This window comes from Amblyomma maculatum, chromosome 4 (genome assembly GCF_055883805.1).
Source record: "Amblyomma maculatum isolate TAMU_Amacu chromosome 4, ASM5588380v1, whole genome shotgun sequence".
NCBI lineage: Eukaryota > Metazoa > Arthropoda > Arachnida > Ixodida > Ixodidae > Amblyomma > Amblyomma maculatum.
This window is the reverse complement of record NC_139347.1, coordinates 183,965,217-184,109,395: the sequence shown is the minus strand read 5'-3', so window position 1 is coordinate 184,109,395 and position 144,179 is coordinate 183,965,217. Positions and strand designations below refer to the sequence as shown.

Sequence of the window (144,179 nt, the reverse complement as noted above, 5' to 3'; positions counted from 1 at the left end):
GATTGAGCTAACCCTCAAGATGAGCTGTTTATTGGTTGAGTGGCTTGCATCTCAATTTCTAAGAGCGCATTGTGTCGCCTTACCGTCACTGCTGCCCTGCACACTTCCATTGCAGGGCCATTCGTTGATATCAGGTATATTTGGATAGTCTTTCACGACCACACAAGCGGCAATGTAATCGCTACCCTTGTTAACGGTAGGGCAAGAATCGTAGAGCTTGCGCTAGCCCTCAAGCTGAGTTATTGGTTGGGTGAGTGGCTTGCATCTCAATTTCTAATGAGCACAATCTGTCATCTTACTGCCATTGCTGCCCTGAACACTTCCACTGCAGGGCCATTCGTTGATATCAGGTATATTTGGAGAAGTCTTTCACGACGACACAAGCGGCAATGTAATCGCTACCCTTGTTAACTGTAGCTCAAGAATCGTAGACCTTTCGCTAGCCCACAAGTAGAGCTATTGAATGGTTGAGTGGTTTGCATCTCTAATTCTAATGAGCGAAAAGGTATCAAAGAACGCTGGGCGAATCACCCGTCAAAGGTTTTAGTGGCCGATGAGGACAACGTAGCTAATGGTAAAAGCAACAAATAAAGTAGCTGTGTTTCGTTTTTCCGTTACAGCCCTTTGTGTCGCGTTAAAAGGCAACCAATCATTGCCACTCGCAATGCTTTGCAAAAAGAGCCTCCATAGCCCTGGTTTGTCTCGAAGCCACACAATCTGGGCCGTAGCAGTACTTGCTGTATGGCTATATTTTTATCCTATTTATTCGAACTGTGCAAGTACACGACCACAGGAAAGGAGCGCTCTTTCTATCCATCGTCTCTCCAGCGATCATATCCTTGCACTGTTCCTAATTCTAGGCTGGAATGTGCAGCGTACGTTGTAGGTAATTTCTTTAAAAATAAAACCAAAAGATATTTACGGGAATCAATATCGCTCCCTATGATTCGCTTGCCACGGGAGCTGTTCTGTGCACGAAGATTACGTGGCCGGCTGCTGCTATACCATAGTTACATAGCTCACATTGCTCAAGCGGAAGAATGCCTGAAAAAGAAAAGACAACTTAAAAAGGAGCAATTAGATATCGAATGGCTTTTTATTCGCTATCTCTCTTTGCTACGTAATTTTGCGAAGTAAAATTGCATCCTGCGACCCTCAATAATCCGCTAAACCAGCAAAGTTCTGTAATGTTTATTTTATTGTTCAGCACCCGTTGAGCTTCACTAACATTTGCTAGAGCACAGATAAGAAGTGTTTCCTCCACGCAGGTGTGGTTCCTGCAATCACAAGCGGCCTCGCATCTGAATATTTGGGCTCCAGAATGTCCCATTACCTCTTCGTACTGATCCTGCCATACGCCGTAATCTCGTGCTTCAAGAAGATTTGGGACGCAGAAATCAAGAAAGTCAACTGTAAGAACATGGAGATGGCCAAGCGGGAGCAGCAAAACCCGGTTATGATGACTATTCCCACGCACGCCACTGGGACATCTGAAGGCTCTCTTTTCCGAGCAGTGTCAGGTGAGTATTGTAGCAACAATGCTAATTATTTATTGCAAATGAACGTGTAATTATCGGAGTCGGTTTATTCAAAGTGTGAATGTTTTCCTTTTTTAGTGTCAACTGTAGCCGACTAACAATTGCCCGGTTGGGGCCTGCACACGCACTTGGAACATACAGAATTGCTGGTCACGCGCAGCCCAGTTAAGATTATTTCGCGCCGCCGAGAATGAATGAATTCATAAACTAGTTTTTCAATGCACTATAATAAAAGCGTCGTCCGGGCTAGGTCGTACAGTGACTTGATGAATAAAAGCCCTAAAGAAGAGCCTGAAGAGCAAGAAGCAAGCAGCTGCGGCAGCGCCCGTCCTGTTTGCATCTCGTTCTTCTTGCTCGTCTTAAGCGCTGTTCATTCATTATGTTTTCAATTGCGACGAAGCACTTTGTTTAGGCCTTGTTTAGTCTTTGTGCAACAGCGAAGTGCCGTCTGTACGCGGAATCGGTCTGGATCGAGTTGTTGCAATTTGCAAAGTTGCGCTTCAATAAAATGTAATGCTGTCTTTAATGCTGAGCTTCGCGTGTCATCACGGTACATTTGCGCGCTAAAAGTAACCAGTGACCTCGAAGTTGGCCTCGTAGGGGACGCGTGGTGTCATAGCGTCCAGCGTCGTTGCTATCCCCTTCCATACACAAGATGGAATAGAGTTGACCTCATTGTCTAATGGATTGGGGTATTATTGGCAAATATACGTAGGACAGGATGGTGATCCATATCTTTTGTTCAACGTACGCACGCATGGAAAGCTCCCTATGTGGCAAGTGGTAAACAAATGATCTCTGTTGGCCGGCATGGCAATAGATCAAGACCGCTTCGCCATAAATGCCGCTAAGCTCCTTATGACACGCACTTCGCGATTGCCGTGTCGCAAACCAAAATCTGTGTTTTCTGTTGCGTACATGAGGCATGGCTTTGTCGGAGTAGCGGTAATGTAATTGGTTCCCACGATGATACAGTTAACGCCCATTCATAAATTTGGAAATTGGCAAAGCAGATTCACACCAACGGTTTGAAATGGCTTTCTGCTGAATGGTATGGACTCAATAATTCAGCGTCTCAGATGAGCGCGCTTCAGGGCGCGCTTCCGCACTTCAGAGAATGCTTACCAAAAGTTCAAATCTTTCGGTACGCATTCACGTAATCTGAAACATCGTGAATAAGCGCGGTCCCTTTTAATTGCCTTGGATCTGATCTATCGCCCTGCAAACTCCAGCATCTGTGTTTGCCTACTAGGGAAAAGAGTCCACATTTCCTCTCGTGGTGTTTGGGAAGAACAAGATGTATGGCGCTGCAAGCTTTAAAGTTCTTCATCACATGACGTCGTTAATAATCTTAAAGGCGGCAACAGAAGTTTGAGCGCTGCTTGGTTATTGGCCTTAATTTTCTGGTACCCAACAAGTTGCGTTATGGGGTACGAGCTCTGGTATCGTACAAAACTACTGGTGCTTACCTCTTACAAGAAGGTGTTGTCGTCTTCATTTTAAGCTACACAACTGCGACTTGAGATGCGTAATATTCCTAAGAATGCTGTGGCCAGATTGTTAGACCTGCGGAATTTTGAATGCTTCAAGGGATCGGCGCTATCAATCAAGACGGCCGACGTTATCTTGAACATTGGCTAGCCAGAACAAAAAGAACAGAACAATAGCTCTCACAACCTTGAATCGTTGTCCGTACAAGCAGAGGCAAAATTTGGCTGCAGCCCTGACGACGGCCGGACATTCTTGCTCGTTCGTCGCTCAATTAGCTTGAACTTTAGACAGATCACAAACATACAAGTTGGGTTTGGAGAGTCCAGTACCTTTAAATCCTCAACCATGATGACGCTGATAATGTTCTGTATGCATTATGTCAGCAAATTCGGACAACCCTGCAGTGGTCGCAGGATTGGAGGAGGTCAGTTTACATCCCCATTCCAAAGAAAGGCAGTGCCAAAGATTATTCCAACTACCACATGATCGCGCTTATTTCGCATGCTAGCAAGGTGATGTTGAAAATCCTCCAAGGTAGGCTGCAGCAGTATGTGGATCGGGAGCTTGCGGACGTGCAAGCTGGGTTTCGCAATGGCAGAGAAATTAGAGACCAGATTGCCAGTCTTCGCTGGATCATGGAAAAAGCGAGAGATCCAGAAACCCATCTACTTCTGCTTTATTGATTATGCGAAAGCGTTTGACTGCGTAGATCACAGCAGATTGTGGCAAGCTCTCCAAGAGATGGGAGTTCCAATTCACCTCATCTGTCTCCTCAGGAACCTGTATGAAGGCCACAGAGAACTGTATGAAGAGGCCACAGTCAGAACTGGGCATGGTCTAAGGGATTGATTTCCGATTGCGAAAGGAGTGAGACAAGGCTGAATGCTGTCGCCCTGCCTATTTAACCTATATGCTGAGCGCATCACGAGGAAGGCCGGTCTGGACGAGTGTTCAGCTGGAGTTAAGATTGCAGGGAAACGTATCAAGAACCTTAGATATGCGGATGATGCCACTTTAATGGCAAAAGTGAAGTGGAACTCGAGAGACTTCCGATGCGCGTACAAGAAGAGAGTAAGAAGTTTGGGCTTAAACTGAACATTAAAACGACAAAGATCATGGCGTCTTGCCCTATCAAGTCCTGGAGCATCAAGGGACAAGAAGTGGAAGCTGTGACAGATTTTCTCTTCTTGAGCTCTAAGATCACCCCTGAGGGAGACTGCAGCCATGAAATTAGGAGACGCCTGCTTCTGGGGAAGAGAGCCATGGCTTGCCTTGACCGCCTAGTAGAAAGCAGAGACGTTACACTGCCAACCAAAATCCGTATAACTCGTGCTATGGTTTTCCAGTTGTGATGTATGGATGCGAGAGTTGGACTCTGAAGAAGGCTGACGGCCGAAGAATTGACGCGTTCGAAGTGTGGTGCTGGCGGACACTTTTGAGAGTTCCTTGGACGGCCAGAAGATCAAATCAGTCGATAATGTCGATCATAAACCCTGACTGCTCATTGGAGGGTCGTATTCTAAAGTTAAAGCTCAGCTACTTTGGTCATCTGATGAGAAGAGAGGAGTCGCTGGAGAAAGATTTGATGTTGGGAAAGGTTGAGGGAACCGAAGAAGGAGGTTGGCAACGAACGCTATGGTTAGATAGCATTCTCGAGGCGCTGCAGATGAAGTTATGTGATTTTAGGAAGATAGTGAGAGAGCGGAGAGCGTGGCGTGATATGGTTCATAGGGTCACGAAGTGTCGGACACGACTGAACGACTGAACTGAACTGACATCGAAGAAGAATAGCACCTCGGACTGTGATTCGGCTGGTATAATTTCTTGTCTGGAAGATTTCATTAAACCGCTGTCACAAAACCGGCGCACATTTTTATTAAGCCGGCGCGGCACGAGGCCCGCGCGGCGTCGAACCGAATGATCTGTCTTTCTCGAAAAAGTCTCCTTCCCCGCCCGAAAGAGCGCGTAGCTATGTACGCGTCGACGTCACCCTATTGCTCATCACCCGGCGATGACGGTGAGTCATCACTCCGGAAGAAGCCAGTGTCTCCAGAATGTTCGACGGCATCTGACCAATGACGACGCGCGGCTCGACGGGAGGAAGAGGTCGAAGCTAAGTGTGTGTGCGCGCTAGCCTTGGCGTGTCTTAACAGACAGACACGGCGCGCCCTATTTAAGGAGGGCGCGCCGTCTTTGTGAGTCAGTCAGTCATTGCGGCGTCTTCGCAAATGCTTGAGCTGGACTCCCTGGGATCACCGCTGGCATGCCCCAGGACCTGCGACGGAGCGGCAATCGTCTTGCATGACGGACTCATCGTGAGGCGTCGGACTAAAACTGTGCCCACTGAACAATTTCGTGTTAGTTATCGGACTTTCTCGTGTATTGTTCTATATTGCTAGCCTCTATGTTATTGATTCCCTCTCTAGCTGCATGCTTAGCGTTTGTTTTCTGTGAACCTCTCGTCTGTGCATTCTAGTGATCGTGTGTATTATTCTCTATTGTCTCTTGCTGTGTATAAAGTTTGTTTTGTTTCTTATTTCTGACTCCGGCCCTTACTCTGGCTTGAACCGGCGAAAGCTGGACCCTAAACGGCCACCCCCTTTTCTCACTACAAGTTAGTTTAATTTCGGCTGATCGTGCCACGCAAGTCGAGGCCATCTCTTTTGCGACTCTGCACACTCTAAGGTTGCCTGGGCGAGTGCGCACCGTTAAGAGCACAGCGTTAATAATCCTTGTTATTAACGGGTGAACATTATTCTGGCGTACGCGACAGGACGTTTGGTGCAGTCAATCTCAGATAATGGAGAATGAGCTGGAAAGGTTTACGAACAGGTCGTAAACAGTGTACCAGTAGAGCGATAGCGAAAGGTGCCGCGCGGAAGCGGTTGTATAAGGTCCATTGAGGAGTGCTATGTGTTAGCATTAGGCACTTCAGACTGGAGATGAATCCAAGGAAATTATTACGTTGGGCCTAGGATGGGTCTAAAAAGAGCTGAACTGCAAGAATGGGTGGACCGAAAAAAGAGGTTCGAGATGAGGCTGGGAAAGAAAAAGAGAGGCAATGAGAAGAAAGAGAGAGAATGGCAGAGGAAACAAGCATAGGCTGAGAGCCAACGAGAAGAACGAGAGAAAGAATGGCTCAGGAAGCAAAAGGAGGCAGAAAGAAAAAGAGAAGAACGAAAGATAGAGTGGAGCAAGCGCAGGCTTGAGAAAAAAAAAGAATTATTAAAAGATAAATATTCTTCTGACGAAGCTGGCTGAGTTTCAGCGTTTGAAAGGTATCAACGAGCCTCCGGAGGTTACCTTTCTCTATATTAGGAGGTGCAGCGAACCGATTGATTTGTTGACAGCGACAGGTGCTGTGAAAACTAACTCCAACAGTAAGAGTAAGGCTGCAGTACAGTCTGTTCTGGCAAAAGAAATTGCAGGAAGAGTGGGTATTTCTGGATATAAGATTTATCAAGAAAGTGAGAATGTGCCTTCCGAAACGACAAGTTGCACAGATGCTGCAGAAATTGTTATTGATCCAGAATGCTCATTCATGTGCTCTTCACCTGAAGGGGAAAGGCAGGATTCTTCCTCCACGTTAGATTGCATCCTGTCTGAGTGCATGACTGACCGGGAGGAAGAACTTTCAAATAACAGCGAGCACGAAAGCTGATATAGAGCTGAAACTGAAGGCAGCAATCTTCCAAAAATTCAAGAACCGCGGAACGGACGGCTCGACTACCCAGGAGGTACTTCCCGCTGTGGAAGATGACGAAGCCTTTTCTCAGAGGACAGCGTCAGTGCAGATCCTAGACTGGAGGATTCAGAAATGAAGGAAATCGATGACTGGACTGCAATGAAAGAGTTGAATGAAACATTTGATGAACAAGAAGCGATCCAAATTGAGGAGAATGAGTCGGCAGTTGAAATTGAGCTCTGCTGCAAGAAGGTACGGCGGAAGGCTATAAAGAAAACGAAGAAAATTGAACGAACCAATGGAGAACAAAGTGGTTCCAAACGAGATACTCCACCAACAGAACAATGCTCTCATTATGAGTGAAACTGGAGCAGATGTCTCCCAGCCGGAACTGTGGAAGAAAGTAAAAATGAAAAGAAAAGAATTTAGCCCCGCCCAGGCGAGTGAAGAAGACCGGGGAAGGCCCCGTAGAAAGACAAGGAATAAAGTAAGGAAGAAAATCGATGCTACTGACGCAGCCAAGGTCGGGCGATATGAGTCCCAAAGAAAAACAAAGCTGAAACGCCTGAAATAATGGAAGCGCAAGAGTAAAGAGAGTAGCCAGGACTGAGAAGAACCGAGACAGCCGACAGGAAACAGTACTTAGCATGCTAGCGCTAGTACTGTCCGCAAACGTCATACTGGTACCATGAAGGACAAGGGCCAAATTTCCGATCAGGAAGCAAAAATGGGTAAGAATAGAGACAGGAGCGGAAGAAAATCGCGATTGAAAAATCTCTATAGTAAAAGAAAAAGAGCCAAACTCGCGAGAGTTAAACAACACAGAGTCTAGTAACAAAGAGAACACGCTTACCTGAAAGGTGGAGAGGAACTGATACCTTCCAAGGAGGTGCAACCCGAGTCTGGAAATAGAGGCAAAGGCATTTCTTAGGTTTGACGGCTTCTCATTGAAAAAAAAAACTGCACTTCTGTATTGCTGATTTTATGTGTATCTTGACAACAGTTTGTTTTAATGTTTGTGAACATCATGGCATTGATCTGTGAATTGTAATTTGTTATTGGAATTTGTGAAATTAGTGCATTGTATGTGCGTGATGTGTACTTTTGCCTGTGAAGTTAGTGTGCGCATGTACGTGCGCCCGATGATCGTGTGTATTGAGAATATTGTATGACAATATTCTTTAAGGCAGGGGCAGTGTAACGAAGTCGGAGCACAGTTTGATTAAGCAGGCGCTGCGTGAGGCCCGCGCGGCGTCGCCCCGAAGGATCTACGTCTTTCTCGAAAAAGTCTCGTCCCGGCCCGAGAGAGCGCGTAGCTATGTACGCGTCGACGTCACCCTATTGCTCATCATCCGGCGATGACGGTGATTGATCACTCCGGAAGAAGCCAGTGCCTCCAGAATGTTCGACGGCATCTGACCAATGACGACGCGAGGCTCGACGGGAGGGAGAGGGAAGGCTTCAACAAGTGAAGCTAAGTGTGTGTGCGCGCTAACCTTGGCGTGACGCGGCGCGCCTTATTGAAAGAGTGCGCTGCGTCTTTTTGAGTCAGTCAGTGATTGCGTCGTGTTCGCAAGTGCTTGAGCTGGACTCCCAGGGATCACCCGCTGCTGGCAAGCCCACAGACCTGCGAGGGAGCGGCGCTCGTCTTGCATGGGGGCCACATCGTGACTCTCGAGGCGTCGGACTACAACAGTGCCCAGTGAACAATTTGGTGTTTGTTTATTTGACTCTCTCGCGTTTGATCTGTGTTGTAAAGCCTCTCTGTTATTGAATACCCTTTTGTTGCATGCTTAGCGTTTGTATTCTGTGAACCTCTCGTCTGTACACTTTAAGTGGTCTTGTGTGTTCCTCTGTATCGTCTCTTGCTGTGTATAAAGTTTGTTTTGCTTGTTACTTCTGACTCCGACCCTTACTCTGGCTTGAACCGGCGAAAGCTGGTACCAAACGGCCACCCCCTTCTGCCACTACAAGGTAGTTGAATTCCGGCTGAGTTTGCCACGCAAGTCGAGGCCATCTCTTTTGCGACTGGAACAGCTACCCCACTCACTATAAGGGTGTCTGGGAGTGCGCACCGTTAGGGGGCATCGTTAATACTCATCTAGTTATTAATGGGTGACAACCACCCAGAAAGTGGAGGTGACTGAGGCTGCAAGCGATGCTTAATTTCCTCTAAAGCTCTTGCTTGGCATAATGTGCCACAATGGCTCAACGATGAACTAAATGTTTCGAATGCACCTTCGGCTATTCGCGCATAGCCCTAAAGTCTGCCCACCATCTTGTCAGTAGACTATTGAAAGTGCGCGATCGCTACTATTTTTTGCCCTTCAATTACAATGCCATTGTTGATTACGATATGACCTCGGAACAATTAATCCTCGCAGGCGAATACAAATCTTTTATTGTCGAAACCTGAGCTCTGAGTTCTGGAGACAGGGCTATTTCGGCGCTGGTTCTGATGAGGGCCTTTGAAAATGTTAAACACAGTAAAATTCAGAAAAAGTTAAACGCCACTAGTTGCGGCGAGCAAACAATTAGCTACATGAAAACATTTTAGAAAATCGGAAATCTTACGTCAGATTGGGCAATGAAAACTTCGAACCAAAGCTATGTGGGAATCCGAAGAACGCCTCAAGGATCTGTTCTCTCTCCGCCGCCCTTTAACGTGCCTTCATAGGCATCCCAGAGAGGCTCAAGGCCGTGGATGGCCTACGCCACGCCATCTACGCGGACGACATTAGCAACTGGTCATCCTGGGGCAACCTAGGGCAGATGGAGGAGGCCCTCCAAGCGACCGCCTCGGTAGTAGAAATGTGCGCTCGGGAGTGTGGTCTAGACTGCACTCTGAAGAAATCAGATCTCTTTCACATTGCAAAGCATAAAGACACAGGACAATACATACGCATTTACGTAAACGGCATTCCGATACCAGAGATGAACACACTTCGGGCACTGGGATTACAAATTGATAACCAGGGTAGCAATGCCACAGCCCTAAAAAAATTTAAGTCCAGCTGCGAACAAATTAGTAGGATGATTGGCAGGATATCCGGCGAGCACGGTTGACTTCTTGAAAAAGAAACTGTTCTCCTGTGTCAGGCGTCCGTCGTTAGTCGTGTGGTGTACGTGGCGCCCTACCTTAAGCTGAGGAAGAACGACCGCGGGACTCTCGACGCGATGATTTGTGCAGCGGTTAAAAATGCTCTACGACTCCCGGCCAGAGCGTCTACGGAGCGCCGGCTCCAACTTTGAATTCATAATACAAAAGGGGACCTTGTGGAGGCCCACAGAACAAGCCAAATTGCTAGGCTGTCGATGACAAGCACCGACAGGCAAGTTCTCCGAAACCTCAATCTCGGGCTTCTCCCCACCACAGAAAACAGAGTGGACATCCCAAACTTGTGAAAAAATACTTTGACGGTTAAACCGCGCCCCAAAAACACGAATTGCGAGTATAATCAGGGGAGGCGTGAAGCGAGGGCAAAATTTATACAAAATAACTATGCCTTAAGACAGGCGCATATTAAATGGATGCAGCGGGTCCCACTTATGCTGGCATCTGCACCATTGCTGTTGTGCTCGAAGGAAGGCAGGTGAACGGGCTCTCAGTAAAGACTAACGACGCGCTAATGTTTCAGCAAGCGGCGATAGCACTTTGCCGCCATCCACTGCGATGCAGCCGACATAATGTCGGACTCAGAACAGGCCTGCCGAAATTACGTGCGGAGTAAGATAGCGCCACTCTCCCGCAGAATATTATTGTCACATACGAAAATTTTAGATTCGGCTACTAGTAAAAAACAGGTTATATGGGTGCACGGTCACCAGGGGGTGGAGGGGAACGAGACCGCACATGCGCCTGCCCGAGCATTCCTCCCCCGCGGTTCCGCTCAATCCTCCAGTTCTACCGAGGCAACCATACCAATCCCACTCACAACTTATGCGGACATTACAAATTATTTGCGCCTCAGCAGGAGAGCACTTCTGGGACCCGCCAAAGGTCTTGACAGATCTTAGGAAGGCCATCTTACACTGCTCCAAACCGGCTGTTTTCTACATCCGGCCATACTAAAACAGGTGAACGCGGCACTCACGGCTAGGTGCAAATTCTGCAGGCAGTATGCTCGCCTATACCACATGGTGTAGGCCTGCAAGCAAAATTCAATGAATTCTACCCTCTAATTACAAATTCTAAGCAAGCAAGCAATTCTATCCTGTAAGTATACTTTTGGAGAGCGAGTGATTAGCGGGCTGGACGGCCAGCTGGGTTTTGCAACCTTGAAAGCCACGAGAGGGCTTAGTGGTCGCTCTGAATAGGGAATCCAAATACATGTCAAATTTCTTTAGTGCAAACACAATCGCGAGACACTCTTTCTCTGCCACACTACAGTTACTTTCCGGTCCCGCCAGTGTATGACTTGTAAATGTCAATGGGCAAAGCTTTCCTTGATGTTATTGAAGCAATAACGAACCAATTCTATACTCACTTGCATCTGTTTGTACTGTGAATGGCCGGTTAAGGTCTGAAAGCCGCAGGTGTGCAGTATCCGCGATGGCTGCAGACAGTGAACGGAATGATCCCTGTTGCGGACATCCTTCCGGAGGAGCTGATGAAGGGGTCGTGCTAGGTCAGCACAGTTCGGGATGAAGTGGCGGTAGAATCCCACCATGCCCAAGAAACGCTGAAGACTTTTTATGTTTTTTGGTGGTGGGAACTGCAGAATGGCCTGAAGCTTCTCTGTGCCCTGTTCCACAATGAAACTAAGAAGGTTGATTGTGCTTGTCATCAACTGATCCTTGCCGGGATTAATGGTGATGCCCGCATTTGTTGAAGGACATTGATTATATGAAGGAGATGCTCTTCTAAGCTTTCTGAGAACACTACTATGTCATCCATGTAGGCCATAGCGTAGTCAAATTTAGCATCTTCCAGCACAATATCCAATACTTTGAAAAGTAGCAGGTGAATTGCGCAAACCGAAAGGCAATCGTCACAAATTCGAACAGTCCCCGATGGCAAGTAAAATACATTTTCTCAATGACACGGGTGTCAATCGAGATTTGTAGAAAATCCCTACTGCAGTCAAGAGCTTTAAAAAATTTTGCTGGCCCAAGTGAGTACATGACAAAGTCAACTGACGGGAAAAGGTAAGAGTCTCGCACTGTCACCGCGTTCAGATGTCGCTAATCGACACATAGCCATGCTGTGCCATCTTAGGCCCGAGAACAACCGGGAACGCCCAGGGGCTTTTTGATGGTCTCACCGCACCGGTAGCTACCATTTCGTCGAGGGCCCCACCCAGCCGCGCTCGCTTGTGGACACTCAAGGGCATTGGATTGAATTGGATAGGACGAGCATCGCTGGTGTCGATCCTGTGAGTTAGTACGTTCGGCTTTCCCGGAGTCTCCGTGAACATTGCTGCAAATGGCCTGAGCACTGCCTCGTTTCTGCATTTTTCTGCCGGTGACCCCGTGAATGAATTCAAATACGATAGGATACCACTTCCTGTGATATTGGCCGAATGGCCGTTTGTGTCAAGCAACAGTGACTGTGGCTCAGCGGCCTTGGTCTTGAACTGAAATCTTTCTGTGCCGGTGAGATCCATCACGATTACTGCCTCACTTTGAAGTTACGGCCTAGTATGACTTGCCAGGATAGTCCGGGGAGGTGTAAGAAATGCTCTCTAATCTTTCTACCATTCATAGTAACTGTTAGGCGGGCTGCTGAGGTTGCGGGTAATATGTCAGTCGGCGCCATACGAAGATTAGCGTTTACACTCCGCAACCGGACATGTTTTGTCTCCCAAGAATTCTTTACCTGATCGCCGAAGACTGACACCTTAGACCATTTGTCTAAAAGGGCTGGAAGTTCCAGTCCGGCCATTTTGACCAAGACTTGCGTGGTCTTGCCTGGTTGGCTTTCCTCAAAAGAAGTTGACAGGACTGCACTCACCGAGTGTTTGTACGGTTTCTCGAGGTCTGCCTCCTGCATAGCAGATGGGGATGATGGTACTTGCGTCGATGGCACCTGACAGGACAGGTAACGACTGGGTCAGCTCTCCCGGCGGTTGGCCACGTCTGTGCGGCCTGGAAGCTGCATGGTCCGATGACCAAAACACCCTCCCCTACGTGTCCTGAATCTGCGAATCGGAGGACAAGTTGTGTCCGGGAGCGACACCCACGTCTCCCCAGATGGCGACACCGTTGCACCCGAAGGCGACATTATGGCACCTGGTGATGACATTATTGCACTCGAAGGTAAATCCCACATTGCACCTGGTCACGAGATCCATGTTGCACCCGAAGGCGACATTGCTGCAACAGTAGGTGACACCCAGGCTGAACCCATAGGTGACATCCACGCTGCACCCGTAGGTGACATCCACGCTGCATCCGTAGGTGACATCCAGGCTGCAGCCGAAGGTGACATCCACGCTGCACCTGAAGGTGACACAGTTGCACCCGTAGGTGCATGGTAGACGGCAGTTCCTGCAGGTGGTGTCCATGATTTGCGCGGTCTGACTTTCGATGGCCCAACTGCAGCCACACAAGGGGTCCCAGCACCTGTGTATGGCAAGAAGACACGGGGACCCGTCTGAACTTCCACCCCATGCAATCGGCTCGTAACCTGAGGAGGCGCAACAGGGCTTGTGACGTCGTGCAAGTCGCCAGCCGCCGTACGGCAGCCTGGCGTCACAAGGCTGCGTGCTGTCGATGATTCAGGCAACGCACAAGACGGCTCAAGGCAGGTCTCCGCCTGGGGAGGTGGTTTGCACTGGAGCTCCGCCAGGAAAGATGCCTCGATGCGGGATGCTTCTCTAGCAGTGCCATCAAAGTTCGCGAACTGCGACGCCGGAGATATGGCTGGTACCTTGGGTGGCATCGATGTATGGCATGAGCCACCTTTCTGGCTCCTGAACTGCAGGAACTGACCACTCATGCAGCTCTTGAAAACAGTTCAAAAACTCTAGCAAACCCTCGTTTCCGCCATGCGTCGTGGTGCAAAGCTCGTCCTTCATACGGATGACCATAGACAGGCGGCAAAAACTCTTCTCGAAAACGGTCTATAAAATTCTGATTTGTTTTGAACGGCCGCTGTCTACGCCTTCATATTGCTGCGGAACCTACTAAAGCTACAGGAAGCACACGCGTGACCAGAGAGCTGTCTGAAATTGCCATTGCCATCAGATACTCGTCGCTTTCATGAAGAAAACCGCACAGATTTCGTGTCGGCATATCCTTCAAACCTTGGCACGGCCAAATTTAGCTGCAGCTGATTATCGCGATACAAGGGAGTGGGCTTTAACGAAACTTTCTCGCTTCCTACAATTTCTCTGAAATGTGCCTTTGATTGTAGTAGCTCGGACAGTAGGCCAAGAATTCCGCTACCGAAGTCTGACGGTTCGCTTTTCCTGTCTCCTGAATGCTCATGCCCGCAACCCGCCTGTGTGTGAGGCCGAACTGCCTCTGTCAACTGGGCGCTTGCGCCCGGTGAGTCTGACATCGCTACGCAAGAAACTGCATGAACCTCAAAATGCGACACTCGCGGGGCGAGCCAAAGCTCGAGCAGAAATCACGTTGGGTGCCAAATGAAGGCTCCGCCTTCTAGAATACGGGTATGCGAGCCGGGGTCTCGCCCGACGAGTGAAAAACCAAGTCTTTCTTAAAAACACCGGTTTATTCCGGATCAACAGAAAAGTATTAAATAAAAAAGAAACAGCATTGAATCTGGGCTGAAAACATGCCATCGAAGTGCGCGAAAATGAACTACGAAGAATAAACGGAACACTGGTCAGGGCTCAACGCGGCAACTCAAACCACACTGCGGCGCGAATAGGGCGAGCAATAGGGCCAACACGTTGACGACTGTACTAAAGCATTGCTTCTCGTGTGGCAGCACTCACGCTAATACTCCTAAAGCATTCTTCTAGGCACCGCTTCCATCTTCGTCTGGCAGGACCCCGCTCCGTCGTCCGTGTCGTACATCCCGCGGGCCTGGGACGCTGCCTGGCGGCCCATCACTGGCCGGCCCCATGGTGAAAAAGCCCCGAGCCATGCTTATCTACCCTCGGTCTCGCGCCCATAACATGCCGCCCCCGCAGTCTCTTTCTCTATGGCCCCTGCTCCAGGCAGCTCGCTCATGCGTACTAGCGCTGCCCGGGCAAACACCAACACAAACAGGAAAAAGCGCGCGCGGTTTGAAACACTAAAAGGGGCTGTGAGGCCCCACAAAGTTATAAAAAAAGCCAACTAGGGAAGGCGTGGGAGGCGACCCTGTCCAGCACAGACCTGGAGGCCCAGCGTGTCCTGGTCCAGAGAGGTCAGGTAGCGGCGGCGGCACTGTCGTCCCGGAATAGGGTCTGCCACTGAGCTCCACAACCATACGCGTCTCCCTTTCCAAATCTATTTAATGTAAATAAATACTTCCTCCTCCTTCCTTCATTCCGTTCAGCACTGTCTGAAGTCTTATCTGGTGGATTTAGAACTTGGATATGAATACGACATATCCAAGTATACGATCAAAACTTTCCGATTGAAGCCCTCCAGTGCAATATTCCTTATTCATTGGAAAGTCGCTAGTGCACAGCGGGCGCTGAATGACATCACACTAAAACGAAGAGACACGCGATGTGATTTTCATGCAACGCTATCCCATCATAGTATGGTGGCCACACAGCCATCGGCATCCAAGCAGGGTACTGTCAAAACTGAAATGAACACTTCTTTGGGCTAGCCTGCGTCCTCAATAAACTAAGCAATTCACCAGTGACGATAGTCACAACGGATCACCGCGGTCGTAGAAATGACGATACCACCTGAACTTGACGCTGAGTTTAAATCTTCGCAAATATTCAAAAACTAGAAAAAAGCTAGGACACTTTGGAAAATATTTACGTGGTCGCGATTGGCATAAAATACGAGGCTGGGTGGGTCTTGTTGTAAACGAACATAACAGAACATCGCTGGATTACTCAGACTGTAGTCCGTGCTACAAGAAGAGTAACTGGACCATGTGCATGGTTCTTCTTTGCGCCGGCGATAAGCCAAACACCAGGTAATCGAGTGGCTGAGCCGGATGTACCGACGCTGGCTTGTTCACTGTTGTATACCAGCTATGATAGTGCAAAGGTATGCAAACATCTACTGTTCGGCTACCGCTCGCTAGCCTTGTTTTATGTTTAGAGCGTCTGTTCATCTCCGCTTCGTTCGTTCTTCACCCGTGTCACATAAACGAGCAGAATAGCGTTGAGAACAAACCCTCGCGTAAAAGAAGGCTGGAGTATTATTCTTAGACGCAATTTCAATTACACCTGAGCATTTCTCCCCATGATACTTACCATCGAAAGCAAGCCAATTCATATAAAAGCTGATATGTGATAGCTCTTTCAAGCACATGGGGCGTAGCATGAGATCCCCTGATTTTCAAAAGTGAAAAACTAGCACTAACACACAGCAGAAGCAGAGCGTTGTGACATATGTGTATTCTGCAGCTCTAGCTGGCATGTTGAGTGGGGTGGGTGTCGATAACCATGGCATTGATAAGGGCAAGGGTGGGCGATTCGCATTTTCGTCGCGTTACTAGCGGAAAATGCATGTACCAAATCAGCGCAACTGTGGCCTCGGATAGGAACAGCAAGAATCGTCAATGCGCTAGGAAAACTGTTTATTCACATCCTGAAATACGGACTGGATCTCAGCACAAATCTAACGAGAAGAAACAGAGCATTGCTACACGTATGTCTTCGGCAGCGACACTTGTCTTTGCGATATACGATTACATTCATGCGCTCCGCCAGCCTCTAAATTAACAGCCCTATTTTGTGCCTCAATTACATCACGTCACCTCAAACATACAATGTATACAATTATAAGCTCTCTTGCATGAAAGACCTGCCGACACACTTACAAAGCTCCCGTCATGGAAGCCATCGAAACACTCCTGCCTAGGCTAGATTTTACCTCTCTAATGTGGCTTCGATTAACATTCCATCTCCCTTCATTTTAACATAAAACTAACCCGCCAAGGCTAGAAATTTCAGTATCGCTACTATGTAACTGGTGGACAGGCTGCTTCAGTATCTGCTGCGGAATAAACTAACAATACGACATCAGTCATAATTCGGCTATTATCGGCTTCCACTAGAGCATTTCTCCAAATGCAGAAAACTGCTACGTGAGCATTACAGACGTTCCAACAATGCACGTTTCGTGATAAGCTGTTCTGATTAGACCATTACCTACCAAAACAAGACAGAGTTTTTGTATTCAGCACGAAATAAAAAAAATCGTGGTTACAATTTTCTCGCTTGAATTGGATTATGGGCAGCAACCAAGGAGGTGATCAAAAAAAGTTCCGGAGAGAATGTGGCGCACAAAAAGTGTAGCCGGCCTGAGCCATAGGAGGACACTCTAGCCTCTCTGACGTTGAAGGACGCAAGGTATAGAGTGAATATATATCTATGACGCAAAATATGGAGCGAACCTCCGGCACTCTATATCTTGCGTCATAACTGTGGCGAACTGTTTCGCAGTTGTCTTAAATATTTTCTACTGTTGTATGTCGTAGAAGGAAGTGAAAGTGTTAAAGAAAAATTGGAGCCTTTTTAAGATGTCCCTTAAGAGAGAATTTCGATAGTCTATCCTTCCTCTCAAATCATATGCCTCTCATTGTTAGCATATTATCGGCGTTCGTTGCAGTGTTACATATAATTAGAATCGCTTTATAGAGAAGCAAAGGCGCGGTGCCGGTCACATTTTCTCCTGCAAGTGTGAGTTTGGACGCAACGCCATCGCTTCGGTTGCGTGTTCAAGAGTGGGATCGCAGACGGCAGAAACGCTAGACAAGAACACATCTCGCGGAATCTCGCGGAATATGAGAGTACACGCACAAATCTCGTGCACGGAAAAAGGCTTTTGTCTTAAACAATCGGTTTCCCGCAAATTGTCTAAAAAGCGACATATTTCGTCATTTTAGCCCTATTAGAGTCTACGACCGTGTGGAATTAAGGCTTCCAGGAAAAATGACTAAAACCGGCTGTTTTTAGAGCCGATTTGCGGGATTGCTTTTCCGATGCAAACAACCTGAAAATAATGTGTAATGAACTTCGAAGGGTTCATTCCCGCAATCGCTTTATAAAATTAATTGTAAAGCCCTCAAATTGTTGCTTTTTCTGGATTTCTTAAAGAAGCGAGCTGTGACGTTTTCCAGATCGCTAATTCCAGCCGGCCTTCTAGGTTTTTTACACCTTCCCGATGGCCCAAAGCCCGATCATAACGGCGAAATCGTAGCGCCTGAACTTTTAATCTGTTTTAATGACCAGTGTTTTGGCACCAATGTGAGCGACACACGACGGCGAAGTTCTCAACGTATATAAGATAAAGATAAAATATTTATTTTCATTGAACGGAATGGAGACGAGGTAAAAAGCCGCTTTTCGCAGCTTGACTGGTCCTCGTCCCCTACAAACAGCAGTGTGTCACGCTGTACAAAATACCAATCACAACCTAGTAAACAGCACAAAAATGTGTGGGCATAACGTATCAAACACTTTCTAATGATGACAAAAATATCGCAGGAAGTACGATGCACGGGCACACAATAAATAAAAAATGAAAATTCTACTCATCTATACATAGCATGACAGCTCTCAAAGTGATGGTACAGAAAACAAGCTAATGACAGAAACATGACATAAAAGGAAAATCTAATGAGCACTGTAGTTTCTCGGAAAAACACAAAATAGCTTAACAAACAGGTGGTCAGGCATGCTTAAATGTGAATTGAAATGGTTGACAAGTCATTTGTGTCGCTAGGATCACTTTAAGTTAGAACGCAGCACTCTTCACAAAGGTATCTTTAGGGCGCTTCAGGCTCAGCTCGAAGATGTCAATGTTATTATTTAGGTACATATCTATTATATGACGGATATTATAACATAGAGTTTGCAAAGCGACATTTGTGCGATAGGGGTGGATCTTCCAGTGTTTCCTTCTCCTTGGGTGTGGCTTCGCTGATTGGTTGATCATGCACATTAGATTTTACAATCAAGTGTTCGTCAAGTTGCTCTGCAGAAAACAAATAAAAGGTGTTTTAGTTCCGCGTCAGTTCTTGAAGTGCTTGTAAAGATAGCTCCACTCCCGAATGCTCCTCAAATCCCAAGGCAGCTGATAACGTTTGGATTTCGAAGGTCAGCAAATTCGCTGGATTGTCCAAAATCATGTAGCTTATCGTTTCTGTCCACACTCCACAGATGACGCAAGTTGTGTCGAGTTCGCTCGTGAAGCTCACTCTCCACAGATACCAACATACCAAGAGGTGCGGAGCACCTTGTCATGGCACTCGACCTGAAATGCGCCTTCGACAACGTATCGCATCAAGCAATACTTGAAGAGCTATCCAACATCAACTGCGGACAACGCACCTACGCATATGTCCGGACATTCTTGTCCAACCGCACAGCCACCATAGCGATGGGGGAGACAAGATGTGACCACCAGGCCAACCCATACAAAGACACCCCAAGGCTCGATCATCTCACCTCTACTCTTCAACGTCGTCATGACAAGAGTCGCCAGGGCACCACAGGCTGTCCCTAACATTGGCTTCACCCTGTATGCTAACGGCATCACGGTTTGGACAAAAACAGCCTCCCTAGTGGACCAAGAACAATCTCTTTAACAAGATGGCATCTGTTTGGAAGACACCGCCAGATAATGGGGCTTAGTGTGTGTACCGGAAAAATCCGAAGTAATCCGCATCAAAGGCTACAACTACCGCACTCAAAACCCAATAAAAATTCAACCTCGTAGAGAACTAATCCGAGAATTCCCACTCATTAGAATCCTAGGAATCTGGATCCAATCCGACCGCAAGGCAACCTACGCCATCAAACTCCTGAACACAACCACTATCTGAATGTCACGCATGATGCGCCGTGTAGCGAGAGCGCGAAAAGGAATGAGGGAAGACGACAGTGTGCGGCTCGTCCAAGCACTGGTCATCATCAGAGTCGAAGATAGCCTCCTGTACTTACCACTCATCAAAGTATAACGCAACAGAATAAATGTCATCATCAGATCAGCTATCAAAAATGCCCTAGGCCCCCATCATACACTACCAACAACAAGCTTGAAGCGCTGGGAGTCCACAACACTTTTGGAGAAATTCAAGAGGCCACTCTCTTATCCCAATAAAGCGTCTGCTCAAACCAGAAGTGGGCAGACATACTACAACGAGTCGGCTATCCAGCCGACTTGCAGGTCATCCAATCCACAACGAACATCCCACCGGAAAGCAGAGCTCACATACACGTAGCTCCAATGCCCAAGAACATGTGTACCCACTGCCACGCAGGAAGGAGAACAGCCAGAGGGGACTTCATAAGACGCAAGATACGAAGAAGCGACAAGGCAGACTACGTAGACGGACTCTTGTATCCCTCTCCTCACGGGAAAGCAGCGGCAGCTACAGTAGTGTGCACCAACCATCAAGAATTTATCAGCCTATCCATCCATAACTCCACCATACTGGAAGCAGAGGTGGCTGCGATAGCCCTGTCAATACAGCACGGAACCGCTTCCGGCCGATACCTCCACATCGTGACCGACTCAAAGGCAGTCTGTTGTCTCCTCCTTGGAGGTAGAATTCATAAAAATTGCTGCCATTAGTATCAGACAACCCCACGCTAAGCACACATATCAAACATGAAATAACATGGACCCTGCACACTCAGTACTAGAGGGAAACAATGCCGTAGATGGCTCAGCTCGAGGATACACAAACCAAGGGAGCCAAAACACGATACCACCCACGTAATCACTCATACAACCTATGTCGACAGTCTACAACACTAGACTCGAACACCAACGAAGTTGTGACAGTTGCTGCCACCACATCACAAGCAATAGCACAGGAGGCTAGAGACTGGAGACAACTCCAGAGCAACACCTTTCCTAACCTCCAGAAATACGACATTATATTCTCAGATTACATTATATTATCAGAGCAGCGGTGGCGTAGCGGTAAATATCCGCCTCGCATGCAAGAGGGCCGGGGCTCAAATCCCGGTGCCGCGCAATTCTCCACCGGATTAAAAAAAACTCCGCCTGTCTATGAAATTGCATACACAGGTTTGGGGTGCTACCTGATGCCGGTGAACACCTCGTGCAACACACTCCCTCACCAGAACAGGAGTTGGTCACCCTCGTGCAGTAATTGGCCGCAGCCTCTCATGATAAGCTCCATAAAACCCCGGCTCTCAGTCACCAGGGGCTGCGGAACAACTGACCACGGCGGCGGTCAGACCTGTGACGCAGCAGAGGGTGCTAAGAATTCCTGGCACCGCTGGACAGGCCGCCATTGAAAACTGACCCTGGCAACGTTTAACGCTAGAACCCTAGCTAGTGAAGCTAGTTTATCAGTGCTGTTAGCGGAACTAGAGGGTATGAAATGGGATTTCATAGGGCTTAGTGAGGTTAGGAGGCCGAACGAGGCATATACTATACTGAAGGATGGGCATGTAATGTGTTATCGAGGTTTACCAGAGAGGCAACTAGGAGTAGGTTTGATTGTCAATAAGTATATAACGGCTAATATAGATGAATTCTATAGTATTGATGAGAGGGTGGCAAGCATCGCAATTAGGTCTAATAAGCGCTATAAACTGAAGTTTGTACAGACCTATGCCCCTACATATAGTTATGATGACCAGGCAGCTGAAAGCTTCTACGAAGACGTAGAATCGGCAATGCGAAAAGTTAAGACGTATTATGATGTACTAATGGGCGACTTCAATGCCAAGGTTGGGAAAAAGCAGGCAGGAGACCAGTCAGTAGGTTACAATGGCATTGGCTCTAGGAATAGCAGGGGGGAGTTACTAGTTGAGTTCGCAGAGCGCAATAACTTAAGAATCATGAATACCTTCTTCAGCAAACGAAAAAAAACGGAAATGAACATGGAAAAGTCCTAACGGGGGAATGTGCGATGTAGTGACCACAGGATGGTGAGGTCCCGAATTAGTATAAATCTGAAGAAAGAACGCAACAAATTAGTAAGAAAGAAACCCATCAAAGAATTAGCGGTGAGAGGGAGGGCAGAAAAACTCAGGATCTCGCTGCAGAATAGATATTCAGCTCTAACCGAGGATGGCGACATTACTCTAGAAGCAATGAACAATAATTTCACAGATATCATTACTAAGTGTGCGGTAGAAGTAGGCGGTAGGATAGTTAGAAAGGATACCGGTAAGCTGTCTAAGGAGACGAAAGATTTGATTAAGAAATGCTAGAGTATGAAATCTTCCAATCCAACAGACAAGATCGAATTGGCCGAGATAGCTAATCAATAAGCGCAAGGTGGCCGAAATAGGGAAGTATAACATGGAGAAAATTGAGCATGCTGTAAAGAACGGGCGAAGCGTTAAAGCGATAGAGAAGAAATTGGGCATAGGTAAAAACCAGATGTATGCGATAAGGGACAAGGCGGGCAACGCCATCCCGAATATGGACAAGATAGTCAAAGTAGCCGAGGAGCTCTATACAGATCTCTACAGTAGCCAAAGTAGTCAGGACAGTAACGAGATTGGCGGTGAAAAACAGTCAGACGTTCCACCAGTGACGAAGGACGAGGTCAAGAAAGCACTAGAAACTATGAAAAGGGGGAAATCAGCTGGAGAGGATCAGATAACTACAGATTTGCTGAAGGACGGGGGGGGATATCGTGCTAGAAAAACTGGCCACCCTGTATACGCAGTGCCTGATATCATCGACGGTACCGGAACCATGGAAGAATGCAAACATTATTCTCATTCACAAGAAAGGGGACTCTAAGGACCTTAAAATTACAGATCAATCGCTAATAGAGTCAGGACAACCTTAGACTGCAATCAAGGAAAGGATCAAGCAGGGTTTCGGAAACGGTACTCTACTATCGATCATATCCATACCATCAATCAGGTGATAGAAAAATGCTCGGAATATAACCAGCCCTTATACATAGCATTCATTGATTACGAAAAAGCTTTTTACTCGGTTGAAACCTCGGCGGTGATGCAGGGATTGCGAAATCAGGGGGTAGACGAGCCGTTCGTGAAAGTGCTCGAAGATATATATAGTGGCTGCACAGCAACAATAGTTGTGCATAAAGAAAGTAACAAAATTCCAATAAATAAAGGTGTTAGGCAAGGAGACACAATCTCCCCAGTACTATTCACAGCTTGCTTAGAGGAAGTATTCAGAGACTTAAAATGGGAGCAGTTAGGAATGAGGGTAGATGGAGAATACCTCAGTAATCTTCTATTTGCTGATGACATTTCCTTGCTTACCAACCCGGGGGATGAACTGCAAATAATGATTGATGACCTAGACAGGAAAAGTGGAAAGGTAGGCTTGAAAATCAATCTGCAGAAGACTAAGGTAATATTCAACAGCCTCGGGAAGGAACAGCAGTTTACATTAGGTAGCGAAGTACTGGAATTAGTAGAGGCTTACCTATATGCCTCTTGAAAAATAAACATGAACAGCCTACAACCCCACGCTTCAAATAAAAAAATGCATACTTGTCCGTATCGAGCATGTCATGCTTGGATAAGGACATCATCCATCGCGGTCTTCGGCGCTTGAGATCCTTTGACATGCAATGTCTCAAACGAAGTGGTACTGTCGTTACCGCCGTGCCAAAGCAAAACAGCTCACTGCCGTCAATAAACGTTAATGCAAACGCTCAGAAATCGCATATTCCCGTTTCTGTTTGGAACGCCGCAGCTACTAAAACATATGCCACCGCAGACTGCTTCATATAGCAGAATGCAGTTTGAACAGGCCACTCCATGGCTGCTATGGCTTCTGTGTTCACGATAGAGTTGTGTGAGTACTTTTTTTTTTGCTTTTAAACCTCTGTCGCGGTGTCTCAATGGTAAGGGCGCTCGGCTGCTGATTTCGAGAACGGGGGATTCAATCACTACCGTTTCGAAAGGCGCTCCTCTGCTGTAGGATTTGACTGCACAGTAAACAATCCCACGTGGTAAATGTGGTGTTAATGAAAAAAAAAACGACACCAAAACCAGCCTCTGCAATCATCCGTCACAGCCGATGCCGCTTTTATGCGTTAAATCCGGGTCAATATGCATTTATTTTCTTTTTTTTTGTGGTTGTTAAAGGCTTCTGTGCATGCGTAAAAGTTTTAGTGAGCACATTTTGCTTTAGAGAAATGCTCGAATGTTTGGGAAACATATTCACTGCTCCTAATTGTTACCCTAAATATTACATATTACACCTATATTAATGTACTTTACTGATCGCCTATTATAATCATTATAATCCCTTTTCGTCCAAGTGCTGTCGTCCGAGCAAACTCGTAGTTTCTGACAAGGGGAGTAAAACAGCTTCATGCGGGCTTAATTATCAGTGTTTAGTTCGGGAATAAATACATCTTTATAGTCGCATGATAAGGTGACCTCCATTTCTTTTGAAATAGTTTTATATCCGGCATATGTTTTGGAACCAATCCTAATATTTTACTTCACATAACATTTAGTCACTGCTAAATAATTAGTGAAAAAGAAATCTTCAGCCTGTAAAATTGCTTCCTAGAACATGACAGTGCCCATGCGCAGTTTATAACGATGTCTTCGCAGCGAGTAATTCGTAGCTTGCACTTTAACGTTACTGAAAATTCATCGCTGATTATTGTAAATTCTGTCAAGTGTGTAAAAGTTCTCTCACATGGTGAAATTTATTGGCATTGCAAAACAAAATAATTACACTACTAATTTACCATTATATATTAACATCACACACATCAGAAATCCCTTATACTTTCCTCGGTTTCAGGAAATCATTTACAGTTAGTGGCGCATGCAGTAATATACTATCACATTTTATGACAGCAGCCGGAAAAAGCATTTCGGCAAATTCAATCCACTCAGCGCTGTACACGTGAACAATTAGCTTCCCTGTACGGCGAGGTTTCCTGTATAGTGTCGGCGTGATGTCATTTTTGGGGAATACTTGTGCGTGGTTGTCTGGGCCAGAGTTGATGTGCACTCAGTCTAAAGCAACTCGCCATGCAGGGCGCTGCCAGTGCTACATTTAACCTGCTTAATCCTCGAGCCAAGTACGATACAATGAACCAGGCTTTCTCAATTCAATCTAAACTACTGCAGGCTTCTGCGTGGTCTTGACACTAAATTCGTCGGTCTCACTTGCATAAGACACGCGCAAACTGTTTAAAAGTCGATAAGAAAAACAAAGCTGTCATTAGGCAGGCCCAAGTATTAGGCGCGTGAGCGCGGTACAGCGCAAGAAACGTGTAAAGTAAATCTAGAAATCTGTTGGTTGCGTGCTTTGTTTTCCTAAACTCCGCTCTTCTTCTGCTGCATTGACAAAATCCTTGGATTTGTTTCTGCAATATTGCAGAAATACTGCAGAAGACACGTTTTCATCGCCAACAAACCCGCCGTAAACTCGGAAGCAGACCTACGCAGCGTGCGTTTCTGCGAGCGCCACCGGCTGCCGATCGACACTACAGGAGTGACGGTGGCGCCACCTCTAGGCCGATCTCGCGGCGAATATACAGTTCGGCGTGGCGGGAGGCGAGCAATTATGGAAAGCCACGAGTTGGCTAGACTGAAGGAAGCCAGACTTCGGCTTCGGAGCGAAATAAGAAGACAGCGTGCCGAAGAGAGTGAAGAGCATATCATGGCTTGGAAACAAGTTATTCAGTGCTAAATAAAATGCACGGACACAAAAAGAAATACACAGGACGGGTGCTGACTCCAATTGTCTAAGATTTGCTCCAAGGTCAGCAGTGGCGTCCCTGACAAGTTAGGCTGCGGGATGAAGCACACCAAGACGTACCTGCAATGTGCCACCGGTGTGGTATATAAAATCCCCCTAAATTGTGGCAAGGTGTACGTCGGACAAACTGGCCGCAGTGTGCACGAACGTGCCAGGGAACATGAACGTTCCCTTGGCAATGTGTCGGACTCCCACGAGAACCGCCCATCTTCTCTCTTTCAATGATAGCAACGGTCAGCACTGTGAATCACGAATTGAGGACATCAAAATTCTGCGCAGAAGTAAGGACAGATTAGCGCACAAATTCTCAGTACCGTTTTTTGTCCAGGACAAGAGCAGCCTTCGTGTCAGCACCACATCACTCTCCCTGCGAGAAAGCCAATTGAGATCATTAAATACACGATGAAATGCGATTTGCTGTTCTTAATCTGTGGAAGAAAGTTTTTACCATCGCTCTCGTTCACTCATTGTGTAGAAATGGGGAGAATTCTGCTTGGAGTCAAAGCCTGTCCTGCGTATTTCTTCCAGTGCCCATGTGTTTTATTTAGCGCTGAATAACTTGTTTCTAAACCATGTTTCACCAACTAGTCCAGCAGCGTGTTTTGTTGAGAGCGTATCAAACGGCTAGATAAGTGTCGTAATGACAACGCGGCTAGACGAGCTTCCTCTACCTCAAAGTAAATCAGTGACGATGATCGAAACGACGCTTCAAGTTCGGTGACTCTAAATGCAGGTAGAGACAACGTCTAACCAGAAGCGAATCCTAAGGCTAGCCAAGCAAGTTACTTTCGCAAAAACATTTGGTTGGCAAGCGAGCTTATCACTCTGATTCTAGCGCTCGGATCAATTTCGTATCCTTTTCTGTTTGTGATGGTGCTCGCGAGGCTCAAATTTATCATTTCTATGTTGCGCAAAATACTCCGAGATGTATCTAAAAGATTCCAAGCGCGCGCGTGTTTCTACAATGATCCAGCTTATACTAGTCACCGTTTGGGGCTTATCTATACACTTTTCGCCTCCTATAAGTTACGTGGTCTAATAAATTGCATGTAAGCCTCAGTGCCAGAACAAAGCCATGGTTGTTAAACGTGCAAAGGCGTCACGCTTCTCTGTTTATGGCCACAGGGGACGCACCTGTACCCGCCACTGGGAATGATTGCGACACAGCCTTGCTGCTGACTCTCGGCGAAGAAGGCATCGGCTACGAGATATTAGCCCTTCTGGTGGTTGGTCTAATCCTCCTGGGAATTACGTGCTTCATCCTCTCAGGATACGGGGGCCCTGGAGAACCAGTAACAGTGAAGGAAGTTTTACTGGAAGAAGACGTAGAAAAAGAGAAGAAAACAGTCCTCGCTCTCCGAGAGAGCAAGGACTTCAGCAAGCATACCCTGCTGGTTTGGAACCTGCACAAGCGTTTCAGTGACATCCATGCTGTCCGAGGAGTGAATTTATCGCTAAAACCTTCCGAATGCTTTGGGCTGCTGGGAATTAATGGTGCCGGCAAAACCACAACTTTCCAGATGTTGGCTGGTTTGGAGAGTTTATCTTTCGGAGATGCCATGACAGAGACTGCTACTCTGAGCGAAAATACCCGTAAGGTGAGAGTGGAACATCAGGGAGTATTAAGAAACATCTCTAAACGAAAAACCTTCAAATTCATGTCAAATTTACATTCAAATATTGTGTATTACTGTCGTAAGCGTCAGTATTTCTGTAGTGCTAAAGCACTTGTTTGTAGTACTTAAACCTCATTATATCGTAATTTTCTTTAGTCTGTGTCTCGACCTTAGTTTTCTGTACAGGGTAAAGAACATTCTGATGTCACCGTAGATATGTGTGCTCTCCCAACACGTTGACTTCTAACACCACACAGACATTTTGTCGGCACGACAGGAAACATCAGTAGTTTCTTCCGACCTGGTTGAGCTATTAGTGAGGCTTGAGTGCACTGGCTGCCAACTTTCCAGAAGCTTTTCTCGGTAAAACTTTTAACGAGTCCACGATACAGACAATTAAAGGCAAAATTACGTTTTTTTACTCCATGAGATATTTTGTCCGGTCATTCTTCTGAGTGATTGAGTTTCATAATTTGAAGCAGAATTAACTCTGTGAACTAAGGGTAGAGAGAAAAATATCGAGCAGTGCGAAATGTCCTGATACCTATGAAACCTAAGCCAAAATAGAATGTTACTAAAAGTTTTCCATGCTGAAGTTTTGCATGCCAGATCTTCAACTGCGTGACTGTGCACTACATAGGAGATTTTTGTAAGGAGCGAGTAATCTTCTGACTAGAAAATAAGTAGCGCTTATCGATGTCCCATGAAGGGCTGGCGCGCAAGCTGTGGGCCGTGTGTGAAAGGAGTCAAGCTTTTGCTGAGTGTCGGACTTTCAGTTATACCCTGTAAAGAAACAATGGCGTGTTGCCGCCCAAAAACCAGTGCCATACCTGATTATGAGCCCAGTATGCCGTTGGACACTGGGCGCACTTGGACGCGGCATACTGGCACGCTCCGCACTGGCGGCACTGGTCGCCCGGAGAAATAAAGGCCTATTAATGAAATTAAAAGCTATAACGTTTCGAAGCACCTCAAGTAGTAAAAAAAAGGCATCTAGCGCTCTTCGAACTCGCTACCTCTTAATCTCTAGCTCTCTACGCTAACCACACGGCCACGCCGAGCACTGCAAATCTTTCAAGCATTTTTGCATTATATGTCATGACCGCATTTATAAGGTTGGGATGTTTCGCAGTGTACAGGTCATTGCTGCCGCTGTCGCAATTACACCTTCTTGATCATTGGAACTTTCTGCTTGCTCTCACGACTTGCAACTAATGTTCTGGACGCCTATGCGCACTATTTTGTGCACTGGAATAATTTAACCTGTAGAGTTTAACATTGCTGGCAAATTTACCAACGCCGGCTCTTCGGTGGTGCACTGCTACCATGGGCGTAATTTTCACTGAACACGGAGATTTTGTACAAACCTTCAAGGAAAAAAGTGCGACCAAGCTTCAATACCGGCAAGCGCAGCAGCGACGACACTATTTTGCGTATAACTAAACCTTACTTGTATGTAAACATTTCGGGAAGTGTTGCGATGACCGGGGGCTCGGCTGCTTAATACGCAGAGCAAGAAGGAGCGCAAAAGCTTGAGAAACACGCAAAATATTACAAGCGCTGTATATTGGTTTTTTTTTTTCGCTCATGGGCCCATCGCTCGGTATACTACTCTCTTCCTTGTTTTATTTTTTCTATCTGCTGTTTATACTGGGCCGCGGTGCAGGCTACGCTCGCTAATGCGTAGGGTCTGTTTGGAGTCTGAGCTTGAGCCCGCATTGAACATTTTGGCAGTAATCATTGCGTTACAGTGCCCTCAAAATCAGCTGTGAAGTTTGATATGCATGTTAGCCTACATTGTTCAATTCCAGTTTTAGTTGTGCGAAATAGTGCGTCATTAGATATCAGAGGCGCGGCGATCGTGGTCTCTCTCGAAACACTCGAAACAACCTATCGAAACATCTTATCTCTAGAAAAAAGATACAGCCTATGTTTGTGCTGTATGTGCGCTAGGGCCGCACTGGTCCCAGTATAGCCATTGCGGCCCCAGTGCACATACAGCGCTTCTCCCAGTGCATCGCGAATGCCAGCGTCACACCCAGCGTCAAAAATCTAATCCTAGCGTTTTTCTAGGGAAACCAGAATCTTCCTGTTACTGCTCCAGTGAATATCGCAGACCTCCAGCGCGCCCAGCAGACGCAGTGCAAAACCAGCGTGGAAATCTTACTGGTTGCGCACTGGAAGACGCTGGGAGACGCTGGCTTTTACAATAGGACGTGCACAAATGCGGTACCAAACGGCCGTGCGAATCACATAAGTCTAACAATAAGAGTAGGCAGCCTATTTGGAGACGATAAAAGGGGGCTAGCGTCTAATTGGGCCATCTAGTTTAAGGAATACTTTCAGTCAAACCCACTACAATTCAGAAACATTTTTCGATAAAACTAGAAACATCGAATTTATTTTTAGCAAAACGTGGTGCTTGCCAAGTGGGAGACGAAAAGCTTCCTTTCACGAATTTGAGACAAATGAGTTTCGCGCAGAATTACACCTTGGACAATGAATATTCTTTTGCGCATTGTATCATGTATAACAAATACATTTTGATATGATTCTTCCTTGTAATTTTACTTTTAAACTTGCAGTGGCAAGCACAAATCGGCTACTGCACCCAGGCAGGAGGACTCTACGAGAAACTCACCGCCTATGAGCACCTCTACCTGTTTGGTAGGCTGCGAGGCATAGCGGAGGCCGACCTGAAACCAATGGTCGACGCCATCATATCCGTTGTTGATCTAGAGGAACATGCATCAAAGGAATGCGGAGTTTACAGGTTAGCAGTCAGCAATTCTGTTAAACAAGTGGTAATATTGAGATGCGCGTAGTACATGATGTGCACACGATAAATGGTGAATTCGCGAGGTGGCAGCAACATTACAACGAACACATTAATATTTATTGCGTTTTTTTTTATTTTTTGAGAACGATTCGCCTTTTTGTTTTTACCAGACTGGATAATCTTAACCTTTTGCAGACCCCAATTGCCTAAATCTTGTTCCGCTCAAGCAGTTAGAGAATAATATTTCGAAAACTTCTCACATTTCTGCATAGAGGGGATCTTATTTCATACCTACTGCAAAATTATATAGCATTTTACTATGAATAATCAGTGCTCGTTGCAGTAGTGCTTTTGTAATTTAAGAAGTTGACTTCTGGAAGTATGCAAAAACTTTAGCATGGAATTATGCATTGTATTTCTTTTAAGAGTAAAGGAGTGTTTTCTCAAATCAAATAACAATTAGGCTGTAAATGGTAGGGTTGAGAAACCAGCTAAGAGATGTGACTTTTCTTTTCGGGTAGGACATAAAGGTGTGCGAGCTGCGGATTCATCCAACTAAATCCGGCAAACGATGCGAAAGAACTAAAACAGTCAAAAAAGACAGTCGTGATTCACTCCCTAGGGAAAAAAACCTTCTAGGTAGACCTGCGCGGTGTTTGAGCCATCGCTGTGAATCTGAAAATCACATCCCGTAAACCTTTTTGCGTATATACTCAACTACTTAGAGTCTCGTATAAAAAGTGGACTTTATTACAAATTACCTAGGAATGAACTGAAAATTGTAAGCAGTGCATAAATAATTTGCGCGTGATGCAGTCATCTGTTTATCTTTCTTTAGGAATGTAACGAAATTTTAAAATGGGATGACAATTTTGGAATCGAATTGCTTGTGCTGTCTCAGAAATGACACTCGCTATTGCACTGGTAACTAGTTCGGTTCCTGTATGAAATTAGATAGGATTAATTGTCAAGAACAAAGTGCTATACGGTTCTAGAAAGCCAACGTGCAGAAGTAACTTTCTTTCATAGCAGTAGGCAGAAGCATTCATTCCATCTAAAAATAATGCACTACTGATGTGACCAACTGCTCGATGAGTCCGCTGGCTTCTTTGCAGCGGAGGAAATCAGAGGAAGCTTGCCATCGGAGCGGCATTGCTAGGCTTGCAGCCACTCGTGTTCCTTGATGAACCTTACGCCGGCGTGGACGTAGTGTCTCGCAACAAGATCTTCCGCGGTGTAGCAGCCATAAAGAAGCGCTCCAAGACGTCTTTCCTGCTCACTTCACACAAGTTAGTAGAATGCTGGGGTTTCTGCAGATTTCTATATCATTATATTTATTTGCGGAAATCGAATGCTGCAGCGCCGGCCTATCTGTGTCCTGACACCTGTGACCATTAATAAAACTAGTGTTTTCTGTCGCTTGCTGGGAGACACGTGCAAGTTTTAGAAAAAATGGGGCCTTGAAATCAACTCCACAGTTATTATGATTGACTAAAATAGCCGTATTGGACATATATTAGCAGGCAATGACGTTAGCTACAGCATGTCAGCCAAAGAGCTTATAACGTGTAGGTGCTCTCTAAAGCATTCAATATGTTCTATGAATAAACACATGAATGTGTGGCGAGGGTGCGAGGTGCACTTGCTGGTCGAGTTTGAACAGTACACGTAGCTGACTCAACAAAATGTTTATATCGGAAGATTTGAAGTTGGGTGGGCATTTGCTTTAAAGGGGTCGTGAAACGTTTTCCGGAAATTTTGCACGGCTTAGTTAAATGGAATCCTTGTCCTGCATCATATAATATACCTCGATTCGTTTCTTCGCCCGCGTTGATTTAATAGCGACAAAAACAGAATTTCGGTTTCCTAGCGCGCGTCCTCCTCAACTCAACAGGTACGTCATAGCGCTAAGCCAATGAGAAGCTCCCGTTGCCGGAGCCTACTGAGCCAAAGTTGACCAAGCTCGGTGTATTTTAGAGGTTCTAATTGTGCCCTACTCTACGTTCGCACAGGGTTTTTTAATATGGCCGACGCCTAGGTTCCTCCGTGGGTTCCAGCGTCGCTGTGCTGCTATAGTGAACTAGAATATAGTCGCTACTGTTAAAACATGGTTACATCGTGGGCTTTGAGCCTTACGCCGACGCAACTTTTCGGGTGCCAGGTCGGCGAAGATGGATCCTGCGAGCGACCGGTACAGTAACACTTGTGTCGAGAGGCCGCGGTAACCGCGGCACAACTCCGGCTTGCAGAAGCCCCGACCATCAGCCTCCCGATCCCAGCCGTTTCGGAACTACGCATTGGTATGTATGTCCGAGTCTTGCAGCCTAGCCTACGTTTGACCGTTGCGAGAGTGCGCAATCGCTAACCGAAGCTTTCGAACAGGTGCAGCTGCGGGCGGTGCGTGCCGATGCCGACTGCTCTTGAGAGCATCTGGCGAGATCCCGGCGGCGACTACGTAGTTGAAGCAGCCGTCTGGGTGTTACAGATCATCCGCATTTACTCCAAATGCTTCTTGATCATGGACTGCTAGTCGAGAACACAAGGTAAGAACCTTGAGCGAAAGGCGACATAACTTGAACAAGCGGCACCTGTTTTTCATTTTCTCGAGCAAGAAATGCTGTAATGAAATCTATTGCGGAAGGCAGTGTTAATAAAATAAAGCTTCCCCTTTAACGTTACTTACCTGCGATCATCTACACGGTCTACAGTGTTGATATTGCGCCACGTTAGCGCGAACACATCGCTGGTTTTCATATTTTTCTTGTTTTCGTAGAAGCGCATGAGCACGACGTTTCACCATGCAAATTACTGGTTTGCTTAATTCCATGCACGAGTAAATGAGAAAACACGCATCATCTGATAGTGTGAACTTGCTAAATGGAAAGGGCATGCACACTGATGTGAAGTAACGAGGGGGGGGGGGACGCTGTCCGGACACATTTGCTTGTTTTATTAGCCAGGTATGACCTTCAGCAAGTGCAGCACTTCAAAACATAAATACATAAGGAATGCCACAAGAAATGCAGTAAATAAGTACAAAAGCAATCTCATTTCGGAGGACTCTGTGCTAAGTGAAATTGCATGCAGTGAAGTAGCCTGTCTCCTGCGGAAGCCGTGGGAAAATGCACTAAAAAACGACACAGAAAAGAAAAACACACAGAGCAGGACTGGCTTCTGCAGACGATCACTAACTAGCCTGACAACTCTTGTTATAGCCTGTCCCCACTTGCTGCCAGAACAATCACCATACCAGCACTCAAAGTTTTATTTGCTAGTTTTTTTTTACCCACTTGCATTAGGTGAGTGTTGTATAGTGTGCAAATATAATTAAAAAAATTGACTTCACTGATACCATCATCAACACCTGCACACAGTAAACCTCTCCAAAATGCTTTGACACTGACATTTTACATGTGCTGAAATGTAACAACCAAAAAAAAAAAAAAAGAAAGACGTTCTCCCAAAGGCCAGTACACCGAAACTTCCACAGTTTGAGTAAGTGTTGGAAATTTTACAGTTAGCAAATGAAGTTATAGAGTAGTTTTGCGGCACTTGCAGAAAGTTTGGCACGTGCCGTGTTGTGGGAAAACAACTGAGAGCTGTTGACAGAAGTGCACTTGTAGTTTATGGCTCCTTCGAATAGAATGACTCCATGCACAGAGCTGCTTAATGCATAAGTCGCATACTTAACATCTTCGTGCTATGCGGATGATATCAGCGTGGACATTGACATCGGCCACAACACTAGTATAGAGGGTGTAAGACGACTACCAGGTTTTGTCAGTCAAAAGCTGCATTGCCTTCAGGCATTATTTTGCTGCAGTAGCAAATTGTGATTGCACTGGAGTTCTAATATTGGGTGGGTCTCATTCTCTCTCAATCACCTGCAGCAGAATTCAAAGTTTGCCATACTTCCAGGGAGAATAAATTGATAGTGAAAGTTACACTGTACAGCTTCTGTTAGACGGGAATTAATTGTACAGATGCATGAATAACTTTCAAATTTGTAAAAGACCTAAATCATATTTTCATTTTGCTATGCTGAAAAGTGAATATTGCTTTTTCTCTTGTCAACAGGAGGCACCACTACATCTGCTACAGCCAGCTTGCGCACTGGCTTTGGGGATGCCTCGGCAGACATCACAGTAAAGTCCTCCCTATTTGTAATGCAAGCCAAATAAGAGAAAGGTTTCCATCTGACAGTTACACTGGTTTCCAGTTTGTGCAAGGTTTGTAGAGTCATCACCTTATTCATTCTGAAACAAGCCGGAAAATATGAGAAGAGAGAATTGCAGGACAGCTGGACTAATAACTGGAATTTTACTAAAGGATAGAGGCAAAAGAAGACTTGCACAGAGATGCACATGTAAAAAAGGCCCCAAAAGACTGTTGACCGATTTCTTAGCCACACATACGTCCTTAGCCTTTGCAGTATAGTGTGCCTTTGGACTTGGATCTGTGGCTTCCCTTTTGTAACGAGTGGTTCTTGACCATATGGAATTTGCTTTTTTTAGATTTTGATTTTTTAGACCCTTTCTGCTTTCCACGCTTTCACTGCTTTGGGGGTTTTTCGTGCACGTGCATTTCTGTGCGAATCTTCTTTTGCCTCTTTCCTTCAGTAACATTTCAGTTGTTAGTCAAACTTTGTCTTGTGCTCCTCTCACGTGTTTCGTCTTCTGGCTGGTTTTAAGATGAATCAGTACCAACTCATCCATTTGTTAGTCTTGTTGATATCACTAGCCTGACTGCACCCACTGCTGGGCAAATGCTTCTCCCATATCCATCCGAATAACCCGATCCTGTGCCAGATGCATGATTCTCGCAAACTTCCTAATTTCATCTGCTTGCCCGAGTTTCTGCCGCCCCCTGCTAAACTTGCCTTCCCTTGGAATCTAAAAGACATATATAGGCTCACTTAGAATGAATTTTGTGTACTCACTCCCTTCCTTTACCTTTGACGGGTAGAATTTTTCTTCTTTTGGAACTGACCGCAGATACATCAGCTGCATCCATATGATCCCCGCAGACTTCCTAATCTCATCTGTCTGCCCGAATTTCTGCCGCCCCCTGCTACGCTTGCCTTCCCCTGGAATCTACAAGACATATATAGGCTCACTTAGAATGAATTTTGTGTGCTCACTCCCCACCTATACCTTTAACGGGTGGAATTTTTTTTAGCACTGACTGCAAATGCATCATAATTGTGCAGTTGTGTATATACCTGCTTGTATAGATGTCTCTCCCATATCTATCCAAATAACCCGATCCTCTGTCAGCTGCATCCATCTGATCCCCGCAAACTTTTTATCTGCCTGCCTGAGTTTCTGCTGCCCCCTGCTATACTTGCCTTCCCTTGGAATCTACAAGACATATATAGGCTCACTTAGAATGAATTTTGTGTACTCAATCTCTAACTATACCTTTGTCGGATGCATTTTTTTTTTATTTAGCACTGACCTCAACACATCATGATTGTGAAGCTGTATATACACATTTGTATATTTAGGAGAGAGGAAGACAGCAAAGAAGCGTGAATAAAAGATGTCTTGCTCTAGGTCAACTTCCTTCTAGCCTAAAAATTTTGTATGCATTGATGAACCTGCGGCCAACCAATAAATTATTTTGAAAGCAACATGTCTCTAACACTCACTTGGTAACATTATATAATGCCCAAATGTACTACAAAGTGGTGGTCCTTGTGGCACTGACAAACCTAGATTTTCTAGTTGCCGCGTTCACCTTTACACGACCTCGAAAAATAGTGGCTCATGGGGAATAGAAAAATCAAACCGTTTTCTGCAAAAGCTGCTTTGAAAGGTGGCCACTGTTTTCAGCATTTTGCAGTCTCATTCAGAAGCAAGCCAGCATAATCTGCAATCAGTAGACATGCATACAATAATATGTGCCTTATACTTTGAAATGTACCAGACTTTAACCAGTCGTAAAACAGCGTGCTGAAAAGGTATGTATAGTAAAGCCTCCTTCGTTGATGATACCCGTAGTTTGCATGAAAACATCTGCACTAGAACCTGCATGACGTTGAGTTAATTGGCCTGCTGGTTGAATATGCCACCAAAATGCTGGTAATACAATGAGCTTTGTCGGTGCTGGGGTCAAGTCTAGAAATATAAAGTTGGGATGATTTAATTGTGAAACCTTGCTGCTGAATTCACTGCAGGCTAGAATGTAACAGGATTAAAGGGCAGCTGTAGACGTAAGGGCAGTCCACATTGTCACGGCATCTTATGCGTCCTAGTACACATATCTACATACCGTGCATGTTTTGCTAGTAAACAATGTAACCACAGATTTGCGAAGCTCCAAGAATGCTACACTGATGCTGTCTGAGTAGCTGCTTGTGTCGCTGAATATTGTGAAAGCCTTTTGATGGAACGAAAACTGCTTGCTGAATACTTATGCAGAGTGAGGTTGGTCAGGAGCGCAGGTGATATGTACACCCTCGCAATTTAACCATACAAGCACAGACTGTATGATACTCATACAAATTGAAAAATATAAGGAAAGGAATTGAACTGAAGACTTTGCGGTTCGACAGTCCAAACTTCTACTACATGTGCTTTGGGCTGTGTGTGCTAGCCCGCCTGCAATCTGATTGCCCGAGCCAGGAAAATGGTACACACCCATATGAGCACCACTCCCAGTACTCTTTAACATGTACATAGAAGTGCAGGTGCTTGGGATAAACCTTGGCTGCCACAATGCACCTCAAACAATGGCATGTTAGCCAGAATAGCAGGTTGGGCTCGTTGGTTTTCCATCCTGAGGTAACAGCGCAAAATGTGGACGGGAGCACAAGACGAGAAGAAGATGAGACATTGTGTCGTCTTCTCGTCTTGTGCTCCCATCCACGTTTTGTGCTGTTACTTCAGAATGTCACGTGCCTGCCCAATATCTACATAATTGTCACACGAACCACTTTGTGTGTATTTACGACTACTTGCACAACACCATTGCCACCCACTGATGATGAGCAGCTGAACAGCAGTTTTTCACGTACACTCCGCTGCCATTAATTACAAATGCTATCACGCTACGACTTCCCATACCACCCCACCCAACCTCTGTGTGTAATGACTCAACCTTTGGTGCGTTTGCATGTTCTCGGGATACTGGAGAAATCCAAGATATCAATTAGTAGATTCAAGCAACTTAATCTGACATATATCTAGTGAGAATATTACAACTCTATCCATGTATACACAGATCTGTATCACCGCAACAGTCGCCTACAATTGTGGTGATGCCGCTCAGAACATGACTCATCTTTTTTTTAAGGGCATAATTCTCCACAAACCTCTGCTGAGCTTGTGGCCCCTTGGTAAGAGGCTTTCCACATCTGTGGGAAACCACTTTAGAAGTGGTGTGAATTCACAGTTTCAAAGCCTGCATTACAAATTTTTGGAAGTTTTCAACACCACACCCTTACCAGCCTTTGGCACTACACATCACTGAGTTCCTTATATCTACTTGTGCTCAAGGCCACAAGGTAGTGCTTTAGTGGATCCATACCCACTTGCCAATTATATGCCATTATGCATGCTTTCTCCATAGACTGCATCTAAATGTGGTTTCACACACAAATATTTATACTTAATTGGACAGGCGGACTGCCCAGAATGTTCCACACGTGACATTACGGAGACTCTGGAGCGTGTACTATTGGTGTGTCCCAGTATATGCGTGCAAAACAATAACTCGAGTTACTTCTTTGAAGTGTTTTGGCAACAGGCCTCTCTCAGAGGACTTATTGGCCGGTTGGCCAGAAATGGAAAGCTCTACAGGCAGTGCAGGCTTTCTGCTGCTTCTTGCATGACACAGACTCGTGACTGTGGTGCAAGTTACTATTCCTGTATATATTTTAATCAAGTCATGACCCTCTTTGTTTTTCTCTTTCTGTAGCAGGTCAGATATTAAACTTTTAAGCCAATCTATCCGCCTTTCCAATCAATAACACTTGCGTGAATGCATTTCTCCTGGATGGTTGATCTGGTAATCACACCATCGTAATGCAAGGACATGGGGCGTATGAGCTTGTGAGGTGAACAATTTTTACCCTAGAAATGTCTTTTAAATGATGTGAAGGATTCTGTATATATTTTAATCAAGTCACGACCCTCTTTGTTCTTCTCTTTCTGTAGCAGGTCAGATATTAAACTTTTAAGCCAATCTATCCGCCTTTCCAATCAATAACACTTGCGTGAATGCATTTCTCCTGGATGGTTGATCTGGTAATCACACCATCGTAATGCAAGGACATGGGGCGTATGAGCTTTTGAGGTGAACAATTTTTACCCTAGAAATGTCTTTTAAATGATGTGAAGGATTCTGAGCTCTGCTCAACATGATCCTCCTCTTTGGAGTCTTCATCAGGTTCTATGGGACTAGATGAGTGCTGTGGAAAGAACGTGATCGAAGTGGAACCAATTGGGGCCTGTTCTGGGTGGTACGATATGGTAGGGGCACCTGTTGTGCTGGCCTCACGGTATCGTTCAAAATAAAAAAAAAATCCAAAATGCGCATATTACTGCTATGAGGGCAGTCTGGCAGGAAACAATCAAATAGAACTGGTGGCTTCTGCGAGTCGAGTAGTTCTCAAATAAACATATCTGTAAGGCTACAAATCGCAACTACGTTTACTGCCTTTATCACGCGACCTACACTTTTTTTTTGCCAATGCACTGGGCCAGCGGTTTTGCGTCGGTACGACGCATCGTTTGAGGTGAGCTTTCTTCGTTTCCGGTCCATGCCGAGGCTTCGAATGACGCCGAGGTTCATTTAGGACTTCCAGTAGAAAGTAGTACGAACACATATGAACCCAATCGGTGTGCCAAAACTTGTGAAAGCGAACGTTACTTCCACTCGGAGAAGCCGTGCTGCAATCTCGCGACGCACACGGTTGGCATAGCGAGCACTCAAACCCGCACAACACGCCTAAACCCAGAACCTAACGTTGTCAGGAAAAATAGGCGAAGTCTGAGCACTGTAGACGTATTTTTAGAAAGATTACGAAAGAGGCGTCGGGAAGGTGGGGGAGCAAAGCTGCGACAACGCGTAGGGTGGAAGGGCCACCCAAGTGCATTGTAGCAACCTTTTTTTTTTTTGTTCGGTTTCCGGCTTTCCGTGTAGTGCCATAGTTAGGTCATCCGGCCGAAATAAAGGAAGCGAAGCTCGACACGCTATTCTTAGTGATGCAGCGCGGAGGCGAGCAACTAATATTACGAGTACGCGCCGCGGCGCCCGCTCCTGAAACACTCCACCCACCACTCGGATTGAACACACTTGTCGATTTCTTTGACCTGGAACCGTATTTAGATCGTATCTTTAATGACGCCAAGAATAATAATAATAAAAAAAAATTACAGCAGCGGCCGCACAACCAAGTTGTACCGGTGGTATGAGACTGCTCAAGACGTTGTGCTCCATCACGAATGTTCACAAAAAAAGAAAAAGAAAATAACAACAACAAATTAGATTGGAACCATTGTCATTTGGAGTACCCGGCGGAGCGAGGTATAGCCGTCGTTACCGAAAATCTGAACTTGAGCGTCACCTCCCGCTCTGTTCCAGAGCGCAGCGAGAAGCAGACACCACCCGCAAAGTGAGCTTTACCACCCGTCCTGCTCCGCCGCCGCCGCCGACCGCGCGTCACGTGACAGTATTGTTGAAGAAATGCGTTTGCGTGAGCGAATAATTGATGTAATATATTTTTATTTGCTAACTTTAACAGCAACCTATTATTGTATGGGAAATAATGATTACATCTGAGTTTCTAAACGGCTAAATATGACGTAGGCGAGTACTTCTAATTCCGGCCTACAGGGTCGCATGGTCGCTTCAGAAACGCAAAAATGCTGCGCTTTCAGAATGGTATTATTAAATGCAGAAGCAATATTTCGACGAGATATTTTGGAATCGGCATGCCTAATGTTTACTGAAGCAAGGAAAATTGCAACTGGGCTGCTACATTTTCGTTTCACGACCCCTTTAAGGTAGAAGTATATCGACTGTTGACAGTAGAACAGATGATTCCACATCAGGAGCATAACAAAACAACGCCAGAGGAGTGATAAGTAGGCGGCGCGCTTACCCCAAGGCGAGGTATTACCGAAGGCTGCCGTTCACAGTCATCGTGTTCATTCTTCAGTTCTTCAGAAGCTGAGCTGACATTACAACGAGCACTGGAGCGCTCTTTCGCGCTCCCCGTAACGCTTGCGAAGCCTAATTTTTTCGCAGTGTTAAATCAGATGCCGCCTACATTGTCACTTTTTCATATGGGAGTGCGCTTAAATCTGTTAGGAGAGGTAATGGGGAAAGCCAAATTACAAGACTGTTTTCACTAACATAATAGTAATTATCATTCGTAGGATCATAATCATCATAATCATCCGCTAAATGTACCAAGATCGTGGTCGGTACTGACACCATATTCAATTATTGCAGCGTTCTTACCATCACTATAATCAATATCACTATTGCATTGTAGTTGTCATTGCTATTACAATCCATACGGTAGACAAAGAGATTCAGGGCGCGACTATCACGGCCCCGTTGCAGCATAGTGGTTTGCGCCCATGGCGGAAGATGGATGTGATAGCGGTTTGTTACCTGCTGGAAAGCCTTTTTTTTATATGTCAGTCTAGAGAACATTTCCGCAGGGCATAAGCCAAGAAAGGTTCTGCGTAAATAGAGGGCTTTGAAAGTGGTGCGAAAAGGTGAGCTAAATAAGGAGTAGTGTTAGATATCTCATGTACTCTCTGGACGATCAGCACGCGGAGGGGTGATTTGAGAAAAGACTAGCTGCGAAATGTAGTAAGGGGTAAAGTACAGCTAATATATGAGATGTGCGTGCAAGACTGAATTGAAATATTTATTATAGAACCATGAAAGTTTCCCAGAGATGGTCGAGATTCTCGTATTAGTAAGACGGTGTTCGCGCTGTTTTGCGGGCATGTTTGTTGTGTGAACTTAGGTTGATCGTCTGGGAGCTGTTTCATAGAGGCCTGCTTCCCACTGTCAGTGTAGCGTTTTAGTTTGAATGCGCTGCTGTAAACGTTAACGTACCCTATTGTGAAAAGAATATTTCACAAGCCGTGCGTTTCTGCACTGCATATCACCCAATATGCTTTTTATTCCTTTCGCAGCTGCTATATTGCGAAGTCGCTCGACACGCACTTAAGAAGGCGCTTCCGCAGAATTTATCATATTATTTATACAGTGCTTGGGTTTTAGGCTGCGATATTTAACAATGACGGGATATCAATAAACATGAGTCATAGTTTTGTCCGCCCCACATCAGAGCATCAGTGGCGACGTTGATGGAATGCAGAATCCAATGACCCGGGATAAAATCTCTGCCGCAGCGGCTTATGTACGGTTGAGGCCAAAATCAAGGAGCCCGTATACTGTCCGATATCAGTCCGCTGTAATGAATTCCAGGTGGTGGAATATTATGGAGTACTCCACTACTGCTTCCCTCGTATAGCTTTTGTCGCGGAGTAATGTGAGCATTAAGGAAAAATAATTGTTTTGTAACAAATCTATCATAAAAAAAAATTTTGAAATATATTCCACGAACTGTAATGCGAAAGAAAGGATCTGCGTTTCGACGCTTTTGTTTTATGCTATACATCTGCATAGTGGCGCCTTGAAACATTTTTATCATTTGAATTTTCGTTAGTTCTATTTCCCAAGAAGTACAGCTATCATGCACCATGTATTTAGAATCATGCCTACCCCTTACTGTAATACCCCTGGCTTTGGACTCCCTGAAAAAACCACCCTTATAACTGAACAGAAATATTCACGCTGGGATATTGCAGTAATATTTCTAAGCAAGTAGTGTCATTCATCTGTATTTTCTTCCGCGGGTTTAAGAAACTGTGGCATTTTAATCAGTGCTAGTTCTCTGTTTTATGTAAATTGCCAGCAGAGGTGCGACACATAGGACCGTATTACGTATATATCCAGATTACAATCAGCTTCTTTGAATTGATTTCTATTTACCCTTTAGTTTTATGTGATGATCGATCTCCTGAAAGAGAAATATATATATATATATATATATATATATATATATATATATATATATATATATATATTTCTCTTTCAGGAGATCGATATATATATATATATATATATATATATATATATATATATATATATATATATATATATATATATATATATATATATTGTGAAGGAGAACAAGCAGGGACGCGGCCGTTCTTTCGAACGCCCAGCTTTATTCTCTCTTCATCGTCGTCTCCTTTTCTCCTGCACTGCTCACTTCGTCGTCGCCTAGTACATTACACTCGGCCACGACTGCGCTCGTCCCTAAATAGAGCACCACGGCATCGCAGACATCTAATCTGCTGCACATGGCGTTTTTCTTGGGCGCTGTCCTCCTGTGTAGCCATGATGATATTCGCACCAATAATCTTTGCTTATTGTCTGCTTCACCGATTGGTGCGTTGCTCTCTATGCGGGACTCTTTGGGCAGTTGCTGCTTGGGCCTTCTGCCGAGGCCTTGATTATAGTCATGCTCCTGAACTTTTCTCCAATGCCAGTTATTTGCTGTTGACTTGCTCTCCTTGCGCGGTATTCGATGCTTTTCCCTGATCTGGTACTGCCATCGTGAGGCATCCGCAGTGGTGACAAAAATTGAAGAAGCTTCACCACAATACTTCTTGCTGCTGCCATCGTTTCCACCGGAAGCACCGCGCCATGCACAGCTTCCCTGAGTATGCCGGTAGGTGTGGTTCCTACCTTCCCGACGAACCTGCGCGGTATTCCCATCTCGCACACTGACATTGGCCGCAGTGAGGCCTTTTTTCCCTGGAATTACTTCACATTCAACTTCCTGCCCTTTCCGGATGCGGCGGAGTTTACGGGAGTGTTGTAACGCGGTGCGGTGGACAAAAATGCCCTCGCCAGTGTCAGTTCGGTTGATGAAGCCATAGCCGCCTACCACGTTAAACCATTTCACAGTCCCACTCATGCGCTCTCGGGAAACAGAGGCTTTCTTTGGGTGTTGCACCGCTTCTTGTTGGTGTTGCATGCGGTTAACCTCACTTTTAGGATGCTCGCCCACGGGCAGGCTAGAGGCGGTACGGCACGAGCGGAGCTGCACATTACCGTTTTCGATGGACAGAGCCACGTCCCCGGACATGAGGTAGTCTGCGCCCAAGATGAGGTAAGCCGGCATGTCCGCAAACACCGGGACGCCCACCAGGACCTTACTGCCAGCCTCAGTCCGGATGCAGATATCGACTGCACCGACGGGAACAGCGCTTCCCCCCAAGCCTTGCAGAGGAGACGAGGTCCATTGACTCATCGGGCCCGGTGCATGACGTTGAAGCAATGCCGTTCGCTGAGCACCGGTGTCAACCAGTGCGGTCAACTCGCCGATGCCGTCAACATGAACCAGCAGGAAGGGAAGAGGGTGGTTCTGGAATTGTATGCTTGGGCGGGCAGCTTGAGGACAATCTTTGTACATGTGGCCCTGTTGTCCGCACGAAAAGCAACCGCGGCGTTGCTGTGGTGCTGCTGCAGATGTCCCGGCGGCAGCAAGGATCCCGCGACGACTGGCGGTGTCGTGCAAGGAGGCCGCTCGGTAGACAAAGACGGAAAGGCTGTCAGTGTCCAGTGTAGACATAATCGATGCGTGGGTGGCATCGTGAAGCCCGTCGACGATGTATTGTTTGGCTGCGGACGTGGGCCACTCGATGTTGCAGGCCTGAAGAAGACGGACCTTTTCATAAATGTAAAGGGCAACGTCTTCACCTGGAGCCTGGCGCCGCGCTCTCATCATCGTGAGTTTGGCGTCGTGCGCACTGGCCAGAGGCGTAAACGCAGCTAGGAGGGCAGAGGTCCAGGCCGACCAAGTTGTGTAGCGGCGGCCTGTGATGTGCTTAGCCGACGACGAAGTGAAGTGTGCAGCAGCGGAGAAACAGAAGAGGATGAAGATAGAATAAAGCAGGGCGTTCCAAGGAGCGGCCGTGTTTCTGCTTGCTCTCCGTCACAATGGCGCAGTCGACGAACGTCAGGCCCGACCCGGACCTCCACGACCCGCCGCTCCTCCTTCGAAGCGGCCGGACAGTCACACATCCGGCTCATTCGGCGCCTGGGACCCCTATTTCACCAGAGAACGGCGTCCATGCCTCCTCGGCGGATTCGGCTCTGGCGGCCCTCCGTCCCGAAGTGCTCTCAAACCTCCGGGAGGTAACCGCCACTTTCACCGCAGCGCTTGGCCGCGTCTCGATGTCCTCTGGGTGCCCAGTACCACCGGTACAACTTCCGGAGTTCCGTGGATTTTCTGATGACGCCGAAGCATGGGTTGAACTTGTCGACGCTGCTGCCCGGCGTTCCGCCTGGTCCCCAGCCACCACGCTCGCCATCGCGGAAGACCATCTCCGTGGTGCCGCCCGCGCCTGGCACCAGTACGAAGGCCGCCGCTACACCACTTGGTCGGCCTGGACCTCTGCCCTCCTTTCTGCGTTTACGCCTCTGGCCAGTGCGCACGACGCCAAACTCACGACGATGAAAGCGCGGCGCCAGGCTCCAGGTGAAGACGTTGCCCTTTACATTTATGATAAGGTCCGTCTTCTTCATGCCTGCAAGATCGAGTGGCCCACGTCCGCAGCTAAACAGTACATCGTCGACGGGCTTCACGATGACACCCACGCATTGATTATGTTCACACTGGACACGGACAGCCTCTGCATGTTTGTCCACCGGGCGGCCGCCTTGCATGACACCGCCAGTCGTCGCGGGGTCCTTGCTGCTGCCGGGACATCAGCAGCACTTCAGCATGCTGTCCGTCCATACATGGCTCTATCCGGCTCTATCCAATATCCGGCTCTATCCAATATATATATCCTATATATATATATATATATATATATATTGTTAAGCGGGTATGCTGGCACTGGAAGCGGGCACTGGTAGCGAGCAAGACCGGAGCGATGGTGGCTTAACTTGAAGACAGCTAGTCCACCAATGCACTTCCTCTTTTTCAGCGATATGTGGGCATAATCGGAACTTTTTTACAATCTGGAAACCGCAGAAAAGAGGACCCACACCGGCGACTCATGGAGACGAAAGGATAGCGGGATAGTAACGAGGCTTCAAACGGTCAACGTGAACAATCTCACGCCCACGGCGGCGAAGGTCGTTGGAAGTGGCTAGCGGTTTAGCTAGGAATTGACGGGAGAAGTCTGTTGGAGCACTAGATAGGGTCCGTGGTACTTGGCAGCAAATTGTCTGGTCAGACCTGGTGGCGTCGATGGGACCCAGAGCTCTACGTGAGCACCAGGAGAGATTTGGTGGACAGAGCGGCTGCTGCCGCTGTGTGCTTTCTTTTGGGCTTGCTCGTCCGAAGTAAGCGAGCGAGCCAGCTTTGGACATTCTTCAGCGTGCTTGACAGCTGCTGAACGCGATGTAGACTGAGATATCAGGACGGTAGGGAAGGAGCCAGCTTTGGACATTCTTCAGCGTGCTTGACAGCTGCTGAAAGCGATGTAGACTGAGATATCAGGACGGTAGGGAAGGATGGTGTCGAGTGGAGACGAAGGTTCACTACAAAAGAAAAAAATGGCGAGAATCCGGTAGTTGCTTGAACGGTGGTGTTGTAGGCACCGGTTATAAATGGCAGAATCTTGTCCCAATGTGTGTGATCGGAGGCTATGTACTTGGGCATCATGTCACCCATTGTGCGATTGAAGCGCTCTGTAAGGCCGTTGGTTTGAGGGTGGTACGAACTGGCTATCCGGTGGATGGATTGACATTCGCGTAGGAGCGCTTCGACAACCTCGGATAAGAAAGATTTGCCTTAATCAGAACTTCACGGGAGGCCCCGTGCCGCAGAATGAAATGATGAAGAAGAAAGGGCGCGATATTATATCTGGTGGCATCCTGAAGTACTGCTGTCTCCGCGTAGCGAGTAAGGTGATCGACGGCTACGATGATCCAACAATTTCTTGCAGGTGTGTACACGAGAGGTCCATACAAATCTATACACACACGATCGGACTGTCGGTATGGGCACGGCAGATGCTGTAATGGAGCCGGCTGATGAAGAGGAGGCTTGCGACGCTAGGAATCGATTCACGAACGCACATACTTACTGGCGAAGGTATTCATACCGCGACAGTAAAAGCGTTGTCGTAACAGTTCATAAGTCATAAATACATTCACATGGCCACCCTGCGAATTGTTGCGGTAAGATGCGCAGATATCACTACTGCGTTGGCGAGGTACGACAAGCAACCACTTAAGGCCATCTTGCATATATTTGCCTCGATAGAGGAGACGCTCACGAAGCGCGAAATGCTGCGCTTGACGACGAAGGGCGCGAGTAGCCGGCGAAACGGACGAGTTTGTAAGAAGATAGATTAGTGATGTTAGCCACGGATCCTTGCGCTGTTCCGATGTCATGTCATCGATGGACAAGGAAAAAAGGCGGAGGTGCAGGCAGGGGACAACGGAGCGTCAGGCGGCACCGGCGAGCGACATAAAGCGTCTGAGTAGGAGTGCATGTGCCCTGTGCGATGGATGACTCGGATATCATACTCTTATAGTCGGCGAGAGGGCCGGTGGAGTAATTTAGTGAAGACAACCAACACAAAGCGTGGTGGTCCGTAACAACATAGAAGGGGCACTCACACTAGTATGGCAGAAATTTCTGAAGTGCCCAAACAATGACCAAGCATTCCTTTCCTGTCACCGAGTAGTTGGTCTCGGCCTTGGTCAAAGTTCGACTTGCGTATTCCACAACGCATTCCTGACAATCGGGTTTTCGTTGAGCAAGAACAGCGCCGAGACCGGCGATCGCTTGCATCGCTGTGCACTTCGGTAGGAGGTAAGTTAGGTAAGTATAGTGCCCAATTTTTTAAAAGCAACATCGCACGCCGGTGACCAGGCAGAAAGTTTGTGAGCACCGAGAAGTCGCGTCAGAGGGGCAATGATGGTCACGAATTTCCGAACGAAACGCCTAAAATAAGAGCACAAGCCTATAAAGCTCTGTAGTCGCTTGATAGATGCTGGCTTCGGGAACTCAGCGATGGCGCGGAGTTTACGTGGATCAGAAAGGATGCCATCCTTGGACACTGAATGCCCTGAAATAGTGCGTTGGCGAGCGGCGAAATGGCACTTTTTCAGATTTAGCTGTAGACCGGCGTCGCTAAGACTCTGCAAGGCAGTTTCAAGGCAAGTTAGGTGGGTCGAGAAATCGGATGAAAATACGACATCATCCAAATAGCAGAGACATGTTTGCCACTTCAGACCGCGGAGAATATTGTCCAATATTCGTTCGAAGGTGGCGGGCGCGTTACACACGCCAAACGGCATGACGTTGAACTCATACAGCCCGTCGGGTGTCTTGGGGCGATGGTCCTCAGCCATTGCAACTTGCCAGATCGTAAATCGATTGAAGAGGGAAATTCCACTCCATGCTGGGTGTCCAGCGCGTCGTCTATGCGTGGTAGCAGATAGGCGTCCTTTCGCGTGATTGCATAAAGGCGGCGGTAGTCCACAGAGAATCGAATAGACCCGTTTTTCTTCTTGACTAAAACGATTAGGGAAGCCCAAGGGTTACTGGAAGGCTGAATGACACTTCTCGTAGGCGTCTCGTGGACTTGCTCATCAATAATGTGGGGCTCTGAGGCTGAGACACGATAAGGACGCTGACGTAGTGGGGCATGCGTACCAGTATAGATGTGGTGAGCAGCATTTGATTTCCAACTCAAGAGAGGCTGCTGAATCTCAAAGGAAGCTCGGAATGGGTTCAGCAAGTCAAGGAGGTTGGCGTGTTGAGCTGGAGCGAGAGAACAGTCTATGGCTTTGTCAAAGTCAGTGAGAGGCGATAAAAGAGACGTGGAATGAGGTGGGCTAAAGGCACTGACGCTGTCGAAGATTGTGTCGGCACAGATGGAAAGCAGCGGCGGAACGATAAAAAAATGTCCTGATCGAACTGGCTCGGCACACTAAACGCACTCGCCACGTTGAAACGTGAGTGGAGAGAATGAATCGTTTGCAAGGGCTAGTTTGGTGCGGCAGCTTCATACACTTAGAACGGCGCAGAGGGAAGACAGTGTCGCGAGACGAAAAAGAAAGATAGGGTGAAGAGCACTGTACAGTCATAAAGAGAGGTACAGTTTAAAAACACAATGGCATTAGATGAAGGCGGGATATCAGCAACACCCGCAACGTGATATTTGGCTTCCCCAAGAAAGTTAGCGGCGGTCGGGGTGGTGGGCAGCGGAGAAAGCTCTACTTCTGCACGAGCGCAATGAATTATGCTGCGATTGCGACAGAAGTCCCACCCTAAAATAATGTCATGAGAGCAGTCACTGAGAACGATAAAACTTATGACGTAGACAACGTCCTGAATTGTGACTAGAGCCGTGCAGGCACCGAGTGGTTCGATGTGCTGAGCAGTGGCGGTGCGCAAAAGAACGCAGAATACGGCAGAACAACTTTTCGTAGCAAGCGGTACAGTCTAACGTCAATAACCGACACAGCAGCACCAGTATCTACAAGCGCAAAGGTACAAACATTTCCAATGTTAAGTTCGATTAAATTGTTCCACGGAGAAGCACGACTATCACTGGTCAAAAAAAGCGCAGTACTTGCCTGCGGAACGGCGTATAGTGGTTTTCCGGGATTGGCGAGTTCGAACCATGACGCATCGGCGATGGCGAGCGACGGCGGTGAGAGATTGAGCGGTTATCATGCAAAAAGCGGTCAAAGTGGGACGAAGGCTGAGGTGGCGTACAGGGAGGGGACGGTGGCTATTGCGCGTAGGTCACCGGGCTCTGATCTAAAACCTACATGGCCGGGCGACGGCGGCGGAGGCGTGCTACATGGCCTCGGAGACCACATACAAAGCAAACTTGCCGGTTGTCAGATGTGCGCCAAGGACGTATAATAAGTGGCGCACGGCGCTGAGTGAAAAATGCCCGCTGAGGCGAACCGTACGATGCAAAAGGCGTAGGAGGCGGTGCTCTCGCGGAAACCTCAGCATAAGACAGTGGAGTGGGTCCGGGCGTCGGAACAGCGTCGGCATGAGTGAGCGGAGCTGTGAGTGGAGAAACATGAAGAGTTGGTTGTTGAGGGGATATAAGTGCTTCGGCAAGTTGTTCCTGAATAACCTGGCGTGTGGCAGGAGCCAGGTGTGAGCGGGATTGCGGTACGTTTGGAATTAGTGAGAATTGCCGTGCAACCCCTACCCGTACGAAGCCTTTGATTTCTTGAGTAAGGGTGCAGCCGACAGTAGCATCGCACATAGTCGCGATTCGTCGTAGCTTTGACACACCGTGACAACTTCACTTACAGTGTGGGAACCTTACAGAATATTGAATGCGCCTTCGAGGATGCCCCTCAAGATGTGGCGAATCTGCTCGGCTTCAGTCATCGTTGTATTTACGCGATGGCACAAATCTAAAATGTCTTCGATGCAGCTAGTGAAAGTTTCTCTGTCTGCTGCATCCACTAGCTCAAACGGTGTTCGGCGCGAAGCTTCCGGACCGCAGAGCGATCGAAGCTATCCACAAAGCGAGACTTGAACTAGACCCAAGTGTGGATGTCAGCCTCGTGATTTGTGAACTACAACTTTAATACTTGTGTCAAGTAGAAGATAACGTTGTTCAGCTTCAAAACATCATCCCACTTATTGTGGATGCTCACTCCTCCACGTCCTGATCGTCGGTACCGCTGAACACCGGCGGGTCCTGCGGTCGAAGCACGCCGGACGCATGAAATAGAAGGGGCTGAGGGAGCGGGGCCGATAGTATTGCAGCATGAACGGTCATTGAGGTCGGAATGTGGCGGCTCCACCACCAAATGGAATATAAATCCCGCTACCCCGCAACCTCCACCAAGTGTTAAGCGGGGATGCAGGCACTGGTAGCGGGCACTGGGGGCGAGCAAGACCAGAGCGGTAGGGGCTTAACTTGTAGACAGCTAGTCCGCCAATGCACTCCTACATTCTCAGCGATATGTGGGCGTAATTGGAACTTCTTTACAATATACATATATATATATATATATATATATATATATATATATATATATATATATATATATATATATATATATAGTCTTGTATATAGTAAGCCATCGTTCGAACAAACGTCTTTATTCTAGCCACAACCTGGAACGCTGTGGAGCGCCGACGCCGATCGGCGACGGTATGCGATGGGACAACGCGGTAGTTCACGGGAGATGTTTGCTGGAGCATGATGTAAGGAGCAATATAGTGATGGAGGAACTTCTCGCACAATTCAGGCATGCGGATCGGCGTCCAGAGTAGCACTTCATCTGCTTAGAAGAGGGCAGTGCGGTGGTGCTAGTCATAGCGGTGCTTCCTTTCTTGCTAGGCGGCTTTAGTACTGCGGCGAGAAATTTGCCGGTAATGGGCCATACGTGTAGAAAACTCATCGCCCAACGATGCAGATGAGGAGGAGGGGGAGGGCCGGAGCAGAAAAGAAGGTTGTGTCGAATAGAGTTGTTGGTAGACGGACATAAACTAACAAGAATGGGCTGTAGCCAGTGGTGCGTTGAACGGCGGAATTATAGGCATAGGTAACGAAAGGCAAAACGGTGTCCCAGTTCTTATAGTCAGGACTTACGTACATGGATATCATATCGGACAAGGTGCGCTGAAAGCGTTCGTTGAGGCCATTTGTCTGATGATGATAACTAGAAGATGTCTTGTGAACAGTGTTGGCAGCGTGGAGTACTTCCGCCAGGACTAGGGAAAGAAATGTCTTCCCGCGGTCGCTAATCAAAATATCAGGAGCACCATGACGCAAGACGATCACTCTCAGGAAAAATGCGGCAACTTCAGTGGCGGCACCGGAGCAAACAGTGGCTGTTTCAGCATAGCGCGTCAGATGGTCAATGGCGGTTACAACCCATTGATGACCGGTGGCCGCAAAAGGTAGGGGGCCGAATAAGTCAATAGAGAGAGAATCGAAAAGCACGGATGGGCAAGGAAGAGGTTGCAGGGGGCCGGCAGGAAGAATTGTTGCCCGCTTACGATGTTGGGGAGGCGCAAATGATGATATGTATTTGGCGACGCTGGTAGAAAGCCCGGACCAAAAGTAGCGCCTTTTTACAGTCGTACGTCTTGTGGTGTCCTAAATTACTGGCAGTGGCATCATCATGGTAAGCCTAGCTCTAACACTCGATGATGGAGAGAGCGAGGAACAATTGGAACCCATCGGCGACAAGTCGTGTGGTATAGAGTGGTAGTGTTCCGTGTTGAAGCCGGAAAAGGCGGAGCTGACGACGCAAGCGACTGTTGGGTGCTGGTGATTGACCACGGAGGCGAGCGACAATTGGGCTGCAGTAAGGATCAGGCTGCTGCAATGACGGAAAGTTACTGCCTCGATCCAGCGGAGCGACCTCGATGGATGCAACATCTAGACGATCACCAGAAGGCTAACGTGAGGGGTAGAGTGCAGGGGCCGCAGGGCAGTTGGTTGGAGTAGAAGACAGCGGGCAACGAGAGAGGGCGTCAGTTTTCTGCCGGATTTGTACATGATGGTGAAGGTGTACTCTTGTAAACGTATCACCCAGCGGCCGAGCCGACCGGATAAGTTCTTTAACGACGACAGCCAACAGAGCGCATGTTGATCGGTGACGATTGTGAAATGGCGGCCATACAAATAGGGCCGAAAGTTTTGAACACACTGAACAATGTCAAAGCATTCTCGTTCCACGCTAGCCGTTCTTTCACAGCAGCTGAGCGTAACTATAGCATTACGGAATCTGTAGATACGCTCAGCTGCTGTAAGAGTATGGCTAGCGTATGCCACCACCTGCTCTTCGGGCGCAGCGTTGCGTTGCAAAAGAACGGCACCATATTGCCTTGTCCACTGGCGTCAGTTGGAGCTGTCTCATCAAAATGTCAAAGCACAGAACCTGGAGTTAATGCTTGCTTGAGGGATTTTAATGCCTGTTCACATTCATTGGACCATAAGAAAAGCGCGTCAGGCTTGAGGAGGTTGTGTAAAGAAGCCGCAATAGAAACAAAGTTCCGGATAAAACGTCGAAAAGACGACGCTAACCCGAGGAAGCTGCGCAGTTCTTTATGGCGTTTTGGGTGAGGAAAATTATTTACAGCTGCAATTTTGTCGGGATTAGGCTGTATGCCCGCCTTGGTAACGACATGGCAGAGGACTTTGATGGTTTTGCTGACGAAGTGGCATTTTTTAAATGTTGAGCTGGAGACCAGCTCGTGCCAGACATGTGAGATTTTCTGTAAGACGGTAGAGGTCCTGGGCGAAGACCGACGTAAATATAATAACATATCTAGCTAGGACAAGCCCGTCTTCTATTTCGTTCCTCGAAGCGCTGTGTCAATCATGCACTTGAAGGTGGCTGGAGCAACATAAGCCGAAAGGCATCACATTAAATTCATGAATACCATCGGCAGTAGCAAATGCAGTCTGGTACTTGTCGGATTCATGCATAGGGATTTGCCAATATCCGGAGCGCAAGTCGAGACTTGAGAAATACTCTGCTCCCTGATGACATTCCAGTGCGTCGTCGATGCGTGGTAGCAGGTAAATATTGTAATGGGATAAACTTCAAGCTGTCAAGGACTTCCCTCTGCCTCGATCTTCTACGCATGCGCGAAGCTTTTTCGGCTCCATTTCCGACGTTTCTTCAAAAATGTTGCTGCTATCGCCCGCACCCTCACCGACCTCCTTAAGAAGGACACCCCTTTTACCTGGGGCTCTGCTCAAGAAAACTCATTTTCTTCACTGATTCACTTGCTCACTTCACCACTTGTATTCGCCCATTTCGACCCGTCGGCTCCAACAGAAGTTCGCACAGACTCCAGCGGATATGGTATCGGCGCCGTGCTCGCCCAACGTGGTCAAGGTCAAGATCATGTAATTGCATATGCGAGCCACCTTCTTTCCACTGCAGAGCGCAATTATTCATTTTCAGAGCGCAAGTGCCTAGCCCTTGTTTGGGCAGTGTCTAATTTTCGACCCTACCTGTTTGACCATCCCTTTTTGGTTGTTACTGTCCACCACACTCTTTGTTGCCTTTCTTAACTGAAGGACCCTACAAGCCGGCTTGATCGTTGGACATTGCGCCTTCAAGAGTGTTCTTACGCCGTTGTCTACAAGTCAGGGCATCTACATCAAGGCGCCGACTGTCTGTCTCGTCACGCTGTGGAACCTCCAGATCTTGCACAGTGACTTCAGTTCATGCTTGTTCGCTATCTCTGTTCTACTTAACATCGCGGCAGAGCAACGGTAATACTCCTCCTTGCGTCCACTAATTGATCGCCTCAGCGGGGCCACCTCAGACCCTACACTTCAACTCTTTGTTCTTCCCAATGACATCCTGTACCGCCGCAACCTGCGCCCTGATGGATCTCCGCTCCTGCTCGTCGTTGCCCATCGTTTACTCTCCTCTGTCCTCTGGTAACTACATGACCTGCCCCCCGCGTGTCACCTCGGTGTTTCACGAACATATGATCGGGTCCGATTCTGCTTCTTTTGACCCGGTCTATACCGTAGGGCTCGCCGTTGCGTTGGCAGAGGTTGAAGCTGGCTGCCACCTGCGACCTCTGTCAACGCAGAAAGCGCTCATCCGCATTGCCTGTTGGTCTTCTGCAGCCTATCGACGTACCCCTCGAACCCTTCCATCATGTCGGACTAGACCTCCTCAGACCTTTTTGGGCGTCCAGTTCCGGCAACCGCTGGATTGCTCTTGAGACCGACTACGGCCCCCAATATGTTATCACGCGTGCATTACCAACCAGTTGCGCCACCGATGTCGCCGATTTCCTGCTTCAAAATGCCATCCTTCACCACGGTGATCCTCGCCAATTGGGGACGGACCGCGTCCGCTACTTTTTCTCCCGGGCAGTTTACGACATACTCCGGTCCTGCTCCACGCAGCATAAGCTCACTACAGCATACCATCCTCAAACAAACGGGCTTACCGAGCGGCTGAACAGGACCCTCACTGACATGCTATCTATGTATGTCGCACCCGACCATCGTGATTGGCACATTTCCTTTGCCTTATGCAAAATTTGCTTACAATTCGTCGCGACATGACACCACAGGCTATTCGCCTTTCTATCTTCTATTTGGTCGACATCCTAGATTGCCACTGGATACACTGCTTCCGCCATCCTTGGAGTCGACCACGAAGTACGCACGAGACGCCATCACCCATGCAACTATGGCCCGCGAAATCGCCCGCAACCGTCTCACCGCCTCACAGACCTACGAGAAGTCTGTTTACGACCGCCGGCATCGCCCAGTACACTATGCCTCAGAATAACTCGTTCTCGTTTGGTCCTCTTCTCGGCGTGTCAGTCTCTCTGAGAAGTTCCCTCGCCAGTACAACGGCCCTTACCGTGTGCTCCGTCAGGTGACCGACGTGGCATATGAGGTTGCCCCTCTTGATTCTCCGACATCATCCATCCGCCATGCCACCGACGTTGTTCACGTAGTTCGCCTCAAGCCGTACTATGCATCTGATAAGTCCTCTACTTAGCACCGGGACGGTGATGTCGCCGCCCGGAGTTATGCAACGGGACGGCGACGATGAAGTTATGTGCTCGAGTGTGGAAGGTAGATAACGACGAAGTGTGCGTGATTCGTGCGGGGCGCTGCTGGTATGAAGTTGTTTGTCTCTAAATACATACGTGTATCTATGTTACAATATCTTTGCGGGTTACCTTAATAAGGGCCCGGTAATTTTTGCATGAAGAAGAATAAGTGTGGGATGGAGCGCATTTGGCAAGCACTCGCAGATTATGACTAGCAGCTTACCGGTATCGCTCAAGAGGAAAGTATACAACAGTTGCATCTTGCCTGTACCCACCTATGGGGCTGAAACGTGGAGGCTAACCAAGAGAGTTCTACTTAAGTTGAGGACAACCCAGAGGGCTATGGAACGAAAAATGGTAGGGGTAACATTAAGAGATAGAAAGCGTGCAGAGTGGGTGAGAGAAATAACTCAAGTTACCGACATTCCAGGGGAAATTAAGAAGAAGAAATGGACATGGGCAGGACATGTAGTGCGAAGAGAGGATAACCGATGGTCGCTGAGGGTAACAAACTGGATTCCAAGGGAAGGAAAGCGTAGCAGGGGGCGGCAGAAAGTTAGGTGGGCGGATGAGATTAAGAAGTTCGCAGGGGTCAAGTGGATGCAGCTAGCACAGAACCGGGTTAAGTGGAGAAATATGGGAGAGGCATTCGCCCTGCAGTGGGTATAATCAGGCTGATGATGATGATAATGATGATGATGATGATGATGATGAATTTATGCAGGACCGCACAGAACCATCCCTTTTCCTGACGAGAACAACAGGAGAGGACCAGGGGCTGCTCTATGGCCGAATAATGTTTCGCGCAATCCTGCCGGCAACTTGGTACTCAATGATTTTGCGTTCTGATGAGGAAATGCGATAATGGCGGCGCCTAAAAATGGTTGATCTTTCAGTCTCTATGCGGTGGGAGGTAACACATGTATGGCCTAAATTTGATGTACACACATCAAAATAGTCAGTGTTTCAAAAGGACTGCAAGCAATGCCACTGACTCTTCAGAAGATAGGTCAGTGCTGATGGTTACCCAGAGTGCCGAGGAAGGTCGCTGAGGTAGAGCATCAGATGGTGGCGAAGCACAAGAAAGGGTGGCCAGAGAAATAGGATCTCCTTCAAAATTAAAGCCAACCGTTCCTCCTTTCTGTACAATAAAGGCTGGGTACGAGTGTTCAGTGCCGCAAAAACCGCGCAACCACGGGTTAAAACAGGTGAGGCAGAAGGGAAGCACTATGCCGTCGGAGGTCCACCGTGATGCTGGTATCACGGTGGACCTCCGACGGCATAGCGCTTGCCTTCTGCCTCACCTGTTTCAACCCTGGTTGCGCAGTTTTTGCGGCACTGAACACTCGTACGCATCACGAAAGCATCGCCCGTCAAGTCCATAATCCAGGTTAGCAATGATGAGGTGCGCACTGCCAGGGCTCAAAACGTAGTCAATGGCAGTGAGCACAGGTAGTGGGGAGGAGGCAGATTCGGGTTCGAACTTAGTGTCCGCAATGTGAATGAGGCTGTCGCGGCAGGAGATAAGGCAGACGCCGACGACAAAAATCCCCGGCCTAAAATTAGTTCATGAACGCATGACAGAATCACCACAAACTCGATATGATGCCTCTGCTCAGTGATGAGAATGCGCACTGTGCATTGCCCTATGGGTGTGAGGATAGTACCGTTAGATCCACGGAGAGGGGGACCGATGTACGGAGTTATTACTTTGTGGAGACGATAACACAAGTTGCTATTTACGTCGGAATAAGCGGCACCCGTATCGACGAGGGCTTCAACGTATACTCCTTCGGTCAGTACTTTCGCCGTGTTAGATCGGTGTCCGGGAGGAATTCCAGAGTTCGTTTCTGAAGCAGCTTTCTCTCCTAAAACTGCTTCTGTTATTTTTCCGCCCTAGGAAGGGACGATTGAGAGAGCGCTCGAAGTGGGGACTGGCGGCGTAAAGGCGAAGGGGAGCGGCGTCGGCTAGAACGAGAGGGTCGGGTATTATCCTGGGAATCCTGCAGCGAAGGAGAACGGTGGAAGGAATCGGAGTATAGGATCGTAGAAGCTTCATTATGGCGCAGGTTTGCATTCTAGAATGGGGCATAACCACACTGTTCGTCTTGCTGGCGCCGGCGACAGACTCGGTAGATGTGACCTGAGATTCGGCAGTAATAGCAGACTGGACGGGAAGGACGCCAGGATTGTACATAACGGGCCGGTTGAAAGCATGGGGCTAATAGAGCCACATGGACACACACAGGAGCAGGACAAGGAGAACGGACTGGGGCAGGTGGCTTCGAAGCCATTTCAGCATACTGTCACGTAGGGGTGACAAGATCGACGACACAAATGAAGGGTCGATGAGTGCACTGAAGAAACTCTTTATTGGGCTGACTTGCGCCCGAAAAAGAACTAAGCAACTCGGCGACGGCGATAGAAACAAACGTGCTTGTCGGTCGTCGGACAAAGAATGCTCGTCACACTCATCAACGCTCAATTTAAAGGCTGCACAGAACAATCTATATAACGTCGCAAACAGCTACCAGCACGGGCTGGAACATTGTGGAAAGACACCCGAGTGGCCGGAACCTTCGAGACAGATTTCGGTGCATCTTGCGCTACAACAAAGCTGATAAAGGTGTGACTCGCGACATCGAGCATTAACAAAGATTACGGAACTGATACGCGGTCCAGAATCAGAGTGATAAGATAGTATGCCGGCGGCTGTTAAATAACAACAAATACTGTTTTGAAGGTTTCGCGGCAATACGTAGGGCAGCGGCAAGCGGTAGTCCACGTGACTGGTGCCACGGCGCAGGTGAAGATGGCCAGTTCGTCCTTGACGAGGCTGCGCAAATCTAAAGTAGCTGGCGGGAGGCTCGAGCTTCCGGGAACTAAGCTTGCTTGATTGGCGAGCTCCTCTCGTATAATGGCACGGATAATGGTGCGCAGGTTGCTGTCAACAAGAACGCCGTCATTGATGTTGTCTTGATGCAGATGGCACGACTGAAGTTCGTCCAGGAGTTGGCACGTAATGGTTTTGTCCGACACTGTGGAGGGATTCTGAACCAGGAAGGCATTGAGTGCGACGATTTCGGTGCCCTTAACAATATGGCGAACGTGTTCAGCTCTCGTCATAGCAGGATCGACTCGGCGGTAAAAGGCTAAAATGTCCTCAATATATGATGTGTATTACTCACCAGGCTGCTGAGGACTGACAGCGAGCTTCCTCTTAGTCAGCTCAGAACGACCAGATGACGTGCCGGAAATTTTCCGTAGCTGCTGGGTGATTGTTGACCAAACAGGGATTTGGTCTTCGTGATTAAGAAACCACGTTTTTGCGACGTCAGTCAAGTAGAAGACAACGTTCAGTAGCTTGTGGGAGTCATCCCAGCGATTGAAGGAGCTCACTCTGGTGTAATTATTAAGCCAGTCGTGCCGACAAAAAGCTGGGGATAGCGCTGGCGGCTGGTAATGGTCCAAGTGGGGATAGCTATAACAGCAGGGGCAGATAGCGGGAGCGGGCGGGTTTCGTTGCCCTCGTTCATATTGAAGGGGTGTGAGGGCATGCGAAGGCCGAAATGGAGCTCCAGGGGTAACAGTAGACAGGTCGAAAGCGAAAGGCTTGCAATACTAAGGGCACCTCCACCACATGTGAGCCACCGCTCGAACAAAAGTCTTTATTCAAGCCAGAGTTTGGAACGCTGCGCGTGATCTTGCGAACCCCGGTGAATAATGACTATATATATAATGTATATATATATATATATATATATATATATATATATATATATATATATATATATATATATATATATATATATACTCCTAATATATGTGATTACGGAAGCAAAAATTAAAAAAAAGACAAAGTACAATCCCCAATGCTTTACTTGGCCTCGCCGACTGTTGGCTTCTGTCCTTCATGTATTATAACGAGTACCCTCATTTCCCCTTATATATATATATATATATATATATATATATATATATATATATATATATATATATATATATACATATATATATTTATATTTATATATATATATATATATATATATAGCGCTGGCGGCCAGACAGCCGACAGCTCTCCGACTGCTTGCATAGTAGCCGAGTCGCGCCGCCGCCCTGTCGCGATCGTTTTGCTGAAGCTGATTCTGAGGACGGCGCGAAAGTTACGGGGACAAAGAAGGAACATGAAAGCAACAAGACAAGCGCCAAATTTAATCTGAGGTTTATTCGCGCAAATCCTTGCATTTTTATGAAGCACCCAAGCCGTCTCACAAAGGTCCATCACATAGTCATCCACATGCAGTGTTGGTATACCAGCGCTACTGGTCACAGGCCACAAAATATTCATCGCAGTACAGCACGCCAGTCAAAAAATATAATAAGAATTCATCACGGTAGAGCACTGTAGACTGAAAAACAATTTGTTGGAATGAGTCCCAAGATTATAAGAGCGCACAAAAAACAAATAATAATCGGGAGCTTGAATTCAACCACAAGCCACAGATGCGCTCGTGCCCAAGACAAACATGGGGCGAGCGAAATGTTTCCTTTGCCCGCATTAGCGAAAACAGGTGACAATGATTAACAAAAAGCCGCAGAAAATACCAAAATCTTGCGTGCGTCTTCCTCACGAAGAAGCTGTTGAATGTGCTGAATGGGTGTTTGTTGGTCCAGAGCACCGTCGCCGGAGAGAGCCAAGCTGTAAAGGGTGGCCGGCTGAAGACCAGCACGTCGTTTGGAACGCCGCTGTATGCGCAGCTCATCGAAGCTTTGGCAGAAGCTGATAACATCAGCCACAGTTTGCGGGGTTTTGGCGACGACCATTTGGAAGGCATCATCGTCAATGCCTTGCATAATGTACCTGATCTTATCGGCGTCGCTCATGGTAGGGTTTATGCGCTTGCAGAGGTCGACGACATCCTCTATGAAACTGGTGAAGTTTTCGCCGGTTTGTTGTGCCCGACTTTGCTAGCGTTGTCGGCGCGAAGCTTACGTATAACGGGACGGCCAAAAACTTGTGTCAGGGTGGTCTTGAGGGCCGTCCAGGTAGAGATGTCAGTCTCATGGTTGAGAAAACATAGACTGGCAGAGTCACTCAAATAAAAGATAACATTTGTGAGCTTCATTGTATCATCCCACTTGTACGCACTTACACGTTCATATGACGCAAACCAGTCTTCCACATCCATGACATTGGTGCTTCTGAAGATGGCTAGGTCACGTTGGCGAGCTGCACCTGGACATATGAAAGGCGATAGATGGGGGGGTGGGGAGGCGGTTGGTTGGCTGTCGCAGGCATCGCGGAAATGGTAGACAACGCTTGGCTGTGCAGCTCCAGGTTGTGGGGACTGCTCTCACCTCCACCACTTATAATAGAAGACCTTGCACAGGGCGCTACGTAATGAACAGTGAAAAGAAGGTTCGGCGATCAGTCATAGAGCTGGAGTCAGCACACGCGCGAGCGTCGGAGCGAGCATTGTCATCGTCTTTCCAACATGGTTATATATATATATATATATATATATATATATATGTGTGTGTGTGTGTGTGTGTGTGTGCGTGTGTGTGTGTGTGTGTGTGTGCGCGCGTGTGCGTGTGCGCGTGCGTGTGTGTGTGTGTGTGTGCGTGTTTTCAGCTGTTTTGAGTTGGGCAGAGCATTTTGCTGTGCAGAGTGCTTAGCTTTGTTCGTATTTTGCGTCATGTCAAAGCAATGTTTCCTTTTAGTGTGATCTTGGGACGCGATATACTCTGCAGAATGCTGGGCTAGGCTAGTTCGTTTTGCATCTTTGGCTATGAAGTTCAATAGAAGAAATGAGAAACTTATCCCGAAAACAAAGTATGCAATTGACTTATTTCGTGCCGCTATTCCCTGGACAGCGCAGCGCAGTAGCAAAGTAAGGTTTCAAAATACTATTTCGTAGCACTAAATGAAAATTGTCAACGTCTTGAATGTATGTTCCCAGGATAACCGAGAGAATTGTGTTTAAAAATTTTATGAGCAAAGTCTGTGTACGGTTTCCCTCCAAACAAAAATATGCCATTTAAACCGTGTATATACAAGTTACGAGGGCAGAGTACGGGAGTCGGCTTTGTGCTATGTGGCATATGTATTGGTATAGAAAACAGGCATTATAAAAGTTAGATATGTGTTTTATTATTTTTATTAGTTTTATTTTGATTTTTTCTTCTTTGTAGGTCAGGTGGCCATATTATATATTTCATAAAATAATTATCAGTGTACATAAATTTAGGCTGCATAATCAGCGTATGAAATTGTGTGTAGATATCCACGAAAAAATTTAGTAAAGGACATATTCGCTTATGGATCGTAGTTTCTCAGAGTTTTCAATTTCTTATACTATTCTTCACCTTCATAAATGTTTTACTATTAGAAAATGCGCTGAGTAATATTTTACTGCCGGATTGTTTTAATCCATTTGCGGAATTTATTGACCACAGTATTCTAACTGGCATTTCTATCTCCATTTCTATATGTGAACTTAACGGCTTTAAATTACAGTTTCATATCATTCTTTTTAGCGAAGGATTTTTCTTTGTGCTTACTAAATTTCATTCCTGCCTGCTGAAAGAAATTTGGTTAGAAGTATGTAAAAATCAATTCACTACCATTCTTCATAATGTGCTTGTAATAAATTGCAGATTGATATTACACTTCTATGCATGACTAGATTTGTCTTTACTAGTCCGTGTTGAGCTCACTTGGAGCAATCACTGTAAAGTCGAATATTCGACACTTAATCGCAATGGTTTGCACCGTACAGCATGGAAGAATGCGAGTTCTCCTGTGACCGTCTCACGATCATGGTGGATGGGCAGATGATGTGCCTTGGCACACTTCAGCACCTCAGAGAGAAATTCGGCAGCGGATACAAGATGGAGTTCTTGCTGAAACACACCGCCGTCAGTGAAGCCAGAGAGCTGGCAGAGGATGTGGAAAAGCTTTTCCCTGACAGTAAACTCACCGAAGCACACGAGGTAATAATTACATTTTTAGCATAGCGCAGAACGGATGAAAGGACAACCAAGCAGCTCTTATTAGAAATTGTTTTGAATAAGGCCTGATTTCTGGGATTCCTAATTGAATACTCATAAAAACCGCGACTATTCGCCTTTGCAATTGTCTATTTATAGACACCACTTGCTGTATTTGCCTATGCACCACGAACAGACGCTGGTTTCTCACAAGAACTCATTGTTAAAACCATCAGGATGAAAGCGCAGTGATCTCTCAAGACTTGAAGAGGGACTAGCGTTATAGAATCCTAAGTTAAGTTTTGGACAAGTGCATTTAAGTAAGAATACAAAGCGCCAGATTGGCAGAACTAAAAATTGCGCAGTTCTCAAAACAGTATACATTATTGGTCTTTCACTTCAAATTAAAGCTATTTGCGACCGCTCATTTCGCGCTGTTTTATGTCCTCATCCGCTTATAAAATTTTGCACCTTTATTCCTCTTGATACGTCGAAAGAAAGAAATTGGCGAGTAACATTCTCGTAACGCAACATGTGTAATTAAGGTCAAAGTATTGTAAATACTTTGACCTCATGTTAGTTCTACAATTATCCTTAATTTACTTGCAAGTCTATTATAGTGATTGTTCGTCCTTTTTGCATATCACATCGAAATGCATATTATTTACTACATGTCGAAACCTTCACAAAAATTTACTGCTGTGGTGAGGCAGTGGTAAAAGCACTGGCACGCTCTGCCCAGTGATGCGAGGTCAAATCCGGAATGGCGTCTAAAAGAAGCACTGTTTCAGTGCACGACGCGTGTGCGACATCCGTGTCCGTTAAAGAACAAGGGGTCGAAATTTCCTGAGCGTTTCATTTCGGTACCTTTCATAGTCTGCGTCGCTTTTGGACGTCGATTCATGCTTCAAAGGAGCGGTGCTATTAAACAACCTTTGGTAAGCTGCTCTAAGACGGGCAGCTGCAGTACGGGATAGCCCGGTAAGCATCATTTGCGCCCCATGCAACAGATAGCCAGTGTTATTCGAGGCCCAAGCTTGTCGCTCGTTGTTGTGTACGCGCGTTTATACAGTACGCGGTGGACGTCAAAGATGCGAATCCAACAGATGGGCCATTGGACTCGGACACGCAAGAGATCCTAAGGCAGGCATCGGAAGATAGTGACATTCCGTAGTCAATGATCCTTTCCATCTCGAGCAGCTCAGCTAATCAAAGCGCAGGCGCCAGAAGAGATGCAGCCTATCGAAATCCATGCCTTACCAGATTGCGAATTTGAAGTTCAGTGTGGGCTGCAACACAGCTAGAATTTCGAGGCGGTGCTCACATCCTTCTGAATTTGGAAGATGCACCGCGAATAAGCGGCTTTCAAGCAATCGACTGAAATGGAGCGGTGGAGTTGACGAAAAGAAAAGCGGCAATTTGGCAGCACCCACTGTGTAACCGAAACCGCAAAAATTTCACTATTAGCGATAGACAACGGTGTTGTTCCTGAAGTGTGGCGGTATCCTCCGCGACACAAGTTGTTAAACAGGGAGCAGTCAGCGTCTTGGCGGCAGCTACAAACAAATTCTTATCCATGCCTGTCTTTATACTGGACAGAAACCGAATTTTTATCGTATCACATGGGCCTGCCAGAAAATAGATGCAGTGCCGATAATTCACAAGGTCACGACGGAGCAGTGGGAGGCTGCGCTGTCGAGTTCAGAGTCGAAAGACCAGTTTTGGCTGATTGAACGGGCCAGCAGGGCAGCAAAGGCCGCGGGAATCCTGGATTGAGGACCCAACCACGGGAGCTCTAAATTATTTTTCTTTTTTTTGCAGTTTTCTCACTCTCTCTCTCTCCCGGAGTGTCGCATCAGTTGGTTCAATATGGGTCATAGATGTGAGTTTTGAAGCGGATATTGTGGGCCTTTTATGGCAGGTAACTGTCAGTCCCAAACCACCTAAATCTGCCATGGGACGGAATGCGATGTCTACGTGGACAATATCAATCTAAGCTTCCCCCATATTCAACACAGAGGGCAGAAGTCGTCATCAAAGATGCCCCAGGCCAAAATTCTTCCATCGTTACCTCGGACACGGCTAGTCCTTGGAGAGCTTGTCGTTAAGCGCTCTGTCCTGTTTCTCCTAGTCGTCTTATGCGCAGTCGTAATCTGTATTTTTGTTCGAATCAACAAGTATGCCTTTCTCTGTTACGTTTGCTAATTTCTAGTTCAACAGGGCCTATCGCACCTACATTTCTTTGCGCCAACCCCACTGTTGCAGTCGTTTACTTGATCTAGATCTTCAGCATCCGTGCGCGCATGTGTATCTTTGCTCTGAAACAGCGGCTAGTAAGCGAGAACTTGTTGTTCCACGCTCTGTCCGGCTGATTTCTTCATTGATCTTTGTTCCTTCGCGCTTTTCATACATATATTTTAATATTAAACGAAAGCTGAACCATGTTTCTTTATTGCATTTGCTTAGTTTAACAGGCCAAATTCGACCTTCTTTTTTGTGCGTGTTCCACCGGTACACTTGTTTATTTGGCGGCGATCATCAGCTAGCGTGCGCGTCTGTCTGCCTTCGCCCCGTAACACCGGCTAGTTATTCCACAATTTAATGTTCCACACTCCGTCAAATTGCTTGTTTCCCTTTCCTTGTCCATTCACACACTTCTGTTTCGCTTCTAGCATCAATCACAAAACTGCCTGCCATTTCCTGTATAATATGTCATAACGTTTTAGACGTCAGCGTGGAGCGAACAAAGCCAACCGGATTTCTATATGTGAGCAATGAGCCAATGGTGCTTCTACTATAGGCAACACGTATTCGTCCAGCGGTTGGCATGAATAAAAATTATTTTAATATTTCAAGTGCGTGAAACAGTTAGACGCGCTCTCTGCACATTCCATACTTCTGTATACGAACCACAGTGAAGTGCACATAATTTATCGTAGTCAAGTACCTCCTGGTATGGCATGAAATATTTCCTCCGAAGAGAAAGAAGTGCGAGTTAGCATTCCAGTCAGTGGCACTGGAATTGCAGGTCTCGTTCAAACTGTCTACGGGCTGTCTTCGCCGCTGCTTTTCTGGCCCCAGTACCTATAAATTAAGCCCGAACCCCATCCTACATTTGGTGGATTGGATGGTTAAGAACATCAATCCTGGAGCTTCGTAGCCGCATTGTCCTAAAACCCATGATGCCTGTGGACGCTAGACATCAAGCCGTGCAGGTGGGTTTGGCTGTCATCTGTGCTGGCTTCCCTCGCCAGCGAGACCCAATTATCTTCAGTGGAACCGATGAGTGGCTCAGCTCCTACGAATGGGGTGAGACTATAAAACAAGTGGAACGATGAAACAAAGCTCAACAAGGTCATATTGTATCTTCCCGCCGTCGTTAACTTGTGATACTGGAACTACAAGGGCGACACCAGAAGTTGGAACGCTCACCTAACTAATTTCGCAGAAATATATTGTAACGTGTAACGTAACGTTACGCAGAAGGCGCTCTGGCACCGAAGAACACCAACAACCAGTCAGGTCAGCACGAAAGCGGAGCACCATTTTTGCTTCGTCTTCTCCGAATCGCCCGTTCAAATCTTCGTCGTCTATGAACGGCATGTGTCATTGCCCCCCTTCTTAGCAGCATCGCCTCGATGCTGCAAATGCTGCTTGATGCGATGAGCTGACAGATAGTATGCTAGATTGGTATGGTGTACCACAACACAAAACGGGGCATCATGAGTCTCAAGAATAGTCAGCGGGGCGATCGTGGTAGGATTTCATCCGGACGACGTGTACAACATCAGTGAACTTGCATCGTCTGCCGCTTGAGGGATCTTGGGTCGCGGATTCAACTTCGTAAGTAACGTCGCTGAGGCGGTGGAGGACACGATATGGGTCGAAGTACCGGCGCAGCAATTTTTCAGAGAGCCCACGATGACGAACGGGCGTCCAAATGCAGACATAGTCTCCAGGCTCGTAGGCAGCGAAGCGCCGTCCCTTGTTGTAACGGTCAGCGTCTAGTTGCTGTTTTAGGTATATGCGCTGCCTTGCCAGCTGCCGCGCTTCTTCCGCACGCTGGGTAAAACTAGCGATGTCCAGGTCAAGGTCATCTTCGTCGTCGGTGTATACGGGCAGCATTGTATCCAGTGCAGTGGTCACTCGACGGCCGAAGACACGCTCGAAGGATGTGAGCCGCGTCGTCTCCTGAAGTGTCGTATTATATGAGAACGTGGCATATGGGAGGATTTGATCCAAGGTCTTATGCTCTTTATCCACGTGCATAGACAGCATGTCGGCCAGAGTTCTAGTTAGCCGTTCCACCAAGCCATTAGTTTGCGGCTGGTATGCCGTGGCCCGTCTATGGCTAGTGTGTGTAAGTACAGCCTTAGTCAGGCGGGCCGTAAAAGCTGCCCCGCGATCGGTAATGATAGCAGCCGGAGCGCCATGACGCAATACGATGTCGTGGACAAAACACTATGCGACTTCGGTGGCAGTTCCATTTGTGAGCGACGCGGTCTCAGCATATCGGGACAAGTAGTCTGTCGCGACAACAATCCAACGCTTTCCATTAGTTGACTTCGGGAAAGGACCAAGAAGACCCCACTTCTTGGAAAGGAGTTTTCGGTGGAGCGATCAGCTGAAGAAATCCAGCTGGTTTCACGGGTAGATTCTTTCGGCGTTACAATCACGGCAGGTTTTAACCTGAGATCGCACTGAAGGTAATAATTTCGGCCAATGGTATTTCTCCCGAATTCTTGCAAACGTACGACTAACTCCCAAGTGGCCGGAGGACGGTTCGTCGTGACAAGCGCTTAAGATGTCAGGCCGTAGGTTCGTAGGTACTACGAGTAGAAATGTCTCTTTTGATCTTTCAAAATTGCGCTTTAGAGAACTCCACTTCGTAAAGCGTATGACTGCAAGCCACGACGAAAAACAAGCGGTAGTCTACCACCGCGTCTTTCCAGGTAATCAATGAGCGGCGCCAGCTCCGGGTCCTTGCGTTGAAGGTCAGCCATATGGGATTGAGTAATGGCCCCAATAAAGGGAAAATCGTCGGCGTTTTCCACTACAGTGGAGTCCAATTGCGCGCGTGACAAGCAATCCGCATCTTGGTGTTTATGTCCCAACCTATGTTTATGACAACAGTGATTATGACAACAGTGACAACAGTGTTATGTGTTTATGACAACAGTGACGTCATACTCTTGAAGACGGAGGCTCTAACGAGCTAAGCGTCCAGACGGGTCTTTAAGGCTTGCCAGCCAGCACAAGGAATGATAGTCGCTGACAATGCGGAAGGGTCGTCCATACAAATATGGTCGAAACTTGCTGATGGCCCAGATTACCGCAAGACACTCCTTCTCCGTTGTCGAATAGTTCGCCTCCGATCGTGAGAGTGTTCGGATCGCGTAGGCGATAACCCGTTCTACTCCGCCTTGCCACTGAATGAGTACCGCGCCGAGGCCAACGTTGCTGGCATCAGTATGTACGTCGGTTGCGGCGTCTTCATCGAAATGGGCAAGTATTGGGGGGTCTGTGTAGGCGGCATCTAAGCTCCTGGAAGGCTTGTTCTTGATCGTCTCCCAACAGGAAGTGTATGTCTTCTCTGGTTAGTGCTGTCAGTGGCTCAGCTACATTAGAAAAATCTTGGACGAAGCGTCGGTAGTATGAACAAAAACCTAGAAATCGTCGAAGTGCCTTTTTGTCGGTGGGGCGTGGAAAATTTGACACTGCGGCAGTCTTCTCGGGATCAGGGAGAACGCCCTGTGCACTGACAACATGACCGAGAAAGTGTAGTTCCTTGAATGCAAAGTGGCATTTCTCAGGCTTGATCGTTAGTTGCGCGCCTTTGAGTGCTTGAAGCGCGATGCGCAAACAGTCCAAGTGTTGCTCGAAAGTAGGCGAGAAAATAACGACATCATCTAAGTACACCAAGCACGACAGCCACTTCAGACCTGATAAAACCGTGCCCATCATACGTTGGAATGTGGCCGGTGCAGAGCAAAGACCAAACGGAAGCACCTTAAACTCGTATAGGCCGTCGGGCGTCACAAATGCAGTCTTCTCTTGGTCTCTCTGATCCACCTCGATTTGCCAGTATCCGCTTTTGAGGTCTAATGAGGAGAAGTACCTGGCGTCGCGTAGTCCGTCGAGGGCATCATCAATCCTGGGAAGCGGATAGACGTCCTTTTTAGTCATGTTATTTAACTTTCGGTAATCGACATAGAATCTCAAGGTGCCATCTTTTTTTTTTGACAAGGACCACTGGCGACGCCCATGGGCTCGTCGAAGGCTGGATCGCGTAGACCGCAAGCATTTTATCCACTTGCGTTTTAATGGCGTCACGTTCCTTAGGAGAAACCCGGTACGGGCACTGGCATACCGGTAACGTGGTCTCATCGGTGATGATGCGGTGCTTGGCGACAAGAGTACGACCGACCTTAGAGCCTGTGGCAAAGCAGTCTGCGAAATCGCTCAGAAGAGCCGAGAGAAGATTCCTCTGATCGGGCCTCAAGTCGGGGTTAATTTTAACGGTTTGCAAAGCATGACAAGGTGCGGCCTCTTCTTTAGGGTTCGCTCCGGCAGTGCATAATTGAGGCAAGGCAGTAACATCGTGAAGGACGCCAACAGCCGTGTCCTTGGCGAGATGCCACATCTCCTTAGCAAAAATTGTCAGGAGGACAGTAGCACAACTGTTCTGGAGTTGTACGAGTCCTCGAGCAACGGCTAATTCCTTCTCGAGTAGTAGCGGAAGGTGCCCATCAGCGATCTCCTCGCAATCGTGGAATAAGTCATGCTTTACAAGAACCAACACACTAGAACGTGCCGGAACCCTCACGTCATCCTCGACTATACGCAAAACATTCAGACCCGGATCTTCGTTTTCAATGCGCGCCACGGCTCGTTTCGTCGAAACGGAAACACGCGCTTTAGTTTCCGTTTCCGTTTCGACGAAACGGAAACGGAATCAGGTCAATGACAGCGCCGTTGGTCTGCAGGAAGTCTAGACCAAGGATCAAGTCTTTCGAACACTCAGGAAGCACGATAAATTCTCCGACATACACAAAACCATGGATGCCGACCTACGCTGTGCACTTGCCTGCAGGTTCGATCAAGTGACTTCCCGCCGTGCCGGACCGGACCAATGTCCGGGCCCAATGTTTTCGGGCCAGACCAATGTGTCCAAACTTTCTTTAATTCTCGGGCGAGACCACGGCTCATTACTGAATAATCGGCACCAGTGTCGAGTAACGCGGTGACATCCACTCCATCAATCGTTACACATAAATCGGAGGTAATATGCCGGATGTTGTCGCTACCTGACACAAGCGAAATCTCGTCGGGTCGGCCTGACGATGACGGAGGATCTTCACATTTCACCCTGCCTCCGAAGGCCGCTGGTATTAGTTTTCCCGGCTAGGGCTGGGAGAGGAGCGGCGTCAGGAAGAGTGGGCACTTGCCGAACGGTGGCTCGTCGGGGTCGTAGACCGACGCTCTTGGTAACCGGACGTGACGGGATACTGTCGCGCTGCAAGGTCGCTTGCAATCCCAGTAGGCCGTTCGTCATTCCGAGGGTAGAAGTCCTGCGTGGCGAAACCTCGCATGTTGACGCGGCGGTACGGGCACGCCCGGTAAAGGTGACTGGCTTCCCTCCAACAATAGCACAGGGGCCGACGGTCCAGGGGCCGCCATACTTAACTTCCACGGGGTCGCTGGTAGATTGGCGGAGGGGAGTAGTGAGGCTACATGCGGCTCCAGTGCTGGAGCTGCGGCGTTGATACTATGGTTCGGCGGGGGAGCCTTACGTAAGACGGACGCATAGGTGGGCCTCGCGTCGAACGTCTGGTGGGGAACGCTCTGCTGGGGATTGTCAGCAACTTGCTGAGCTGCCATACGCACCTCGTCCCGGACGACTTCAGCCAGTGAAGGAAAAGATGTTGTGTTGCAAGGCATCCGGAGCGCTTGCAGTTCCTCCCGCACGACAGAACGGATTAGATTGCGTAGTGCGTCCATGTCGCTGCCGACACGCACAGGGGGTGCGTCGGACCCAATGATGTTCACGTCACGGTTGTACTGACGGGCTCGGTGTTGCAGCGTTGTCTCCATGGTCGCTGCCTCGCTGAGAAACTCCGCCACAGTGCGCGGTGGACTGCGCACGAGTCCCGCGAAAAGTTCTTGTTTAACGCCCTGCAGCAGGTGACGCAGCTTCTTATCTTCTGGCGTTTTGTGGGTCTGCACGCTTGAAAAGGCGTGTCATGTCCTCAAAGAACATACGCACGCTCTCGTTCTGGCGCTGATTGCGCGAGTGTAGCGCAGCTTCTGCTCGCTCCCGGCGGTCGGCGCTAGGAAAAGTGGCTTTCAAATCATGACAGAAGGCTGCCCAGGATGGAAAGGAAGCCTCATGATTTTTAAACCATGTCCGTGCAGACTCTTCAAGAGCGAAGTACACGTTGTGGAACTTGCGCTCATCAGTCCACCCGTTGTAACGAGCGACTCGCTCGTTACAACGGGTGGACTGATGAGCGCAAGCTCGAACACGTCTCAATGAAAAGAGGGGGGTGTTCGCGGCTGATAACACAGGATGGGGGTGGGAAGCCTGCTCCCAGAAGTCTGCAGCAGGTTCTACGGCCGCCTGAGGGTGCGTCGTCCTGGTGGCAGCCGGAAGGGGTCCGAATTCAGGGGGCTCTCCACGTAGGCGGCGGCCGAGGCGTTGATGTAGGGGGTTAAGCTCCGTAGTGACAGGTTGATTAAGCAGGAGTGGATCGATGCCCGGCAATTCCTCCACCAGATTTGTAACGTAACGTTACACAGAAGGCGCTCTGGCACCGAAGAACACCAACAACCAGTCAGGTCAGCACGAAAGCGGAGCACCGTTTTTGCTTCGTCGTCTTCTCCGAATCGCCCGTTCAAATCTTCGTCGTCTATGAATGGCATGTGTCAATATTGCCGTCAGGAAGTCCGGAATCTGCGTGCTGAACAGCGCTTGCGCGAACGGTCGCAGTACCTGGGCGAAAGCTTTACCGGAGTAAATTTCGTAACCGCTGTTCTGCCCAACCATGGGTTGGCGCGAACTGGTTCGTTCTCCAGGCAGGGGCCCGTTACACGAGCGGTGCTCCTTCGTCAGGGACCGATGTCTTGGGCGAGGCAGAAGGGTCTTGAACGCTTGATCTTAATTATGAACTTTATCTACATCTATTTACATATGTACAATTTTACAGGATTTCAAAGACATAGCAAACAACTGGAACTGGTTGTCTGTCTTCCTGGGAGAGACTCTCGAACTCGGCAGAGCCGATAGCGCAGAGCACCGACCTAAGACAGGACCCAACCAAGAACAACCAACGAACCTTCGGCAACTTCCGTTTACACCTCGGTTTCACACCCCTTGGCCTGAGCTATTCAATCACTGGTCATAAGCGGCTTGATTGGGCCAAGAAAATTTACCCTCGACCCATGCCCGGTCACCGCTGTCCGCAGCGCTGCTCCCGCACTGAAACAGTACGGGCAGGCGACTTCTTCTTTTCTTTTTCTTTTTTTTTAGTTTAGGGGAAGCTGACCCTGTGAGAACTCGCGAAGACGTTCGTTACCACGCATCTGCGCTCCTAACCTGTCTGACCATCCGCCGACGATGCCTGTCTCCTTCGCTTCCACAAAGGAGTGATTAGGAGACACCGCCGATGCTTTGCGGCGCAATCCTTCGAACGAGACACGAAGCGGCTCCCGCTTCCCATTAAGGGACTCGAAGGGGATTAACTAAGCAATGCCCCGCCGTCTGAGTGCCAGGCGCCGGCTTACTCCTCTACCGCGTCGGCTTCTGTCGGGAATCGAGGGGGCGTTAACCCGAAAATGCCCCTCTGCTTGGGCGCTAGGCCGCGCGCGAACTGACGATCCCTTACAACGTGCTACATAAGCTTTACGTGCTACATTCTAACATGTCGGAAGCTGACAAGATAAAGCACACTTTGAAACGGATAGACGATGAGGTTTTCCAGATATTGTTAGCCTGTGATTTGAGCACCATTTCCGCAGTCCTTACGCTCTGCCAGAGCTTCGAGAAGCTGCACAAACAAAAGCCGCTGACTCGTCAGGACCCAACGCATGTGGGTTGACTGCTTACTGGATTGACGCCTGCAACCGACAGCTTTTCTCTGCGTCGGCAGATAAAATCTTTAGTTCGTCAAGAGGTGGCGCGTCAGCTTTCACTTCTACCCACCCCCCAATAACAGCCACGGTATTTGGCCTCTGCTCTCCAGCAAACCATACAAGAGTAGGCTGCTAAGGCAGTCTCGTCCCCCCATCCGCCAACACTTGTCGTTGCTCCGCTGATTTACGCCGATATCCCGCGAAATGTTATCTGTCGCGTGACTTCCGCCCACATCGCCTCAAAACCTTTCGCTGTTCTGCCGACTTACGCCAATATCCTCGCCCCTCTTGGCGCCGTTTCCTTCGCCGCGGCGCATCTATACCTGTTTCATGCGAGCGTTGGCAAAATTCTTAAGAGGAAAACTAGATGCAGCAGTTCCTGAAGGAAGAACTGCGTCCGCATTTAAATTTCCCTCGAAATTTCTTGCCAAATATGATGAACTCTACCAATTTTCGAAGCGCAGCTCTTGTGGTAATTATGTTGTGTAACCTCTTACATTATCTCATAGCTCTGATTCTCCGATGTCAAGCTTGTGCAAGCGCCGGATCATCATATAATTGACCGAATCTACGAGCAAGCCACCCATAGCACACTAATGATAATCATTTAATCAGAAACTTTACAGGACGTCTGGCCATATTGCTTGCTGTTGCCGTCGATGTTGCTCAGTGCCATTATCACCTGGGCAAGCATCCAGGTACGGGCCATCACTGCGTGAGTACTCCGCATGTAATAAGCAAAATCAAGTCGTGCCTCCTCTCCGGAACGTACCACTCTTTTGAGTCGCATTCTTTTTCACCGCACGCCTCTCTATCTGTCCAATGCGCACGTTGGCAGACAAAACTGCATGTTGGCAGGAAAACTGGGTACCGCAGTTCCTAGAGCAAGAAGTCGTCCCCATCATATTTTCAATGACCTCATAGATCACCTGTCAACCATATAGAAGTTAGGGTGGAGGGAACTGCTATCGTAGCGCTTCTCGACATCGTTGCCACGATTTCAGTAATGGACACAAAACTTTGTCGCTGGTTAAAGAAAGTGAAGACGACAGTTTCAGGGCTCTCTTTAGGCCCAGCAACCGCTGAGCACCATACGCCGGTGGCAGCGTGCACTACTCCTCTCCCGTTCCAGAAAGTATTGCACATATCGAGTTCGTGCTGCTGCCTTCTTGCTCACATGTGGTCAATATAGGCTGGGTTTCGCGGTGATATCGTCCATTGTGCTGTCCCTGAAGTCGGGTTCTCGACTTTGCCCCACACCTTATCAGACGCTGACCCGTCGAATTCTTCCGGTAACGTTCTCGTTACCGGCGACATCGACCTACCTCCCTGCTGCTCTGTGTTTGCCCATGCATTCTGACTCAGAAAGCGATGACATTGTTCACTTGACGCCAGCCCATACTTTCCTGTGCCACAAGTGCTTTGCATTGCCCTACGCTCTGTTAACTATTCCGCTGCCCTTTCCATGTTAGGGGTCTCTAACCCATTTCACTCCCATTGCTTTGTGCCACGTTGAATGACTCGTCAGCATCCAGTACGTCTAACCTCTTCTGATCCGTGAGGATCCTGACGACGTGCCGCACTCCGCCGTGACTGCAGTCAGCCCCCTTGATCTGCGCCCGCTCCCTCTTCTACAGACATGTTTCCCCGTTCCGTAGCCGCCAATCAGCCTCCGCCGCAGCGGACACAGCTTTTGAATCCTCTTCAACACTTACGGTCCTCTTTCGACTCTATCTATGTTAATTGGGCTAAACGTCTACAGTCATTCACCGCATCCACACCGGCACCTATGCACCATTGGAACAGGTCCACTGTCGCGTGTCCGCAGCCGGAAGCCTGGCTGTCGAAGAGCAGGTCAACTTAAGGCTCCAGAACAGCGTGATTTTGCGATCAAGCAGCTCTTGGGCATCGCCTGATGTGCTGGTCAGAAAGAAAAATGAATCGGTCTTTCTTTGTTTCGATTACCGCCGCCCTAATAAGATTATTTGGAAGAGCGTGTACTCTCTCTCGGGCATCGGTGACACTCTCAACTGTTTGCAATTAGCCGAGCTATCTTCTTCATTACATTTACGTTCCGGCTACTGGCAGATCCTCTTGGAAGCGTCTGATCGCCCCAAAGCCGCATCTGTAACTCCCATAAGCTTGTACGAATTTACAGTTGTGCATTCTGGCCTTTGCAGTGCGCATGCAATATTTCAGCGCATGATGATCACCACTTTCTGTTGCCTAAAGCTGCATACATGCCTATTCTACCACGACGACATTGTCGTTTATTCTCTCAACTTCGACATCCTCCTTTAGCATCTGAAGCACCTTTTGACCTGCCTTACTGATGCTGGAATGCAGCTGAATTTGAAAAACAAAGGTCGTTTTTCAGCACACCAGCTCACCATTCTCCACCAATTGTCTCCAGAGGAGCATCTCAAGAGCCCGCCAAACTTCGCGTTGTAGTAGAATTTACCAAACCGACTTCCGTCGAACATATACTTAGCTTTCGCGGGTTTTTCTCTTCCTGTAGCCGCTTTGTTAGAAATTTCACTTCATTCGCTGCTTCCTTGAAAGAACTCTCTGGCAGCTGCGACCTTTCGCTGTGGTCACCAACGTGCGGCGATGCCTTCAGCACTTTGCACCGCATCCTCCAAAGACCACCTACCAAATGCAATTACAAAGCTCCTATCAAAGACAAGAAGTACGCCAGTGGTGTTGGTCTTTGCGCCATGCTCACTCAGCGCAAATCTGGCGACACTGAATACGTGCTCCCCTGTGCTAGCCGTACGCTCACAAACAATATTTTTTTTTTACTCTGTCACTAAAAAAGTGTTTATGCTGAATATCTGTATTTAATATATTCTGCCCTTACATTTATTGGCCACCCTTTGAGGTAGTAACAGACCACCATGCGCTTTGCTGGGCTTCCTCACTAAAAGACCCATCCGGCAGTCTGGCAAAATGGACTCGTCGCCTTCAGGAATATGAGGCTGTGTTACTACTGGCGGGGCATGTTATCTTCGTATTCAAAAATGTTCGCTCATGCCTCACCTGTCAACGTCGGAAGACATAACCCCAACGTTCTGCCGGAGAGCTGCGGAAGTTATTCTGCCCACCATGCCCTTTCGACCGCGTCGGCATCTATATTCACGGATCACTTCCCTACACGGCAAGCGGCAACCTTTGGACAATCGTAACGGTTGATCATCTTCCGAAGTAGCCAGAGACCGTCGCCCTTCCATTTTCACGGCGTCAGAAGTAGTTGCCTGAGGTTTGTAGCAATTCGCTCTTCGCCATGGTGCACCTCGAAAGCTACCCAATGACACCCAATGACAGAAGACGTATTTTCGGGGGAATGTGATGAAAGCCCTGCTGACCGAATTCAACATTATTCATAGAACCACATCCACCTATCATCCCCAGATAATTGGAACCACTAAGCACTTCAATCGTCGCCATGGCTACATGCTGTCTATGTACATCACCTCCAACCACTCAAACTGGAACCTCGCCCTTCAGTGCGTCACTTGTGCTTACAACACCACAAAACAGTCTACTACTTCCTTCTCTCCTTTTTTTCTCCTTCACGACCGTCATTCATCTTCTACAATCGACATTATAATCCCGTATCAACCTCACATATCTGAGTATACTACTGCTTCCGAATCCGCACAATATGCGGAAAAATGTGGACAAATCGTCCGTGCGCTCACGACTACCATCCAGTACCGCCATAAATCATAACATACCAACCAAACCACGACATGGTGTGGCGCTCTTGATTGCCTGTGACACTGCTGGAGTCTCCTCTAAATTTCTTGCCTAATATCATGAACTACAGCATATTTTGGAGCGCACTTCTCATGGTAATTATGTTGTGGAACCTCTTACGACATCTCTTGATCTCTGGCTGCAATGACGAGCCGGTTCACGTCCAGCGTCTCAAGCCCTATTACGACTGTCCCATCATGCTTACGCCCTAGTCGCACCGTAAGCAATTGTGAAGAGAAAGAAGTACGTGTTAACATTCTAGTCAGTGACACTGCTAGGGTGTCTAGAATGGGAGGTATGAAAAACGCGGCGCGCTGCCCATAGAGAGGAGTGGCCCCCTGCTCGTGACTGCCGCCAGGGAGCGCCGCGGTCTGGGGCGCCGTCAGCATTCCGGAGGAGGCGGCAGAGTGAAGGTAGTCAGAGCGCGGTTTGACCCGTTGTCATTGTGTGTTTCGGTGCGATTTCCTGCGTGTGCTGCTTGTATGCCCTCGCTGCGTGCTGGCAGAAATGCCGCCGACGTCAAAGAAAAACACTCAGAGGTGGTGCTTTGTCCCCGGTTGTGATTCGGGTTACAAGTTGTGTTCGGAAAAAGTGTCTCTTTTTTCCGTGCAACTTCTTGCCTAGATCAGCTCTCGAAGTGGGCTGCAGTCCCCCTGGATGCTGTTGATGTCACGGTAGACCACACAGACTATGTCGAAAAGCGAAGCGACGCTCGCCTGGTATATTATATTGCGGGCTATGTGGCCAGGAAGCGTGTGCTGTCGACAAACTGTATAGCATGCAGGGAGGCTTGCCTTGTGGAGAAAGACTGTGTCCCTAGAGATCTTCCAGCTGATGCTTGCAAAGAGTGGGGCTTGGATGGGCTACTGTACCCATCATCATCACTGTATAATTTGATTCAAACTCTTGAAAACAGGCTGACACATGAATTCAGCAAAACCCGTCTGCATTCTAGATTTGTTTTCGGCATACTGCAGAAAATGGGCTCAAACGTGCCACAGATTGGTAGTGTGGAGCATTGTGTTGAAATCTCGAAATCGGTAGTCGGGATTTTCTGCCTCACCAGAATCCACTTTCTTTCGAAGGGTCTAAATCAAGAAATTAATGAAAAAAAGGCAAAAGAACAAAGCCTTGTGTGATGTCAAGCAAACAGCGAAATTGGTCGAATACATTCTGCTGTGTGCCAATAAAGCTTGCTTGTCCAGGAACACGTGCATGGTTTTATTGCGTTCATGCATCATATTCAAAAAGCACGAACGTTGGTTGCAGCACACGATATTGCTATTGTACGGGCAACAAGCTTGATTTTGTTTACGTAGCCTGCATGATGCCTACCACAGCACGAGCAGCGGAAATTCGAGGAAAAAGTAGTTGAAATGGCTCTGAAACCTCTCAACACGTTTGGGATGGTTTAGTAATGCTTTGGTAGGTTGGATCGCATTCAATCGCTTTCGAGCGTGATAACACCCGCCGCAAAAAGTAACATGCGCAAGAATCAGATGATTCTGGCAATAACTATCGCGTTCACCAAGACGAAAAGGAAAATTTTTGCGTATGCAATCATGCGGAACACATTGATTGGCTTTATAGATTCGTAAAATATGTGCTTTCGGCTAGCAGAAAACTCGCGCGAAATTCGCTCAGATGCCCAAAGATACTGTCGTTTCTCTTTGTATGTCAACAGTAGTATTAGTTAAGTCTTATAATGTTTGAAGACCTGCGGTGCCTGCTAAAACTTCGAAACATTCAATAGAACGCGTTTCGACTACAGCATTGTCCTTGCTCGCGCAAGCAGACGCGCCGAGCGATCTGACGGCGCCGCTGACAACAACGCCGCCGCGCAGCAATCACGCGGAAGGGACCAGCTTTTCCTGTCCGGTTTTCACACCTCCCCTTCTAGACACCCAGCACTGCTATTGCGGCGCATGTTCGAAGTGACTATCTACGCGCTGTGTTCGCCGCTGCTTTTAAGATCCCAGTACTTTTAAGTAAACCTCATCCTGCATTCCCTTGAATGTCACAGGTATACACGTACTCTATGAGCGCAACATGCGTATTTCTAGCTTTAAGGAATCGACTTAACCACTGCATGGAGAATGCGTTTCTAAATTTCCCCAATTTCTTCGGTCCTGTGCTAGCTTCACCCACATAACACCAGCAAACTTCCAATCGCGTCCACCCACTTGACTTTTTGCCGCCACTTAGTATCCAATTTATCACATTTTTCGACCATCGGTTATCCTCCATTAGCACCACATGCCCTGTGCATATTCATTTCTTCCTTATTTCGACTGAATTCATGAACTCGCGTCCTTACTCTGACCGACTCAGTACGCTTCCTATATCTTTGCTAAGCTGCTAGTCGTACTTTGCAAGAGCTTGCCGAATGCCTTGCATTCTATTCGGATTCTCCTGATTATTTCTCTTCATAATACAGATCTTCGTTTACTACCTGTCCTAAGTAGATATATTCGAGTACCACTTCACTACCTATATATTCGCTGCCCATTATAAACTGCTGTCTGTTACTGAAGCTTTTTCATATGCATTAAAATATGCGTAGGGTAAGCAGAAAACGCCCTTATCAGACCCCAGTATGAAAAACAAGGGCGGGCTGCTGTTGGTCTCGTTAGTAGGGCTCACAAGATACCGATACAGGTACTACTTGACTTGCCCAAGTCCCTGGTGTCCTTGGTTGATCTCTTCATTGCCAGGTACTGATGCTGAGTTTACATGAAATTTTTGGCGTATAAGATTTTCATGTCGCAAGACAATTCAGTTTGCAACAAAACCCATACTGGCGATCTCTGGAAATTTTGATTAGCTGGGTTTCAAAAAATTACCCACGATTACTTCACTTCCTAATGCGAAATCTGAGCGCAGCTCATCAGCAGTTTCACCTTTTCGATAAATTGAGGGAAAGATTTCGAGCAAGACACGTATGTACAATTAAAGACCACTTTTAATTTTTCACACGTATGCCTTCAAGAAACACTCCACTTACAGTTCTTGGCTGTCGTGAAAGCTTAGTGGTCGGAGAATTGAAGAGAGCAATTGAGTTATCGGGATGTTGCAGGAAGCAGCGCGTGGGCCCATAGGAAGTTTGCGCGACGAACAGATAGCAGAGACTGACTGATGCCGCTGACGCCGTTATCGAGAGAAGCGAGTGAGAACGGGATGCCCGCACCATGATCCGCTGATAGCGAGCCGGTGTTTCGGCAACCGGATAGCACCCTCGCCGCCACACAGGAAGAGGGGGAGGACAGCCTTCTCACCTTTCTGCATGGCGGCGACGGTGTTCTACGCAGTCACGTTGTCTAGCGGCGGCGGCGGCACCAGTCAGTCGCTGCTAGCGCTGCCTCCGGCGACCCCCCCCCCTTTTCTTTCCTCGTATTCTCTGGTTGCTGCGCGCGCTCCTGCCCCCATAGTTCGCTGCTAAGTGTACCCCCTCCCCCTCTTCCTGCGAGACTCCGGTTGCCGAAGCGCCGGTGGAGCTGGTTGCGAGATCGACGCGGCCGACGACGATGCGAAACCCAAGAACTGGCGCCGAAGAGTGGCGCTCTAAAACACGCACTGGTATCACGCATCACACGTGTACCCTCTTTTTCGCTTCAATCGTAAAGCGATTGTCGCGCTCGGGTAGAGCGGTCGGGCGCACTATTGTCTTCGCAACATCGGCAGGTAATTTGCAAGAATGTGAGCATCGAAAATCTCGGGTAAACTCATACACATGCACAAATGATGCTAACCAACGTGGCGGGCTTGGTTAGCATCTGGCCAGCTGAATGATCAGTTGGCCTAGGTGACCCTGGCCCAGGACATTCTTGACGCTTAGTAATGCGTTGAATAAAGTTGTTTCCTCCTCCTCCTCCTGCACAAATGATGACACCGGTGTTTCGTGCTGTAGATATGCCTGGTGTTCCTTGCCATATTGCTGCTCTTTATCGAGAAAGGGTGTGTACATAGGTTGCCAGATTGCAAGTCATGACAGATGGAATAGAGGTTTCTTTATACGTAATTTTGGATTAGCTTGTAGGTGGCCTGCGCACCTGGCAGCTCCTTTAGGTTCATCATGTCCTAAAAGCGCTGCAACCACGTACCTGCTTTTCCACTGCTGCCAGGTTGGTGAAATAGAACCAGAGTTCCTCTCTACATGGCACGGCAAATTCAACGGAGAGAATGCTTGTGGAGTTCTTTCTGCCACCTACGCAAGAATTCCGCACGCAGTCGGAGCCTAGTAGTTTAGAGCATCCGCCTCGACAGTGGGAAGTGGTTGGTTCGAAACTCACCGCTGGACACCCATCGGTAAAAATAGGTACAAGTGGACCCCTAGCCTGGCGTCTAGCTTCCTCAGGGGGAGAGCTTGGTAGCAGCTCCGCTAACCCTGCTGCGTCTTCTGGGGCACAATCAGTTTCGAAAATGTCAGCCTGCAAAAGTGGTACAAGATTAAGATGACATTGATGATGAGATCATAATATTCAAGATAGATAATAAAACTTCATGATGTAAACAAAAAAGGGCCACATAATGGGCTTTTGTTGCGCGAGCCGGACCTTTTTTTTGTCCGATAGCGGAACGGATCACTGTCCTATCGGTGCAACTATTTGGGCCTATGACTCCTTCCCAACAGCTTTGTGGCACAGCGTCCATCTCAGCTACGGGAGGTGGTTAGTTCTAAACCCGCCGCCGTACACCCAGTGGTAAAAATGGGCACAAGCTTCCCCCGACCAAGCGCTCGTTAAAGATGGTTCATTTTCGTAGCCTCAGCTGCAGTGCTCAGCAGCTCTAAAAAAGGGCCACATAATGGTCTTTTGCCGCGTGATGCAGTTATTGTCCGATGGCGCAACGGATGAGAGACCGATCGGCGCGACTACTTGGGACCTATGGCTTTCCCAACCATTTCACCCTAAAGGGCCAAGTACCAGGTCGGAACAAAGCTTGCTCCCATTTAAAACCGGCGACACCAGGGATCGAGCTCGGTGCATCAGGAAAGCAAGGCGGATGACCTACCACAAGGTCACTGCTTTGTGCTACTGCTGACTGATGCGGAACCCGAGGCTTAAATGGAGAACAAAGATGAGCATGAACCATCTTTGCAGGCTGCGAAGCAGTTTTAAACTGGTTTTGGCCTACTAGGGACGCAGCGGGATTTACGGGACCATCTTCCAAACGCAAACCCCTAGATAAGCTGAGCGGCAGGCCGGAGATGCTTATGCTCATATTTAAAGGTGGGTGTCCGGCGGTCCACATCAATCTAACGACCGCCCGCAGCCAAGACGGGCGCTCAGCCACCAGGCCACGGCTGCGGTTATAGCAACGGGGCCGGCGTCAAAACCAAGATGCTTACTAAATCTTGGTAGAATCGGGCTCTCGATTGAAACGCGGCACGAAGAAAGTTACCGAAGTCGGGGATGCGAAGCCATCTGGCAGGAGTGGACGTCATGGAAGTAGACCACGGATGTTGCGACCTCGCCTGCCCGAGCAATTGGGCGTGAACCACAACATGACCAATACGGCGGCCGTAGTGGACCGGTCCACCACGCCCGATGGGAGAGCTGGCATGATTTGTTTTGACAGCTCGGCGATGAGCAGACGTATACTGGCAAAGACGCGGTAATCGGCATGGGTGTCCGCCATTTATGGGAGAGCTCCTGGGAAGGGGCTCTTCCTGTGCTATTCCGTGTAAGCCTGGGGATACTGTTTGACGAGCTGTAACTCTTCTTGGGGTCATAGGTCCCAAATAGTTGCGCCGATGGGACCGTGGTGGGTTTCGCCATCATACAGAAATAATCCGCCTCGAGCAGCAAGAGTCAATTATGTGGCCTTCTTCCGAGCATTTCATGCCAAAGAGCAGAGCACCAGGCCGAGGGAAACCTTGTACCCATTGCAAACGGGTGGGTACCTGGCGGTACCAGGGATAAAACCTGGTGCCTTCAGAATGCGAGGCAGATGGTCTACAAGGCCACCGCTTCGGGTGTTGCGACCCCGCCGGCCAGAGCCCATGGGCACGGCCCACAACACGGCCGATGCGGTGGCAGTAGTGGACAAGTCCGCCGCGCGCGGTGGCCGAGCTGACAGGATTTGTTTTGACCGCTAGACGTGTCGGCCATTTATGGGCCTTAGCTCCCGGGAAGGGGCTCGGCCAGGGCCATTCCATATAAGCCCGAGGGGTGCTATTTAGCGAGCTGTAACTCTTCTTTGGGATGGACATTGTGTTGCATTTATTCATCCCATAGCCAGGACCATGTCTGGCGCGGGTCCGTAAGTCCAGGCCACAGGGCGGCAGGAGCGGGATCACAACACGTACTTGCCCCCGAGAGCCCTCCGCTAAGTGGATTGGACTCAGCTATGGCCTATTGAAGAAGGACAGGTCAGCTTGGTGACATTGTCACAGAGTAAACTATAATACTTTTTTCGATGATAAGTGGATTCACTTCTGGACGGTCACTGGGAGGTGCAGCATCCTGCTGTAACCTACTGGGGTTCAACCTTTGGCGATGAAGCCTTGAGAAATAATTCTGGGAGGAGTTAAGTGCTCCTGTATTCGAGTCCATAGGAAGCCACGTTGGTGGATGCTCGGACTGCATACTGGAACCTTGAACATTGGTGTACTTTGAGGACGTCTAACTCACTAAAGTTGGATAGATTCTCGGGCATATGGACTACTAAGGCGGCCCCCATTGAAAACTGCAGCCTTTACCGATGATGCCGCTATCTAGAAACGGGACTACAAATTAGACTGAGCTCCCGACTCCATTTCATCCAAGGTGGAAGTCGCTACAGTTGAAGATGACTACTAAACATAGCGGAAAATGAGAGGTGGTTCGCATGTACGCCAGCGCAGTCCGGATGGGCTGTGCAAGCTAAGTTATGTAAGGACGACGCAGTGGAACCGGTGCTGACTAAGGTAATCAGGGGAAGGAGCAACCATGTGTAATCAAATCAGCGAGAATTCATAGGGGCTGTGTTAGATGCTGTCTTCACTCTCCCTCCAGGAAAACCAAAGACGTCCTGGGAAAAGTCCTTCGGGTGTCTCGATAGACAAAGAGAGTGAATAATCTGAAGTGAAGGCCTTTGGGACAGTGATCCCTTCCACTATAGGACAACAATAAGTCTTCGCCACGAGGCAAATAACAATTATATTACTCTTGTTTATCGAGCAGTGTTATGAGATCACTGCTTTTTAAAAATGTAGTGCAAAGATAGCAGACATATTTATCCCCGGCCGGAGTGCCGGGTTCAGCAGAAGGCTCATGCGTGGGGGCGCCTCCGCCAGTGCCCCGCTGGGCTGAGCCAAACCTTACTCCGAGTCCGAGCAGTCCGAGGAGCTGCTCGTCGATGGCGAGCTTGAACTGTCGCTGTCCAACGAGTTCGAGCTGCTGGCGCTAAGTCGGGTCGGACCCCCGAACATGTCCACGTGAGAGTTTTCTGCGTAGCTGAAGGGAAATAGGCTGGGCTGGTACCGCATGGCAGGGTGGCAGGAGAACTGTATACGTCGTTCACACCTAACAATCCGGGAGTCCCTGTTGACACCGCTTGTGGAGTACTTCCTGCCACTATTAATCAGCAATCTTTGGTGGTATCGCCAGTGGCAGTCAGTTAACCCTGTCAATGCTACAACCCAGAGTCAGGGACTTTATGCTTTCAATTGAGTGGAGTAAGTGACGACACTGCGTCAGCTTGTGCAACAGCATAGGCAAGAGGTCGTGAGTTTATCAGGGCCTTGATTTCGGTAAATTTTCTGGTAACCTACTTCTAACTACAGACCTAAAATCTTCTATAGAGACGTTTTCAACTCTTTGGAGGTACTGCCATACCGCCAATTTATATTTGTGGGTCATCCCATTATCTTCCTTTAGCTTCTTTGTGAGCTCTTTTCTTCTTGCTTTAGCGCCTGTCTTATCGCTGAGGTGGATATTAGCCTGGTTCCAAGATAGGGTTACTTCGTAGCGCCTCTCAACGACCTTTATAGATAATAAAGATGCTCTGATTACGTCTTTTGTATTTGTTTTCTTGGCAACAGGTATGCTAAAGCCTATGCTTCCGAGCTCCTTAAGCAATGTAAGATCAGCTGAAAGATATTGCGTCTCATCATGCACGCTGTCCCGCAGCACCGACAAGCCCGAATAGCTGGAAGATGAAGCTCTGCAACCAAATTGTTTTTGAGATATCCAGCAGACATCTGCGTTCTGTTTTTGAGGCTTTCAATATAACCATATCACCAGAAAAAAGTTCCCAAATTGTCTCTTTAGTTAGATGACATGGTGGTACTGTTATATCTGCAAGCTCCGTTATATCAGCGTGAACGCCTTCAATGACTTTTTCTTGAAAATGCAGATGGGGCGACTGGATCTCGGGTATCTCTAAAGCTTCCACATTGTTTCTTTCAGTTGCACTGACTTCTAAGCCAAATGAAGATATGTTTATGCTTATAGTAATTAGCGTGCCTTCTACTCTGAAAAGGTAAACAGTGATATCTGCTCCCACCACGAGAAAATGTATTTGTTGTGAAGGCTCACCGGTTGCAAGCCTGCGCTGCTTGCCTCTGCAAATACTTTGTGTTATTTCCTCTCGATCCCTCAGCCCATACTCGGGCACTAGGAGCAGCACACTGGGTGGGTTTTTACACTTTTTGCCTGTCAATCAAAGTAGTTTCGCATTTGTGCTAGTAGCTGGCATTCACAGTTTCATGTATTTTAGAAGGGCCTTTTACCGCATTTCTTGCTCTTCACTCAATTTTTAAACCATTATTTCGATGTGTGCTCTTTAAAAAAACAGCGGAAAGATGTACTTTCCCGACGCAGTGCAGCTTTTGTTTCTTCTAGTGAACGCGAGCTGTAGTCTTCCTCAGTAGAGTAATCTTTAGCTGCATTAAATACAAAAGGCTCAATCTGCTTCGAGGACGGAAAGGAGAGAAGCCAGCTGCGCCTTGACGAATTGATTTTTTGGAGTGCGTGGCGGAGTGCATTTCCGAGCCTCAATTGGCGCACAGTACGCAAAAATGGATCTCTTACATCGCGAACAAAAAGTAATCTGCTGACAATCTGTCGTAGAAATAAATGCCCCAAACCCAGTCCACCGTCCTTCACCCGCCTAAACAAACTGGTCGGGCTACATCGTTCCCATTCTGCTGCCCACAAAAAAATGGCAAATATCCGGTGCAGTCTCTGTACGTTCATCCTTGTACAATGCAACACTTGAATCACGTACCACAGCTTCGACATAAAAAACATATTGCACACTGTGGCCCTGGCGAAAACTGACAATTGTTGTCATTTCCACCCCTCCACCTTTTCCCGCGTGGCTTGAGTCTGTGCCCTCCAGTACGATTCGCTATCGCGATAACTATCTAGTGGGACGCCCAAGTATTTTACTGGTGTTGTCACCTAGGACATGTTTGCGAACTTCTCGGGCGTCGTTGGCCATTCTCCGTGCCAAAGCCCCAGGGACAGGGACTTTGACCAATTAACTTTACTGCCGGAAACCTTCGTGAATTCTTTTACAGACGACACGGCCTCGATTACCCTTTCGCGATTCACTGCGAATACAGCCACACCGTCCGCATATGCCAGCAGCTTAACTTTTGCAGCTTGCAATTGGAAGCTTTGTTGTCTCGACCGAATGTGTATCGAGACGCATTTTTGGTTATTTTAGAGAAGTTGTCGCGAGTGTGCGATTCCTGTCTGTTCGATTTTCTTATGAATATTTATCTTGTGTTAGCAGGAAGAAGCTATACAAGGATTTGTGTGACGTAGTTTTTCCCATACCAATGTACAGGGCCTTATACAGTGGAGGACCAGGACGCGACGTACTAAAGCGGGCGAAGGCGATGCAGGTGCCGTCAAATGCAAAAACTTTTTTCTTTAAGTTACACACGGAAACACTGCCAGTAAAGAAGTTCTTGGAAGGGAAGAAATTATTTTTACCTTGGGGCTCGCATTGCTTAATTTGTAAACAGCCAGAAACATTAGACCACGTTTTCATACATTGTTGGGAAGGGGTATACTTTTGGGATATTTTACAAAGGACTTTAAAAAAGGAATTTCCATTAAACTCGCATGGTATTAGGTACTTGCCAGTAGAGAATGAGGATGGGGTGCCATTTGACCTTATTATGCTAATGGACCTCCACTGTATTTGGCGCTCAAGAATGGCAGGATACCACTGCGATCCTGACGCACGGCCAGCACGGATCTATTTTCGGGAAGGCATGAATAGATATACTGAAATTCAGAAACGTGCTCCTGAAGCTCCCGAGTGGCTCGGAAGATTGGAGCCATTAGTGACCCTAAGAGAATTTTTAGCATGACGACGCCGCAACCCACCTGGCTGATTGTTGTATTAATGATTGCTCGTTGTGCCCTGTAAGTGGTTCTGTGTGTTGTGGTCCCTGCCGAAGTCAGGCAATAAAGAAAAAAGAAATCTGGCGTGGCGGAGTGGTTAGCGTGCTCGTCTCGCACCCCGGAGGCCCGCGTTCGATTCCTCAGGTCGGCGATTTTTCCTACTCGTTTTATTTATTAATGCTTCTGGGATTTTTCGCTCACGGCCAACGCCGGACGACGCAGGACGGCAACCGCCGACGACGACACCGACGTTTCTGCGACATGGGCCCTTCACGCTATCGCGTTAAAATTTATTACAGACTTGAGACTCAGCTGATATTTTCCCGCTTTTCTGCTGAACAATGCATGTAGTAGTTTATAGTCTCTTTCCTGCATTTTCATCTTCACGGAGGGAAGCATTGCACTGTAGCTGTCTGTTTCTCCCAAGCGCCGCGAGAGCATCTATGTTGCGCTGCATGCAGTCATGGAGTCGACGTAGGTCTCCTACCCGGTTCGTACCCTATAGCTAACCTCAGCAAGACGTGATAACATCAGCAGATGCTCCTGGATTAGCACATCCGTTCGCCGAAAATGCTTTTTAAATCGCTTAAAAACACTGTTCTAATCGGCACCCCTAGCAAGAATGACGGCCTCCACGAACGCAGGAACGACAGTAAGCGCTGATAGCAACTACCAGAGTTGCAGTTGGAAAGGGAGTAGCTGATGTCGATCGCCTGCTGGCAGTGGTCCCAAACCATCGTCGACCACTCCATGGCTTCGCCGCTAAACCGCTGCATCTAGATCTTCGTCAACATGGTCTTTAAATGTAAGCCTCCGGTTACATTTAAAGCCAGTGTAGCGTTCGTTTCTGGACCGGGGTTTGCTCGCTGCCTTTATGCTAATTGGCTGCGTTTTGCAACGTAGGCGACAATACTCTCCTTGTTTGCGAATGTAGGTATGTAGTTCTTATAGGTTGCTTCACCAGGCACAAGAGGCTCGATATCAGCTTTGAATGGGCTAGACTGATTTGAGGGCGCTAAGCCTCGCTGACTGTACCTGCTTGACTTTTGTGCACGTGCGTCTGTACCCACGGATCCACCTCGGATAGCAGTTTCGTCACATAAACTCCCAAACCTTCTCGCTTCTTCCGTTGCTTCATTTCACTCTTGCAGTGTGAATCTTGGTCATGGAGCCGAGCTTAGATTCCTGTGTGGTGTCTCCAGGTATCGTCTTAGAGCCTTAATTGTTGCTTTCTCAGGCCTCGTTCCTGCTACCTTTCAGGTCAAGGCGGTTCCCGTTTCAGGTGGGTGGTTGCCGGGGTAATCCTAAATTGGGTTGGTGGTCGGGTCGTTTAGGACACCTTACAGCTGTTTAGTCCCGCGTTTAGGTCCATTAACTCCGTCTAAACTTAGGGGTGCGCAAAAATGATGGCACCATTTTATGAGGTTTTAAAGTACGGCTGCTATTTTCACCGAAAGACTGCTCCCTGTTCAGCAGATCTGTTGCTAGGTTTCCAGATCACAAGTCAGAAAGTACAAGTATGAATGCTGTCTTGTATGTAAATCTAAGTCATTATGAAAAGATTCAGCGGCCTTCGGAGTATTTTTGTAGGCATTTTGAGCAAAAAAATACGGCAAGGCTGTTCCAGTTGTTGGTTAATGTTAGATAAGGTCAGGCGTTCAAGGGTCACTAAATCTTGACATAGCTTAGTTCAAACGCTCTGTGAACGTGGTATCACGTTTCAGAATGGAGGTTGACAATAACTCTTGAAGAGATAGAGAGAGGAGATGTTGAAATCCTTCAGGATAATTAGATTGTCAGCGAAATACGCTGCCACTACATCATATATGCATGTTCCTTAGTCTAAAATATTTGTGAAGTTACATCTATTATGGGTGGTCTTTGTCGTAACGTGATATCATGCTAGCTTGTGAAGTATCTTTGCACAGAATCAGAGAACGTGGCACGGCAGAGGTGGTAATTGCAGGCAATATTTAGTCAGTAGTTTTAGTGCAGGCCGTCCCATGTGTCAGCTGCCTTGTTGACCACAATGGTAAAGACCTTTCTGCCATCCGATCGTTCAGCACACGTGAAGAATGGCTTCCAGCCACTTTATTAGGGCCAGTTTTGGGAGGAGAATAATGTCTCATAACTATGTACTAAGGTTGTGTGAGATTGTAGAATTACAAAGAACCTGCTGCTATTTAAGAGTCTAGAGAAATTCCTATAGGCGCGTAAGCATCCAGAAGACGAACCAGAACAAGGGATTTTTGCCACAGAAGCGTCTTATCCTAAATTAAAGACACGTCATAATTCTCGTCAATTTACAAGTGAGCATTACGAGTGTCGGGTCGAAAATCGAGATCGGTGATTTAGAAACGTGCTCGACACAAATGAGCACACCCATCAAGAATACACAAGGGAACGCCAATTAGAGCACTGCCAACATTTGTTCAACAAAGCGAGAGAGGAAACTGATTGTTTGACGGAATTGCGTGGGTGGTTTCCTTAGTACAGGATTCGAATGGTTTGCGCTGCCTCCCGGGCAGTGGTGAGCAGGCTGCGCTGCTCAGACCCCTGTGAGCCATTTCCTCCTCCCACTCCGCTTGGCTGAGAGCTCGAGTTTTATATTTCTCTTACAAAAACATCAAATACATAACATTGACTGAAAACAGGCATCTGCCTGGGTACACGCAACAGATTTACCTGCCCCCTCTCATCTCCAGCGGTGCAATTACGCAGATAATGTTTTCCATAGCCAACGCCATGATAGTGGCTCTAACAAACGTCACGGATCTTGTAAATTTGAGGGTTTTAATATTTTTCGTTCCTTAGCTCTTGAACATCACAAACGCATCATAATTTACCGGCAATCAATCTTCGCAACCCTTATACCTTACTTACATGGCCGGCTTAACCACGGTTACGCTCAACCGAAGTTACCGAACCTAACTACGGTTAACCGCCAATCACGGTTATCATCTCGCCGCCATTCTCAGTTAGGAGGCCATTGCCCATCAAGTACAACAACCGAAGCGACGCGGTAATCAGTGGAACGAAGCTGCATTTACAAATATCTTTATTATAACCTGGTTCCTGGAGTACCGGAGTGCCGTCCGACGAATCCTCAAAACCGCGGTCAAGCACCGCACGATGGAAGCACCTCCTTGATCGCCGTAAACACCACCGCAGCGGCCCCTCCTCCCGCAAACCGTACGCGAAGGACACGGCGGATCGTTTTCGTCGACATGAGAAATAAAAGGGGCTAAAATTTTTTTGTATCTCGAATACTCAGCCAAATATCAGGAATGTATCCATCGTGAGGATAGCTGACCAGCCGCAAATTGCTGGTAATAATAGCTTGCCACAGAATAGGCGGCATACATTAATTTGCCCATGTTTCATTTATACACACGCGGAATTGTTGTTCTGTCAACCCCATATGTTCACGGGACCTGCATATGTGACCATCGGTCGTGTGCGCAAGAACGCGTATGTGCACGTTGCCTCGAAACAGTATAGCTTTTCCTGTTTTAGCAACAACTATCTCCATGCTCGAGCATAAGAGTACGTGCTGCCTGTGTCGTATGTTCCCAACTCAAAGTCACCCCTACTATGTCCAAAGTATAGAACTTCCTTTGTATATCCGTATACTCTTTGTTTCCTTGGCAATGTGACTCTCAGAAGAACGGAGTTAGTGGCGTACGTGACTGTTGTTTTTGTTGAGCGTTATGTTTTTCAAAACTAAGATGACGGCCATGTATAGTGCTGAAATGTGGTGTGTCTACGTGCGCTTCCTCTGTGAGTGAACTACTACGTGCGCTCTATGTGTGGGTTTTGTTTCGGACCCCGACCCTGCGCACAAGGCATCGTCGACAAGGGTTTAAAAAGGACCCGCCGAGGCCCCAAAGTCCGTCCGCCCAGTTCGCTCCCGAAGAAGGAAAGCCGAGCTGCCGCGTGCTCCCGGGGGGTGGGTACCCGAGCGCCGCCGCCGGCACCGCATCCTCAGACCGCGAGCTGCACCGGAAGGACCGTCGCCTTCGAGTGCCGCCCGTCTGGGTCGTCTCAGTGCTGGACTGCCGCAGCGCTCCCAGGTCAATTGTATGTTCGAAACTGCTCTGAACTTTCTTTCCCTTATTGTTAATTGAATGGTTACTTCTATCCCGGAAAAGCATGGCTCTGTATACGTATTTCGAAGTATTTAATTACATTGTTTCTTCACTCGTGTCGTTGCCTCTTATAATGTTAATTGCTGCCCTCTAAACGTTTTGTATATTCCTCGATCTGAGCCTATAAACCTCGTGTTATTGTTGTTTCAAGTCAACGCGTGTTCGTCTTATTCTCCACGTTTGCTTACCGGCTACGCCGGGCATCGAACGACCACCCCCCTCTTTTGTCATGTCTCGGTGATGACCTCCGGTGATTACCGAGCGCGTGACAGTGCTATAACCGCGATACAAGCAAGTTTCTGCTCAAGCCAGCTGCCGCCAGTGCATTGAGGCTCAACCGATCTGCTTGTAATACCTCTGCGATTAATGCATCGCCTGAGGTAATCCTTTCAATAACAGCTGGTTGGTGGGCTAGTTGATTTTGCATATTGCCGTGAAACTTTCAAAATTGTATTTGTTGTTTTGTTAACAGCCGCCGGCATGCAGCCTTGTCACTGTGATTCTGGCACGCGTATCAATTCTGTATCCCGTGTTTGTTCATGCTTGCTGTCGCGATACGACGCGTTATCATTTTCTTTGTCGCAAACGATGCGCCGAGATCTGTCTCGACGATTCCGAGCACTTGCGTATGTTTCTACAATGTTCGAGGTTTTACTAGTAGCAGTTTGCGACGTCATCTAGATTGTTCTGAGCAGCTTTTAAATTGAGCGTTGACGGGCGTGACGGGCATTCTTTGTTCGACGATCAACGAGCGCGTTTGTTGCTGTCGCCACCGCCGAGTTGCTTAGTTCTTTTGCGGGCGCAAGTCAGCCCAATAAAGAGTTTCTTCGGTGCAATCACCGACTGTTCATTTGTGTCATCGACCTTATCACCACCACGTGACATCTGGTGGAGGGGCTGCCCTTGATCCGTCAAGCGAAGACTTCAGCCTTGTTCCGAGCCTTGTTGTTGGAAGACCAGCCTACAGGTCACCGAGCCAGCCGCTGACTCCAAGGTCAACAACCCGAACACGGTCTGCTGCCTGACCCCGTTCGACTCCAGAAGGCATCAACTTTGGCAATGGCCCAGTTTAACAGCACCAGTCGTCTTCGTGCAGCCCAGGGAGCCCCCCACCTTAAACGGATTGTCCAGTAAAGATGTGCAAGACTTGGTGGACTTTTTAAGACCGTGTGGTAGAATTCAACGGCTGGAACGACGCCGCAAAACTCAGGCAAGTCTAATTTGTCCTTCAAGCACATGCCCGAGTTTGGTTCGAAAATCATGAGGCAGCTATGAAGGATTGGGAGATTTTCAAGGAAGCGTTTTTGACTGCCTTTCAAGCGTCGTCCGAAAGGAAAGAGTCCAGGCTCTCCTTCAGTCAAGACTTAAACTCCCTAACGAGCCTGTCCTGGCGTACATTGAGGAGATGAAGCGCCACTTTCGCCGCGCCGACCCTAACATGACCGAAGGCGAGAGAGTCAAATTTTTAATGCGAGGCATTAAAGAATCGCTTTTTGAAGATCTTGTCCGAAGTCCACCAAAAACCGTGGCGGAATTTGAAACGGAAGCATCTGCCATCGAGAAAACGTTGGACACCCGGATGCGCCACTACGAGCGACCACTTCAACCGGACTACTCAGGCCACTTCCCCAGCGCATCTCAAGCGGAGAGAATCTTCGGGACCTCATCCAGGAGAACGTGCGAGAGGAGCTCCGCCGATTGCTGCCACCATCTCAACAACCCCAGGTCGCGACGCTCGCAGACGTCGTACTTCAAGAAGTCCAGCAGGCACTGGGCGTTCCTGAAGCAACGACTCCGACGGCTCCAGTGCATGAATCAGCAGCGATGAACTATGCTGCTGCATTAGGTCGTCCTGCACCCGAAGGGACCTCCCAAGCCCTCGTTGCTGTCATGCTGCCCCCGAAAGCCACCGCTTGGACCAAGCCCGTCAAGTCTACCAACGATCTCCAAGCCCCTGGAAATCTGACGCCTGAAGGACACCTAACAACCGACCACTCTGCTTCCATTGTGGTGAGGCAGGACACATCTTCCATCACTGCCCGTACAGGCGGATTGACCTCCGTGGTTTCGCTGTCGACGCTCCACGACCCCGTCCAGGCGAGCGACCACAGGACATCAACGACTTCCTGCGTAGCGGAGAGCACTCATCGCCAAGGCGTCTGTGATGCTCCCCATCGCCGTACAATGCCCGATTTGCGTCGCTGGGCCGCGGCCTAGCCCCTGTAAGGGGAGGGTGCTGAATAGCGAAAAGACGAACATCCTCCGCCGCCGACGACCACTAACGACGACGCAGCCATTTCACCGCCGCTCCACACGACGACATCGACCACAACACGACCAGAGTGCAAGCTGACACCACCGCCCAGCGAAGTAACAACAATATGCCCCGGCCATGACCTGAAGGAACGAAGGAGCCGGGATCAGAAACCAAGGCCCACGTGCATTGCGACGACGGGAACAAGTGACCTTGAAGTTGATGTCGATGGTCGCAGATTCACTGTCCTAGTAGACACCGGAGCTGACTATTCCGTCATCAGTGGACCGTTAGCCTCCCAGCTCAAGAAATTTACGACCGCTTGCGATGGCCCGCTGTTTTCCACCGCTGGGGGTAACCTCATTACTCCATCGGGACGATGCACTGCAAGAATAACCGTAAATGGGCGTACTTACCCCACCAGCTGTGTGGTTTTGCAGCAGTGCTCCCGCGAAGTGATTTTGGGCATGGACTTTCTAAATGAACATAGGGCTATCATCTACCTCCGATCCAGGCTCATCAAGCTCTCTGCAGAAAAAGCCATACCTCCTACGACGACTTCGACAAGCACGTCGCTCTAAATGTACTCGCGGAGAATTGACCGTGCCGCCCCGATCAAGCGTCACAGTCAACGTAGGTAGCGCAGACTTCGAAACCGCAGAAGGCATCGTCAAAGGAAATATCCAATTGCACTTCGAACGAGGTGTCGGCATCGCAAGAGGCATCGCGAAATTGCGGAGAGGACAAGCTCAGGTGCATGGTAACAAACTTCACCGAAGAATACCGGCATCAAAACAAGGGCACGACGATCGCTTTTCTCGACGAATTAGCGGACCTCAAAGAAGTATTCGCCCTCCACGCCCAAGCTCAGGAAGACGCACCGGACCAATTCCGTCCGCCCACATTTGACATCAATCCGTCATTGACCCACAGCAGAAAAGACCGGATTCGCAGTCTTCTTCGAAGCTACAGAGAGTTCTTCTCGTCATCATCGAAGGTACGACAAACACCACTGGCCAAGCACCAGAATATAACGAACGAACACGCCCGACCTCTGTGCCAAAGCCCTTATCGTGTATCGCCGCGAGAACACCAGACTATTCGCGATCAAGTTGAGGAAATGCTGCGTGATTACGTGATCCAGCCATCCAACAGCCTCTGGGCAGCACCAGTTGTTTTGGTGAAGAAGAAAGACGGCACATTCGCTTCTGCGTTGATTACCGCCGCTTGAATAGCATAACTAAAAAGGATGTCTACCCGCTTCCCCGCATCGACGACACTCTTGACCGGCTCTGCAATTCAAGGCATTTTTCATCGATGAATCTGAAGAGCGGATATTGGCAAGCTCATGGTCGACGAAAGAGATCGCGAGAAGACCGCATTCGTCAAACCGGATGGCATTTTTGAGTTCGAGGTGAAGCCATTTGGCCTCTGCTCCGTACCAGCCACGTTTCAACGAGTAATGGACACAGTCCTGAGAGACTTGAAGTGGCAAATTTGTTAGGTATATTTGGACGACGTTGCTGTCCTCTCGTCAAACTTTAAACACCACCTAAAACGACTTCAGAGAGTGCTGGAAGCCATCAGGTCATCGGGATTGACGCTAAAAGCAGAGAAGTGCCACTTCGCCCACGAAGAATTGCGGTTCCTAGGTCACATCGTTAGTAAGGATGGTGTTCGCCCACACCCGGAGAAAACAGTTGCAGTCACGCAATTCCCACCGCCTGTCGATAAGAAAGCTGGGCGCCGATTCGTTGGGTTGTGCGCTTATTATAGACAATTTGACAGAAACGTTTCGCGCATCGCCGAACCGCTGACGCAGATTACAAAGGCTGACGTACCTTTTAAATGGGAAGTGCCGCAAGTGAAGTGCCTCCTTTTAAGAACTCGAGTGCCGCCTGCAGTGCCCTCCTGTACTTGGCCACTTGATGAAAACGCCGAGACTAAAATTCACACCGACGCCAGCGTGTAGGCCTATGAGCCGTTCTCGTTTAGAAAAGTGCCGAACAGGAGAAAGTAATCGCCTAAGCTAGCAGATCAATCACAAAAGCTGAAGTCAATTACTCGACGACCGAGAACGAGTGCCTCGCGATCATCTGGGCCACTTATAAGTTGCGTCCATACCTATACGGCCGGCCATTCAAGGTGGTAAGCAACCATCACGCGCTCTGCTGGCTGGATAATTTGAAAGAGCCCTCCGGCCACCTAGCCAGATGGAGCCTACGACTTAATGAATCAGAATTGACTGTAGTCTATAAGTCGGGCCAGAACCATTCCGACGCAGACTGCTTATCACGCGCTCCCGTCAACGCTCCCCCGAAGGACTACGACGCCTTTTTTGGGACCGGTAAGCGCCGGCAGTTTCTCAGAACAACAGCGATCAGAGCCTGAGCTGAAAGCGCCAGCTGATTACTTGGAAGGAAAGACCGCCTCCCCTCCTGGTGTGTTCTAGCGACATTTCTCATCGTTCGCGTTAAGCAATGGCCTCCTCGTGAAGAAGAACTTCACACCCAACAGGACCGCGAAACTTCTTGTAGTGCCTAAAAACCTCCGGCAGGAAATTCTGCAGGCGTTGCATGATGAGCGCACAACAGGCCATCTCGGATTTTCACGCACGTTGCGTCAAATCCAGAAGTACTACTGGCCGCGACTACCTGCCGAAGTTGCCCACTATGTGAAGACATGTCATGAGTGCCAACGACGCAAGACGCCGCCTATCAGACCAACAGGACTACTAAACCCGATGACGCCCCCAGATCTGCCCTTTCAACAAATTGGGATGGATCTCCTCGGCCCATATCCAGCTTCGTCTATGGGTAACAAGTGGATCATCGTGGCCACTGACTACCTTACCCGTTACGCCGAAGCAAAAGCACTGCCCAATGGCACCGCGGCAGAGGTTGCCACAATGTTTTTTCGAACAAATTCTCTTGCGACACGGCGCTCCAGAAGTGCTCATCACGGACAGGGGAACGGCATTTACGGCAGAGTTGACAAACCATCCTGGAATACAGTCATACAAGCCGTCGATGAACAACTGCGTACTATTCTCAGACCAATGGCCTTACGGAGCGCCTGCACAAAACGATCGCGGACATGATCGTCATGTACGTCGACGCTGATCACAAGACCTGGGACGCCATCTTAAAGTACGTGATCTTCGCCTATAACACGTCAGTCCAGGAGACGATCAGAGCGACCCCGTTCAAGCTTGTGTATGGCAGGGAGCCAACGACGACGCTCGACGCAATGCTGCCGCACGTAACGAACGAGGACAGCTTTAACGTCGCCGCCTACCTGCAGCGTGCAGAGGAAGCCCGACGACTCGCAAGGCTGCGTTTTAAAGACCAACAGCGCACCGACAGCCGGCGATAAAACTTACGACAACGCCACGCAGAGTTAAATCCAGGAGACCAAGTGTGGGTCTGGAAAGCACTTCACCGCCGCGGACTAAGTCAAAAGTTGTTGCGTCGATACTTTGCGCCGTACAAAATCATTCGCCGCATCGGACCACTGGACTTTGAAGTCATTCCCGACGGAACGTCAGCATCAACAACCGTGACGCGCACGCCTAGATATCGTGCATGTTGTTCGTCTGAAGCCTTATTACGCGCGTTAATGAACCCGTGGTGTTTAAATTTTGTAATGTTTGTAAGTAAGTTGCTTTGTTTATTTTGGAACATCGAGGCGATGTTGTTTTTTTTTAGGGGGGAGTAGTGCCGCGAAACCTTAAAAACGAATTTGTTGTTTTGTTGACATCAGCCGGCATGCAGCCTTATCACTCTGATTCTGGCACGCGTATCAATTCTGTATCCCGTGTTTTTTCATGCTTGTTGTCGCGATACGACGCGTTATCATTTTCTTTGTCGCGAACGATGCGCCGAGATCTGTCTCGAAGATTCCGAGCACTTGCGTATGTTTCTACAATGTTCGAAGTTGTACTAGTAGCAGTTTGCGACGTTATCTAGGTTGTTCTGAGCAGCCTTTAAATTGAGCGTTGACGATTGTGACGGGCATTCTTTGTTCGACGACCGCATTTGTTGTCGTCGCCGCCGAGTTGCTTTGGTCTTTTGCGGGCGCAAGTCAGCCCAATAAAGGGTTTCCTGAGTGCAGTAACCGACTCTTCATTTGTGTCATCTACCTTGTCACCACCACTTAACAATTTTTAAGGAACTTTAAGGGAGGCAATACATCGGTCAAACGGGTAGATGCATAAATATAAGGCTGCAACAGCATAAAAAATAAAATAAAAGTAATGTAGGAAACAGTGTAATTTCTGGTAATAAGGCAAATCACTGCAAAAAATGTGAAAAGAAATCTTGCTCCCCTGTATCTCCCCTGTAGGAGATCGTACGTCTAGGAAGATAATTGAAACTATCAAAATCCGCCGCGCCAAGGACCACTGTTGTAGCCCACCATCAATCTGTTTATCGGAGTAAGAATTGAAATTCCTAAGCGCATCCGGGCATGCGTGGTGATGGTTCCCTTTCCTTTCTCAGTGCTTTATTGTTCATCGTCCGACTCTTTGCTGTATTTAAATTCTTACTGGTTTTAATTGTTTCTCCACCCGTAGCCATCTTACTCCTCATATTCTTCTACTTTTTAAAAATGTTTAAGATTTTACCCCTTTTGGGCGCTTACAATTGCTTCTGCCATTCGGTTTCAGTTTGTTTTAGCCTGTTTTTTTCTCACTTAGGCCCTCTACACCTAATTTTTAACTTTTACGTTTTATAGATTTTACCGCTACTGCTTTTCATCCTCCATTATTGTTAATGATTGTTTATCTTGTCTTCCATCGACGGCTGTTTACACCACAATTTCGATTTTTAACTTTTACGTTTTATATATTTTACCACTATTGCATCTCCTCTTCATCTTCCATTATTGTTAATCTATTGTTTATCTTGTGTTCCATCAATGGCTGTTTTTTACCACAATTTCAACCATCTGCAAATGTTTTAACTTACTGAGACGACTATCTTTCTACGGCCGGTGACAGAGCACTATTTATTATCGATGTTCCACCCCCTGTTTTCTTCGTTACATAATCTCTGCCTTTTCGCAATAAACCTCAACTGATAGTCAGCGCCTTGTCTTTGTTCTTTCTTGTGTCTCTGTGTCCCCTCCTTTGCGCTGTTCCTTGAATAAGTAATCCTATCGTTCTTCTGCTATCGCAGAATAGGATTCGCAATACGGCAGTTTCAAAGTAGATGAAATACGACCGCGTTGATCAGTTCCAAACCGCCGACCGGCGCGGCTTCGAACCGAAAACACTTAGGCCTAGCGACGACTAGGGACGGTCACGCACGGCGCCCTCGTTCAGCGCGTTCGCGCGTCCCATCGCAGCGGTAAGTGTAACGTAGCTCAGCCTGCTCGCGGCATCCCATGCTGCAAGCGTTGCAAAGTTATGTATGTTCATGATGCAGCTAAGCCTGCACATATTTTCAGGTTCCGCTCTGTAATAAGCGGCGCCAAAGATACTGCAGGCAGGACGAAGCTTCAGTACGCAGTTGTTGCGCTGCCGGCCGTAACCGAAGGCGTTGGGCGGCATTTTAGACACCACCTATTCTATGCATCGATCTTTAAACGCGGGCGAGTGAATAACTTAATCAAGCAGACCCACTCGTACGCTCGGCGCGCTTGGGCGCCGACGAGCAGCCTCCATCAACAGATGCCGCCAAAATCTCGCTTAACGACGCAAACCGAGGTCGCCAAGATCCGTTTGCGATAACCGCGGTTAGTGGTGTAACCAAGTATTTGTCTGCCTTGTAACATCGGCTAACCAGGGTTTCGCGTAACCACGGTTACGCTAACCGCAGTTTCCTCTGCTCGTGACACATTGATATTAAATTCTTTAGCTATTCTGTTCGCCTGTCTAGTGATGTATCATCTCAAGGCTGCTGCCTTATACAATCAATGACGTAGGCTCCAGTTTGGCCCTTACATGATACTGCCGCGAGCCATTCAAATGTTTATTTGTTTTTCGGCAGTGGGGGGGGGGGCGCAGGCATGCGGTCTTATCACAGTGAGTGCAATGCGCGAATCTCTTCTGTATTCTTTGTTCGACGACTGATGAGTACATTTGCTGTCCCCGCCGCGGAGTGTCTTCATTCTTTCGCGGGCGCAAGTCAGCCCAATAAAGAGTTGATTCCATTGCTGTTACACCTATCTCCGCTTTTTGTGCCTGCGACCTTGTCGCCACTACGACACATATCATAGAGGTGCTGCATTCGTGTTACAGTCTACCCCTTTAAGCGACCACAAACTTGTTCCGGCCGCCCAGAAGGACTAGCCAACCGGCGACCATGCCAGCCGCAGACTTAAAGGCCTCGAACTCGAACACGGTCTGTTACCGGACTCCGTTCGACCCCGAAAGAAAACCTCAATTTTGACAATAGCCGAGTCTACCGTTCCGATTATCTTCATGTAGCCCTGGGAGCCCCCATCTTTCAAACACTGTCCACAGAAGACGCGGAAGACTGGCTCGACCTGTTCGAACGGGTGGCAGTGTTCAACACCTGGAATGACGAAGCCAAGATAAGGCAACTCTACTTTGCATTCCAGGTTCCTGCCCGAATATGATTTGAGACTCATGAGCCTTATTTCAAGGATGAAGATATATATTTTGAAACGGATATTTTGAAGTCTTTCACGAATATAATGAGAAACTAAAGAGCCTAATCCCTACTTAATCGTAGATTCAACTCCATAATGTGTCGGTTCTGGCTTACGACGGAGAGATGAAGTTTCTCTTGCGCCGCGCCGATCCCAACTTGAACGAGGACACCAAAGTGAACCTGCTCATGCGTGGTGTGAAATATCAACTATTTGCGGGTCTTCTACGCCAACCGCCAGACAGCGGTGGAGCTTGAAGCAGCAAGTATTGATATGACTTCATACACCAGGATGCGCCAGTACAACCAGCCACTTCACACGCTCACTGCAAGGCAATGCGACACTGCAGATATAAGCGCAGAAAGCCTGTTGGAACTCATCCGCGATATCGTTTGTAAATAAATGAGCGGAATCCTGCCATCGCAAAAGCAGGCGAAGACATTGCGGTTCATAGGCATCATCCGAAAAGTCTATCAGGCATTGGACGTCCCTCAAAAGACGGCTCCGATAGTTCTGACGTAAGAAAATAACAGCGAAGAACTATGCTGCTGGGTTACGACAGCCTGCTTTCTGACGAGAGGCTCCAAGCCCCGTTCGGCATGATCAAGTCACTCCTGAACAGTGCACCTTCACCCCCGGCCTCGAAGCCTACGTACGATCCTCACGCCGTAGGAGATGCGACGCCCGCCGGACATCGAAAACCACCGATCGTTTTGCATTGTGGTAAAGCCGATGACATCCTTCGCCACTGCCCGTCACCGACGAATCAGCCTGTGATGTTTCGCAATCGATGCCCCACGACCCAGCCACGGTAAACGACCACAATAAATCGAGAACCATCGGCTCAGCGAAGACTTTGGTCCATCAACCCGTATGGTCAAGTCCGCATCGCCGTACAGGGCCAGTTTTTTCCATTGACAGGCCGCAATTATGATGCCAGTGTGCGAGGAAGGTCCCCTACGCCCCGTACTGGAAACTAAAGGTAGCAACCTTGGGACGTAAGATTGCTCAATGGCGAAAAACCGAAGATCCTCCGGCGACGACGACGAGATATGAAGACACCGCTTTCACGACAATACATCCTGTGAATACTACCTTGACGATCGCGCGCCCAGGCTCTAAAGTGGTACCGCCGATACGCGCGATGACAACATCAACGACAACACGACCAGAGTGTAAGGCGACGCCAACGCCCAGCGAAGTGACAACAGCATCGCCAACCGTGACCTCAATAAACGATGCTGCCAAAATGAGACACAAAGGCCCACGTGGAATGCGAGGACGGGTACAAGCGACCTTCAAGTTGCTCCCCGCAGGGGCACCTTGTGTAAACTAGTTGCTGATACTTGGCGCCACCATGAACCCTGAGACCCCATACTGAAGCTGTCATCCGTACTGTGGCGAAAGGTTGAGAGGTGGAGGGACGAAACCTGGAACGGTGGCGGTCGAGGCATGGTCAAGTCTCGGCCGATGGGCTCTTTGCCTGTCCATCAGGCGCGGTGCTTCGGGACCTTCCTCTGCGTATAAGGGTGAACTAATCAAGAGTTCGACGAAACATCGTCTGGTCAGGTGGTGACATAAAGAAAGTTATAGGGTCACTGACCAAGTCAAAGTTTAATAAAAATGAAATGACGTTTCGGAAGCCCTACGGCTTCCTTGTTCACAATGTGGAAACCAGACATAAAGCATGCGTTTATAGCTTCTTTAAAATGCATCGTAATGATCTAGCATAATCAGATGGTAGATTCCCCTGCGTCCTATTGAGCGTGCCATGAGGGGTCTGAATCATCAAAGACTCTAGATACAATCGTCTAGCAGCAACCCGTTCTCTGGCAAGCACACGTGCCCCGTCCCAACTGATGGCGTGTCCAGTTTCTTGCACATGTTCGGCCAGAGCGTTAGTAGCACTGTGTCCTTTCGCCACATCATTTTTGTGCTGCTGTATCCGTTTGCACCAGTTTCCGGTTTCTCCGCTATAACTGCGGTCGCAATCTGCGCACGGAATCTTGTACATGACCCCAGGATATCTCTTAAGGGGAAGGGGGTCTTTCACATTGACAAGCTCGTGCCTAAGTTTGCTCGTTGGAACGTGAGCAGCTTGCACGCCGTACTTTCGCAATACCCGACCAAGCGCTTCACTAATCTGTGGGATGTAAGGGATGCTTGCTCGTTTTGGTTTAGAGGCACCGGAAATGTCAGAAGGTGGCGGTCGCTGCAGGAGTTTCTTTTTGTGTTTGCCACAAAACTTCTTGGATAGCCATTTCTCGTCAAATCCTTTTCGACATTCTTCAGCTCTTCCTTGAGGGATTGCTCGTTGGAGCACGTGTTTATTGCTCTTTTGATCAAGGAGCAGACAACAGATCGCTTGTGTGCCATCGGGTGGACAGAATAAAAGTCAAGATAATGGCCTGAGTGTGTAGGCTTTCTGTACATGGTGAAATCCAGGCTCGTGGGTTTTCGGATCACACGAGTGTCGAGGAACGATATACAGCCATTCACCTCCTCTTCTACGGTGAAATTGATTGAGGCTTCCATGCCGTTCAGGTGGTCCAAGAAACGCTGGACGTGTTGTCTCTTTAAGATGCAGAAACAATCGTCCACGTACCTGACGAATAATTTAGGCCTTGGCTCGAATGTTTCAAGGGCTTTTGTCTCGATGGCTTCCATTGTCAGATTAGCCGCCGTCACTGAAATTGCTGCACCCATGGCTGTGCCGAAGGTCTGCCGATAATAATTGCCACCGTACGAGAAATAGGTATTTGCAAGGCAAAAAGAAAGAAGCTTACATAGGTCGGGTACCTCGAAAGGTGTGCGCTCTTCAAGAGAGAAGTCCTCGTTCAAACGATGCTTGCAGGTTTCCACCGCTAGGTTAACCGAAATACTCGTGAAAAGGGAGCAAACGTCGAAGGAAACCAACACTTCATCGCTTTCAAGAGCGACGTTTTTCACTTTGTTAATAAAGTCCAATGTGTTCCGTATATGCGTCTCGGTCTTGCCAACTAAAGGCGATAAAATATGGTGCAAGCAGCGAGACAAACTTTGCAGTGGTGACCTTGTAAAATCCACAATCGGAGGCAAAGGAACCCCTTCCTTATGAACTCGCGGCAGCCCGTAGACAGCTGGAGCCCACGTTCCAACGAGCAAACTTAGGCACGAGCTTGTCAATGTGAAAGACCCCCTTCCCCTTAAGAGATATCCTGGGGTCATGTACAAGATTCCGTGCGCAGATTGCGACCGCAGTTCTATCGGAGAAACAGGAAACTGGTGCAAACGGATAGAGCAGCACCAAAAAAAAAAATGTGGCGAAAGTACACAGTGCTACTAACGCTCTGGCCGAACATGTGCAAGAAACTGGACACGCCATCAGTTGGGACGGGGCACGTGTGCTTGCCAGAGAACGGATCGCTGCTAGACGATTGTATCTAGAGTCTTTGATGATTCAGACCACTCATGGCACGCTGAATCGGACGCAGGGGAATCTACCATCTGATTATGCTAGGTCATTACGATGCATTTTAAAGAAGCTATAAACGCATGCTTTATGTCTGGTTTCCCCATTGTGAACAAGGAAGCCGTAGGGCTTCCGAAACGTTATTTCGTTTTTATTAAGCTTTGACTTGGTCAGTGACCCTATGATTTTTTTTAAGGGTGAACTAGAGGCGACATATATTACGAAAACTTAGGCTATCCATACTGCATGAAAAAAACTATCTTTAAAAAAACCTGATCGACCTCCGAAAGGAGTCGCACCGAAATCACACAAAAATCACGGCACCAACTGAGAGCTTCCCAAAATTTCTTGTCCTGAGCTCTATAACATAATCTAAACCTATAAACGAACTGTCAGTTTTTCTGATTGCTAACGCACTTAAGGCCATCATTACGCTAACTGTAAAGCGAAAAAACTGGGACCTGGTGACCTACCAATAGAGGTATCAGACAAAAGCCGGTCTGACAAGCTCCTAATAACAAAGCCATTTGCTCACCTTGACATTCAAATATCACCCCACCGCAGTCTTAGCAGCTGTCAATGAGTGTTTCTGAGCAAGACCACCTAAATGAAACAGAATCAGGTCTCTTTGAGGGCCTTCATAACGAAGGCGTAACGGCAGTTCGAAGAATTGCACTGAGGCGAAAGAATGAGGAAATAAGAACAAACATATTGTTCTCAGTTTCAACCGGAGCACACCTTCTAATTTTATCCGATGCAAAGTTAGCCTGTGCATACCAAGCCCCCGCCGGTGCTTCAAGTGTCAGCGGTACGGGCGTGGTAGCCAGACATGCCGAGGGCGCCTTACTTGTGCAACCAATAACTTCAGCTGACTTGAAATATGTGAACTGTGAGGGCACACACCCTGCGTACTCACGGTCCAGTACGCCTTTCAGACAGTAAAGGAAGTGATAAATTGGAAGGTGACCGAGAATACATCATACGGAGAGGTGCGGAAAAACAGAAAGCTTTCCTGCGCTCCCTATGCTGACGCAGCCCGCAGAGGGGCCAGGCCGTATCTAATAACGCTGGGAACGCAGTGCAATGCTGCGGATATGCTCCCCCACCACGGCTCATCACTAAGCAGCCACCGGCTGCACCAATCTTTGCTATCACGGAGGTCACTTTCTCCCTGACGTTCAGGACGCCAATGACATCTGAGAGGGACTTGGATCCTTTTGAAAAACCTCCTGTCTTCATGCCTTCACCAGAGGCGATGGAGGTGAGCATGAACTCCGCAGCGTCAGTGGCGCCTAGGGAGTCCGCCAATGATAGGCGGTGCCTCCTGTGCCGCTTGAAATCGACAAACCATACGCCAGTTAAGCCACCTGGTAAAGGGGGCGAGTCTTAAACCCACACTCTCATCCAAATTATGACTTACAAAAATGGCTACTGAGAGCATCATTTATTGGAACTGTCGAGGACTGCTAAATAATTTGGATGATGTATACAAAATTCTTGCTGAGCACCAACCAAACATACTTTTTCTGGACGAAGCCCACTTAAAACCAGCAGGCACAAGTTTCCTCAAGCAGTATCTTGTATTCAGGAAGGATACGAAAGGAAGCACTCGCCCCTCTGGCTGCGCTGCCATTGTAAGTCAAAAATCAATCCCATACCGAAGCATCTCACTTAATACAGACTTCGAGGCTGTGTCAATACCAACCTTAATTTTTGGCAAAAAAAAACAACTCTGTGTATTTCTCCAGGCTATGTAGCGAAAGTTTTGAAAAGCTAATTGATCAACTTCCAGAATCATGGCTGCTTGTCGGAGACTAATGCGCACCATCCACTATAGGGATGTACAAGAACGAACTCACGAGGTGGCTAATTGAAAAATTCTTTTTCTCCTCTGATCATGCCTACTCAACACAAAAGAGCCAACCATACTACAACATATTACATAACACACACACATCCATAGATTTAGCTATTTGCGCCCCAATACTCTTGGCAGCTACACAGTGGGTTGTAATTAAAAAACTATATGTTAGGGACCATTTTTTAATCTCTGTGAAGTAGGCAGGCAATTGCAATAAAATGCGTTTAATCCTAGAAGGTTTAAAGAATATGCAGCCAATTGGGAGATGTTCAGGGAACAGTCATCATTGTCTTGTTCATCAGTTATTGACTTAGGCGTTGATGAACCTCAGCGCTTGATCACGCTGCACATTACAGAGGCAGCAGAAAAATACATTCCACAAACACCAACTAAGCCACAAAATAAACGAAGACACTGGTGGAATGCAGAATGTGAGACTGCGCGTGAAACTCAAAACAGGACATGGTCGAAGCTTCACCGCTACCCCAGAGCAAAAAAATAGCCTTTAAGCGTGCAAAGGCAAATGGCAGGCATGTTCGACGCATCTCCAAGCGAGAAGCCTGGTCATCATTCCTTTCTTCTGTGAACCCTCATTTTGATGCACACAAAATATACAACAGAACCACAACACTCAAAGAATATAGCACAATCCCAACACCCCTTGTCACCACCAGTGGTGACTCTCTTGAACATCAAGAAGATACACAAGGGCAATACTTTGCATACATATTCAGCTCAGCACACTATACAGATTCCTTTTTGCAGCACAGGGCAACTGAGGACAAAAAGCACATACATGATAAAAGACCATGCATAGGCCCTTTCACCATGCAGTAGCTTAAGATTGCACTAGCCACATGTGGGAGCAGAGCACCAGATCCTGATCCTGACAGGATCACAAAAGAAATGTTCAGGCACCTGCATGTGGACACTCTTGAAACCCTACTCTGCCTGTATAATAAAGTGTGGGCCACAGGGCGCTTTCCTGAAGCACGGAAGAAAGTGATCATTATCTCAGTACTAAAACCAGGAAAAGAACCCACAATTACGGCAAGCTATCGGCCTATTGCTCTAACCAGCTGTGTATGCAAGCTTTTTGAAAAATTATAAATCGTCGCTTTCTTCATTTCCTTGAATACAATTGACTTCTTCATCAAAACCAAGCTGTTTTTGGAGCTGGGCGGTGAACAGCTGATCAACTCATTGCATTTAAGTCTTAGAAAAGGGATCCTTCTTTACATAAGCAACATTGTTTATCTGTCTTTTTCGATCTCGAAAAAGCATGTGATACCACTTGGCGCTATGGTATCATCCGCAACCTCTTCTCTCTTTGCATCACAGGGAACATGTTGAATACAATACGAAGCTGCTTGTCTCAACGGACCTTCAAGTTTCGTGCTGACAATGCATACTCAAGCAGTACATACAGAAATGTGGTGTCGCTCAAGGTTGTGTTCTCAACTGCACACTTTTTATGGTCAAAATGTGTAAAAAGCATGCTGCCAGAAACCATTTCTTGTTCTGTATATGTTGATATCCAGATAAGTTTCAAATCTTGCAACTTGACCATCGGTGAAGGACAGATTTAGCTTGGTGTTAACAAATTGTCCAGGCGGGCTCATGACAATGGGTTTAAATTTAACTCTGAAAAGAGCGTTTGTGTACTTTTTCTAAGCCGCATGGCATCAGACCTGACCCCAGCATTACACTGAATGGTCAGAGCCTTACCTTTAAAAAAAAACATACGTTTCCTGGCCTAGTTGTTAACGAAGAACTTTCCTTCATTGCCCACATAAAACAGTTGCGACTGAAGTGTCTGAAAGCAATCGATCAGCTAAACATTCTCTTTCACCGGTCATGGGACACAGATCGCGACTGCTTTCTGATTCTTCTGAATAGTGTAGTTCTATCACGCATTCACTATGGCTGAATGGTCTATAGGCCCGAAGAATCCTCTGCTCTAAAATTGCTCGATCCCCTGCACCACCTCGGCCTTCGCCTCACCACAGGTGCTTTTCGAACTAGCCTGAATGCTAGTCTTTATGTCGAGGCGAACCGATGGTAACTGCAACGAAGAGAATTTACTTGTGTAACGCCAACTGGATCACCCATGTCAGCGGCTCCTGCATGACAACCTTAGCACAGCACTTTTCTCAAGAAAACCATCTCTAACAACACCATATCCAATCAGAGTTGCCACGCATATTGAACATCTGGACGTTCCGGTTGCCAGTTGTCGTACAACTTCCATAAAAGACTTAATTCCTCCTTGGAACATATATGATTTTAATTGTGACCAATCATTCTTTTGCAGTCGGGAAACATTCGCCCACTAATTGCCATAAAACAGCACGTCATGTCACTTCACGCAAAATACATATGCAATGCGTATTACACTGATGATTCAAAGTCTGATCAAGTCTCCTGTGCAGCACATGGATCACAGGTTTCACAGCCACAAACACTGCACAGACATACCAGTATGTGTACCGCTGAATGCCATGGTATCTTTGCTAGCTGTGAGATACATTTAAAAAATGCAGGCCTCGGTCATCTACAATGAGTGCCTCACTGTTTTAAAGTACCTATCCTCTTGGAAATGGCATAATACAAACCCAGTTTCGAATTCTCTTTATAACACCGTTATGTCTGCCCATAAACTAGAAATTAAAATTACACTCTGTTGGGTGCCAGGCCACCGTTGTATGTCAGGTAACGAGGCTGATAGGCTTGCTGTATCAGCTGCCCTTCGAAACACTACTAACAATGACAAGATAACATATCAGGACCTCAAGCCACACATTAAAATATTATTCGACAACAATAGCAAGAGGAATGGGACACAGTAAGTGAGAATAAATTACACACAATAAAGCCATAGATAGGCAGGTAAACTACACAAAAACGAGACCGATTCGAAGAAGTACCTCTGTTCAGGCGGAGAATAGGTCACACATATGCAACACATTCATAACTTTTTACAAACTCTCCTGCACAACAATATTTGAGATACGCACCCCATCATCAGACGTCGTTTTTCTCATAGGAGACTGGAATGCTAAGGTAGGGAATGAAGAAATATCCGGAATTACAGGCAAGTTCGGTCTTGGTGAGCCAAATGAAGCTGGGCAGAGGCTAGTAGAGTTTTGTCAAGAAAACAACCTGACCATAGCGAATACTCATTTTCAACAGCACAGGAGGCGCAAGTACACATGGACTTCACCGGACGGTCTGTACAGGAATCAGATCGATTATATTATTTGCCGGCAGAGATGGAGAAGCGCTATACAAGCAGTAAAAACAAGGCCTGGGGCCGATTGTGGCACCGATCATCAGCTTCTTGTTGCCAAAATTAAGCTTCGATTGAGGAAAACGCAGAAAACTAGAAGGCCTTTCAGTAATGATCTGGATCAAATTCCATTAGAATATGCTGTGGAAGTGAGGAATCGATTTCAAGAATTAGATCTCGAAGACAAAAAGCCCGAAGAGATGTGGACTGATGTTCGCGATATAATACAAGAAGTTGCTACTAAGGTAGTTCCAAAGCAAAAGAAATGCAAGAAAGCAAACTGGTTATCTGAAGAGGCTTTGCAAATAGCTGAGGAAAGGAGGATGGCAAAAGTTATGGGGGAAAGAGAAAGATACAAGTTTTTCAATGCGGATTTTCAGAAAATAGCAAGGAGAGATAAGAATGCCTTCCTGAACATTCAGTGCCAAACAGTTGAGCACAACAGCCAATTAAGGAACACAAGAACTATGTATAAGACAATCAAAGATATCAAAGGAAGCTTCTGTGCTAAGCTAGGCGTGATAAAGGGCCAACGAGTCAAGGACCTCACTGAAGCCTCAGAGATAAAGAAGAGGTGGCAGGAATACACAGAAGAACTGTACAAGAAGGACCCGAATGTGCAAACCCAACATAAGACGGTTGTGATCACTGATCCCGAGCCGGAAATCCTGAAGAGTGAAGTTGAATGGGCCTTAGCCAGCCTTGCTAAGAACGAAGCTAGCGGAATTGATGGCATTCCAGCTGAGTTGCTTCAAAACCTCAACCATGACGCTGTTAACATTTTGCATACATTATGTCAGAAGATTTGGACAACCCTGCAGTGGCCACAGGATTGGAGGTCAGTTTACATCCCCATTCCAAAGAAAGGCAGTGCCAAAGATTGTTCCAACTACCGCACTATCGCGCTTGATGCCTAAACGTGATCATCTCTGCTGTTTTTTGCAAGACAGTGAATCTGATATAGTTGCTTTAACTGAAACTTGGCTGCACACCGGTATCAAAGACAATGAAATCTTTCCAGACGCCCATGCTTACAATATCTACAGACATGACCGTGGAGATAAAAGAGGGGGTGGGGTGCTTCTTGGTATTAAAAAAACGTTACCATCCACTGCTATCAATTCTAACTCAGACCTCGAAATAGTTTGGGTTGCCTGCAAAACTATATCTTCGAATTTACTTTTTGGAGTGTGTTACCGTCCGCCCGATTGTGTGACTTCTTTCATTCATGATCTTCGGTCTAGCATTGCTGCCGCTGTCGAACACAGTTCACCTAGCAACATCTACTTGTTGGGTGATTTCAATTTTCCTGAAATAGATTGGCCTTCTTTGTCTTCAACTAGTCATGCTGCAACAGAATTCATCAACCTAACACTAGATTTCAATTTATTTCAAGTGATTAGCCAGAATACACGTGGTTCTAACATTCTTGATTTAGCTCTATCCACTGCTCCCGATACCATAGGGCCGGTTATGTATCTTGACGGATTTAGCGATCATAAGATGTTGCAGTTTGATATTCTAGTTCCGAGCTTGTTTGCAGGTATTACAACTAAAGAAATTAGAGATTATAGTAAAGCACGATATGATGAAATTAACACGGAACTTGCCTCATTTTTCAATGAGGTGTTTTTCCCGCTAAGGAACGATCTACCGAAGAAAACTGGTTGCTCTTCAAACACAAACTATCTGCACTGATAGAGAAACATGTTCCTCTGATTACAATAGCTAATGACATAAAAAATCCATGGTTCAACAAGAGCCTCCGTCGATTACGGAATAAAAAGATGCGCCTATACAGAATAGCTAGATCTGCTCCTTCTTCAACCTCGTTGGAAAGATATAAACTGTGTTTGAAAGCGTACTGTTCTGCTGTTACCGCTGCCAAAAACAAATACTTCACTCATGATCTGCCGTCACTTTTGCAGACTAATCCTAAGAAGTTTTGGCAGACTATATCTCCCGAAAATAAACATGACCTCATACAACTACACAATACTGATGGCTTGCCGCTAGCTGACACTGAATGTCCAACCGCGGTCAGCAGATTTTTTGCATCAGTGTTTACTAAGGAAGATTATTCCAGTATGCAAATTGTTCTCGAGTCTGACTACCCATTCATGGAGCCCATCACCATTAGTGCTGAGGGTATCGCATCACTAATTAAAAATCTAAAGTTATCATCATCTGCCGGAGTGAACAACATTAACTCGAAGATACTTAAAAACACCATTTCAATTTCTAGCCAGATTTTGTGTCGTATATTTCAGCAATCACTATCCTCCGGAGAACTGCCCACTGACTGGAAAAATGCCAAAGTCATCCCTGTCTTCAAAACGGGTAACAAAACCTCTCCTGATAACTATCGGCCTATTTCGTTAACATGCATATGCTGTAAATTACTTGAGCATATTATCGCTTCTCACATTTACAACCATCTGGAACGAAATGACTTCTTCTTTTCAAATCAGCATGGTTTTAGGAAAGGCTACTCATGTGATACCCAGATATTTGAATTTACTACTGACCTGCATTTCACCATGGATGATAACCAGCAAACATATTGCATTTTTTTAGATTAATCAAAAGCATTTGACAGAGTTGCACATGGCCAGCTTTTTACAAAATTATCTACCCTTTCCCTTGATTCCCTCACATTATCTTGGCTTCGAAACTTTCTCTCATTACGTCAGCAATTCACAGTTGTCAACGGCTCTTCCTCATCCCTATGTGACGTAACCTCAGGCGTATCACAGGGAAGCGTACTTGGACCCTTACTTTTTCTAATCTACATTAACGACCTTCCCACTAACATTTCATCCCGTTTACGCCTTTTCGCAGACGACTGTGTTGTTTACCGTAAGATCGCTTCTGAGACTGATCACCTGACCCTTCAAAATGACCTTGACACTATTGTTGATTGGTGTCAAAACTGGCAAATGATTCTTAACCCTAATAAATGTAAATCAATGACTTTTAGCCGCAAGCATGTTGTTTCTTACTTCATATACTCTATAAATAATACCTCTCTATCAAGGGTTACGCCGTACAAATACCTTGGAATTCAGTTCACACCAAATCTTTCATGGTCTTCTCATATTTCTGCAGTCTGCAACAAAGCGTCGAGGACATTGGGTTTCATACGCCGGAACCTTCGAAACTCTCCTAGCTCCGTTCGAAAACTTGCATATTTTACATTTGTTCGCCCACAGCTGGAATTTATCTCACCTATATGGTCTCCCCATCAGAAATATCTCATAGATATGCTCGAGTCCATTCAAAGCAGAGCTGCCCGGTACATTTTTAGCAATTATAGTCCCCTCGCAAGTGTATCCCAGCTTAAAAACCTTAATGACATACAGATACTTGAAATTCGTCGCTCCATTTCACTTCTGTGTTTATTCCATAAATATGTTCACACCCGTCCTTCGTTGTTACCTCTGGCATCACCTTTCCGCTCTTCAAAACGCTTACACAATCAACTCAGCTTCAACCGGATATATGGGAAGACCCTGTCGTTTAATTCCTCTGCATTACCTAGAGCAATAAAACTCTGGAATGATCTTCCTGACAACATAATCTCTTTCATTGATCCTGGTGAGTTTAAAAAACATCTATGTATACATCTATTGCCATAGTGATGTTCGAAATGTACAACAGTTTCATTTGTTCTTAACGTTGTTTTTCGTGTCTCGTGTCTGATGTTATTTTAACTCGGTTTTGTATAAATTTCGTGTTCCTTTCTTGTATTTGACTTGTACCGCGTTCTTGTACGATATTCTTGTACCGATTTGCCCCCCTCACCCAATGCTCTTCGGGGCCTGTGAGGTACTAATAAATAAATAAATTTCACATCCCAGCAAGGTGATGTTGAAAATCCTCCAATGTAGGCTGGAGAAGTATGTGGATCGGGAGCTTCCGGACGTGCAAGCTGGGTTTCGCAAGGGCAGAGGAACAAGAGACCAAATTGCCAACCTTCGCTGGATCATGGAAAAAGCAAGAGAGTTCCAGAAACCCATCTACCTCTGCTTTATTGATTATGCGAAAGCGTTTGACTGCGTAGATCATAGCAGATTGTGGCAAGCTCTCCAAGAGATGGGAGTTCCAATTCACATCATCTGTCTCCTCGAGAAACTGTATGAAGGGCAAGCAAGAGGCCAAAGTCAGAACTGGGCATGGTCTTACTGATTGGTTTCCGATTGAGAAAGGAGTGAGGCAAGGCTGCATACTGTCGCCCTGTCTATTTAACCTATATGCAGAGTGCATCATGAGGAAGGCCGGTCTGGACGAGTCTTCAGCTGGAGTGAAGATTGCTGGAAAACGTATCAACAACCTTAGATATGCGGATGATACCACTTTAATGGCAGAAAGTGAAGTGGAACTCAAGAGACTTCTCATGCGCGTGCAAGAAGAGAGTGACAAGTTTGGGCTTAAACTGAACATTAAAAAGACAAAGATCATGGCGTCTTGCCCTATCAAGTCCTGGAGCATCAAGGGACAAGAAGTGGAAGCTGTGACAGATTTTCTCTTCTTGGGCTCGAAGATTACCTCGGAAGGAGACTGCAGCCATGAAATTAGGAGACGCCTGCTTCTGGGAAAGAGACCAATGGTTAGCCTTGACCGCCTATTAAAGAGCAGAGACATTAGTCTGCCAACCAAGATCCGTATAACTCGTGCTATGGTCTTTCCAGTTGTGATGTATGGATGCGAGAATTGGACTGTGAAAAAGGCTGACCGCCGAAGAATTGACGCGTTTTAATTGTGGTGCTGGCGAAGACTCTTGAGAGTTCCTTGGACTGCCAGAAGATCAAATCAGTCGATATTGTCGACCATAAACCCTGACTGCTGATTGGAGGCTCAAATTCTAAAGTTAAAGCTCAGCTACTTCGGTCATCTGATGAGAAGAGAGGAGTCGCTGGAGAAAGATTTGATGTTGGGAAAGGTTGAGGGTTGCCGGAGAAGGGGTAGGCAACGAACGCGATGGTTAGATGGCATCCTCGAGGCACTGCAGATGAAGTTATGTGATGTTAGGAAGATAGTGAGAGACCGGAAAGCGTGGCGTGACATGGTCCATAGGGTCACGAAGAGTCGGACACGACTGAACGCCTGAATTGAACTGAACTTAACTGGTCGGCTAACAGTGATCGATGTTTTAATTGAATGTCCGAGACTTGAACAGCAAAGGAGCCATCATTTTCCCGAATTGCACAAGAAACAAATACTCACACATCTGTCCGTCTCTATTGCTGGTAATCCAACGTTCCTTTTAGAAAAGTTTTTAAATATTGATTAAAAGTAGGCTTTTTATATGGAATCATTTATCAACATGGGCTTTAGCCCGTTTCATTACTTAAATGGCTTTCATTTAAAGAAATTGTGGCTGGGGTAACTCAGCCTTTTGACATATACATGACTCCTTTTAATTTTTACTCGGACCAATATACGCCGCTATTCAACGTTTTAGGCCCTGTAAACCACCATTTTTAAATACATCATTAAACATGACACCTTGGACATTTTATTGACTACAGTTGACATTTCACCTTGTGTGTGGCGCTCTTTAGCTTCAGATGCCCTTGCGCCATAAAAATCAGTCCACCATCATCATCACCTTCAAGTTGCTGTCGACTGTCACACAGTCACTGCCCTAGTAGACGCCGGAGCTGATTATTCATTCATCAGTGGACCGTTAGCTTCTCATCGCAGGAAATTTATGACAGCTTGGGATGGCCTGCTGTTTTCCACCGCTGGGGGTAATCTCATTACTCCATCGGGGCGATGCACAGCAAGAGAAACCGTAAATGGGTTAACCTACTCCGCGAGCTTCGTGGTTCTATAGAGTGTTCGCGCGACATGATTTTGGCCCCGGACTTCCTAAATAACATAGAGCAATCATCGACCCCCGATCCAAGCTCATCATGCTCTCGGCGGATAAAATCATACCTGCTAAGACGACTTCAGCGCAACGCGTTTCTCTTAACGTCCTCGACGAACACTTGACCGTGCCGCCCCGGTCAAGCGGTATCTCCAGCGTGGGCAACGCAGACATCGAAAGCGCCGAGGGCGTCGTCGAATGAAACACAGTTGCTCTTGAAGCATGGACTGCGAATCTTAAGACGCGTCGTCTATTTCGATCATGGACCAGCTCAAGCGCTGGTGATAAACTTCACCGATGAATACCGGCTCCTGAACAAGCACATGACGATTGCTTTTCTCGAAGAATCAGCGGACATCCGAGAAGTCTTCAACCTCCCCCACTAGGCCCAGGCAATTCATCCACCCGAGGAGATCAGCTAATGTTCGACTTAAACCGTGCACTATTTCGGAGAGGACAAGCCGAGATTTGCGCTCTTCTTGAATGCTACGAGAGTTTTTCATCAGCGTTGATTGTCTGCAAACTTCATTGAAAAAGCACCGAATTATCACGGACGAATGGGCAGACCTCAGCTACAAAGCCTTTCGTGTATATCCGGGAGAATGCCAATTACATACCTGCATAATAAAATTACATAATTAATAACACAAGGAAAGAGGCGACTTTACTTATGTTATAAGCAAGTAATTACTCATTGTCTTTCAGCCAAACGCAGCGACACAACTACAAAGAAAAGCTATACAGCTTCCTCAGAAAATTTGTAGTTGAATAAAAATTCGCCCAGGTCCGGGGATTGAACCCGGGATCACCACTTTCTTAGTCGCTCTGATCACTTCGCCGTTGCCCTACCATCTCATCTGCTAATCATCTTGGTTAGCTCAGTCGATAGAGCGGCTACCAATGAAAGGCGGTCGTCCAGGGTTCGATCCCCGGACTAGCATAAATTGTACTTTATCTGTGAAGTTTGTGAGAAAGCTACAGAGCTTTCCTTTCTAGTTATCTGGCTCAGCTTTGGTGCATGTCAATAGGTAATTACTCTCTTATGACAAACCTACTCCCCCTTGGCGGATTCCCCTTAATAGTCGATCAACTTTTCTATGTGTTTTAAGGGATAGAGATTCCTAAGCCGTTCTCCTCAGAATTTTATTTATGTTTGTACCAACGAGGTTTATGTCTCGCGTAAATGCGGGCCATAGTTATATATTTCCTGGTTCTCTTCTTGAACGGATCACTGGGTTTAGAACTGGGCCAGACTAGGATACTCTGGCGGCAAGGAGTCTCCTCTCAGTCCAGATCGGGCGCTTGGAAGCTGAGACCTAAAAGTTTGCTGTAATATAATTGGACATTTATTATCTAGGCATCACCACCTTCCCCTCTCTTGACGACTAGTCCTACTGTGTCCACCTAATGAAGAGATTGAACGAACGGTAGCAATACGCAACGCCCCTGCTTTGTGGTACTTTACTCTGGCGTTTTAGGTTATACAAATATTTCTTTGTGAGAATAATATTTTTCGTCTATGTTTTATTCTCTAGAGCAGCATTAATTAAAAAGATACATCCAAAGGACATGAACGTTTTCACTCCTGGCGCAATAATGCAGATTTATTTGCACATTTAATATTTGGCTGTACGGAGTAACCATGGACAAAATTAGTTTGCCGGAAATCTATCTAAAGTGGAAACCAAATCAAATAGTATTTTGAATCTTGTAAGTGAAAAAAAAAATCTACACAGAGAGCAAATGTATTGTAAACGCGTCGCCGGGAGCTAGTCTAAAACGAAGCAATGTTTATTATCTTTTTCAAGTATTTGCTGACGTCAAATGCAACCAACCCCTACCTTTGTGCAAATGGCGGAAGTTTCTCTTGATTTATCTCTTAAACGTAAATATATTTCCAATGGGGCAGCTTCATTCCGGACATCGTGCGCTGAAACGACGCATGTGACATTCTACCATAATTTATAGCTCATATGCGAAAAGCGATCAACTAATTGATTAAAATAACAAATATGATGCAGCATATTTAAAGACTCACGGGGTATTGATGTGTTGGTGGAAAATGGAAGGTCCTGTTCTGTGCAAACAGTAGTGACGACGCAACTGGAAACATCTAAACTCTTCGAATGGGGTCGTCGCGTAGTCATAAAATTTACGCGTAGTGACGTTGCGTTAATACAGAAAAGGCCTGTCAAATGGTAGAATTGTAGCTTCGACTCATAATGTATATCAGACACGGTTTACCCAAGGCACGAGCCTTTGCTCTTTCCACGCATTAAATATATAATATTATGGACAGCACGTGTGTTTTGTCCACGCATTAAATATATAATATTATGGACAGCACGTATGTTCTTTCCACGCATTAAATATATAATATTATGGACAGAAGCGTATTCAAGCATGCAATATAATGCGCCAGAGCACCCTCACAAAGAATATGAACAGAGTGCCCGTATTGCGCCACACTCTCTGGTAAAATTGCACTCCACATCTTTTTCTCTACTCTTGTGCACTGTATTAACTTGACGAGCAACCCATTTGCCTTTTCTAAAACTGAATGCAAAGAATGTAAATTTTATAGCCAGGCTTTTTTCATTCAAGATTACAAGACAGTTAAGCACAATCCAGACTGGTTGATTATTCGTTTATTTTTCCCAGAGGGGCATGCTTCGGAGCATTGACGCCCACTTTTGCATTTGAAGAATAAAAAAAAACTGTTAAAACAGGCGCACATTCCCTTTTTCTTTATAGGCTCAATGCAACACATGTTTATCTTGCTCAGATCCTAAATTAATAACATTCTATCATTAAGCGAAAGTAATATCCGTTCCTCTTGTTTCCACGCTGCTCGAAAAATGCTCAGAGGTCAAGCGCTTTGAGCTCTTATTCTAGTTCAAAGTCGGGTAAAATAGAAGCAATCGCCATGGTACCTACTGTCTTGCATGTACCGTGTGACCGTTGTACACTCACTTGCTCACTCGCTCGCTCACTCACTCACTCACTCACTCACTCACTCACTCACTCACTCACTCACTCACTCAATAGTTTAAATTTTGCTCAAAAGGCACGACTCAGACCCCCTGATTAATACAAAATACTAAAGAAAGAAGACTCGGAAAAAAACATCGCTAAAGCTAAAGGAAACCCAAACAAAACGCAACTATACTGAGCATTGTTTCTTAATGCACTACATTAGTGCCTGTAGTCACGCTACATCTCAGCTGAGCTTTCGCGTTCCTTTTGACGAAACCATTATATGGGATTTTTCAGAGTGGTTGCTGACACACCCGCTTTATTGAGAAGTATCAGAATAAGTCTTGTTTGTACGACCGGGCGTTTTGCGCTGTGGCATGTTTGGTTTGCTTGAGGCCATTAGTAAGGAGCAATGGCAGTACCTATTTACTGATATTCCTCAGCTAGAGACGTCTGTGTCACACTTTCCACGCCCTTCGCTCTCAGCGCGGTAATTAATCGGCTTCGTCCTTCGTTCAGAAACACCCACAAAGCTGGTTTCACACATTTCCCTGCGCGCGCAGGTACCATATGAGAATCTGCATGGCTCTAATGGATATCAGCACTGCACCTGCAACCACGAAACCTGCTTTCGTTCTTCTCCAAGGTTGTGTTGGTTTATTCTATATCTTTCGAAGTCTGACTGGGCATTAGAGTTACAGGCTGCCACATGGGAGTGCGACCTATCAAATCTACTGAATTTCCTATGTTTAATCGGTTCAAAATACAAATCGATTCAAGAAGTGGAGACAGCGCCACAGTTTACTTTAAACATTCTGAACATTTTCGGCAAATATTAGGAGTAAATGACTAGTTATGAAATCATGGGTCACGCCTCCATTATCGTATTCAATTTATTCTCTTCATCAACTCATACCCCTTGTCGTTGTATAGGCTTCTTCGCCTGCTTGCGTGATCCTGGAGAACTGCCATGTTTATTCTCCCTTAATTTTATTTGGTATCAGGACTTCTCCCCATTGGGGGCTTTGGAAAAAGTGGTAACCTTGCCTTTTCAGCTTCTTCCACTTTTCATGGTTCCTGGCGTGCTCTGTAAACGTAATCGAGAGCAAGGGGGTTTCGCCTAGTTAAGATTTAAGATTACATTTTTAGGGGTTTTTGGGTTTTGTTATTTGCTTCGTGCTTTCAAGATCCTATCGCTATCACCTGTGGATGGAGCACTACATGCAAATAAATGCACTTGCTTTTTCGTGTTGCCCTCGAATTGTCATGTTTGGCTATTGTTGGTTCACTTTCTATTTCCTTTTTGAGCTGGTGGCTGCAGACGATATAAAAAGTTGTCTGGAGCTTTTTCGACAAAACGTTGGAAAGTTGGAAGTATGCGCTTTTAGTATGTTTTGTTCGCGCAGTTTTGGCAAGTAAGAGTGTGAAATAAATTATCTTGCTTATTAAATTAGAATTTGTTGAAAATGAACGCCGAGAATCATTCAATCGTAATTCAGAGACGTTACCCGGGGTGATCGAGACTCGCTAGTCAGACATAATTTATTTACCCCTTGTATTTTTAGTAAATAAATTACTATATTGTTTCAAGGGTTTAGCGTCCCAAAGACATGTTATGAGAGACGTCAGGGTGGAGGGCTCAATAATTTTCGACTATCTTTTTTATGAATAAAAAATCAGCCTAGAACACTATCGCTAATGCAGAGTCATACATAAATTCGACCCCAGTCTGCTAAAACTAATGTAGTGATTTTAGGTGCTGGTATCATGCTAGGTTACACCCACAGATGCGCAGCTCAAACATTCGCTTTTATATTGGACCTGCGTGATGATTTTTTTTGTCATAAGCATAGTAAAAGACACCGTGGTGCGTGAACGTCAAAGAAGTCTGTTGAGGTAGTGTTTTATAATTGAGGCACCTCAAGGAACATTCAAAGGGGCAGTAATATTCCCCCGCATGGTTTCCAAAGCTATCATAATGCGCACCGCTTATAACCGATGTGCCAAATTTACACTTAATTCTATTTTACTTGAGCTCTAAATAATGCTTGGATGTCTCTAACTACAGTGAAGGTAAAACCTGTGACGAAACCTGGAAAGAAACAGTGCACACGTACGAAACATAAAATATATAGCGAGCTGCGAGTCTTCAACGCCATTTCTTCTCTTTGGGAGGGTGGTAGCACGAAGAATGAAGCAAATAAACAAAGAAGGATTTACGACTCACACATTCTCCACATATGTTAACAGACATCCCAAACATCAGTTGACTATTTATGATATCTGTCGAATATACTTTTCTATTGGATCTATCTATTATAAACTTTCTTGTGAAATCGTCTTTCCCATCAGCACCGTACTGCATTATATGCAGATATCTTCTTAAGCTAAAATGAAGAAACCAATTTGGGAATGCTGATTTGCAAGCATCATGCCTATCCCTTTATTCTCTCTTGATAAGTATATGGGCCTGTTTGCGAGATGGTTTTTATCCCCATTGTCTTCTTATTTGCAGAATGTGCTCACCTACCGCATCGAGCAGCGCCTTTCGTGGAGCACTGTGTTCTCCAAGGTGGCCCAACTGGATACGAAGTACTCTCTTGAGCATATCCTCGTGGGAGAGAATTCGCTCGAACAGATATTCCTAACCGTCGCCAAGATGCAGGGAAAGGATCCCGTCGCTGTTTATGCGCAGTCGAGTGGCACCACTTCAGCCTCCTCTTCACCCGCCACTTAAACAGCCTCGGCGGCATCGTCGGTTATATCCGCTGAGAAGTCAGCGCAGACTGGATAAGTTTTATTGATAATTCAAAGCTCATTGCGACAATTTTAATGTTGTCAGTATCGTAAGACCTAAAAAGTAATTTGATAAAAGACACTGAAGAAATAAAGAAAATACCTTTGCGAGGTGAGCAATATAAAATGTTTCTGTTCTAACGTAGGTGATTAGAATGAAGTGAAGGAACAAATATGAAAAGCAGAAGCTTCCTAACCTTTTTCCTAGCAGCAGTCCTAACCTTTTACTCCATCAAGCTTCCCGACTCCATAAAGGAGGCTATATCAAAGTAGACATCCGACCATACATCCCGAACCCTAAGCGTTGCTTCAACCGCCAAAAATTCCTCACGGCTCGCAGAGCTCCAGTGACGACAAACATATGTGCCAAATGTGCTACAAATGATCACAAATCCGTTGAGCGTGATGCCACACTATGCTGCGCAAACTGTGCTGGTGGACACGCCGCGTACTCGCGGTCATGTCCCTCTTGAAAGAAGGAAAAAGATATAATCACAATAAATGTAAACGAAAATACAGCATTCAAAGAGGCACATCCGCATTACCTTATTGCACAGTGCACTTTTGTGTTCGCTGCTAAATCAAACTGTTCCAAAGATGTTGAGCGTAGGGGCGGCACACCACAACAAGACCTGGCCTCTACCCAGGCACAGCCTTGGGCAGGACCATCCCCGCTCCAGGCAGGTACAGCAGGAGCTGTCCTGCCATCGCAGAAACAGGGCGCCCAGCCGCTCAGGTGGCAGCCCATACCCATCCCCCCAACAGGCGAAGCCTGAAACCCACACATCCGCAACTCATTTGTGGACCTCCATTGCTTCTGAGCAGGCAATGGATACAACCCGTCCTCTGCCACTGCTGCAGAGGCTGAATAGCTCTCTCGAACGAAAATAAAGAGAAATTACGTAATAACTAGACAAGAAAAACCACGAACCTACGCTTTTAATCAAATTGCCATAACTTGTTAAACACGGCGTTCCTCATTCATTGGAACTGTCGTGGATCCCTTAAAACTACAGCAACATAAAATAAATTTTAGGCTCATTTTTCCCAGTATCATTATGTATACAGGCGACCGGCTTAGAATCCAAAAAAAAAGGTGTTATAAAAACTATAATGTCTTTCGGTGCGACCGAGAGCAGTCAGGTAGGCGTTGCTATTGTAGTCAGGAGTAATGTTGCAACTACAAAAATCAGCCTAAAAACAAACTTCGAAGCTGTAGATGTAACCGTCGTCTATTTTAAAACATTAACAATATGTTCTTTGCATCTGGCACCACATTTAACCATAACCCTTGCTGACTTGGAAGAATTTCTGCGACCGCTTCGAGAACCATATCTGACAGTCCGTGATCTTAATGCCCACTAAGGAGCAAGGTAATATTTTAGAGGAAAATTTCTCCACACTACACTCAGTTTTTCTTAAAGCACAAAACAACCGCTGAGAAATAGACTCCTAACATGTGGAAGCCATGGCGAGGAGTACCATAGCCTGATCACAATTCAGGAATTTAAAAAGTGTTTAATCTGCAGGTAAGCAATCTGCACCCGGTACTGACCGAATACATTATAAAATGCTCGCCAATCGATCCGAATGTTCAAAAGAAGAAATTTTGAAATTTTTAACAAAACGGCTTGACAGAATACTCCCAGAGGCTTGGAAGAAGCCGATAATTGCACCATACCTAGAACCAGAAAACCCCCGACATCCCCAAGCAGTTATAGGCGCATTGGCTTCACCAGTTGTCTAGCCAAATGTTTTGGAAGCGTTCTTAACATGATAATACTGTTTACTCTTGAATCACGTGATCTTTTAGACATCAACCAATGCGGTTTTAGAAAAACATGGTCTACAAAAGACCATCTCGATCACCTCGAAAAAACAGTCAGAGAGACTTTTACACTCAAGCAACACTTCCTCAGCGTTTTGATTGCCCTGGACAAAGCGTACGACACAACCTGGATGTTCCGGATCCTACGCGACCTAGTAGACTTAGGGATCTGTGGCGGAGTGCTAAAAGATCTGAATGATTTTCTATCTAAGCGTACATTTCAGGTACGTCGTGGTAGTACGCTGTCAAAAACCTTTACCCAAGAAAATGATGTTCCGCAAGGATGTATTTTAGCACAACTGTAGTAAAAATGATTTCCATTTCCAAAGTAATACCAATATCTATTATCTACTTGGTCTACGAGTCGACGATCTCCAAATAGCTTGCGCTTCCTCTAACGTAGCAACGTGTGAGAGGCAAGTACAGCAAACAAATAATAAACTAGTGACGTGGGCAGACAAAAATGGATTTACACAAAAAACAGTAGCAGTTAAGTTTTCCCTCAGACGTGCAATACAAATTGATCCTACACTGCATCTGAACAAGACCATAGTATCAGTTAAAAATGAGCACAAATACATGGTGATAACTTTTGACAGAAAGCTCTCATTCCCGTCTCATATCAATGCTCTTAAAAAAACGCTACCAAATTTCTAAATATACTTACGTTTCTTTCAAAAAACACTAGACGTCTGATAGAACATGCCTTTTGCGCATTGTTCACACAGTTTTACTATCTTGTTTCGATTACAGTTGTGTAGAGTGGATCTGTAATGACATCATACCTGAAACGACTGGACCCTGCGCATAACCTGGCTTTGCGTTTCGCATCTGGTGCATACAGAACCTCTACCATAAATAGTCTCTACATTGAAACAACTAACCCTCATCTTGAATAAATAAGGACCATGCTTATATTTTTATAGCTCCTCAAAACACGCTCCTAACAAAACATATATACTACCCTCTCGTTACAAAGTGCATCTCCGGAGTGATGTTTAACAATCGGTAGAGTGCATATTTTGTCAGCGTAAAATTAAAGACAGGACCAAAGGAGAAAGACAAGGGACAAACGCTGAACTTCAACTGATAGTTAAATGGACGTAACATCAATGTATACAAAAATTTTACACCGCCATCACTTGAGCGCATGCTCCCAAACCTTCGCCTCTGCATTATCGTACAGATAAGAGCCTCATCACCTGTGGCCACGTGTCATTCTCCTCTTAAAAAATTCCAGCTCTTTGGGTGACATCACAACCGAGCTACTGTTAACACAATTATCACCTTGATTGTGAATCTCAAGGGCCTCAAATATCTCCCTGCTCAACTGCTGCTTGAAGCTGCGCAGCACACGTGTGTCGCTCAACGCAGGGGTGCATGATGGACTGGTGGGGCTAAGGCAACGGCTGCAATGCAAGGCTAAATGACTACTCTTTACAAGGGATCCTACTGCTCTTCGGTGCTCTCGCAATCTGTCGTTTATGCACCTGCCCGTCTGTCCGACATAGGTTTTCCCACATGACAGAGGAATCTTGTAGACTACCCCCGTTCTACAGGGGACGAAGCAGGTGTCATGCTTCTTCGTGCATGCATCAATGCCACTCTTTTGCTCATTCACTTTAGGGCAAAGACGCGACAACTTTTCAGGAGCAGAGAAGACGACAGGGACGCCGCACTTCCCTGCAACCTTCTTCAGACGGTGGGAGAAACCATGAATGTAAGGAACGGCAACAGGCCTTGCTTCTTGGCGTCTGGATTGTTGTGATCGCCCTCGTTCCTCAGTCTCCACTTCCCGCAACAGCTTATTCGCTACCGAAGCCAGGAGTTCACTCGGATAGCCGGCGGCTTTCAGGTGTTCGATCTGGCCCTGCACGCTGATGGTCATAAAGTGTGCACACGACTTTGCGAGAGCAGCACGTAGAGAATTAACAACGATCCCTCTTTTTACCAATTTTGAATGGGCCGAATTATACCTCAACACTTTTTTCGACTGCGGCCTGTAACTCCAGCACACATTCGCCTCCCTGAAGATCAAACGCATATCCAAAAACTGAAGTCCGGTGTCCTCTGGCAATTCAAAAGTAAAACGAAGCCCTTTCGAGCGAACCTCAAACACGTCAAGCACTGTTTTTACCACGGCCTCCTTACACTGAAACTTGCTTGCCCTGATAACTACTAGGTAGTCGTCAACATATCTGAAAATCTTAGCTATTATAGCTGCGTCTATGCACATGTCAATACGCTTGTCACACTGGGCTAAAAAGATGGTGCTTAAAACAGGCGCAATGCAAGAACCAATGCAGACCCCGCTTTTTGTATGAAATGTTTACCGTTGAAATCCATAAAAGTGGAAGAAAGATAAAATGTTAGAAGTTCCATGAAGCAGTCAGTAGATAAACCTGAAGAATTCTGGAATTGCAGGGGCCGTGATTGTTCAATGAGGTCTCGAACTGCCACTAATAGGTCAGGCTGAGGAATCGAATAAAAAAGATCTACTACGTCTATCGAAAAGGCACCAAGTGCCCCCGAACGGCTGTTACACTGCTGGAAGTACTCTATAACCTCGCCCGAATGTACCACCATGAAAGGGCCGTCTATCTTCAGTGAGCTGAGGTGTTTCTGCAGAAACCTAGAAATCGCATTCTGCCAAGTAGAACGCTCTGTCACAATTGCTCGAAACGTCAGGTTTATGTGTCTTTGCTGTGAAGAATATGTCAAGGGCAATTTTCCCCGCCGCAGGGACAGTTTTTCAAAGGCACGATAACTGTAACTTTTTGCATAAGCCCACTGCCTTGGTTTTTACCCAAGTAGAAGCGGATTTTACTGCTCTGAAATTCTTTGCGATTGCATCGCTTGCTTTAGCCTCATACAACGTTTTTGACATGACGGTGAAACCGCCTTCCTTGTCGGCCACTACCAGGGAAAGATTATTGCTCTGCAGGCATTTAGTAGTTTTGATCAATGCCGCGTTCTTTGCTACCCCGGCCTTTAACGACGAACAGTCCACACCTTCTGAGATACATGGTTCCCTGTCTGGCTGATCAGCCTTGCATGCTACCGTCCTTGTTAGCGACAACATTTCCACAGGCGACTCCCTCGGTTCATTCGCGAACCTCGGCCCGCGTCTCAGCACACCTTATATATCGTCCCGTAGCGAACACGGTCCAAGGCACGTAACCTTTCCAGGCGTTGGCTTCTCCTTCTCTCTCATCTTCCTCCAGGCACACAATCCTGGTAAGTGCGTCTTCCAGAGGACTTCTATCATGTTGGCGGCTTGACGGGTGAATGTGCGATACACACTCTCCTTGGTAAGTTGGCAGCCCGCATACAAAGAGGCATAGACACGTAGACACGTATGAAGGTACCTGACTTGACGCCACAGCTCAGACCGGAAGATCTTCGTCACTCGCCTGGCCTGTCTTGCAGAAGGAAGGAATGGGACAAACATTGCTAGGACCTCAGGCGGAACCAATCGGTTGTTTACGGGAAATATGCACTCTACTTATCAAGACCAACTGGCCCGTCTTTCTACGTTAACTAGTTTAACAATAGACCACAGTTAATCAAAGCCTTGCTACTCCGGGTCGAGGGTAAATGCCAAGAAATGGGAATAATAAATTCCCTCCCTGATATAGAATAGAGGCACGATCCACTACCACCATGGTACAGCCCTCCTATTGTTCGTGATTTTACATTGATTCGGTTTTGTAAACAGAAAATACCACATGAAAATATTCAACAAGAATTCTTAGCTCTTAAAGAAAAGTGTTCAAAATGCACACTGTTTTATACAAATGGCTACAATCAAGCATGTTGGAAGTGCAGTAGTGCAAGGAAAGTCTGAAATAACGGTAAGACTATCTCAGTGTACGAGAATTTTTACCGCTGAGTGTTACGTGCTTGCTATGTCAGTAAGAAAAATATCCAATAGGAAGATCACAAACAGCATTCTTTACACAGACCCTCTAAGTGTTTTGACACCCCTTCACGACAAAAATGCAGTTGTTCCAATACTTCGAGCATCATACATAATATATCAGCAGCCTCTGCTCAAGGACTTGACATAACATTTTCTTGGATGCCGAGTCATGTCGGCATTGGGGGAAATGAGAGAGGAGACGTTTGCGCTGCTCAAGCCCATGACAAACAGATCCATAACATAAATGTTGCAGACAGCGTGCATGGCACTAGTGCGCTGTAAACTAAACGAGGAATGGCAGTCCTCATGATGTAACGAGGCAAATAACAAACTGCAGTCGGTGAAGCCGATTTTGGGAGCAATGGAAATCTTGGCATCATCAAGAACGTTTCATAGAAGTGATTTTATGCCGACTCCGCAATGGTCACATGAACTTAACTCATTATTCAATGTTTTGAAAAAAAAACAAACAATTGTATGAAGAATGCGGAGAGGAACTCACCAAAAATCATCCTTTATTTTCGTGCACAGGACTTGAAACACAAGGGAAACAGTAGTTTACTATATTTTACAACGAACACGTTCCGTTCCATCCAGCATTAATTTTAAATGAAAGTGGACTTGTTGATCTATCATGTGCTTTAGCTGTCTAATGGAAGCAAATGTTTTAAAGAAACTGTAGAATGAATACATATGCTCCACTAAAGTCAAGATACAACCTTGTGCCTGGCGCATGATAGCCTGAGCCGCTCATGCACCAATAAATCTAATACAATACAATATTTGAAGATCCGGATTAAGGAATATAGAGAAATCACGAATTGGGATAAACCTTTTTTTACAGAGGTTCCATGTTTTGAACGGAGCAACTATCAAACCATTGAAGAGTTGTTTCTTTTTAAGTACGCTGCCTGGTCCCTATTTCAATTTGGAGAGAAGCTGAATGAACAGCGTTGGGAAAATGCTGTGCGCAAGAGTATTGTGGAGCTCTGTCCTGCGCAAACCGATAGGAGCCTTGAGGATTGCATTCGGTCTCTTGCACTCGTCTTCGACGTTCCAGAGCCACTTTGCTGGGAACATGACCTATCAGAAGCTGTGGGGCTGTTCGTGTTGCGGGTGCCAACTGCACTTTCAATTAGTTGGGGCCAAGATAACATATATGATTTTTCGTGATATGGACAAATCTCTTGACATGAGAATTGCAATTCAACTTCTTCTTTAGCTGCTATGTGAAGCAGGCAATGCCTAGGATGAATATTCACTAAGCTTGGTTGGAAGCTATTTTTTCTTCTGCGGTATAGTTCATATGATTCACTGCCATTGTAATGCTTACCACTACAAGATCCAATAAAGAATTTCGCCAACGTGTTTTGGAATCCGCTGTTTCTAACTTCGAGTATGAAAGAGAAGGTGGCTAAGGTTTCTAGACGTTTAAACTGCTCTTCCAATTTCGTCTTTATCTCAACTAAGAACATCCATAAAATAAAATACATCTAAACGGTACCACCAAAAACCGTTTTATATGCTGTCTTTGTTCTCCATTATACCTCTATTCTTGAGGACGACTGTAGACAGAGCTGGGAGGTTTATTTTCATTTGCAATTATTGTCGTTGCACTCGCAGACGCAGACAAGCATAATTTTATGCAAGTATAATGAGACACAGTGCAGAACAGTATATACAATACAGAGAGGCAACTTCAAATATAACAAAGACTTGACCAAAAGCCGCAGTTTCAAAAGCTTTGTTTTTTATATGCACACATCTCAATTGTGAAAAAGAGGATGGAGGCGGAACGCAGAGGCTTCTCTGTGCAACATTTCCTTTTCTATTCCCTAGCATTTATTATTATTATTTTTTTCCGATGTAGTTATACATCTCAAAATCTAATATCTCTGCACCCCAATTCTTAGTCGATCCCCCTGTGTGGGTATGTGCCATCACATTAGAGGAGAACAACAACAACAACTCTGTGCTGTGCGATGTCAGCGGACAATAAAGTACCCCTGGTGATCAAAATTAATCCGAAGCTCTCCACTACGGCTTATTTTTCTCTTTCACCTTTCACTCCCACCTTTCTCCCTTCCTTTACGGCGCGGGTCACGTGTCCACAGAACAAGTGTGACAGGTGCTGCGCTTTTCCTTTCATCATCATCATCATCATCATCATCATCCTGATTATACCCACTACAGGGCGAAGGCATCTCCCATATTTCTCCACTTAACCCGCTTCTGTGCTAGCGGCATCCACTTGACCCCTGCGAACTTCTTAACCTCATCCGCCCACCTAACTTTCTGCCGCCCCCTGCTACGCTTTCCTTCCCTTGGAATCCAGTTTGTTACCCTAAGCGACCATTGGTTATCCTCTCTTCGCACTACATGTCTGCCCATGCCTATTTCTTCTTAATTTCCACTAGAATGTCGGTAACTTGAGTTATTTCTCTGACCCACTCTGCACGCTTTCTATCTCTTAATGTTACCCCTACCATTTTTCGTTCCGTGGACAGAGCAGGCGATGTCTATTTTCAGGCAGAAGCAATTCTCGTTGCATACGCTCGAGCAGACTACCTTCATTTGATACAAAGGCAATGAGACACAGTACGGGATAGTGTAAAGGATACAGAGCGAGAGAAGTTTACCAAATAGCATAAACGAAGTTGAAGCTTACGACAAGCTTTTCAAAACATCTCAAAAACCACGGCCTGTCAGCTTCCGCTGTTTAAGTATAACCAGAACCGAGAATCATGACCCCGGCGTTACATGCCTCTTAATTAAAATGGAAATTGGTTTCCATGAAATACACCGCATTTTAAACGCATTGCTCTACTCGCCTGACTGCGCTGTGAGAGCGGCCTTAAGGGAAATAAAGATGGGCCGTAGCGGAGAGTTCCGTAATATGTCGACCCATTAGGATGATTCTCGTGCATTTACATCGCACAGACACTGAAGCATTTGCGTTTCTCCTCTGCCAAAATGCGGTCGCCGGAATCCATAGCTTGGCGAACCAATGAGAGCTAGCTCGCAAGGAATCGGGCGAACGGTCACGCAGGTAGGTGGAACTGCTAGTGAAGCGAGCGCAGCACTAAGCCAGCAGCGAGTCACAAGGTTAGGCGCAGAGCGACTGGCTGCGGTCATTGAAGGTCACTGGCGCGCCTCAACGTCACCTTCAGCTTTGCAATGCGAAAAGTGAAGCTTCCTTCCAGGGAAGAATTTGACCACGCTGCAGATGTGCGCCGAAAACAAGCACTTGCTAATGACCGTGAATGAATGCCTGCAGACACGTATTGCCGTTCACAGAAAACTCCCGCAACTTAAATGCCGGGTGCGTCACTAAAAAATAAAACATGACCGTGTGTTTTGTTCGATCATAAAGCGCAGTACAGAAACTTGAATGCGCTGTAAATAAAATATTTTCTGGAATAAAATTACAGTAAAGAGCTGAATACATCGGTGGCGTCCGTCGCGCCATTTTTGCTACGTTGAATAAGTTAACTTGAATGTCGGCACGTCGTAATTCCGTTAAAAGAGTTCAAAGCGAGTAAAACGGCGATTGTTGCTGAGAGTTGTCTATGAACGCCACCTAAAGGTAACATACCCTCACTGAAGGCAGGTATTGATTGCAGTCATCATCATCATCAGCCTGACTATACCCACTGCATGGCGAAGGCCTCCCATATTTCTCCAATTAACCCGGTTCTTTGCTAGCTCCATCCACTTGACCCCTGCGAACTGCTTCACCTCGTCCGCCCACCTAACTTTCGGCCGCCCCCTGCTACGCTTTCCTTCCCTTGGAACCCAGTTTGTTACCCTAAGCGACCGTCGGTTATTCTCTCTTCACACTACATGTCCTGCCCATACCCATTTCTTCTTAATTTCTTGATTGCGGTGAAGGTTTTTATATAATGTAACCGGCGCTTAGCTTTCAACCTATTAAGGATAAAAAACATCGCATTATGCAACATAACGGGGAACACACCCAGGGAAATATGTTCAGAATGTAAATGAATGTCGTGAATTTAAAAAAAAAAATGTTAGGAAACTGCACGTACAGGAGTAGAGCATATGTTTTAGAATCGCGGCTTTGGTATTAAACTTTCCCGTAGAAAGTATGGACCAGTCTATGAAGAATATTTTACTTGAAATGCGCTGTCTTTACAGTATTGTCCCAGTATTTCGAGGGCTAGTTTGTATTTGTACAGACACTTGATGGGCAATATTTTATATCTTTTGAAATGAAGCATGGTATCTTGTAATAGCTCTAAATTAGATTGATGGCACCGCTCGCTTTTGTAAGAAAGACATTCTAAATTATTTTTGCTTGTCGTGGACCCTACTAAAGCACAGTAACAGAAACGTGAGTGAAAGAGAGCATAATAAATTTGCCTTTTCTTATCCAATGGTACATATTGTCACGTCTCGGTAGAAGACCAAGGAGAACCTAGCGATAGATGGTTTTTTGAATGGTCGACCAGAACAAGTCTTGTGTTCAAGCTTCTTTCACTTCCAGGCTCGCGCTTGTCGTCATCTTTTGCGTCGTCTTCTATGCGGCATTTGCCCCCCTCCTTAGGAAGCATCGTCCCGATGAGAACAAAAGGAAGTAGGAGGTTAAGGTCAGACTGAGTGGTATGGCTTCATACGCACGACGTGGACGACGTCAGCTTGGTGCTGGCGTCGCTTTGATGTCGACACCCCGTCTGGCATCACCTCATAAGTGACGTCGGTTAAACGTCGCTGAACAACATAGGGTCCAAAGTATCGTCGCAATAGTTTTTCGGAGAGTCCACGGCGGCGAATAGGTGTCCAGACCCACACTTTGTCGCCAGGTTCGTACATTACATGCCGGTGTCTCTGATTGTAGCGTTGTGCATCGTGCTCCTGCTGATTTTGAATCCGCACACGAGCTAGTTGGCGAGCTTCCTCTGCACGCTGAGCGAATTCCTCGGCGTCCTGGTCGAGATCATCGGTGTCGGCATTCGGGAGCAACATTGCATCCAGCATAGTTGTTACTGGTCGCCCGTGAAGGAGGCTGAATGGTGTCATGCGAGTGGTGTCTTGGCGGGCCGTATTGTAGGCGAACGTAACGTAGGGAAGTATTTCGTCCCAATTCTTGTGGTTTACGTCGACGTACATGCAAAGCATGTCTGCGAGGGTCTTATTGAGGCGTTCCGTCAACCCATTGGTTTGAGGGTGATAGGCAGTAGTTTTACGGTGACTGGTACCACTGAGGCGAAGAACGATTTCCAAAAGTTCGGCCGTAAATGTAGTTCCTCGGTCAGTTATAATAAGTGCCGGAGCGCCATGCCTCAGGACAATGTTCTCAACGAAGAACCTAGCTGCTTCGGCGGCGGTACCCCTTGGCAGAGCCTTGGTCTCCGCGTAGCGGGTCAGATAATCAGTGGCGACAATTATCCATTTATTCCCGGCTGTAGACGTCGGAAATGGTCCCAGGAGGTCCATGCCGATTTGCTTAAAAGGTGTCGCTGGCACTTGAAGAGGGTGGAGTAGGCCAGCTGGTTTTACAGGGGGTGATTTACGGCGCTGGCAGTCAATGCACGTACGTACATAGCGTTTCACTGTCGCCGGCAGTTTTGGCCAGTAGTATCCGTGCTGTACTCTAGCCAACGTGCGGGTGTAGCCTAGGTGACCGGCGGTTGGCTCGTCGTGGCACGCTTGCAAAACTTCAGTGCGGAGAACCGATGGGACGACGAGCAGAAGACTGTTTCCCCCAGGACGGAAGTTCTTCTTGTAAAGGACGTTGTTGCGAATAAAAAATGAAGAGATTACTCGGGCGAAAATCTTCGGCACAACCGTAGTTCGCTTCTCCAAGAAATCAATAAGAGGGAGCAATTCCTGATCCTCTCGCTGCTGTTGGGAAAGCGTTGCGTCATCTATGACACCTAAAAACGCAGTGTCTTCATCGGTCATAGTGGAAGGTTCGACCGGCGCTCGCGAAAGGCAATCTGCATCCGTGTGCTTCTTTCCAGATTTGTAAATAACTGCCATGTCAAATTCTTGCAATCGAAGGCTCCAACGCGCGAGTCTCCCTGAAGGGTCCTTTAAGTTCGTCAGCCAACAGAGAGAGTGATGGTCGCTGACGACTTGAAAGGGGCGAGCGTACAAATAAGGGCGGAATTTCATAACCGCCCATACCACTGCAAGACATTCTTTTTCGGTTGCCGAGTAGTTCGCTTCTGCTTTAGATAGGGTCCTGCTGGCGTAAGCAATTACCTTTTCCACACCATCCTGGCGCTGCACTAACACAGCACCTAAGCCCACGTTGCTGGCATCCGTATGAAGCAGTGTAGGGGCGTCGTCATCAAAGTGCGCCAGGACAGGTGGTGTCTGTAGACGCCTCCTCAGCTCATTGAAAGCTTGTTGCTGTTCTTCACCCCAGCGAAAGACAGCGTTGTCACGAGTCAGTGAAGTTAATGGCCAGGCTATTCGTGAGAAGCCAGCAATAAACCGACGGTAATAGGCGCAAAGACCCAAGAAGCGCCGCAATGTCTTTTTGTCCGTAGGTGTTGGGAACTTGGCGACTGCGGAGAGCTTTTCAGGATCCGGCCGAACACCTTCTTGGCTGACGACGTGGCCTAAGAACTGCAGCTCCTCGTAACCGAAGTGGCACTTCTCGGGTTTTAATGTGAGGCCCGCAGATTGTATGGCCTGAAACACAGCTAGCAAACGGAGTAGATGCTCTTCAAATGTAGCCGAAAACACTATCACGTCGTCAAGATACACCAAGCATGTTTGCCACTTAAGTCCCGAAAGCACAGTGTCCATCAGTCTCTGAAATGTTGCTGGCGCCGAGCATAAACCGAACGGAAGGACTTTAAACTCATACAATCCGTCGGGAGTGATGAATGCTGTCTTCTCCCGATCCCTCTCATCCACTTCGATTTGCCAATATCCACTTTTCAAGTCCATCGACGAGAAGTAACGTGCATTTCGTAGGCGATCCAAGGAGTCGTCGATGCGAGGGAGAGGGTACACGTCTTTTTTGGTCACTTGGTTGAGCTTGCGATAGTCTATGCAAAATCGTAAGCTGCCGTCTTTCTTTTTAACAAGTACCACGGGTGAAGCCCAGGGACTCTGTGACGGCTGGATAACGTCGTCTCTAAGCATTTCGGCCACCTGGCGCTGAATGGCTTCACGTTCTTTCGGAGCCACACGGTAAGGATTTTGTCGAATCGGGCGAATCGAGTCATCCGTGATAATTCGATGTTTTGTCAAAGGCGTTTGGCCGATCCGCGATTCTGAAGCAAAACAGTCTCGAAATTGATCTATGAGATCCAAAAGGCGGTCCCGCTCTGAAGAAGACAGATTTGGGCTCACATCAACGATGGTTACGGGTGTCTTGCACACTGATCCTCTCTGTTGCAGTAAGCAACAGTGCTGCGCATTTGGGAGGCTGTCGAAAAAGGCCACAGTTGTGCCTTTCGGAATTTGCTGACGCTCGTCGCTGAAGTTTGTCAGCAGCAGTTCGGTATGCCCATTGGTCAAGTTGACCAGCCCTCGAGCTATAGAAACACCTCGGCTGAGTACCAGGGTAACTGCCCGTTCGGCGACGCCATCGCCTGTATGCGCCACGTCGCATTTCACTTCAACAAGAGAACATGATCTCGGAGGTAATGTCACCGTCTCATTGGCGACGCGTAAGGGCAATAGTGGTACTTGCGCATAACCAAGGTCTTCATGGTTATTGGTGAAGGCAACGATGCTGTCACGGATGCTGATTACAGCCCCATGAAGACGCAGAAAGTCCATGCCCAAGATGAGGTCTTTGCAGCAGTCAGGGAGAATAACGAAGCTGCCAACAAACACCGCGTTTCCTATTCCTATCCGGGCAGTGCATTTCCCTGTCGGTGCCAGTAGCTGACCCCCAGCACTTCTTATTACTGGCCCAGTCCATTCAGTTTTTACTTTGCGAAGGGTGTCGGCCAGTTTCTGGCTAATAATTGAAAAATCTGCCCCGGTATCCACCAGAGCATGTACCGCCAGCCCATCAATGGAAACGGCGAGGTCAGCGCTAACAAAATTATCTGAGTTGATCGTCCCTTTCGGCATTTGCGGCGGAAGCGCGGCAAGGTCGGCGCTGTCAGCTTCGTCGTCATGGCTGATCATCTGGTACGGCATTTTCGGCGGTAGTGCGGAAATGTCAATGTTAGCGGCGGCGTCAGAAGCCCGGGTTGTCGGCAATTGCGGCGGTGGTGAGGGTTTCGACACTTTTAGACTGGTTGCAACCTCCCCTCGCGAGGTTGCAGCTCTTAGTTTCCCCGGTGAGGGCTAGGAGACCGCCGTCCGCTAACGCCAGTAGTGTCGCGACGCGTCGGCGAATAACGCTGTGGCGATGGGGAGGAGCGGCGGCGGAAGCCCGGGGATTCGGTTTCCCTGCTGACCGGAGGGTCGTCGTCGATTTGGGCAGAATCAGTGTCGAAGCGGCGGCGAGCAGAAGTAAGCGGAAAGGACTGCCCCTCTTCGCGGTGGCGGCAGTACCGATACACATGGCCAGGTTGTCCGCAGTAGAAACAAAGTGGTCGGCTGTCATAACTGCGCCACCTGTCAGTTCGGCGCAGTTGAGAGCGCCTGGGAGGCGCCCACTGAGGCCCCTGGAGGAACCGAATCTCCTGACGGTTCGGTGAGCTCGGTGGGGCGTGGTCTGGAGGTGGGCGACGAAGGACCGCAGCATAGCTCTCGGGCTGCGGCTCGAGGTAAGCTGCAGGAATGTTGGCCGTGCAGCTGATCGGTTTTGGAGCGTGGTATGGTTCGGAAAGGGGTACCGCATTGTCGACTGGATGAGACTCGTTGCATGGTGTAGACGGTGATAGGGCGTATCGAATTTCATTCCTCACTGTTTCCATGAGGGCCCCTGACGACTGAGCCTTCGTAGTCGTAATTCGCTGCAGCTCCTCAAGGACAATGCCTCTAATGATGTCTCGAAGAGTGGTCGTATCTGTTGCAGTCAGCGCCGCCGCAGTCGTCGGGGCACAGTTGACCGGTCGGTTGTACTGGCGGCACCGGTCTTGGAGGGCTCGTTCGATAGCCGTAGCGTCCTTAACGAACTCACTCACGGTTTTAGGGGGGTTGCGGACCAAGCCGGCAAACACCTGTTCTTTGACGCCATGCATGAGATGCCGTAGCTTCTTTGGTTCACTCATATCAGGGTCGGCACGGCGAAAAAGGCGAGCCATGTCTTCCGCAAACATAGCCACGCTCTCATTTGGCTTCTGGATGCGCACTTCAAGCAGGCGCAGCGCATTGTCCCGTCGGTCAGTTCTCGCGAAAGTGTCGACCAGCTGGCAGCGGAAGTCATCCCATGTGGATAAGCTGGCCTCATGGTTTTCAAACCACGTTCTAGCATTATCCTGAAGGGCAAAATAAACATTACAAAGCTTCTGGTCTGCGCTCCACTGGTTGATCTTTGACACTCGCTCAAACTGGTCGAGCCAGTCTTCCACATCTTCAAACGCTTCCCCGCGAAAGCACTCTGGCACCTTGGTGTTCTGTAGAGTCACCGGTGTAGGATTGGTATGTGCCATGGCTTGAGAGGTCTTAGGAACTTGGGCGTTTGAGGAGTCGTTCGGCAGATGACTGTACTCCGGCGCTAGGCCTAGAAGGCGGCGGCTAGCACGATGGACAGGCGTGTCGATGTTTGGGATCCGCTGTGGACTGCCGGAAGGAGTCCTATGCATACCCCAGCGCGCTCCACCAGTGTCACGTCTCGGTAGAAGACCAAGGAGAACCTAGCGATAGATGGTTTTTTGAATGGTCGACCAGAACAAGTCTTGTGTTCAAGCTTCTTTCACTTCCAGGCTCGCGCTTGTCGTCATCTTTTGCGTCGTCTTCTATGCGGCAATATTATGTTATCTTATTTAAAGTTCCAAAAGCACGCCCGATATCATTTCGGAGTGAGTCAAAGTAAGGTGTCCATTTGCCATTTGAGGCGTTCATTGAAGTGACACGAGTAGGATATCTGATCACATTTGAACAGCCAAATTACTCAAAAAGCTCTCGGAAAAGCAGGAAACAACTGTTCTTTGGGAAGGCATATATATTGCAGTCGTGTATAAAGACACACGCAAGTTTGAGCGCCACACAGCGTTCTAATATATCTACTGCAAGCTGCATAAAATGACTTTAACTCCCAGATGGTGGACGATACACGAGAGCAAGTAGTATGTTATAACAGTGAATGGTAAGGCATTCATAATTTTCATTCACAATTTTACAGTTTGGCGGAATTTGTAGATTCGAACGTACATATAAAGCGACACTGCCTCCAGGCATTAGTGGACCAGACGCTGACACACAATCCCAATCCGTCACACGAAAGCAATCATCCTTTGTGAACCATGTCTTGCTAAAGCAAATAAAATTAAATGCGTGGTTTAAATTTGACAGAAAAGATTCACCACATCGAAATTGCTACGCAGACTTTGAGCCTCTAAAGGAAACACTGAAAACTTCGGCTTGTTCTTGAAAAAAGCATTATCATGAGCGAACGTCGACACGAATGGCGTAACATTTTTTTTAAATATAAAAAAGGTGTATGCTCTCACTTCAGGCATGCGAGATCACCCTTCTTACGGTCTCGCCATCTCACAGCACCTGTTATTTTGCCAGCCAAGCGTCGCGAACCTCTTGCAGTGCGAAGCGCACAGATACGTCCCGTGTTTTACCCGGTTTAGCGGGAAGTTTGCGTATAGCGGTTAACTCATTTGAGCAGATGTTTTCGAGGTCTAGCTTCGAGCTCAGGCTGTTAACTTCCTTTATCAAATCCTCATCCTCTGTCAAAGTTCAGCCGTCAGTTGTGCCACTCCTTGTTGAGTACATTTAGGTTGAGTTGCGTAATTTCTCTGGACAATTCAGCCTTTTCGAGTTGTTCGACTCGTTTCGTCACTTCCTTCGTTAACATCTTTTGGGCTAGAAGCGGGTCTGAAAATCATCACATTTATCAGAGAGCAGCTGGACAGATGCCTCTAGTAACTTAAGCTTACAGGACAAGGCTAGAAGAGAGGCAATCTTGGTTCACAATGCGAGCAGCCTATTGACTACCTCTCGATCAGCCTGCTGCTCGTCGTGTGCATCATATGCTGCACGGACACCCTTATATGAATCACACTTCCAAGATTTCTTAGCCTTCCATATTTTAGAACTGTACGCCTCCTCTGGAACCCCAGAACGGGGCCCGACATGAAACGCAAGTTCGCACTCGCTACAGCACAATGACGGAGAGTTTCCGGCAATAGGTTTTTGACACATGCAACTAAGATTGCCGTAGTACATTTGGCGTTAAAAACTAATATTTTTAATACCAGATGCACTAAACAAATACCATATTTTTTGAAAAACTGGCTACATCTACTTCGATTTCGCCCCTACGACGCATCCTACGGGAGGTTTTTCTAAACGTACCCTGAAGGCTCTGGTGGGCTGATTTTCTTTTGATCCTATTTTGCTCCTCATCTGTATTCTTATGACTTGTTTTTAAATATATAACTATGTTAGCAACCTGCGTATGAGTCACTCATGCTTTAATCATCTGATGAAACCTGAATGTAATACGTTTAATGTACATTCATTTGCTGTGTTGTATGTACGCTTCAGCCAAGGGAGAGTGGCCTCGTCAGGCACGATTCTGCCTTTTGTCGCGTCCCCAATGGCATTGCTCTTACAAAATATCTTGAATAAAAGAAAGAAAGAAAATAAAAAAGGTATGTGGTGTAATCTAATTGTGGCAACCGCTGCCACAATCGCTAGGTAGCAGCGGTTGGTGCTGCTGACGAGGAAAACGAAAAATGAGGCAATCGCATGGGCAGATCTAGCGCTAGAGCAGCTGCAGTGGCTGTTATTCTACCTAATTCTCTGCCTGTTACTCAAGAAATACGTCGAAGACTATGCTATTTAGCACTGAAACACTTAGCATTGCTTCCGTTTGGTGCATGAAGATCTTAGAAGCCGATATGCAATTACACCAAACGCAACTCAACTCTGATCATGAATTGTTACTGTTACTACCAGTCACCATCACTGCGACTCATGCGGCCTAGTGGCGGAGCCTCATATCAACAGACTGATAAACTGATTAAAATACTAGTACAAAACAGCAAAAATGAACGTAGCCTTAAGCGTGAAAGATGAAAAACAATGTTTCAGTGACCCCAACATGCGTACACATTGCACACGTAGCACATGAACTGCGCTGTAATGACGTAGTAAGAAAAATACATGTTCTTGAGATAACGGCCACCCGGAAAGAACGCTCCAGGTAACACAGCAAGCAATTGCATCAAAACAATATAAAATACATGGAAAAACATTGTTTGGCACGATATCTTGCATTTACTTTTCTCTTGGAGACCTCATTTGTTCCTCCTTCGTTAAGCATTTACTCCTGTGAAGGCGCACTTAGAAGCGAAGTTCTTTCACGCGCCTCCACTGGCCTCATGTGGAACTCAAGCAGGCAATACGACACGCAATAGGCGCTGTATGTACCCTAATGTAACAGAATTACATTCATTGTCGGACAATGACAAATCAGCCAGCACTGAAAAATTAAGATATTTTGGGATATATATGGAGATAACTGATGCGTCGCAAAAATATTGCTTCTTCTTGACCACCAGCAGGAAAATATGCGCGTAATTGGGGCAGTTGGTACTGATGACCGCCATTCTAAAACTTGAGCTAAACAGAGCGATCCCGAAACGAAGTAGTCGCGCTAGACACGTATTGCCATTCCCCGAAAACTGCAGCAACGGAAGTGCCGGGTGGCATAACGAAAAAATAAAACACAACAAAAAGGAGCTCAATAAAGCTATATGTTGTTTGAGTATACGTTGCAGTGCATAAACTAAAATACATATGCAATAAAATAGTTTGTGGGTTACAATTGCTTGCAGTATTCCTCTGCTCATGCCAGTTGCGTCCGTTGCGCCATCATTAGTACGTTGAACCAAAACGAATTTTAGCGCATTTCAAGGCCGCACTATCCGTCGCTTCTGTGGCGCACTGGATTCACACCACGTACCCGATTGTGACACATGTGTTCGATTGCTGTAGGTACAATGTTTTATTTTTTTTAAATTCACAACATTCAAATAAATTACGACCATATTTCCTGGAGCTTGTCCCCCTTTATGTTGCATAATACGATGTTTTCGTTCTTAATAGCAGCAAACCCAGCCGCGACCGCAGCTAGAATGTGACGGTATGACAACGGTTAGACTATACAATTACCTTCACCGCAATCAATTCCTGTCTTCAGTCAGTGCATGTTAGCGTTAGGTTGCGTTCAGAGGCAGCTTTCAGCAACAATCGCCTTTTAAGATGCTTTAAACTTTATTTTACGGATTTACGCTGCTGCTAATTTTCAAGTTAACGTATTCAACGTAGCAACAATGGCGCGACAAACGACACCGATGTATCATGCTCTTTACAGTAAATAATTTCAATCAATAAAACTATTTTATGAATATTGCATTTCAATTTGCCTACATCACTTCATTTCCGTTGTGGCAGTTTTCGGGGAACGGCAATACGCCTTGCAAGACAGGGGAATATATTATCACGTTACTGACTACGATGAAATACTGTAATTGTGTGACAGAAGAAGAGGAAGAAGCGTTGGTGTTTCGTGGACTAATAGGCTTTTACCTTGGACGGCTACCACAGCACTGTAAATAAACATCCCCTTACTTATTTCATCGAACCAACTTGGTTGAGGTGCTGGGTTCATCACGTGGGTGTATCTCCGTGCATCACGGTTGTGCCTCTTTAAACCAACCTGGGTTGCAACAATCAACCCAATGTCCGATCACGCAGTTTTAACAACTGGATTGAAGCTTTCCTCATGTGAACCTGATACGTCTCGCGTCATTGCTTTGGTCACAGATGCTATGAGTGCCACCATACCTCCGACCGCTGATGAATCTTCTCTCTACCACATGATTGGGGCTGAAATGAACTCACCTTAACGCTGTAAAATTGTGGATATTTTTCTACCGTCCTCGCCTATGTTTGACTTTTCCCAAACAGAGGGACCAACCTGTCACCCTGCACTTCGGACCAATCATACAATCGACACCGGAGCGTCTCGTCACATCCGTCAAAAACTATATCGCATGTCCCCATCTGAGCGCAAAATCATTCATGAGCAAGTGGAGGGCATGCTACAGAAAAAGGTGATACAGAAGTTATCTAGCCCTTGGGCAGCCCCTGTTATTCTCGTATGCAACAAAGCCGGTTCATGACGATTTTGTGTCGATTACTGACGTCCAAATTCTGTGACGTAAAAGGATGTCTATCCTCTTCCTGGCGTAGATGACTCCCTCGACTGCCTGTCTAGTGCGTCCCATTTTTCTTGTCTTGATTAGACACCAGGCTACTGAAAAATTCCAGTGCACCCTGCGGATAAGGAAAAAACAGCCTTTGTCACGCCAGATGGTCTTTATGAGTTTAATATTATGCCATTAGGGCTGTGCAATGGGCCGGCCACAATTGAACAATTTATGGACAGTCCTGCGCGGCTTAAAATGGGACATTTTCCTTTGCTATCTAGACGATATCATCATATTTGGGAAGTCCTTTCAAGTGCACAATGACCATCTAGTGACCGTCCTGAACTGTCTGCAAAACACTGCCCTAATTTTAAACTCGAAAGAGTGCCGCTTTGGAGAGCGCCAAGCACTGGTTCTAGGACACCTTGTCAATGATGATGGCGTCATGCCGAATCCCCTGACAAGTGCCGCTATTGAGTGCTTTAAACCCACGCAAACGGTCAAGAAGTTCCGCAGTTTTCTAGAACTGTGTTCGTATTTTAGAAGTGTTAACATTGCTATGCTGACTTTGCTTTCCCATTTACGTGCCTTCTCCACAAAAAAAAAACCTTTTGACTGGACACCAGACTGCGAGATGTCATTCTGTCAACTGAAGTTTCTTCTAATATTGAAACCCATTCTAAGTCACTCTAATCCTGCTGCAGTGATAGAAGTTCACACGGATGCTAGTGGAATCGGTCTTGGTGCAATTCTCGTCCAGCTGCACGACGAACAAGATTATGTTAATGCGTACGAAAGTCGTACCCTGTGGAAGCCAGAGCGAAATTACACAGTAGCTGAACAGGAATGCCAGGCGGTCATTTCCGCTGGGCATCGTTTCCGGTGATATTTGTACGGACGGTGGTTTCCTATCGTAACTGACCATCATTCACTCTATTGGCTGCAGAACCTTCGAAACCCTTGTAGTCGCCTCGCACACTGGGCTCTTCGGTTGCAGGAATATGACTTTGCAGTGTTGTACAAACGCTCGAGGTGTCATGCAGATTCAGATTGTCGTTCTAGGATGCCATTGGCCACGACCGGATGTGACAGCGACAATTTGATAATTATATATTTAACCTTGAGCCGGCGTTCCCCGAAACCAATGCGTTCAAAACAGAAAAATGACTATATTTAGTGTGTAAGGGGCAGTTGTCGAACTTGAACTTATGCTACCGCTGCAATAGGACCATGTTAGGCGTTCCGTTAAATAAAACTTAGCTTAAACTAAGCTGTAAGAACGAGACGGACTGCAGATGCAATACGCCACCGCTCATTGCTGCACTGTCGAGATACTCGATGGTTGTATATACGCTCTACAGACAAGGATTGCACCCTAGAAAATGCACATTTCATTTGTTGCTATTGAAACTTCATATAGTGTCTAAAGATCAGCTGTTGAAATTGCCGGATTCATCTTGCCGCTGGAAACGGTCTGTGTTCGGCGTTGTTTTGAACACTAAGATCAAACTAAACTACAAGGTCATAGCGGACTGCAGATCCATACACGAGTGCTCATTGCTGCGCAGTTGATGGATACTCAACGGATGTATAAATGCTCTGTCGACAAAGATTTCCCCCGATCAGGCGCACATTTATTTTGTTGCTAATAAAACTTGATTTAGTCTGTTAAAGGCCGATGTTGAACTTGGATTCATGCACCGGCGAGAACCGGACCATGTTCGGCATTCCTTTGAACAACACTCAGCTCAAACTACGCTGCAAGGAGGAGACGGACAGCAGATGCATTACGGAAATTGTCTTTGTGGAACCCTGGAGGGATACTTGACGGCTGTAAAAACGCTCTGTCAACAAGGATTGAAACCTGAAGTTGGATATTTCCTTTCTTGCTATTTAAAATTTATTGATTGTGAAAGGGTAGATGTGGAACTTGTCGGATTTCAAGCTGCGACTGGAAAAGGACTATTTTCGGCCTTGCATGAACGACGCTCAGCACAAATTAAGCTGCAAGGAAAAGGCGGACTCCAGATGAAGTGCGTGAATGCTTGTCGCTGCACCGGGGAGAGATAGTCGACTGATAGTCGACGGTTGTATAAACGCTTTGTCGACAAGGATTGTATCCTAATTAATGGATATTTCATTTGTTGCCATTGAAGCTTAATTTGGTACCTAAAGGGCAGATGTTGAAATTTTCGGATTTCAAGCTGCGGCTGGCAGCACAACATTTTCGGCTTTGCGTGAAACACTCAGCTCAAACAAACTGCCAGGATGTGTAGGACTAAGGATGTAATACGCGAGCGCTTCCTGCTTCGCCGTTGAGGAATATTGGACAGTGTATCGATGCTCTGTCGATCAAGATTGCTCAATATAAACTGCATATTTCGTTGGTTGTAACTGAAACGACTTAATGTGTGAAGGGCAACTATTGAACTTGTCGGATTTCATGCAGCGGCTGGAAACTGCCCACTTTCAGCGTTGCGTTGAAAAAAACCCTCAGCTCAAACTAAGCAGCATTGATGGGATGGACAGCACATGTTGTACGCTAGCAATCCTCGCTGCGGTGTTGAGGCATAATTGGCGTATATATAAATGCACTTTTTTTTTTTTTTTTTTTTTTCTTTATTTTTCTTGAAAAATACAATAAAGATATGTCCAACACTGTTTGGACCCGTAGCCATAGGCTAGTTATGGGTCCAAGAAATGAGATACAATGATGCAGACACTTCGTCTCGTGCACAATACAAACCAGGAACAGCGGGGAGTAGGATGTATACATCAATACAAATTCTAAAAACAAGCAGAACAATGAACAATCGCTTCATTTAAAAAAAAAAAAAAAAAGAAAAACATCGTGCGTGCTAAATTACAGTAATATATCAGATGCCAACGGTGCACAGTATTAGTATCACATATAATGAATGCGCTGAAAATATGTTTTAGCTGTAGACGCGAAAGTTCGAGCGTATTTTATTTCTTGTGGTAGAGTGTTCCATATTTTAGCACCTATGAAAGACAGCCGTCGTTCTCCATACACATTATGGGTGGGCGGTAGATTAAAGTTTCCTAATACTGCATTTCTGGTAGTACGTGATGATGCATGAAAAAGGGATATATGGAAGGGGTGGTTATATCTTACGATGCTGTTAACTACAGTTGCTGTTTTTAGCTGGCGCAGTGAATCGAAGGGTAGTATCTGTAGGTCGCGGAATAATGGTTTGCTGGGGTGATCCAGTTTAGAATGTGTTATGATTCGTAACGATCGTTTCTGCAATTTTCTGATCGGCTCGAGATAGCTGTCGTACGTCCACCCCCATGATTCCAGACAGTATGAGAGATGACTGTGGATAAAGGAGAAATATAAAATACGCAGTGTATTGGTGTCAAAGAAGTCACGTGCTTGCAGTAGTTTATAGCACCCGGATGCCACCTTCGCCCCCACTGCTAATACATGATTTTGCCAGTGCAGATGCCTATCAAAGATTACACCAAGATATTTAAAATAAGGTGTATATTCTAGTACGGAGTTGTTAATGCTAATGCTAAAAGAGTTGGTATCTACTTGTTTGCTACGAGAGTGAAATATAGTATATTTTGTTTTCTTGACATTAACAGAAAGCTTGTTAGCTAAAAACCATTCAGAAAGGTTTGCCAAATCGACGTTTGTTTTAGCCTGTATTTCCTCGATGCTATTGCCTGTGATTATTATAGCGGTGTCATCTGCATACATCAGCATTTCTCCGAATTTTAAGGCACGTGGAAGGTCGGAAACATATACCGAAAAAAGCATTGGGCCCAGAACAGACCCTTGGGGCACGCCTGTACGTATAGGTTGTGGTGACGATGAGACATTATTCATGACAACTACCTGATGACGTTCATTAAAGTAACTTGAAAGCAACTCGAAAATCCGTTCCCTAAAACCATAGTGCTTTAGCTTGTACAGAAGGATGGAATGGTCGACCGTATCAAAAGCCTTTTTTAAATCTAGAAAGACTACAGCCACAAGTTTGTTATTATTTAAAGCACTGTTTATAATCTGGGCTAATGACTGCACAGCTGATGACGTTGAATGATTCGGCCGAAAACCGTGTTGCTGTTGGCAAATTATGTTGTATTTCTCTATAAATCTATTAATTCTGTTTGCAAGGATTTTCTCGAAAAGTATATTAATGGCACTGAGCACAGATATTGGTCGATAACTAGAAGGGTTTGAGCGATCACCGTCCTTGTATATCGGGGCAACTCTGGCTGTTTTTAGCGACGTTGGGTATTTGGCGGTTTGCAGTGAGTGGTTGAGGACATGGCACAATATAGGACCGAGGATATCGATGTTTTCTTTTAACATACGTACTGTAATTTCATCCATACCTGCAGCTTTATTACTATCCATAGACAAGGATTGCACCCTTTGAAATGCATACTTGATTTGTTGTTACTGACACTTGATTTAATGTGTAAAGAGCTGTTGAATTTGTCGGATTTCATGCTGCGGCTGGAAACGAACAAAGTTAGGCATTTTGCTGAACAACACTCATCTCAAACTAAGCTGCAAGGACGAGACAGACTGCAGACGCAGTACGCGAGCGCTCATTGCTGTATTGTGAAGGTATAGTCGACGCTTGCATAAGCGCAGTGTTGACAAGGATTGCGCCCTATAAGATGCATTTCTCAATCGTTCCTATTGAAACTTGAGCTAGTGTATAAAAAGCAGCTGTTGAACTTTTTGGAGTTCATGATGTGTCTGGAAACGGACATAGTTTTACGTTTTGTTGAATAACACTCAACTCAAACTAAGCGGCAAGGACGAGACAGAATGCAGATGCAGTACGCGAGCACTCATTGATGCACTGTGGAGGGATAGCCGACGGTTGTATAAACGCTATGTCGACAAGCATTGCCACCTATAAAACGCATATTTCATTTCTTGCTGTTTAAATTTGGCTTAGTGATTGAAAGGTAGGTATTGAACATGTCGGATTTCATGCTGTGGCTGGAAACGGACATAGTTCGATGTTTTGTTGAGCAACACTAATCTCAAACTAAGGACGTGACAAACTGCAGATGAAGTACGCAAGCGCTCTTTCCTGCACTGTGGAGAGATAGTCGACGTTTGTATAAACTCTGTGTTGACAGGCATTACACACTATAAAA

At 47.0% G+C, this 144,179-nt stretch overlaps 1 protein-coding gene and 1 long non-coding RNA gene across 2 annotated transcripts; both read left to right on the top strand.

Annotated features, from left to right (window-relative positions):
- Positions 1–26,624: 26,624 nt before the first annotated feature.
- LOC146193809 (phospholipid-transporting ATPase ABCA3-like) lies at positions 26,625–119,162 on the top strand. Its single transcript, XM_084600611.1, has 5 exons — positions 26,625–27,107; positions 29,711–29,898; positions 31,020–31,193; positions 61,294–61,507; positions 118,722–119,162. Exons 1-5 carry the CDS (start codon positions 26,625–26,627, stop codon positions 118,941–118,943), a joined length of 1,281 nt encoding a protein of 426 aa, XP_084456737.1. The 3' UTR covers positions 118,944–119,162.
- Positions 31,690–34,706, top strand: LOC146193810 (uncharacterized). Its single transcript, XR_014706867.1, has 3 exons — positions 31,690–32,204; positions 32,287–32,447; positions 33,982–34,706. It is a non-coding gene; the product is annotated as an uncharacterized LOC146193810 (long non-coding RNA).
- Positions 119,163–144,179: the final 25,017 nt, after the last annotated feature.

What these genes read in the sequence shown, in the direction of transcription:
- LOC146193809 (XM_084600611.1), top strand. Translation starts at nt 26,625, where the DNA reads ATGGCCACAGGGGACGCACCTGTACCCGCCACTGGGAATGATTGCGAC. An exon ending in AAGGAATGCGGAGTTTACAG is followed by an intron (nt 29,899 to 31,019) that starts GTTAGCAGTCAG and finishes GCTTCTTTGCAG; the next exon opens with CGGAGGAAATCAGAGGAAGC. An exon ending in AACTCACCGAAGCACACGAG is followed by an intron (nt 61,508 to 118,721) that starts GTAATAATTACA and finishes TCTTATTTGCAG; the next exon opens with AATGTGCTCACCTACCGCAT.